The sequence below is a fragment of the Ailuropoda melanoleuca genome, chromosome 5, assembly GCF_002007445.2.
Source record: "Ailuropoda melanoleuca isolate Jingjing chromosome 5, ASM200744v2, whole genome shotgun sequence".
Lineage (NCBI taxonomy): Eukaryota > Metazoa > Chordata > Mammalia > Carnivora > Ursidae > Ailuropoda > Ailuropoda melanoleuca.
The window spans coordinates 53995677-54128428 of NC_048222.1; the positions used below are offsets into that span (position 1 = coordinate 53995677).

Consider the following 132752-nt stretch of genomic DNA (forward strand, 5'->3'; position numbering starts at 1 on the left):
TGACAAGAACAAACAAGTAAAAAACAATAATATTTAGGAAATCATATTAAATAGAAGTGTTTGCTCATGATTTCTTTGGGAATGAAGGGTAGCAGAAGAAAGCTAGGTCTTTGCCTTATGAGGCTTTTGTGAAAAACAAGATCAGTGCACGTCAACTAGTGCAAAGAAATACTATTCTGGATTCATAGAGCTCAATGTGGGGGAGAATCTTTGATACTCTTGCTGCCTCTTTGTAGAAGTTTTTTTTTTCCTTCTGTGACTTAAAGTCTAAACATCTTTAGCAATTATGATGCTACTGATAAGTTAACCAAGAAGTTAAGCCATTTACTTTGGGGGCATTTAATCTTACTACAAAGTAAACTTTATTACAGGAAAAAAAATGTTTTTCAATCAAGTAAGGTTCTTTGATGTTGATAATAACCAAGCATTAGTGGCTGTTGGAGTGACATTACCATATAATTTTGCCATCTAGCCACCTCATTTTAGCAGAAAAGAGTATTTAAAGAGAAAATAATTAAGTGACAAATATGGCAAGTTTCTGGTGCTATAGAGTTCATTTAAAATTGCTGGAATGTAGAACCCTTGTATCTTTTCTGCCTGGAAAATACCTTCTTTTTGTTTCTCATCTAGTCGGCCAGATGGAGAACATATCCCCAGGACAGATCATTGATGAACCCATCCGTCCAGTCAACATTCCAAGGAAAGAAAAGGATTTCCAAGGAATGCTGGAATACAAGAAGGAGGATGAGCAAAAGCTTGTTAAGAACCTGATTCTGGGCAAGTATTTTCTGCATTGGATAGAAGGTCTTTCTGGTACATGTGTCAGTGGTGGGAAGGACTAGTCACTAATTTTTAAAATATTCAACCCTGGTTAATTGCATCAACACTGCACACTGCATTATCCTGCTGGAGTAGCGTCCTGACCAGTCAGTCATACCTCATCAGTCAAACTGCAGGGAGACTTGCCTAGGATCCACCTATAAGGATCCTTTGGGGCCAGGCCTTCTTAGCTCTGGCTACAGATTAGAATATCTGGAGAAGCTTCTGAGAAGTATTCATGCATGGTCCCTACCACAGACTCATTACATTAGAATCTCTGGAGGGAAGAGCCCGGCCACATCAAATATGTTTTTTTCAGTCTTTCAGAGGATTCTGAACTGTAGCCAAAGTTGAACACCACTGTTCTGGGCCATTTAACTACCTGAGTTTCGTTTTTTCCCTTGCTTCCTTTCACAACTACCTATGTTAAGAGCAACACTTTGGTAATAGGGAAGAAACAAAAGAATTAAGGGAAAGATTCCAGCCGTGGAAGGAGAGGACAGATGAAATGGACATGGAAGAAGTATTTTAGGGCAGCGTCGGGACAAGATGGGGTGTAAACCCATTGGTTCTGCAAGAAGACTCTTTAAGGGAGGGTGGGAAATGAGTTGGGAGTGCACACAGCCTGAAAGTTGTGAGCTAAAGAAGGGAAAAACCTCTCTTTTCAGCCTTTGCATAGCATTGCACCTGGCAGGTGTGGGCTGACAGCAATGTGATTGGCAGTTACACCTGATTTAATGTTCCTGGGGTTCATGGCGTTAAGCTGAGTACTATATATAGGTGCAGAGGCACTTAAGTTTCAATATGATCTTCATTTTGCAAAAATGTTAAGAAGCCAGTGGTTTTTAAGCATAGAATTAACAAAGATTCATCAATTCAATAAACATTTAGTGAGCTCCTACCAAATGCTAAGCATTTTCTATGTACTGGGTAATGAATAAAGTCATTTGTAATCCCTATTCTCATAGATCTTACATTGGGGAGTTGAGGGGAATAGAGAAAAAAATATACATATAATGGGGTAAAAGGGTAAAGAGTAAAGGCAAGTGTACTAGTTTATATAAAGTTGTCAGGAAAGTTCTCTTCCATAAGGTGATCTTTGAACAGAGATCAAAGGAAGTAAGGAAGCAAATCATACTGACATCTGAGGAAAGAACATTTCAGGTAGACAATAGTAAGTACATAGGCCTGGGGTGGGAGCATGCCTGACATGTTCAACCAACAGCAAGGAGACTCATGTCGAGTTAAATTAGATAAACGTCTTCTTGCAATTAGGCTGAGAGGGAGAAATGTTACTAGAGCACAGCGAGCTGGGGAAGGGGAACAGGGCCACATCACACAGACCACAGTGAAGATTTTTGATTTTGTAAATGACTGAGAAGAGAAGCTACTTGGAAGATTTTTAGAACAAGAGTGGCATTTGTGTGTAGAATTACTGTGGTCGTTGTGTGAAGAAGGTACTACTGGGGAGCAGGGGATGAATCAGGGAGACTAGTCTGGCAGCCATCACCACAGTCCAGGAGAAGATGATGGTGGCCCATTGTGGAGTAGCTAGTACAGTAAGTAAGTTTCTGGATGTGTTTTATAGGTAGGGCCAACAGGATTTATTGTTGGATTAGATGTGTGGTGTGAGAAAACAAAGGAGTCAAAGATACTGACAAAGCTTATAACCTGAGAAACCGGAAGCCTGCAACGGCCTATTTACTGAGATGGGGACAACTCCTAGGAGGAGGGAATCGGGGGTTTCGTTCAGAATGGACTCAGTTTGACGAGCTTAAGCAGAGGTATCAAGAAGGCAGTTGATACACAAAACTGGAGTTCAAGGGAGAAGTCAGGGCAAGAGATATAAATTTGGGAGTTCTAAGATTCACACGTCCCCACCCTTAACAATTTCTCCATTTGATGAGCTATTAAAATATGCTTTTTTAATATGACCTACTAACCCTGAATGATTGAATTCTTCCACGAGAACTGTGCCTTTATATCTCTCAAAGCATTCCTCATGAAGCCTTTCAGTGTTATGTAAGATTATTTTTCCTCATTTCCTTTCAGAACTGAAGCCCCGTGGTGTGGCGGTCAATTTGATTCCAGGGTTACCAGCATATATCCTGTTTATGTGTGTTCGACATGCTGACTACCTGAATGATGATCAGAAAGTGAGGTCGTTGCTAACATCAACAATTAACAGCATCAAGAAAGTATTAAAGGTCAGTTCATGTTCAACAAAAGCGTCGTAGTGAACATTAATGATGACAGAATCTGCTCTGAGGTCTTTTCCTTCCTTAGATTGGGACTAAGTTGCCAGATACAAACACTTTCCAGTCTTCACGATAAGTTCCACTCTGGGAAGCAGTCTTTCTTGCAACATTTCTATATGCCTTCTTGTACAGTGGGGCTCAGGTTGAACATTAATCAAAATTAATTTGATATAATTGCCTTAAATTGCAGAGTAAAATAAGTTTCTTCATAAACAGAAATAGTCTGTTTTGAAATCTTACAAGTAAATTAAAAATATTTAGCGTGGTCCATATACAGAGGGAAAATGATGCTCCAGGTAAAAAGGTTATTAAAGAAGTTCAGTACGACATGGGCCGTTCATAAAGAAGATGTCTGATCAAACATTAACATTTTTCTCCCAACTTTTCTTCCTGTTATTCTCCAACTCACCCCATAATTTTCCTTGTTACCTGAAATGCCTGGTTCCATGTGAGAAGCAACACACAGATACTAAGCAGAGAGGAAAGACTTGGAAAAGGCAGCAGAATTATGTAATAGAGCAGAAAGCCCTACATAACTCAGTAATCACTGAGTCACCTTGTGCAATCCTCCTTTTGCCTCTCTAGAAAAACAATGAACATTATGCTTAACTTTAACTCACGAGTTTCTGTGAGGAGCTAAGAGAATGTGCTCCAGGTACTTTGCTTTCTGATTATCTAACTGAAGTTGAATGAAAACTTTTAGGACAGAGATAAGTGGGTTGTTAACAGGCCGGGTGGACGCTCTCAAATCTAAGGTGTCATTCATGCACTATTTTGTTTTAATTGTGGTAAAATACACAAAACAGAAAATTCACCATTAACTATTTTTCAGTGCACAGTTCTGTGGCATTAAGGGCATTCACATTGTTGTGCGGCCATTATCACTGCCTACTTCCAGAACGTTTCCATCTTCCCCTCCTGAAGCTCTGTCCCCATGAAACACAGCCTCCCTGTAGCCCCTGGCAGTGAACCTCTGACAAAGGCGGGTTCTCCGTCCCTTCTGTGCAGATATTGTATGGAGTTAGCTTTGCAGGGGTTACTGAAGTGTGGAGTTTCTGAAGACTTAACATTTAAAAATTGATGGATGTCTTCTGAAAGAACTCATTTCAGTTTTGGTGAATGGATGCTATAGTGCATTTAGCCTGCAAGTTTTACTAATTTTTAAGTCAACTCCTACAAAGACAGCAAAACCAAATCGTGTTTTCTCCCTGTCATCCTAATTGCATGAAGATATTTATCTAATTTGACTATTTATTATACCAAATTGTTTAAAAATTAAAAAGGAGTGGGTACTAGCATATAACACCTTTTTAATGCCATTCAAAATTGATGTGCATTTGTCTCCCATCCCAGTTTTGAAGTGTATTTGCCTCAAGCCCTGTTCTGACTTAGCAGTTGGGTGTTGTTTGACAGGAGCCCTGGTCCTAATGCAGAGCCATTCAGCTTCCCCTTTCTCCTCTTCTTTTTTTTTTTTTTTTTAAAGATTTTATTTATTTATTTGACAGAGATAGAGACAGCCAGCCGAGAGAGGGAACACCAGCAGGGGGAGTGAGAGGAAGAAGCAGGCTCCCAGCGGAGGAGCCTGATGTGGGGCTCAATCCCAGAACTCCAGGATCACGCCCTGAGCCGAAGGCAGACGCTTAACGACTGCGCCACCCAGGCGCCCCCCCCTTTCTCCTCTTCTGCACAGGACTCCCTTCATCCCATTTCTGATTCTCTGCTCATGAATTGTATCTTATTGTTGACCAGATTTGTAACCTAATCTGGGTTTCAGCACTTCATAGTCTGTGATTCCCTGTTGTGCTATTAGTCCTTTCTGATCCCCTGAATAATCCTGAGGGAAGTGAGTTGGCGTAAGCTGTGATTTGATGAATTTTTTTCTGCCAGAAGGGACTGCTAAGCTAACATCACCTGAATGACTGGGCATCCTTTTCTAACAGCAAGAAAATGGATGCCAAGCAAAGTAACAACCAACCAACAAACGCAGGGTTGAAATTTTCTAGCAATGATGTAAGACTTCACAATTGCAATGCGATTTATTTTTGTGATTATAATGTGACTGAAAGAAGTGGGCCTTCTGGTATCTGTTACTTTCAGGTTGCTATTTCCCTAAGGAGAAGTGAATTTAGCCTTTTTCTCTCTTTCAGAAAAGAGGTGATGATTTCGAAACCGTCTCCTTCTGGCTCTCTAACACATGCCGATTTTTGCACTGTTTGAAGCAGTACAGTGGAGAAGAGGTGAGGAGACCTTGATTACGAAACCAGAGTGATGTACTTTCTCTGACCTTTTTAAGGAAAATTTTTAAAGCACGAAACATTTAACCACTTGTTAAAGATTTTATGTATTTACTTCAGACAAAGAGAAAGAGAGCAAGTGAGAGAGAGAAAGAGAGAGAGAACATAAGCAGGGGGAGGGGAAGAGGGAGAAGCAGCCTCCCCACTGAATAGGGAGCCCGACGTGGGGCTCGATCCCAGGACTCTGAGATCCCAGGACTCTGAGATCCCAGGACCCTGAGATCATGACCTGAGCTGAAGGCAGATACTTAACCAACTAAACCACCTAGGCGCCCCCCATTTGTCAATTTAGAAACCTGAATTCAGAAGCGGGTTGGATGCTCATAGCTTTCTTTGATGTTCATTGTTTATGAAACAGTGAATTGGAGAGCAATATAGTTTCTTCCCTCTGAGAGTTTGTATTATGAGGAAGCATAGCAGAAATGAAACCAGCATTGGTTAATGAATTGTTAGGAGCAATGAAACCTCGTGTCAGTATGTGGAAGTGGGCTTTTTAGGGACTGATATGAGAAATATTGAACTATTTAAAGAAATTCATCAATTTTGGCTTTCCATAATACATAAAAGGTGATCAAACTGAGGCATATCTCTTTACATTGGTCCAAAAACCTATTCTGCTTTTATTTGCAGTGATATGTTCATCAGGCGTTTGATAGACTTCAAAACTATGTAATATATTATAATTATTATTTATTAAGGTCTATTCAGTATGTATCAGACAGCACTTCCTTTACACTCTGTTATTTAATTCTTAAAGCATCTCTGTGAGGTAGGAATGACAACCGAGTTTTACAGATGAGGAAACTGAAGTTGGGCGACGTTCATCACTCTGCCCAGGTCCTCTTAGTCAGAAGGAGCAGAGCTGGGGTTCTGCGGCTGCCTCTCTGACAGCCTGTGCCCCTTCCCACTGCCGTCCATGCCTCCCATTTTTTGCCTGGAGGGCAGGCAGAGAAGCTGACCAGTAGACTTTCTGGGCACCCAAAGGCTAGGGGCAGAGGACTGTCCTGGCAAATGATGGAAAGCATTAATATGAGTAAGGTGCAGTCCCTGAGAAGGTGGGACGGAAGACTAGAATTCCTCTGAGGGGCCATTACTTGGCCTATCAGTCCGCACTTCTAGACTGTGTTGTCAGGTGGTTTGTAGGGAGGCAGATGCTTGACTGTGGGCAGAATCCATGAAGCAGGCAACGTCTGACAAAAGTACCTGCCTGTACAGTTGGTTTTCCATTTTAATTAATACCACCAAAAAATTCCATCCTAAGCTTGGATTGAAAATCATGTATGGTTACCATGAAATATAATAAAGGGAAGTTTTTTATTTATCCACTGATCTCGGTAGAAATTGGTCTGTTTTAAAAAGATTATGTGTGCCCTTCAGGTGTAGTATTTATAAATAGGACTATATTTAATGAAGCTGAAGTTAAAAGATTAGTACTTTAGATAATTTAGTGTTTGGTAGTAAACATGCTGCATCATAAGTGAAAACACTCATTCATTTTTTTTTTTCAAATTAAGTTTCCCCCATCTTGTTTCACTGGCATGGCTATTGGAAAGTCTCAACTGCTAGCTTGCCAAGCTTAGATATTATTCAAAAGCTAATAAGAAGTGGAAGGGGGATACGATGGAAACACAGCATTTGAGAACGACTCTCAGGCGTTCTAGAGTGGAACAGGTAGAAACTCTTCAGAGGAAAAGACAGCAGGGGAAACTGATCAAATGAAGGAACTAGGAGAGAGATTTTAATGGGTGTCAGTAACTTTGCCTTCTGGTTCTAGGGCTTTATGAAACACAACACATCTCGCCAGAATGAACACTGCCTCACCAATTTTGACCTGGCTGAGTACCGGCAGGTGCTAAGTGACTTGGCTATTCAGATCTACCAGCAGCTCGTGCGGGTGTTAGAGAACATCCTTCAGCCAATGATCGGTAAGGCGAGGGCAGGGCTGACGTCGAGGTCTATCTGCCTCACATGCCCAGCAGCGACACTTGTTCGGAGGCATATCTTCATACGAAGAACATAAAGTAGTAAAACTCAATCCTGAAATTAGCTGATGAATCCCAGGACCCCAGCCATGACTAATTGGAATACATCAAAGTCACTGCTTCCCCGTGATTGAAAAGGCAGTATCCAGTGAATCTCCCCACTGGCTGACGCCTCTCCCTTGAGACTGGGTTCTGCTTTATACCCAGCAATATACCTCATACCTTGTCCAGTTTTCAAAAAAACTTTAAACTTTGGTCTAGGAAACTGCTACACAGGACCTCCTCGGGGCCCACCTAAATGAAGGAGTTTGCACTTTACCTATTAGGCTACAATCAAAGGGCCGGGGGTACCATGGCAACAAGAAATAGGTCTCGGACACTCTGTGTTGAGTTACATATTTCAAGGCCCCTGTGGAATTGTCAAAGGCCATCTGGTTTAAAGTAGTGGTTTCTCATTGGATAAGTGACTGGGGTGTGCACGTTTGTGTGTTTCTATATATGTGTAGTCAACTTGGTGTGTGAGCCTATGTACCTCTCTTTATATGCGTGCACTCATTCTGAGTATGTATTTATATGCCGTACTACCTATATTCCTTTGGAATGTGTAACATAGATGAAGTAGGAACTAGGAGGCATATATAAATTGCAGGCTGCTAATTTTGAATGGACTGAATTTAAGTTACCAAACTGTTATCTTCAGGCAAATTATCAGCAGCTTCTTTTTTTTTTAAGATTTTATTTATTTATTTGACAGTGAGAGGGAGATAGAGTGAGAGAGCAAAAACAGGGGCAGGGACAGAGGGAGAGGGAGAAACAGGCTCCCCGCCGAGCAGCGAGTCCGTTGTGGGGCCTGATCCCAGGACCCGGGGATCATGACCTGAGCTGAAAGCAGACTCTTCACCTACCGAGCCCCCCAGGCGCCCCTATCAGCAGATTCTTAAGGCTACTCCCAGCTACCCTTTCTTTCCCCACACACGTGTTTTCCACATTTCCACAGCTTCTTCATTGCCCTTAGTATTCCATCTTCTATCGCAGGCCCACAATTAACCAACCAGAAACATAAAAGGCTGAGGAAGCCATGGGAGATGGCAATGCTTTCCTCAGGGGACAACTTCAGGTCAGTTCTTCAGTTGTCCCCTAACAGTTGTGTACTCAAAGCAACGTAGGTCAGGTAAAATATAAGAGGCAACACAGACGCAAAGAAGACCAACTTCAGCCAATATTTCTTCTACTTTTGCCTATTTTTATTGACTCAGCAGGAAGCTTACCTCTGAGCTGTCCCACTTTAAACCACTACCCCCATCTCCCAGTGATCTGATAACAACCGCCAATGTTTTGTGTCAGTGTGAGGTTCTGTGGTCAGCGCTGTGAGCTATTAAAATGAGTAAGAGATATAAAATGAATCAGGAATGGCCCCTGCTCTCAAGGGGCTGCCAGTCCAGGGGGTGGTCACCCCACAACTGTCCTCGAGGAGGCATAAGCCAAACACTGTGAGGGCGTAGTGGAAGAGCAGCCCTGCCCCAGATTTGAGAAGACCGAGTTCTGGGAGGTTGAGGCTCACCCGAGGCCTCCCTGCTGCTGTGGGGAGCTCAGGGCAAGGAAGGGCCCCGTTTTCCAGCCCCACACAGCCATCCCCTCCCAAGGCTTCTCCATGACCACTGCCCAGTCTCCTGCTGTTCTTGCTACTTGGTTCGCCTGTGGGGCCTCACATATCCATAGAGAATCTCTTCTCCTCTCCCTAACTGCTGCATCTTTCTCAAAACCCCCCCCCCAAGGTACACAAGCTGGTACTAGTACAAGGCTGCTGCTTCGTATTTTAGAAAATGCACCACAGAGATTTCTTAATTTTATGGTAAATTTTTGCATTTAAGAATTATTCCTCCATCAAGTTTATAATCTGGAAACCCTTTTTTGGAAAGTTTGTCTTCCCCTCTCTTTTGGTACTCAGATCATTGTCCTAAGTTGAACGTGGGAGAGTATGCGTGTGCACGTGTAAGCAGGCGTGTGTGCACGTGGAACAGGCATCTTCTAACCCTTGAACTCCTCCCACAGTCTCGGGCATGCTGGAGCACGAAACCATTCAGGGCGTGTCTGGGGTGAAGCCCACGGGGCTCAGAAAGAGAACCTCCAGCATTGCGGACGAGGGCACCTACACCCTGGACTCCATCCTCCGGCAGCTCAACTCCTTCCACTCGGTCATGTGTCAGCACGGCACGGACCCTGAGCTGATCAAGCAGGTGGTCAGGCAGATGTTCTATGTCGTCGGGGCCGTCACCCTGAACAACCTTCTCCTGCGCAAGGACATGTGCTCCTGGAGCAAAGGCATGCAGATCAGGTGAGCCCACGCCAGCCCTGCTCTGCTGTCGCTGCCGGCCTCAGTGCGGGGGTGCCTGCTGTCTGCTGCCGCCGGCCACGCAGCCAGGGAGGGCCACGCTGGACTTCTCTGTCACGCGTTACAGCTCCTGGCTGTGCCTTTGCACAGGTTCTCCCCACCACCAGCTGGGAGCCTGCTCCCCTGGGACACTGACTTGTTGGAGGAAATGGAGAGACGATGAAAAAAATACTTTGAGTTGAGATAGCTGCTCCCTCACCTTTTGCATGTGTTTGAATTGTACATAACAAAATACCGAATTCTTTGTAATGAAGATTTCTAATGTTTGATTTCTCTTAGAAATGTATTTTAACAAAACATCTTTTTGTACCATGGCAACAAAAGCTTGTCTAATAGATCTCTTACTAATCGGAAACATGCCCCTCTATCTTTTAAAAACATGTCCACTCAATTTTATGCCCAGCTTCTCCTCAGCGTAACCCATTATCATAATAGAATTGATTTTTTTTTGCAAATTATTTATTTTATTTTTTTAAGATTTTATTTATTTATTTGAGAGGGAGAGTGATAGCAAGAGACAGAGCACAAGCACGGGAGAGAGGGAGAAGGCTCCCCGCTGATCAGGGAGCCCGACCCAGGGCTCGATCCCAGGACCCCCGGATCATGACCTGAGCCAAAGGCAGATGCTTAACCAACTGAGCTACCCAGTTGTCCCCAGCAAATCATTTATTTTAAAACAGAATATTCACCAAGAGAGGAAAAAATGATCTCTCCTACATAAGTCTTTAATCTCGGGAAAGCTTGGCCTCCTTTTCAAATTTTCCATTCTAACACACATCCATAGTAGTTAACATTAAGAAGATAATGCCGTCATTCAGGTCATAGATTTTATTTCTCTTGAAGGTTTGTTTATGTATTTCTCTATACATGTGAAGCACTGTTTGTAATATCACACTGCCTGACTGCAAAGTTCTCATCGTGAGTCCATTTAGCATTTTAGCATGAGAAGCACTGTCACCTGGTTGACCACTTCATGAAACCTCAGCATCTGTGTGATTTCTGCATCTCTCTCCACATTTGGGGTCTCTGCCTCTTCCAGCCCCCCCCCCCCGCCCACACTTTCCCTTCTCTCCTTCCATCCCTGGGCTTCCTCGGGCCACTACACTATCACCCAGGCTCTTCCCTAAAGAGGGCTCCAGTGCAGGGTCTCTGTGGGGGCATCTTGCTTTTCCTGACTAGGAGTCTGACTGGAGGAAGAAAGGGTCCTCAAAGGTTATCAATTCTCTCCTCTGACGCTGTGAGACCACCTAGGAAGCATTTCCTGGTCAGCTGTTTAATGACACGGCCATGTTGGATGTTCCGTTTTGTCTTTCAGCAAGTTTTATTTAGTAATTTTTGCTGTAATGGCTCTATTTCTACCTTCCATTGACGTTAATGATATCCTCTAGTCATTTACTCTTACATAATTATGATTATAAACCTCATGGCTATAATAAAATTTTAAGCACAGCTGGTAAGATTTAAGAAAATTGAACAAAAATACTGCCTGTCATTTTAACTGAGATTCCTGACAAAGCCATACATAAAAAATTAAGACATTTATGACAACATTCAGTAAATTTGCATTCTCTCCCTCTCTCTCTTTTTGGCACAGGTACAATGTCAGTCAACTGGAAGAATGGCTGCGTGACAAGAATCTGATGAATAGCGGGGCTAAGGAAACCCTGGAACCTCTCATTCAGGCTGCTCAGCTCTTGCAAGTGAAGAAGAAGACAGATGACGATGCAGAAGCCATTTGTTCCATGTGCAGTGCTCTAACTACTGCCCAGGTGAGGCGCCTCCCCTGCTGGGAGATGCTGTGGCATTCAGCAAGGGTGACGCTTAGGGAAGTAAGGAGCCCCCCCAGCCATCGCTCTTGGGTCGGAGCGGACTTCATGTGTGTCAGAGAAGACCGAGATCTATACAGATCTTAAAGAAAGGAGGTTTTGCCAGAAAGTAATACATTTCGGTGGGAGCCACAGTCATCCACAGTCCACACTCAATAACTATTTATTGAGTATTTACGGTGTTCTACGTAATGTTGCAGACACCGAGATACAACCAAGAATAAAACAACATCCCTGTTTTCATGCAGTGAACATTCTATGCATTCTATGCAGCCTATATCCCAAAAAGTGATTTTCCATGTTATTTGATAATTGAATGATATTAGACTTCTCTATTTTTTTAAGACAGATAATTCTTGTTCCTTCATTTCAATAAATGACTAATTGAGCTTCTATCTCAGGGCACCATACTATTGCTGGGGGAGATACTTCAAAATAAGTAACAATCCTTGCCGAAAAGGAATTTTCCAGTTTAGTAGGCCAGGCAGATGTACCCAACTGATTCTAGTATACGAGGTTCTAGCAAATTCTATATTAAGATGTCTAAAGGAAGTGCCAAGGGGCGATAACTATGTTCAAGGAAAGTCCTGTTAAGCTAAAGCATTGACGCTAAGGGAGTGAGAAGGGCGTTCGAGGGCAGTGGCAACAGCATGATGCAAGGCACAGGCATAAACGTGCCCATTTTTCTTTTGCCAGTTATTTCTATGCTGACTCCTGGGCTTTCTTAATGTTCTTTACGTGTCTTGTAATGTAGACATCTTACGTAGATTATACATAGAATGTGTATAGAAAGCAGCTAGGTGGAAACAAGGGACACTGTTAACAGTTGCCACTCGGGTAGACTGAGAGGATTGAGTGGGACAATTTTCCTTTTCATGTTGTGCTCATTTGTGTAGTTTGGTTGTTTTTCCAAATTTATATGGCTTCTTAAAATGTACAAATTTTACACTAATCCATTCTTATTTAAAAAATTCACACAGTAAAGGTAAATATGCCTTTAGACCAGCTCTCTCTCCCCTTATTCCAACCCAGCCCTGAGTGGAATTACAAACTATATGCATAGATCCTTTTACTTTTCCAGATTATAAGCATCCAGTGTGTGTTTGATAATATGCTGCGAACTTTAATCATTTCATTTCTCACAGATTGTCAAAGTGTTGAATTTGTATACCCCAGTTAACGAGTTTGAAGAAAGAGTCTCTGTATCATTTATTCGTACTATACAGGTAAGATCTCCCAGGCTTTCTTTTTCTTTGATTCACAAACACAGTTTTTTGAATGAAAATTTTATAGTTTATTGAGAGAAAATGTGTTTTTTTATTGTATTATCTCATTTTAACAGTGCATTAACTTCTTGTTAACAGCTTATTAGAAAAAGGAAGTGATTTTAAAACAAATACAAACATTCTTTATTAGTTGAGGGTTATTTGGCAGATTTTTGGTGGGGAAAAAAATCTTCATATATCCAAAGAACTGATGCTCTGTTTTTTGTTTTTTTAATCTCAGATGCGTTTACGAGACAGGAAAGACTCTCCTCAGCTGCTCATGGACGCTAAACACATCTTTCCTGTCACCTTCCCTTTTAACCCGTCCTCCCTCGCACTAGAAACCATCCAGATTCCAGCCAGCCTGGGCCTGGGATTCATATCACGGGTCTGAAAGTGATGTAATGTCAAGGCCAACAGTGGCAATAAGAACCCATTATTTCCAGTGAGCTACTGAAAAGACATTTTTAAAGAGACAGTACTAATATCTTTCAAAGAGAAGTTATTAACTGGAAATCTCATTAAATACTTTCATCTCCTTGGAAAGAACGATAGGCTTCTTTGTGCTGTGTTCCTTACTAGCAACTCTCACCCTGGGTCAGTTAGGTGTCCTGAGGTATAGGCAGGTGAATGACAGAAGGAAGGGGGAGGAGAGGTCCCCAGATGCCAGCATTTATTTTCAGTCCTTAGCACTGCATCTGAATGATATGGCAAACGTGTAAATTCCAGCTATGAGCTGTTGTTAGGAAGGCACCCACAAAGAGTCTCCTGTGTACGGAGCAGAAGAATTGAAAGAAAAATTGCCGTTGAGTACATATCATATCAGTTCAGGAATCGGTTATGTTGATGTTGTCAAACAGGATCAAAGAAATAAACTGGCAATATGTAAAGTCCTTGGTCAAGTAACTTCCTTCTATGTGTCACTATGATATCGAGATATTAAGAGAATGTTGGTTTGCCATAGAGCATAGAAGTCCATTTGTACTGTCATTGACTGAGCATTTAAATTGCTGCTACGTACCGTGTTCTTTAATATTTAAGCGATATTCTTATTAGGCACTACAACAATAAGCTTCTCTTTTTATCAGCTGTGTTTACAATTCAATCAGATCGGTTGTAACTGGATTATGTGCACATATATACAGGTCCACCTGCACAAGTGGCGGACACTGGGAAGTCATGTAGTAATAGGACAAAATGACGTTTAGGGATAGGATTAGACAAAGTGGCTGTTGTTGATGTCATTATTTATTCAGAATGTATTACATTGATGTGCTCATTAATTTTCCCTGGGTAGATATCACATCAGGGTACAGTGTTCTGTGAAGTGACTTATTTTTAGTTCCCAGACCGGATTCCTGCACTGCATATTTTTCAATCCTGACAGGTTTTCTTTCTTCTTCTTCTTAATTTATTAAGAATTAATCTCAGTCACTATCTAGAGAAGATTCAGGTCTTGAGACCTTGATTATCCTATAAATTATGCAAAAGAAGGTGTATAATAAATGCTATGGTTCCATTTTTTTTTTAGGCTTGCAGCTTCTATAAATGTTCTCAGTACCACTAGATACTTTAAGGAGCATCATATTAGAAATACTTTAAGACTTATGTAAGAAATATAAGAAGATTGCTAAATTTTACAGAGGATATGTTTCAATAAGACCCAGATCCTATAAGTTTCATTCTGAAATCCTAATTAAACATATTCTCAATTTTTCCTGGAAATCCTAGACAGTGGGTCTTTCAGGTTGTGCAAGAGTAAATTCTTAGCTTTCATTAGAAACTCTGGTTCTGAATTACAAACATAGATTTATGTAAGTTAACTGTTAGATGGTCTATGAAAAATGACATCTTATTAAAACATGTGCAATATTAATGGAAGTCAGTTTCAAATCATGATAAAGATTGTTATTAAAAGATAAACACTGTCTATTAACTTATTTGGGCCTCACATTCCTCTTTTATACAATAAGAGAGTTGGACCCTTCCACATCTAAAATTCTATCCTCTCAGCACTGGGATCATAGAGAAACTAGATGCAGTTACTCAGTGAGTTCACCCTCGAATGGAAAGATCAGTGTTTGGTGCCTCTTAGTCGTGGGGGATTAATAAAACGTAAAATCACAAGTTAGTGTAGCTATAACCTTTCTTAAATGTACATGGCTTACATGCTTTTAGAAAGTGAATTAGTTTGGGTAATTTTTATTCCATCACGTACTGCTGTATATATTTATTTGCAAAATCAACCAAAACCACTGCTGATTCCATCAGGTTCTCTTAGTTTTCCCCAGTTGTCAATGTGGTTTTCAATGAATGAACTCTTATAACCACTTGGTTAGTACTGAATGTGCCAGAATATGGACTCATTGCATAGGGAAGATGCTAAAAACAAAATGTCACCATTGGAATAGACTGTCCACTTGGGACCGGGAAGTCCTCCCTGCCCTTCCCCAGCTTAGTCCCCGTGCAGCATGTCCTGTGCACACCTGGAACCTCGTCAGGTCTTCAAGAGCACACGGTGGCTCCTACTGCCACTGCAGCCCTTTATCTTACCCCAGACCGCGCTTGTGCTGAGTCATCTCTCTCGTCTCCTGCCTTTCTGCTACAGAGTGCTGGAGCCTCCGTCCCACACCTGGGCCAGAATCTCTCCTGTTCAGTGATGGTCACACAAAATTCTACTATTCCAGGCTCTAGCTTCCTCTGAGGCCTACCCAGGACCCCAGATGGGGATCTGAATTCACTTCTCTTAGCAGCCTGAAGATCTTTAGTCATGACAAGGATACCTTATAACCAGGGAACGCCACGACCTGGTAAATGACTCTGTGTGCTACTCTCTTGAGGATACAAGAGTAATGTGCTGACTAGGGGTTTCCTTTAGCCCCTCTGAGGACAGCTCACCCTCTCTCCAACCACACTTTCTCACCCAGCTTCAAACCTACCTTCCCCAGCCCTCCACCCGTCCATTCCACCGTTCACTCTTTCCCTTCCCTCGGCCAAACCGTAGATCCCATCACCTGCCTGCTCACTGACTCTGACCTGTGGAAAGCAATGGAAGGAGTCAGTCTTCAATTGACCCCGCCCTCCCTTCAGGCCGATATTTGTTGTTCTAATTTCTCCGCAGTACATTCCTTAACATTGTCACTAATTTGCTTTTTCATATTTCCCCTGTGATACACAGTAGGAATTCCAAGAAAGATCTTGAAAGAACATGGTTCTGTCTTAATAGCTCCTTCTCAACAGTCTCCCCCACTCACCTTACATACAGACTCAGCTCACATCTGGGAATGCAAGGCCGAAAAAGGAGGAGCAGTTTTCCCCGTAGCTTTTCTTTGGTTAAGGCTTTGGTCTACCTGACCTGAGAGTAACTATAAAGAAGGGGGAAGGTAAGATCCACTAAGCAATTCCTTTGGAAGTTCTGAAAAATCTCCACATACCTGACACTTCTCTCATCAAGTGCAAAATTACAAGAAGATATATTCCAAAGCCTACCAAAAGGAAATTTGGGGCTTCCGGTCAGTTTGTACGATTTGCTTTATTGCCTTTGTTTCAGTGGATAATTGAGAGTTGGCCCTTTCTGGGTGAGTAATTATGTGTAATATAGATCAGATCTTTTAATAACACGTGAGGGAGGCTATGAAAATATTGGAATTTCAGTGTAGTGATTGTTTTAAGAAATTACTCTCCTGGTAACCCTAGGTAAAAGGGCACCTGTCCTAGTCTGAGAAATCCTCACACAATATTCATACTCCTTCTCTCTCCCCGTCCCTCCGTCTCTGCCTGTCTCTCTCCCTTTCTCTCTGTCTCTCACACATACACACAGAGTCACCAGAATGTGGAGTTCCCCAGGAGGCATCCTCAAGGATCCTCTGGGTAACTTCAACTGTTTAGGATGAAACAAAGCAACGAGTGTGTGACCCTTACATTCTCCTGCTGAAAGTAGTGCAGACCAGGACCTTGCATCTGGCTATGCTTTTCTTAGGCGCACGTCCTCTGTTACCTCATTGTATCCTCACGACAGCGCTGGAAGGTCGAAAGGGTAGCTGCTACTGCGTCACTTGCTGATGATAATTTGAGAAAGAGAAGGTGGGTGACTTGCTGAGGTCACACCGGCCTCCCATGGTGCCCGTCTCCTGCCTGCAGCCATAGCGTTGCCTAGGCAGAGGCAGGCAGGACACTGAAAAGTCTCCAGGGGACATTCTCTTTCTCCTGCTATCTGTGCAGTGCCCTGGGTCAGCGAGAGATGTTCTTTTTTTTTTTTTTTCTCTTATCAGAGTTGGCAACTGGCACACGGGAACTGAGCGAGTGCCGAGTCCCGGGTTCTTTGTGCTGACAATCCGAGGTGCCCGGAGCCTGGTGGCTTTCTTCGTATCTGTTCCCTGCTGTCCCTAGGTTTGATTTTCATGAGTCTGAGCTCCCTTGGAGGGTGCAATACTCTGTGTTTAGGTCTTTTATTAGTAGAAGGCTGTCCCAACCTGGCTGGAAGCCGTGAAAGCCTCCCCGAAGTTAAGAGGTAGGTCACTCTCAACGCTCGCTCAGAACCACACTAGAGCCGCGGGGGGGAGCTGGGCAGCCTGCAGCCAAGCCCCCGGGTCCCTTCTGAGGCCTGTCCCCGGGCAAGCCCTATACAAGTCAGTGTGTCTGAGCGTTCCAGTGTGTGCATGCTGCCAGTGTAGACTCCCGAGCTAGGAGGTGTGCTACGTGCATGCGTGTTAGAGAGGCTCCGTGTATTGCTTTGGCCTCTGTTCATGGATAAGTGCATCGTGATTTCTTCTCAGGCTGTGCTGTGAGGACCGCCTTAACCCCTGCTCCCTTCCCTCCGAGAGCTGCCTTAAGTTCTCTGGAACTCTTCCTCTGTAAGGGACTGACTGACCTGGAGAGGATATCTTGCTGTGTTTCTCAAGGTTCTGTGAGGGTTTCGGTTGGGGCGAGGCCTCCAACCACGAATTCCTTTCTCTCCTTCCTGCATGACTCTCCCTCCTGTGACTTGCCTTCCTTTCTTTGCTGTTATTTCCAAACAGGTGTTAGAACTCAGGCAGCACCAGTCTCAGAGCCGGTGAATGTGGGCTGAGAGAGTGATCCTGAGTTTGGGGGGCTTTGTGTCACGAGGAAGCAAATGAACATATGTAAGAAATAGATAACTTAGCTTCTTGGTAATGCTTAAGTGGCGTGTTTTCTCCTGATCTTTTCTTAATACAAGTAAAGGGTACAACTGTAAAACCTTCCATGGACATGCTTTAAAAATTTTTTAGGAACCCTGTAATATATATATAAGAGTTTGAATGAAAACCGAAGAGATCTGTGAGTTCTAACCCATTGTATTAACCCAAATTAAATCAACCTGGAGTTACATACAGTTAGATTTCTCAGTAGATCAGGAACTGAAAGATACTCTGTAAAACAGCTACCAAAATGCATTTTATACATTTTTTAATTTTCTAATTTGGTCTAGCGAAAATGTTCATTAGCTTAACATAATGAGTGTCATTAGCTTCCAAAAATGACTGAAAATGACTAACGTTTCCTTAGTATTGTGGTACAGCTTGAAATATTTGAAAGAAACATGTTTTTCGAGTGGAAACTGGTATGTATAAGTCAATGCTTGGTAGGTCAGTACATTTTCATGCATTTTTCAGTCAATAGTTTCAAATATCTTATTGTTACCATATGTTATAAAACTTTAGCCTACATTTCAGGCTCTCTAAATCACTTGAACCATTTAATATTTTCCAACAAATGGTGAATTTTTCCTTTAAATGTGGATGTGTATTGTAATTTATGATTCTGGTTATGTATTTTTTTGTGAACTCCTGGAGTAATGTTCACTTTTTTTTGTGTCCTTGGAAAATTTAAATTGCTCTAACAATGTTACACAGAAATGAGCTCATCATGACATTTAACATATTGTATTTGAATTGTTAATTTTAATTATTAATTTACTCTGAAATGGATATGCCATTTAACTGCAGTGAAACTGAACATTGCAGTTTTTCAAATATTTTTCCTTGTTGGATCTGGAAAAGGAATTCCATTTTGGTCTACATCGAAAAACATGATACAGTTAATCTTTGAAAAGCTGTAGGTAAAATATGCATCCATTAGGAAAGAAGCGGAAATACTAAGAAGTGAAAGACATTATCAACTAACACTGGTTTTAAACTGAAACCGTCCCAGCATATCTCACATGGAATTTTAAAAAATAAGTTAATAATTCATCTCATATCAACAGAAGCCTTTGAAACATGGGTTTTCACCATTTATCATCTAGTGCTAAGATGAAAACCAAAACAATATCAGATTGACACTTACACTCTAAATTTGTAGTTGTCTAATGTTGTTCTTAGTAAATGTGCATCATTAATGCTGTATTCTCCTAGCTATTATAGAAAATTGTTCAAATAAAGATATGGAAATAAAGTATTTTTGTTAGTGTCTTATAAATAAGCTCGCAGCACATGGGACGTGGGACACACACCAACATAGAGCATGTTCTGGGCTGTAAAACACACCTTTAATATCTAAGAGGACAGAAATCATACAGTGTCTGCTCTCAGATGACAATAGTATTAAACTAGTATTAATAGTAGAAAAATGGTTGGAAAATCCCCAAATTTGGAGCTTAAACAACACGCTTTTTAAGATTTTTTTTCCATTTATTTGAGAGCGCGCGCACGCGTGCGTGCACATGAGTGGGGGGTAGGAGTAGAGGAAGAAGGAGAAGCAGACTCCCCACTTAGCAGGGAGCTGGACACAGGGCTCAGTCCCAGGACCCCAAGACCATGACCTGAGCCAAAGGCAGACGCTTAACCAACTGAGCCACCCAGCTGCCCCTTAAACAACACACTTCTAACACATTGATTAAAGATGACATCTCCAGAGAATTTTAAAAATATTTGAAGTAAATGAAAATGAAAATATAATTCTTATCAAAATTTGCTGGGTGCAGTGAAAGCAGTGCTTAGAGGGATATTTATAACACTGAATGCATGCATTAGAAAAGAAGAAAGACCTGTAATCAATCATCTAAGCATCCACCTTAAGAAACTTAAAAAGGAAGAGAATAGTAAATGCAAAGTAAGTAGAAGAAAACGAATAATAAAAATCAGCAGAAGTCAAAGACACTGAGGACAGAAAATAAGAGAAAATAGATGAAACCAAAAGCTGGTTCTTTAAAAAGATCAATAAAATTGATTAACCTCTAGCCAGGTTAACTAGTGAAAAAAGAGAGATGACATACAGTAAGTAGGTTAGTGGTTGCTTGGGGCTGGGAGGAGTTGTGTTAGGGGAATGAGAGGATGGAGCAATAACCGAGGGGCATGGAATTTCTTTTTGAGATTATGAAACTTTTAAAATTAACCGTGGTGTCCTCAGTTTGAGGGGAGGGGGGTGGGGGGTTGGGCTAGGCCGGTGATGGGTATTAAGGAGGGCACGTATTGCATGGAGCACTGGGTGTTATACGCAAGTAATGAATCATGGAACAGTACATCAAAAACTAAAGATGTACTGTATGGTGACTAACATAACATAATAAAAAATTATTATAAAAAAATAAAATAAACTGTGGTGATAGTTCAATCTGTGAATCTACTAAACACCACTGAGTTGTATGCTTAAAATGGGTGAAGTGTATGCTATAAGGATTATATCTCAATAAATCTTTCTTTTTTTAATAGATTTTTGACTTCTGGTATGACAGACTGAGAAGCTCAACAAATTGTCTCCTCAAAAAAGCAAGGATGACACTGGATGAAAGTGTCAAAAACAACATTAGGGCTCTATAAATTGACCAACACCATACAACAGATTAGTAGTGTTTATTCATGACAAGCCACCGACCTCTGAGGAAGAACAGCGTTTGACAACCCTGCTTGGGGCTGCTCCCGTCATCCACCCTCACCCAGCTCAGATAGGCTGGTAGTTCTCCCAGAGTCAGGCAAGCTATGAAAACCAGCAGCTTTGCCTTAGGAGGGGCTCACTTGATTTGGAACAGAGTGCGGTAAAACCCCTCACCCAGCAGTAACACTAGTAATCTCAGAACGGTGAGAGAGTACGTCTCTGTTGTTTTAAGCCACCCAGTCTGTGGTTCTTTGTTACAGTGGCTGTAGGAAAGTAATACAGTATGAATCTCAAGGATCTGTGATGAATTAAGATGTGTATTTTCATCCCCAGAGGAACCACTAAAAAGGTAACTCAGAGGGAGAGGGAGAAACAGACTTCCTACTAAGCAGGAAGCCCTATGCAGGGGCTCCATCCCAGAACCCTGGGATCATGACCTGAGCCTAAGGCAGACGCTTCACCGACTGAACCACCCAGGCACCCCTCTCCTACCCACTTTATGTCTTTTCTTCTTCTTTATGTTATTATTTTGGACAAGAGGTACGTAACATTGAATTCATCATAATCCTCTATTTGTGGCACCTGTCACTGTTGGTCTGTGCCAGGCCCTTTAAAATTTTTTTGGTTCCTCCTTTTTCTTTATTATCAATTTCATTTCCTTCGACCTCATAGATATTCACTCTTGCATAATTAATGATAACTTTGTAATTTATCACCCACACTTTTTTTTACATACACTTTTATCCATGAACAATATATAATATTGCAGTTTTTTACTAGTTTTAAAGTATATATATATTAAGACTTTTGCTATACATCCTTTCAACATTGCTTTTCGTATCTGTGCAAGTCGATATAAGTAGATCACATCCATTCCCGCTGGCAGCTATGGAGTCTCTACCATATGTATACACTATTTATTCATCTCCTACTGATGGATATTGATGGATATCTCCTTTGATATATAACTGTGTTATGATGAAGATTTATTTAACTGTTTTGTTTGTGGCTATGTGATAATTTATCTCCCTAAACCTATTTTCAATAAATATTCTCAAATTGCTGTCTAGAATGGCATATCACTATAGTTCCCACCAGTCGTGTGAGCGAAAGTTATTTTCTCACATCCTAGGCAGCATTTGACGTTGTTTAACCCAAATATTTTCGCCAATCTGATGAGTATATAGCGATATCTCCTTGTTTTCATTTGTATTTCTCTGGTTACTAATAAGGGTGACGTCTCCTTATGTGTTAACCAGCCATTTGAGTGTTCCCATGTGCCTTAATTTCCTTGATCAATTTAAAAAATTGGACTTACTGTCTTTTTAAAAACTAATTTATAGTAGTTTCATACATATCTTAGATTAATATAGATATTAATCATTTCTTGGTTGTTTAAGTTGCAAATGTATTTCCCAGGCTGTTGCCTTTCTTTAAGAATGGTGTCTTTCACTGAAGCAAAATCTTTCCTTTTGATGACCTCAAATTCATCATTGTTTCTTCCTATGATTTTGCTACCTTGTATCTTAAGATATTTTTCCTAACCCAACATTGAAAAGCTGTTGCCCTTCATTTTTTCCCTTAAGAATATTATGGTTTGGGATGCCTGGGTGGCTCAGTCGGTTGTGTCTGCTTCAGCTCAGGTCATGATCCCAGAGTCCTAGGATCCAGTCCCCCTGGGCTCCTTGCTCAGCAGGGAGCCTTCCTCACTATGCCTGCAGCTCTCCATGCTTGTGCGCGCGCTCTCTCTCTGACAAATAAGTAAATAAAATCTCTCTCTCAAAAAAAAAAAAAAAAGCCCAATGATTTAAAAAAAAAAAAAAAAGAGGGTTATGGTTTTAGGGGCACCAGGGTGGCTCAATAGGTTAAGCATCCGCCTTTGGCTCAGGTCATGATCTCAGGGTCCTGGGATCGAGACAGGCTCCCTGCCCAGCAAGGAGTCTGCTTCTCTCTCTCCCTCTGCCTCTGCTCTTCCCCCAGCTTGTGACTCTCTGTCTTTCAAATAAATAAGTAAAATCTTTTTTTAAAAAAGAATGTTTTACCTTTAAGTTTTGATCGTAAATCTATCTGGAGTTTATTCTTAGATACAGCATTTGGCATGGATTTGCTTCCCCCACCACACACACAATGGGCCCATCTATTAAATAATCTTTTATTCCCATTCTGATCCTTAAGGCCCCATATAATATGGGGCCCTGCTCGTGGACTCCCTTCTGTCCCACTATTCATTTATCCATTCTCATGCCCGTATCACACTGTTTTAATGATGATGGATTTGTGATGTCCTTTAATATGTGGTAGGACAAATCTCACCTCTTTGGTCTTTGGTTTGAAGATTTTCTTGGTTACACATAAATTTTATTCCATACAAATCGGGGGATGTACTGTATGGTGACTAACATAATATAATAAAAAATCATTAAAAAAATTTTTTTTATTCCATACAAAATAGAGAATCATTGTACAATTTTCCAAAAGTTCTGCTAGGATTTTTATTCCAATTATATTAGGCTTATACATTATATTATTAATCCGGGTAGAATTGACACCTATCCATGAAAATGGCATTTCCCCCCATTTATTCAGGCCTTCTTTTACGTCCTTGTAGAGAAAATTTAAACATTTTCTCCACAAAGGCCAAGCGCATTTTTGTTAGTATAGTCTCTGGACACTTTACATGTTCATTGATGTTGTAAATGTCTTATTTTCCATCTTACTTTGTATCGTATTTTCTGAATGATTATTGCTCACACAAAGGAAAATTACTCATTTTTATATTTGATTTTGAATATGGTCACCTGGCTGCACTCTCTTACAAGTTCTAATGATTCTCTTGGACTTTCTATGGCAATGGTCATATCCTCTGCTCTTTCCAGTAAACACGCTTGCAAACTACGGAAGCCAAAACTTGGACGGGAGCGTCTCAAACACACCTGTTTCCTGCCTCTGAGAGCCCGGGAATCCCACCTGCGCCGGCGGCTCAGCATCCCCGCCAGGTGGACCCACTTGACCGCCGAGCGCCGGCCGGGAGGCGGCTCTCGCCCTGCCCTCAGCCCCCGCCCCAGCCAATCGCGGCGCGGACCCGCCGGGCTGGCGGGCAAGGACCAATCCGCGGCTTCTCTGCTCCTGAGGCCGCTACCGGGGGTGGGGGGGAAGGTGAGTAGTCGGCCGCTGGACAACTTCCCCCGCAAGATGGCCCAGCGCTGATTTTACGCGCGGGCTGCGCTGACGGTCACTCGCCCCCGAGCCTCGCACCTTCACGGCCCTCGAGCTGCCCCGGCCTGTCTCACCCATGGCGGTGGCCGCGCTGTACACGCAGGTACTTAAGGGCGGGCGCGCGGGAGGGAAGACGGCATAGCGCTAATGCTGACTGTACCTGGCGCCCAGGCCACACCTGTGCGCCTGGCGCGTTCGCCGCAGGGAAGGGCCGCGGAGGGCCTGGGGACCTGCGGCACCGGAGAGTCGCTCTCCGAGGGCTCTGGTCCCCGGCGGCGGGGAGAGCGCCCCCCGGGAGCCTGGATTCCCTCGGGATGGGAGGGCCGAGTGCGAGCGGCTGGCTGCCTTCCCGGACCCGGGCTTCCCGGGGATCGCGCGTCTGTCTCCCGCGCCTCTCGGCCCCCGCCTCTCGAGCCACAGGTGGAATCAGAGTTGCCCACAGGGACACGGAAATCTCAGACACGGTTGAATAATAGGATCCATAATCTTCCTGACCCTCCTCGGAGCCCCTTGAACAAGAAGCTTAGGACCGCAGTATTCAGGATGCTTTCTAGAATTCCTGGGTCTTCAGAAATGCCTGCACGTGCATTTAAGTTCATCCGATGTACGAAGTTGCAGCTGCCTGGGCGTGTGAGGCAAGCTTCACCTGCAGAATTTGAGGGCTTCTGTGAATCCAGGGGTCACAGGCTCTTCACTTAACACACGTTGCTTTACAATTTATAAAGCACCTTTCCCATACACCCTGATTCTGGGAGTCACTCTAGAACATTCCTTAGAAACCATCTCTTCCCCAGAGCCGAGGGCTCCACCCCTTATGTAGAAAGATAGCATTCTGGCACCCAGAACCGCCTGACATGAGCTTGGCTATTTATTTGGATAAAAAATAATTTGAAATTGTTGGCCCTATTGAAAAAAATCCATTTGAATAGCCATAATGTCAGACCCTCTCACACCCCAGTGGAGTAAAATCTAATATTGCTAATATTAGTTGCTGATATTCAGTTGGCTATCCATTTCCCCCTGACACATGCCCTCAGTTTGTGTTTAAAAAGACACTTTGCTGTAGATATAAATGATAGTTGTAAATAATTGTTTCAATGGTTTAAGCAAACTTTTTTCTTCTACTTTGCTGAATTAGTAATGCAAGTACAAATCATCCAAATATTACTGTGCCCTCTAACACGTTTCCATTAACTAGAGTTCTAAATGGGCTGTTTGAACCTCCACTCTTCCAGAATAGTTTACTGGTGAGCATGTGAGCCATCAGATATCCAGCAGGGTTTATGAGGTCTTCAACTTACTGGAGGTAAAAGAAAATTTTGGCAGAAAGCAATGCTTGGAAGATACTTTGGAGAACACAAAATTGTTGATGATTAACCTATTTTAGGTAACTTTTTTTCCAGAAGCAAAAATACACAAGCGTAAGCTTTTGTATCATCAAGTGACTTGCACCGCAAATATTTTTAAATACCAACTAAGTAGCAGGCATAATGTAAGAAAACTGATATGGAAGAGTTTTCTAGAGAAGAGCTTGGGTGGACAGAGAATCTGAGAATCCCAGAGCCAAAAGGAGCCTTGATGGCCATCCCTACCCACTCTGTGTCCAAGTAGGCATCTTTGTCCCAAGGCTGCCTCTGCCTTTCCTGGTGGTCAGTCAGTCCCCACGTGGTCAATTCCAGAGGGCGGAAGCTCCCCAGTTTGTATAGCTTCCTGTTTAGGTTTTAGAGAGCCTGCTTTGTTAATGAGTTTTCTTAAACTGAAACAAAATCTAAGCCCTCTCCCTTGCATGCCCACCACTTCCCCCAACACTCCCCAAGTCCACAGATCTAGCCATTTGTCCCTAAAGGCCAACACACAGGATTGGCCTAAGTCGAAGTTCATGTCTGGGGACTCTTGGCCACATTTATGCCCCAGGAGTGTTGCTTCTCTGCACAGTCTTAGCCATACAACGTTTTAAAACATTCTGAAGTCCCTTTCTGCACCCAGGGGCAATTCGTGACGCAGTAGGGCGATGGGTGGGCTGTCCATGGGTGATGGCCATACCCGCCCACGATCTGCAGGCTACACTGATGTTACCTGCCTGCCCCCTGTCGAATCTCCCTTCCTGCATATGCCTTGAAGACAGGTATATTATCTCCCATAAAACATTTACTTAGCACTTTCTGTATATAAAGCATTGTGCTTGGAGGAGGTTAGAAAGATTTTTTTGAGTGATAGGCTTGCCTCTCAAAGAGTTTTCTGATGAGTGAGAAATGAGAAATGTCAAAAAAATTCAGTCTGCTGAAGCCCTAAAGGGAGGATAGAGCTGAGAAGGGAGGGTCTCAGCGACTGGAGAGTTAGGTCGGAGCTTCATATTCTGGTGCAGATTTTGAGCGTGGGAAGACAGGATCAGGATTGGGGGCTGTGTTTTAGGAAGTGGGGTATGTCAGCCGTGCCCATGGGACTCAGGTGGCTGAATTCTCAGGTCATCCTAAGTGTCGGGGAGAGAATGAGGGCTGCAGTATTGGGCAGGGTGAATGGAGGCAGAGTCCAGAGAGCATGTGGCGGAAGGTGACAGTAGGCCTGGACTGGGGAGATGGAGGGGCCTCGGATTACGTGGAGTTCAGGGTTCGGATGATTGAGAGCAGGGGTGCCATTGACACACTGAGGCACACCAGGGGGAGGGGATCTTAAGAAGTCAGGAGGCAAACTTTGTCCCTTCAGGGAATGAGGCACTGAAGGGCTTTCCCAGGGCCAGTGCCCTGGATGGTTAGAGGTTGGTGGGGAGGTTTCGCCAGAGTCTTCTGCTCCAAGGGAGAAGATGAAACCCAGGCATTGAGAGCCTCGCCAAGGGAGAGAAGAGAGCCAAGACCATTCATGAGGGAATGAAACTATTCAGAGGGGCCCAGAGACGGAGCCATGACAAGGAGAAAGAGACGGGAGAGCTGGCATGGGAGCCAGAGGGAGAGAGGTTCTGAGAAAGAGGGGACTCCTGGGAGGAAGTGTGGTGAGAGTAGCAGTTGCTACCGGAAGAAGTGTAAAATGACCCTTCTCTTTCAAAAGCTACTTGGCAACATGCCTTAGAAATGTTGAGAGCATTTGACCCAGCAGCTCGACTATTTGAAATCTCTTTGAGAGAAACCGGTTAGGCCATTCACTGTTGGAACCTCTCTGGAAGCCCCTGGCACTCTCAGACTCGCTGACCAGCCACAGGATCCCACCTCTGCATCCCCCCACTGCCTGCCTGCTCCTACCTCAGTGCCTGCTCTGCAAACTTCTGGCCAGCCCTTGTTGCATTCCTGCCCATTCAACCCTCTGTGCCTCGGTTTGCTTGAAATAACTGCTTTGCTCAGCAGCGCCTCACCTTCCAAGTTCAATTTGAGCAGTGCCTCCTCTTTTTTTTTTTTTTTTTTTCAGTTTCAGAGGTAGAATTATTTAGTGATTCATCAGTTGCATACAACACCCAGTGCTAATTACTTCAGGTGCCCTCCTTAATGCCCATCACCCAGTTACTCCATCCCCCACCCCCCTCCAGCAACCCTCAGTTTGTTTCCTTTTTTTTTATTATGTTCAACTAGTTTTTGATGTAGTGTTCATCAATTCATTAGCTGCGTATAACACCAAGTGCCCATCACCACATGTGCCCTCTTTAATACCCATCATCCGGTTACCCCATCCCCCCACCCCCTCCCTTCTGTAACCCTGTTTGTTTCCTGGAGTCCAGAGTCCCTCATGGCTTGTCCCCTCTCTGATTTCTTCCCATTCAGTTTTCCCTCCCTTCCTCTGTGGCCCTCCATGCTATTCCTTATGTTCCACCTATGAGTGAAACCATATAATTGTCTTTCTCTGCTTGACTTACTTCACTTAGCATAATCCCCTCCAGTTCCATCCCTCAGATTGTTTCTTATAGTTACAAGTCTCTTATGGTTTGTCACCCTTTCTGATTTTGTCTTATTTTATTCTTCCTTCCCTTCCCCTCTGATTCTCTGTCTTGTTTTTTAACTTCCACCTATGAGTGAAATCATATGATAATTGTCTTTTTCTGATTGACTTATTTTGCTTAGCATAATACCCTCTAGTTGCATCCACGTCTTGCAAATGGTTAGATTTCAAAAGGAAATAAAAGGCATCCAAATTGGCAAAGAAGTCAGACTCTCACTCTGCAGATGACATGATACTCTATGTGGAAAACCCAAAAGACTCCACCCCAAAAATTGCTAGAACTCATACAGGAATTCAGCAAAGTGGCAGGATATAAAATCAATGCACAGAAATCAGTTGCATTTCTATACACCAACGAGACAGAAGAAAGAAATTAAGGAGTCGATCCCATTTACAATTGCACCCAAACTTTAAGACACCTAGGAGGAGTGCCTCTTCTGAGAAATCTCTACAACCAGCTCCACAATCTGAGCACCTCTCAGTTGACTCGTAAGCACTTGTCAACTCTCTGTCTCCCCCATTGACCAAGAGTTTCTAGAGAACAGGGAACAGTGGGGGCTCAATAAACATTTGCTATGTGCATGCATGCATAAAGGAGTTTTTCTGCTTCCAGAAATAGCTGTAGGCGTGAGGAAGATGATGATGGTTACTTTTGTCTCGCAGTCATGGAGCATTTGTGCCAGATGCCACCCTCAGAACTTTATATGCCTTCTTTCATTTCATCTGAATCAACAATGTTATGTGTAGATGTTGTTATCCCAATTTTACAAATGGCTCAGATTGAGTAAATTGCCTAAAGTTACATAGAAGTGGAGGAAGAGGGGCGCCTGGGTGGCTCAGTTGGTTAAGCGTCTGCCTTCGGCTCAGGTCATGATCCCAGGGTCCTGGGATAGAGCCCTGCATTGGGCTCCGTGCTCAGCAGGGAGCCTGCTTCTCCCTCTCCCTCTGCTGCTCCCTCTGCTTGTGCTTGCTCTCTCTCTTTCTCTCTGTCAAATAAATAAATCTTAATAAATTAAAAATGCAAGGTTGACTTAAAAAAGGAAGTGGAGGAGGAGGCAGGATTAAAAACCTATGTTCCTAATACCTCCCACTACCAGAACCGTGGTTCAGCCACCTTTACCATCTTCCTCTTCTCCCCATTCACACAGAGGACTCGTGGGAAGGCTGTCCGCTTCATAGCTGTGCATGTGATAGGCATGTGTGGTGTTTTTTGTTTTTTTTTTTCATCTAAGATATTGGTGAAAGCGGTAAATGGGTGGCAAGGCAGAGAGCTCTATAGCATGCCTCTAGAGATGTTTCTTAAATTGTTCTGGCTTATTAATCAGGACTCAGGTGACAGCTGGTTTTAGCCACAGATTCACAAATGATACCATCCTTCAGTCATCTATTTCTCTTGCTTGTGTATGAGGAACTCACAGAACATCTTCAGGAAAGTTGTGCTGGAACTCAGATGTGCAAGGTCAGGAGAAGCAGTTCAATGTCTCTAAAATAAGGTCAAAGTTCAGTTTAATGACTTCATTTGGCTATTTTAAGGAGCTTTTAGACTTCTATGTATCATTAACAACTCTGGAAAATTAGATTTATCCATTGTATTATATATGGGTACTTCAAAAGAGTAAAAAAAAAAAAGATATAAAGACTAAAATACCAAACTTAGTCTTTTTTTTTTTTTTTAAGATTTTATTTACTTATTTGACAGAGAGAGCACAAGCAGGGGGAGCACCAGCCAAAGGGAGAGGGAGAAGCAGGCTCCCTCTGAGCAGGGAGCCTCATGCGGGGCTCCATCCCAGGACCCTGGGATCATGACCTGAGCTGAAGGCGGACTTAACCAACTGAGCCACCCAGGCGCCCCCAAAGCTTAGTCTTTAATTGGTGCAACTAAACTACTCGGAATTTGAATTTTTGTTCTGTAGATGTTTATGGTGTGCTAGCTATGGGGAAGTCATTGTGTGGGGTTCAAGGGTACAAAGACAAGACTTTTGAAGCTCAAGTGCCAGTGGGGGAGATGGGAAGGTACCCAGAAACCTGGGGAAGGGGCAGAGAGAGCTGTAAAGAGGAAGCATTCAATCCTGTTAGGGATGGGGGGTGACAGAGAAAGTGCCACCAAGGAGAGGAGTTGTGAGCTAAATCTTGACTGCTCAAAGCAGATTGCTCACTGGCAGCAAGACAAGGGGTGGCACTGGGGGTAGAAGGAAGAGAGCCAAGGAAGGGCTTGGAATGATCTAGAAACTGCTAGTGGATTGGGTGGCAGCTGGCAGAGGGTGAACTGAAGAGGGAGGGAAGCCTGAGTAGGAAGACTGTCCAGAACAGTGGTGCCCAGACCTGACTGTTCATCAGAATTGATTAGGGCAGGGGAGACTTGTAAAGCTTTTCATCTTGCTGGGCCTCACCCATGGAAATTCTGATTGAGATGTGGGTGAGGGAAGCTGTATATCCACAGAAACCTGGTGCTCCGCCTGGTTGAGGAAGCCCTCAGCAGACCGTGGCGTCTGTCAGGAGAAGATTGGTGGGGGCAGGGTCAGGGGAGCTAATCGATGGCCATGGCAGTGGGGATGGATGGGACAGACAGGTGAGACTTGAGATGCAGGCTTTCCAGCACCTGAGGACCATTTGGTTGTTGGAGGTGGGAGGGAAGGGGGCCCAGCATAGTCCCAAGTTTCTGACTTGACCATCAAGTCATCCTCTTCTGAGGAAGAGAAGTGGGTTTAGGGGGTACATAATGGTCATTAGAGCTTGGAATTTGTGAGTGTCCAAGGTCATTTAGGGTCTGGTGTCTGGGACACCACGGGAAATGTGGTCTAGACCTGCTGAGAGATCTGGGCTGGAGGTCTCAGGCACACAGGTGCCAGGGCAGTCGCCGAAGCTGTGGGAAGGGAGGACACTCTAGAGAAAGCCTGTCAGGAGGAGGGGCTGGGAAGGACACCAGGAGACAGAGGGGCTACTGCGGAGACTGGGAAGGGCCTGGAGGGACAAGGGAGGGGAGGAGAGGGAGCATAGCTCTGGCCCGGTTGACCGAGAACGTGGAGACTCTGTTCCGGTCCAGAGAGCAGCTAGGAAGCTTGTGGCATTCCCTATTCCATGCCAAGTCTTCAAGCCCTTTCTGTGCTCAGCAGCCGCAGGTGCCTTCAAACAGGCAGGCAACAAGAGAAGATGCCCTCTCCTCTGCTGAGCACGTCCAGCATGTTCCCAAGGACGTATCACTTCCTAAGGGTTGTGTTCCTTAAGCCTGTGCCTCATTGTCAAGCCTCCCTTGGCTTGGAAATTGGGGTACACAGGGTTGCCTTCCATGGGAGAGTATTCGCGGGTCAGGCATGGGAGGCAGGCATCTCTGCTCCCCTGGCCCCACGGCAGGCCCGTGCCTGGCGGGCTTGGCAGGCAGTCTGAGTCTGGAGGCTCCTGCCCCGCAGGAAGGAGTCACACCAGGGAGGTCACATGAAAGCTAGTCACATTGTTTGCCGGGACTGCTGTTTGTTTGTCTAAATGCTGCAAAGTGAGCTCTTCCTCCCAGCTGAAGCGTTGCTTTGTGGGTGGAAGAATGTGAGGAAGGAGGGAGGGACCCAATGGGTGTAACTGACGTGGAACTGGGTAAACTTTGCCATGTTTACTTACCAGGCTGGGTTTCAGCCGTGGGGGATCGGCAGCATTGCTTGGCAGGGGCACCAGGCCGGGTAGGTGTGGGCGGCCTGGGGAGTCAGGGGCCGAGGCCATTGGTGTTTCCTCTGCAAGAGAGGCAGACTTTGGTTCCATATGTCCTAATACTGCGTTCCATTTGATGCTGCTCTGGGCTGAAACAAGCCAGTGAAACAGATCAGCCTGTGCGCTCTCGAGTAGATGGTTGCAGTTGAGACTTCAAGATTCTTTTCTTTTCTTTTTAAAAATTTATTTATTTGAGAGAGACAGAGCATGAGTGGCGAGGGGGCAGAAGGAGAGGGAGAAGCAGACTCCCCACGGAGCAGGGAGCCCCAGATGGGGCTCCATTCCAGGACCTTGAGGTCATGAGCTGAGCTGAAGGCAGACGCTTAACTGACTGAGCCACCCAGGCGCCCTGAGAGTTCAAGATTCTTTTCAAAGCTGGACTCATTTAATGAACAAGTAGTTCAAAGTAGGACTTGCAGGCGCTGGCTCCATGGAGGATATTTTGTGACTTTGTGTGGTGTTTGGTGAGCTACTGACCTCCCTGGGCTTACATTTTGGGGTCAGTAAAACTGAAGGCTTGGATTGGCTCAGTGACTTTAACATTACTTCTCAGAACTCCCAGCTGCCGTGGGAGGAACCCAGGGACGTCAGCTGTGGCCCCCAGCTCGGAGCCTTCTCAGAACGCCTCCACTCTTACCTGTCTCACATAGGAGGCTGCCCCCATTTCATCTGAGGTAAGCCTTCTGTGGCTTTAAAAAGAACATTGACAAACAACTTGGAGTAGACGATCTCCCAGGACCCTTTCAGTTCTAAAATTCTCTAGTGGCTGGGGTGCCTGGGTGGCTCAGTTGGTTGAGTGTCCGACTCTTGATCTCAGCTCAGGTCTTGACCTCAGGGTTGTGAGTTCAAGCCCCATGTTGGGCTCTAGGCTGGGCTTGGAGCCTACTTAAAAAATAATAAAATGAAATGAAATGAGATAAAATAAAATTCTATAGTGTCCAACTCTTGATACGTTGGGATATTCCATTAATGATTTCAGCTTTATGAGGTTAGCAATATTTTTGATAGCAGACCTGAGGTAGGAAATAGTAGCCCATGGCAACAAATGTGTGTGGAGGGAGGGTGGGTGTGCTTGTGTGTTATGGGGCTTCTGTCCAGCTGTTTGCATGGACATGTGTACCTAAGTGTGTATCATTGCCCTCCAGGTCATTCTTCCATTTTCTCTGTCTCTGTGTCTGAAATCTTAGCCATCCCATGACTCATTTCAGCAAGCTCCTATGCTCCCAGCTGGCTGTCAAGAGTTAAAGCAACCCAAATAAATTAGGGAATGGTGATTGATACCCTGCCAGTGAGATATATATATTTCTTTGCTTAAATAAGTCAATTTATATTGATAAATATAGATAGATAAATAGATGTGCTCCTTAATCAGCTTTGTCCCAGTTTAGTACTGGCACTCTAAAATTTATTTATACTTTTCTTTATTTCCTCCAACATCATATAAAAATTTTAAGCATACAATAAAGTTGAAAGGACTTTAGAGTGAGAACATTTGTCCTACCATCTAGATTCTACCGTGAACATTTCACCATATTTGTTGTATTATATGTCTGTCCATCTTTGTATCCTTCTGTGCAGCCCTCAGACCATCTTATTTTTTGAAGCGTTTTAGAGTAAACTACATACATCAGTACATGTCCTCCTAAATATGTTAGTGTGTCTGTTGTTAAGAGTTTCCTATTTGTTGAGTTCTTTCTATAAAATTTTCAGACAGTGAAACACCGGTCTTAAGTCTGTGTTCTGTGAGGTTTGAAAAGTGCTCACCACTGTGTAGCCCAAACCCGTCAAGGTTCAGAATGTCGCCATCAGGGGCGCCTGGGTGGCACAGCGGTTAAGTGTCTGCCTTCGGCTCAGGGCGTGATCCCGGTGTTATGGGATCGAGCCCCACATCAGCCTCCTCTCCTGAGAGCCTGCTTCTTCCTCTCACACTCGCCCTGCTTGTGTTCCCTCTCTCGCTGGCTGTCTCTATCTCTGTCGAATAAATAAATTAAAAATCTTAAAAAAAAAAAAAAAAGAATGTTGCCGTCAGCCCCAGAACATTCCCTTGAGAGACTTCCCACTCACCTCCCAGCCCCACCTGCCCCCAGAGGCAACTACCGTTCTGATCCCACCCCACCCCCCACCTTCGTTTTACCTGTCCTAGCACTTTAGAGGGAATCAGAACATACTCGTTTGTGGAATGCTTCTTGGGCTCAGCCTCATGTTTTGGAGATCCCTTTACCTTCTTGCTGGTGTCTGTAGTTGATCCTTTTTATCAGTAAGTAGCATTCCATTGTATGAATATACCACAGTTTGGGGGTTTTTTTTGTCTTTTAATTCATTCTCATATTAACGGACATCTAGTCTGTTTCTCATTTTTGGCTGTTATGAATAAAGCTATATGAAGATTCATGCACAAGTCTTTTTGTGGATGTATATTTTGATATTTGCCTTTAAAGATTATTCTGAATATTTGCAATTGTAGAAAGTATATAGAACTGTAATAAGGAAAATTAAAATGTCATAATTTTATTGCTCGGAATCTTTGTCACTGAAGACCCCTGAAGGTACAATCTTTCAACACATAGGAGTATTTCCTCAGGGTCGGAGGCCACCGGTAGACCAGTGGCCCGATGAGCAGAGAGATGCAAATATGCACTTTTGCACATGCGGCTCCGGGTTCGAGGCTGGCTGGGTTAGCAGGAAGGCCATGGTGACCGAGAGCAAATGCCTTTCCTTCTTGGCAACCCAGCACATACACATAATAATGCTTAGCGAATGTCTGCGGAATGAATGAACGGATGAACGGATGGACAAACATATGAAGAGCCCTGCAGGACAGTATGAGATGTGGGGCCAGGGAGGAGAAGCAAGGGTAGTCCGTGCATGCTGCAGACAGGAGGAGAGGAATGAATCTGTCATCCTGTGACAGACACAACAGCCACCTTGTCTCTATCTTGAGCAGTGTTGAGGTGCCACTGGTGAGTTCTGGAGAGTGACACCGCCCCCTCCCAGTGTGTGAGCGTATTAGACACATGGGTCAGTCTACTAGGGCTGCCTCACTAGGAGACCGTGGCCTGGGTGCTTCAACAACAGATGCTTACGTTCTCACAGTTACGGAGGCTGAGAAGTGCAGGGGTGCAGACAGCTGCTTTCTTGCTGTGTATTCACATGGCCTTTTGTGGTGCATGCAGGTGGAGAGAGAGTTTGCCTATGAGCTCTCCGGCGTCTCTTCCTGCAAGGGCACTAATCGCATCAGATCAGGGCCTTAAGACCTCATTTAACCTTCATTACCTCTTAAAGACCCTTTTACCAAATTCAGTCACATTGGAGATTAGGGCTCTAACATATGAATTTGGGGGCTGGGGATAGAAGCACAATTCAGTACACAGCAGTGTGGTTCTGCCTAAGGACTTGCATACCAGCCCTGAGTCAGGTGTTGCGTTCACCTGTTGGGAATTGAGCTCAGTGGCCGCATCTGGCCTTCCACATTTCCTGCAGTGGGAATCCCTGGCTACCGACCAGTGCAGTAAGACTGAAATAACAGTGCTGTAGCAATAGTTCCATAACATCTGGCAGAGTGCTTTCAACTACAAATTCTAATTTCACCTCCTAGGAAACCTGTGAAGTAGGTATTATACCTATTTTGTGGATGAGAAAAACAAGGCACAAGAAGTTAAGTGTCTGGCCCAGAGCCCCAGGACCCATCCGTGGTGAACCAAATCCCTCTGCTCCAACTCTTGTTGACAGCTCGCAGATCTTCCCATGAAGGGACTCAAGATGCCCTCTCCATCCCCAGGCTTTCAGTTTTCAAGGTGTATTTTGGAAGCTTTGGGAATTCCATTGCCCATAAAATGAAGCAGCTGGGTCTGGTGCATCACAGACACACTGAAGATTACCTCATAAGCAAAAGTTTGGTGAAAGTGTTCCCGTTGAGGGAACTGACTGAGCAGACAGAAAGCTCCCTGAGTCTCATGATCTCATGATCTGTGTTTTTGTTTTCAAAGTGCTGAAATTAAGGCTGTTTTATTGTGTTGGTCAGTACAACAGGGTATGGATTCCCGATCCTGAAGAAGTTTGGAAGTCTGCTGAAATAGCCAAAGACTACAGAGTTGGTGACAAAGTCCTGCGACTCTTGCTGGAGGATGGAACGGTGAGGGTCCTTGCTGGCCGTGGCTGGCACAACATGTAAACGGGTAACTGGGCCGTGTGTGGAGGGTGACATATGGCCCCGTGGGCGTGGCCAGCTGGTGCTGTAGGTCCTATCTGTGCCGCACTCCCGACACTGCCCTAATGAAAGCATCAAGCACCCTGTGTCACCAGGGCCTCTCTCTGGAAAGAGACACAGGAAGCAGGTCTGTGCCCTGTGCTGCATCCCCAAGGATCTAGCATGGCGGGGAGAATGCTGAAAAGTGATCCGCCATTTTGGTTTCATGGGTCTCAGCAGAGAGACTGGGCAAAGATGAGAAACTTGGAGGGAGGTGGTTTGAGCCCAAGGCAAAAATTGGTAGAGAGAAACCTTAAGATGGGAAGAGGTGGAGAAATAGAGGAGGGAGATAGAAAATAGGAAGGGAGAGGGAGCAGTGGGAGGAGAACAGAAGGAGAGAAAGTCCATCCATGGTGGTAGAAACAGGCAAGAATTGGGACCTCCAGGGGTGTGTGTGGCAGTGTGATTAGGGAAGTGATGGGAGGTAGGACAGGAATGGAATGCCCAGCTTTGTGTGACATTGTGAGGAGCCTGTCCGTGCTGGTGTGGCTGGATCATGTCAGTGGTGGTTTCTGTGCTCCCCAGGGTGCCTGTGAGCAGGTCCTCCCAAAGGCCAGATATGTCTTTTGAGTACCAGCTCCAGCAGAGTTTACCATTACTTAAGCATCTACCATGAGTTGTCCTTTGCCCCCATAGCCATAATGACATCCCACTGGATCCATAGCGTCAAGTTTCTGGATGCAGAGCTGGACAAAGGGTTCATGTTCCATCTGGATGTTAGATTTGGTCCAGGGAATATCCTATGAATATTAAAATGCTGGAATTTTTGAGTCATGCACATGGTCTCTGTAGAAACGGGACACAATATTTACAATCAGACTGTCCTGGGTTTGGGAGTTGTTTCCTGAGATCCTGGGAATGGAGATGAGCATATGAGCATAGCGGTTTAGGGCACTTCTTCAAGAATCATTCTATCTGGATTCAAAGCCTGCCATGGCCACTCACTAAGTCTACAGCGTGAGCCCCCGGGTTTCTTCATATGCACATTGTAGTTCAGAACAGCACAGCAGTGACAGGGTTGCTGAAGATCAAACGAGATGATCCGTGTGTGTGCGTATGTGTGTATGCGTGCATGTGGATGTGTGCCAGACTCAAGAGAGGCCCGTAGGGAGGACGCCACGCTCGCATGGAGCCTGCCCTTTCCTACCAGTGGCTCCTTGCAGCCTGGTTGAGCGCCTCCCACGCACCGCCCAGGTTCTCGTTGGGGAGCGGGTGGTTCCGGGAAGCAAAATCTCATGACTGAAGGTGCAGTAGCCACTTGCTGCTGTAGTCATATCAGCAGGGCTTCAGGTAGCACATTCCTGACTCTGCACCCGAGCCCAGGAGAGGCAGATAAGAGGGCAGGCAGCCAGACTGCTCCTTAGCTTAACCCTTCTTCTCTCTCATGGAGAACAAAGCCTGTTCTGTGTTTCCAGCTCTTCATCCAATGTTCTTTACATTTTCTGCCCTTCCTCCAAAGACTCTCCTGTTTTTCTCTATCTCTCTCATACACACACACACACACACACACACACACACACACACACAGTGGCTGAACTGGAAAAGGAGGTTATTGATTTAAAATAGATAACAAAAACTCAAGGAAAGAAAAATCATAGGTGAGCAGCGTTTTTTAAATTTTATTATCAAAATAAAAATGTGTAGGTTAAAAATATTCTACTTGACCCTTATCTTACATCACTCACAAAAATTAACTCAGCATGAATTAAAGATTCAGAAGTAAGACCTGAAACCACAACACTCCTGGGAGAAAACATAGGAATAAGGCTCCTTGACATGAGTCTTGGTGATATTTTTTGATTTGACAACTAAAGCACGAGCGACAAAATAAAAAAATAAGCAAGTATGACTACATCAAACTAAAAAGCTTCTGCCCAGCAAAAGAAACTATCCACAAAGTGAAAAGACAACCTACAGAAGGGGGAAAAGCATTTACAAACCATGTATCTGATAAGGGGGTATTATCCAAAATATACTCATACGTGGATTTTAAGAAACAAAACAGATGAACATAGGGCAAGGGAAGGAAAATTAAATAAGATGAAAATTGAGACGGAGATAAATCATAAGAGACTCTTAACTATAGGAAACAAACTGAGGGCTCCTGGAGGGGAGGTGGGTGAGGGTCTGGGGTAACTGGGTGATGGACATTAAGGAAGGCATTTGATGTAATGAGCACTGGGTGTTCTATGCAACTGATGAATCACTAAATTTTACCTCTGAAACTAATATAAAAAATGTTTAAGTTTTAAAAAATAAAAATAAAAATCAATACTGCTGAAAAAAAGGAATTCTTAAAACTCAATAGCAAAAAAAACAAAAACAAAACAAACAAAAAACAGTTAAAAATGAGCAAAGGACCTAAACAGACATTTTTCTGAAGAAGACGTGCAGCTGGCCAACAGACACATGAAAAGGTGCTCGACACGAGTAGTCATTAGGGAAATGCAAATCAAAACCACCATCTGTATCGCCTCGCGCCTACTACAATGGCCATCATCAAAAGGACAAAAGGTAACAGATGTTGTGTGGATGTGGAGACAAGGGAACCCTGTGCCCTGTTGGTGGGATTATAAATTGTACAGCCACTATGGAAAACAGAATGGAGAGCCCACAGAAATTTTAAAATAGAACCACCATATGGTCCAGCAGTTCCTCCTCTAGGAATATATCCAAAGGAAACAAAAACACTAACTCAAAAAGGTATCTGCACCCCCATGTTTATAGCAGCAGCATTCACAATAATCAAGATGTGGAATCACTGAAGTGGCTGTCCATCGCCAGGTGACGGGTAGAGAAGTCGTCGCGTATGAGCCTCCGTACAGTGGAACGTTAGTCATAAGAAACAATCCCTAACATTTGTGACAACATGGTTGGAACTTGAAGGTATTATTCTAAACGAAATAAATCAGAGAAAGACAAGTCCTGTAGGATCTCACTTATATGTGGAATCTAAAACAAAACAGAGCAAAACCCATAGAAAAAAAGATCAGACATCTGGTTACCAGAGGCAGGGGTCAGGGAGGGGGAATTGGAGGAAGGTGATCAAAAGATACAAATGACTGGGGCTACACTGCTAGGAAAATTCAACCAAATCCTGAGAATTCTCATCACAAGGAGAAAATTTTTGTTTTTTTTCTTTTCTCCCTTTTTTTAATTACATTGGTAGAAATGATGGGGGTTAGCCGGACCTGCCGTGCTTATCATTACACAGTATATGTAAATCAAACCATCACGTCGTACCCCTTCAAATTATACGGTGCTTTATGTCAATGATTTCTCAATAAAACAGGGAAAAATAGTAACTCTGCTTGGGGCCACCCCACGAATGTATTTGTGCTGAAAACAGAGCAGGCAGCTAGGATTTAATCCAGCTGGACTGGATTGCCCTGAGCTGTTCTCAGTCCACACAGACCAACCAAGTCACCGACAAGCAAAACCCTGTCGGCGTCGACAGGAGACATCATGACACAGGCTTCAGAGCCAGCCAGATCCCTACCAACTGTGTGAGCTTGGACAAGGAGCATACCCTCTCTGACGCTGTCTCCTAGGCTGTTGATTAGGGGAGTCATGCCCTCCTTGGAAGGCAGTTTTGAGGAGTGCTGAATACTTGGCAGGGTCTGCACAGTGGGCACCTGCGAGGGGGGCAGCCGGGTCACCGTGTGGAGCTGGTTCAGGATGGGGGATCAGAAGGAAGTCAGCCTAGGAAAATGGAAGGAAAACAAGCTTGCTGGGTGATCTTGCTCAAGTCACTTCCCCAGGCTGTGAAATGAAAGTGAAGCAAGTTAGAGCAGGTGGTCATCAAGTCCCTTGATATTCTGACATTTGGAGCCCAGTCACCTGTGGTATGGACACCCCAGGGCTTGCTGACCTCTCCTTCATTCTGCTCAGGCAACTGCTTTCAGGATGCTGGGTGAAATCCAGCGGAGGAAACACCATCCCCAGCAAGTTACTCAGCGCGGGGCTGAGGGTGACAGGAGCAGGCAGCCCAGAGTTAAAGACGGGAGTCGGGAGCACCCGGGCCCCCTCAAAGAGAGACCATCACCCACATGGGCTCCTTCAAACACGTCTCACCACCCAGCAGAACCCTGTTTTCAAGCAAAACTTCCATGGCGCTCAGCATCTAAACTACATACAAGTGGACCCCCTCTGGTAGAGTTGGGGATGGCGTGCCCAGGTCCCTGCCCATGTGGCTTCCCTGTCACCTCTCACTGAGGCTTCAGTGAGGTCCTGTAGCTCCACCCAGTCTTTTCACTCGCCCAGAAAGGGTGAGTAACTTGCCCTAGGGCACACAGCCAATACCCTGGTCCCCTGGCTCCCATTTCCCAAGAGTCAGCCATGGAGATTATTTTCTCTTTGACAGGTGTAAGTTTGTTTTTCAGAGTCTGACAGAGGGCAGATAGGACAGAGAACGAGAGTTCAGAAACACCAAGAGTCTTTTACTTCCAGAACTTTAATTTCATCTTTGTCCACAGGAGCTGGATTATTCCATTGATCCAGAATGTCTGCCTCCGCTCCGGAACCCTGACATACTCGTGGGTGAGAACGACCTCACGGCCCTCAGCTATCTCCATGAGCCCGCGGTCCTCCACAATCTCAGAATCCGCTTTGCAGAATCCAAACTCATTTACACCTACAGTGGTAAGGAGAGCGATTCTAAAAGGGCAGGAATGACCCAGAAACTCCGTGCTTGCTGTCTAGGGTGTCCTGAGTACATTTTATATCATGTTTACGTTAGAAATGTTGACTTCTGCCAAAATGTATACTCAGACCTAGACATTTGCCCAGACTTTTGTCTAACAAGCACAGACATTTGATCTTCAAGAGTCTGTTGTAAACAGAAGTGTCTGCAGGTGGGGAGAATCTTTCACAAGAATTAAGATCAGACTCCCATGAAAAATATATCTGTATTCTTCTGTAAAATGGGTATATGTGGCATAGAATTTTTTTCAAGGCTTAAATGAGAGATAAAGCTTGTGTTTGAGTTTCTCATTGGATGTGATATATTTATTACCTGTTTTGGGCAATGGTGTTATCATTATATTTACATTGAGAATTGCAAAACCTTTCAGTTTTAGGGCATTCCCATCTGTCATCTCTTCCAACCCTGACAGTTGCCCAGAAATGTGGGTGGCATCCACAGGGAACTGAGATCCAGAGCATTACGTGACCTGCCCAAAGTCACATGGCAGGTTTAATAACTGGCAGAGCTGGGCTTGCTCCAAAGAACCTGGAGAAACAGGTGACAGTAAGAACCCCAGCACTGCATCGGACATCTTTCCCCAGGAATCATTTTGGTGGCCATGAATCCTTACAAGCAGTTGCTGATCTACGGAGATGCCATCATCCACGCCTACAGTGGGCAGAACATGGGCGATATGGACCCGCATATATTTGCTGTGGCAGAAGAGGCCTACAAGCAGATGGCCAGGTAGCCTCCTGCTGGGCGGGGCTTCCTCTTTCTCTCCCAGTGCCCCGCCCCTGCGTGTGCTGGGCCCTCACAGTGGAGGGGAAACCTCTGGCATTGATCTTACTAAAGGTGACCATGAGACCAGAGGGGCTGCTTGGTAGAGCGGACTATCTAATAACACAGTAGCAAATGACTGCAGGTGTAACCTGGCTAGACCAGGTTTCCTGGTTTCTCTTTCTTCTAGCTGGTCAAAAATCAGACCTCCCAATCTGGGAATGGCAGATGCTTCTCTTGCGGTGTGTTTGGTTGGAGAAATATTGATTTATTCTCCACTGTGGGATGTTGAAACTTTTTCCCCGATTCGGGCCAGCAAAATCTTGTGATAGATGAGCACAGGTTTTTAGATGTAAGAGATTTTGCGTTTTATCCTAATTTTGCCACCTGTGTTTTGTATGGCCTTGGGGAGTTCTCGTTTTGCTAGCAAACATTTATTAAAAGTGTCCTGTGGACCAGGCACTGGGCACACGTTCCCGTACATCATCGTGGGTGCCCTCAGACGGGCCTGTGATGGAGATGTCTGGGCATTAAGCTGAGATTTGGGGATCACCCACCCAAGGTCACCCAGCAAGCGGAGCTGGGAGGTTTGCTCAGGGTGTTTGACTCCACGTGTAATTTCTTTGTCCCATAACTATTCCTTTCGGCTTCGATGTCCTCATCTATAAAGTATGAAGAATAGGAACACCATCTTATTTTTGTAGACCCTTTTATTGTTTGCAAAAGAACTTTCCAGGCAGCAATCTCCTTTAAGTCTTGCGACACCCCTGTGAAGTCCGTTGAGCCACTGTCATTGCCCTCATTTTGTGAATTGGCAGACCTGAGGCACGGGGCCTGCCCCTGATAACTCTTTACCTTATCATCCCCGGGCACCGCATCTGAGTTCCTCAGCTTTTGTGTCTTCATCAGAGAGCACCCATTCACGTTTCACTGCTTATAATCAGGGGACAAGGATGCTGGCATAAACAAGTAGCAGTGTATGGTTCTCTCCTGTGAAAAAGGCTGATGGGTTGATGGGCAGTCTGGGACAAGCATGGCACCCCACCAATCGTCAGGGACCATATGCCTTCTAGATCCTCTGTCCCTGGAATGAGGCTTTCCTCCTGAGGGCAGGCTAAGACTTAGCCTTCTCCTCCATATTCTAGGCGACAGAGTGTCAGAGGGGAAGTGTGTGCCCCGCCTGGTTAAAGAGACTTCCTGGAAGCCCCACAAAACACCTCTGCTCGCAGCTCATTGGCCGGGACCTACTCCCACGGTCATGCCTAGAGGCAAGCAAAGCTGGGATATATAGTCTTCCATATGGGCAGCTGTGTGCCACTAAAAACTGGGATATAGTATCTAAGAAGGAGGAAAAGGGTGAATGTTGGGTCAAGATTTACCAATTAATGGCCAGTTACTTTGGTCTCTGCTACAGCAAGTTTCCTTCCAATTACAAAACACCCATGGTTCTGGGATTTGCCCTGGCTCCCTGTAGGTATGCAGGGCATGTCTGTGATTGAAGTCCATGGCTCACAGCCCGATGGGCCAGGGCTGCTCCTGGGTGTCAGCGGTATGAGCTCACTGGAGCTATAGGGCTGAGCCAGGTTCAAGGTCGAAGAGCCCGTTTTGAGGTCTAACTGTAATAGTACTGAAAAAAGAAGTTTATGTTGGACTTGCTGATGCTAAACTGGGAGTGAGAAGAGCCTGGCTTTAAAACCCCCTTCGTGTTCTACCTGCCCAAAGGGTACTGGGGGTGTCTGTCATTCACATCCTCAGGGGCTTGCTGTTTTGGACAGGAGCTCTAGCTCTGAGGTCCTCCTGGTGTCCACAGTGGGGCTGCATGCTCTGTGTCCTGGGTCAAGTCACTTTGCCTTTTTGAGTCACTATTCTTTTTGAGTTGCTATTGTATTCTTCTGTAAAATGGGTATATGTGGCATAGAACTTTTTTCAAGGCTTAAATGAGAGTCCTTGTAAAGTATTCATGGAGTGCTTAGTATATAAGCAATGCTGGATACCTAGAACAGCATTATAGTAAGTTTCTATCATCATCTCATTATGTGAAAAGTTGAAGACAGTTTTTAAAGATCTCTAAATTATGTAGAACCTGTCAGTTTACTGTGTACATATGTTCCCAAGCATGTTTTGAATAATTACTCTCCAAATAATGTCTTTAAAATGTTTTATGTTTATGTGGGGATACACAGAGAGGAGTTGACCTGGGCCCGAGACGGCGATCTTCAGAGGCCTGCTTGCAAGGTTGGCCCAGGGCTAGCCTCTGGGAACTTGGATTTTAGGAAGTTTCCCACCCTGCCTAATTGATGAGAGTGATGCACTGTACCTAAATTGTTTGTGTAAATGATGGAGTTCACGCTGAGCACCTGCTTTCCTTCTGAGCATCTGGAATTTTGGTATGTGCTCGTCAGAGGATGCCTGCGTGACGAGCCCCCGGTGAAACCCTGGGCACTGAATCTCTGAAGAGCTTCCCTGGTACACAGCACTTCGCCTGGCTTGTCGTAACTCATTGCTGGAGGCATGAAGTGTTTATGCCTGGCTTTTGCAGATTTATTTTGTATCCTTTTGCTATCATAAATCTTAGCCATGAGCATGGCTATGGTGCTGAGTCCTGTGAGTCCTCCTAGCAGGTCACTGACCTAGGAGTGGTCTTGGAGACCTTCAACATGGGGACAGAGCAGGAAACAGAGCTGTGTGTTCAGCTTGATCACATGGAAAAAAGACTAGAAGGAAATTCATGGGAAATGTTAAAAAACAGTTACCTTGGAGTAATGAAATAGTTTGCCTTCTTTCTGCTTGTCTGCATTTTTCTTAGTGTATACTGCCTTTTTAATAGGAAGAAATAAGCATTTTAAAAGTCCTTTTATTTGCTTTAGAAACAATAAAAATCAGTCAATCATTGTAAGCGGGGAGTCAGGTGCTGGCAAGACCGTGTCCGCTCGCTACGCCATGAGGTACTTTGCCACCGTTAGCAAGTCCAGCAGTAACACCCACGTGGAGGACAAGGTTCTGGCGTCGAACCCCATAACTGAGGTATGCAGCCTGCGGGGGTGGGGAGTGGGGTCACAGGCGATGGTGTGTGCTCATGGAGGGGTGGGTTGGTTTGTGTATGTGGTGTCTTGGCTAACTTGAGTGCCTGCCCTTTAAAGACCATGGAAGTGAGGGCAGGAAAGTGCCAAGAAGTCTGTTCTCTGGTGGGATTTGAGGGAGCTTAGGGTAGAGACTGCTGCCACCAAGGCTCTCTCCTCAATCCACTGGGCTAGAAATCGGATTTCAGGAGTCCCTGTCTGCATTTCTATCCCAAAGGAAATGTCCTCAACCATAGACAGCACTGTTGCCCTGAGACCAGTGGTGTTTTCCAGCCAAGTGCACCAACTTTCACGAGCTGATCGATAAATATTCAGAAGTTTTTTGCAAGACGACTGTTAAACCATTGGTAGTTTGACATCGGTCATGGAATATTTACGTCTTACAAATTGGCAAATGCCACTTATCAAGACTCTTCCTCCGCCCCTCCCTGAGAGCTGATCCATCCGCACAACACTAACGAGGTCAGAGGTGTGGGCAAGGCCAGCTGAGATGGCACTCAGGACTAAGGAGCCAGCCCTCAAGGGAGAAGGGGCATCTGAAAGGCTCAGGGGATGTCCAAAGGCCAAGTCTGGCTGCTTTGCAAAATGGGAAAAGGATTGACTTAGATTAATTTGGAAGCACAGCAAAAAATTAAATCCGTTAGATTCCTAGACCTCCTCTCTGTTTTCTCATATCAAAATCATCAATGAATATTTATCAGATTACCTATTTTGTTTAAGCCACTCTGTCACGTAATACAGGAAGTGATGGAAAAGAATAAGACCCAGTCCCCAAGTCTTTTTTTTGTTGTTGTTATGTTAGTCACCATACAGTACATCCTTAGTTTTTGATGTAGTGTTCCATGATTCATTGTTTGCATATAACACCCAGTGCACCATGCAATATGTGCCCTCCTTAATACCCATCACTGGCCTACCCCAATCCTCCGCCCCCTCCCCTCTGAAGCCTTCTGAAGTTTGTTTCCCGGAGTCCATAGTCTCTCGTGGTTCATTCCCCCTTCTGTTTACCCCCTTCATTCTTCCCTTCCTTCTCCTACCCATCTCCCTGCTATTTCTTATGTTCCATAAATGAGTGAAACCATATGATAATTGTCTTCCTCTGGTTGACTTATTTCACTTAGCATAATCTCCTCCATTCCCGTCCATGTTGCTGCAAATGTTGGGTAATCATTCTTTCTGATGACTGAGTAATATTCCATTGTATATATGGACCACATCTTTATCCATTCATCTGTTGAAGGGCATCTCAGCTCCTTCCACGATTTAGCTATTGTGGACAATGCTGCTATGAACATTGGGGTGCAAATGGCCCTTCTCTTCACTACGTCTGTATCTTTGGGGTAAATACCCAGTAGTGCAATGGCTGGGTCATAGGGTAGCTCTATTTTTAACTTTTTGAGGGACTTCCACGCTGTTTTCCAAAGTGGCTGTACCAACTTGCGTTCCCACCAACAGTGTAAGAGGGATCCCCTTTCTCCACATCCTCTCCAACATTTGTTGTCTCTTGCCTTGTCAGTTTTTCCCATTCTAACTGGCATAAGGTGGTATCTCATTGTGGTTTTGATTTGAATTTCCCTGATGGCTGATGACTTTGAACATTTTTTCATGTGTCTGTTAGCCATTTGTATGTCTTCATTGGAAAAATGTTCATATCTTCTGCCCATTTTTTGATTTGATGATTTGTTTCTCATGTATTGAGTTTGAGAAGTTCTTTATAGATCTTGGATACCAGTCTTTTATCTGTAGCATCATTGGCAAATATCTTCTCCCATTCCATGGGCTGCCTCTTAGTTTTTTTGACTGTTTCCTTGGCTGTGCAGAAGCTTTTTATCTTGATGAAGTTCCACAAGTTCAGTTCTTCTTTTGTTTCTCTTGCCTTTGGAGATGTGTCATGAAAAAAGTTGCTGTGGCCAATGTCGAAGAGGTTGCACCTATGTTCTCCTGTATGATTTTGATGGATTCCTGTCTCACTGAGGTCATTCATCCATTTGGAGTTTATCTTTGTGTATGGTGTGAGAGAGTGGTCAAGTTTCATTCTTCTGTATATAGCTGTCCAATTTTTCCAGCACCATTTATTGAAGAAACTGTCTTTTTTCCACTGGATGTTTTTTCCTGCTTTGTCAAAAATCAGTTGACCATAGGGCCAAGGGTCCATTTCTGGAGTCTCTATTCTGTTCCATTGGTCTATGTGTCTGTTTTTGTGCCAGTACCAGGTGATCACAGCTTTGTAGTATAGCTTGAAATCAGGCAACATGATGCCCCCAGCTTTGTTTTTCCTTTTCAACTTGTCCTTGGTGATTCGGGGCCTTTTCTGATTCCACACAAATTTAAGGACTGTTTGTTCCAGCTCTTTAAAAAATGTTGTTGGTATTTTGATCGGGATGGAATTGAAAGTGTAGATTGCTCTGGGTAGCGTAGACATTTTAACTATGTTTATTCTTCCGATCCATGAGCATGGAATGTTTTTCCATCTTTTTGTGTCTTCTTCAATGTCTTTCAACAGTGATCTAGTTTCTAGATTATAGATCCTTTACGTCTCTGGTTAAGTTAANTTCCAGTTCTTTGAAAAATGTCCTCGGTATTTTGATCGGGATAGCATTGAAAGTGTAGATTGCTCTGGGTAGCGTAGACATTTTAACTATGTTTATTCTTCCGATCCATGAGCATGGAATGTTTTTCCATCTTTTTGTGTCTTCTTCAATGTCTTTCAACAGTGATCTAGTTTCTAGATTATAGATCCTTTACGTCTCTGGTTAAGTTAATTCCAAGATAACGTATGATTTTTGGTGCTATTGTAAATGGAATGGAGTCCCTAATTTCTCTTTCTTCAGTCTCATTGTTCGTGTATAGAAATGCAACTGATTTCTGAACATTGATTTTGTATCCTGCCATGTTACTGAATTGTATGAGTTCTAGTAATTTCGGGGTGGAGTCTTTTGGGTTTTCCATATAGAGTATCATGTCATCTGCGAAGAGAGACAGTTTGACTTCTTCTTTGCCGATTTGAATACCTTTTATTCCTTTTTGTTGTCTAATTGCTGTTGCAAGGACTTCTAGTACTATGTTAGAACAATAATGGTGAGATGGGCATCCTTGTCGTGTTCCTGATCTTAAGAGAAAGGCTTTCAGCTTTTCCCCATTGAGAATGATATTCGGTGTAGGCTTTNGTGTATAGAAATGCAACTGATTTCTGGGCATTGATTTTGTATCCTGCCACCTTACTGAATTGTTCTATAACTTCTAATAGTTTGGGAGTGGATTCCTTTGGGTTTTCCATATAGAGTATCATGTCATCTGCGAAGAGAGACAGTTTGACTTCTTCTTTGCCGATTTGAATACCTTTTATTCCTTTTTGTTGTCTAATTGCTGTTGCAAGGACTTCTAGTACTATGTTAGAACAATAATGGTGAGATGGGCATCCTTGTCGTGTTCCTGATCTTAAGAGAAAGGCTTTCAGCTTTTCCCCATTGAGAATGATATTCGGAGTAGGCTTTTCATAGATGGCTTTTATGAGATTGAGAAATGTACCCTCTATTCCTACACTCTGAAGGGTTTTAATCAGGAAAGGATGCTGTATTTTGTCAAATGCTTTTTCTGCATCAGTTGAGAGGATCATATGGTTCCTGAGTCTTTTCTTGTTGATATGATGTATCACACTGATAGATTTGCGAATGTTGAACCACGCTTGCATCCCAGGGATGAATCCCACTTGGTCATGATGGATAATCCTTTTAATGTACTGTTGGATTCTGTTAGCCAGGATCTTGTTGAGAATTTTGGCATCCATATTCATCAGGGAAATCGGTCTGTAATTCTCCTTTTTGATGGGGTCTTTGCCTGGTTTTGGGATCAAGGTAATACTGGCCTCATAGAATGAGTTTGGTAGTTTTCCTTCTGTTTCTATTTTTTGAAACAGCTTCAAGAGAATAGGTATTATTTCTTCTTTGAATGTTTGGTAGAATTCCCCGGGGAATCCGTCAGGCCCTGGACTCTTGTTTTTGGGGAGGTTTTTGATCACTGCTCAATCTCTTCATAATTAATCGGTCTGTTTAAATAATTTCTTCCTGTTTCAGACTTGGTAGTTTATAGGTTTCCAGGAAGGCATCCATTTCTTCCAGGTTGTTTAATTTATTGGCATATAGTTGTTGATAATAATTTCTAATGATCCTTCCTATTTCATTGGTGTTGGTCATGATCTCTCCCTTTCATTCATAATTTTATTAATTTGGGTCCTTTCTCTATTCTTTTGAATAAGTCTGGCCAGTAGCTTATCAATCTTATTTATTCTTTCAAAGAACCAGCTTCTAGTTCTGTTGATCTGCTCTACTGTACTCCTGGTTTTTAATTCATTGATTTCTGTTCTAATCTTGATCAACTGCTTCCTCGTGTGTGGGTTAGGCCTGTTCTTGCTCCAGCTTCTTAAGGTAAGAATATAAAAACTGCATTTTAGATTTTTCTATTCTTTTGAGTGAGGCTTGGATAGCTATGTATTTTCCCTTAGGACCACCTTTGCAGTGTCCCATAGGTTTTGGACCGATGTGTTTTTGTTCTCATTGGTTTCCATAAATTGCTTAAGCTCTTCTTTAATTTCCTGGTTTACCCAATCATTCTTAAGCAGGATGGTTCTTAGTTTCCAAGTGTTTGAGTTTCTTCCACATTTTTCCTTGTGATTGAGTTCCAATTTCAAAGCATTGTGATCTGAGAGTACGCAAGGAATAATCTCAGTCTTTTGGTATCAGTTGAGACCTGTTTTGTGACCCAGTATATGGTCTATTCTGGAGAAAGTTCCATGCGCATTTGAAAAGAATGAGTATTCTGTTGTTCTGGGGTGTAGTGTTCTGTATATATCTATGAGGTCCATCTGGTCTAGTATGTCATTCAAAGCTCTTGTTTCTTTGTTGATTTTCTGCTTAGGTGATCTGTCTATTGCTGAGAGCGGAGTGTCAAGGTTCCCTGCTATTAATGTATTATTATCTATATGTCTCTTTATTCTGGTTAAGAGTTGGCTTGTGTATCTAGCTGCTCCCCTGTTGGTGGCATAGATGTTTATAATTGTCATATCCCCTTGTTGGATACATCCTTTAAGAATAATATAGTGTCCTTCTGTATCTCTAACTATAGTCTTTAATTTAAAATCTAATCTGTCTGATATGAGAATTGCTACACCAGCTTTCTTTAGAGGTCTGTTGGCATGAAAAATGGTTCTCTATCCCTTCACTTTCTTCTTCTTTTTTTTTTTTTAAGATTTTATTTATTTATTCAACAGAGATAGAGACAGCCAGTGAGAGAAGGAACACAAGCAGGGGGAGTGGGAGAGGAAGAAGCAGGCTCATAGCGGAGGAGCCTGATGTGGGGCTCGATCCCATAACGCTGGAATCACGCCCTGAGCCGAAGGCAGACGCTTAACCGCTGTGCCACCCAGGCGCCCCTCTATCCCTTCACTTTCAGTCTGGATGTATCTTTAGGTTCAAAATGGGTCTCTTGTAGACAGCAAATGGATGGGTCATGTCTTTTTATCCAATCTGCAGCCCTGTGGTGTTTCATGGGAGCATTTAGGCCATTCACATTGAGAGTGATTATTGAGAGATATGATTTTAATGATGTCATGTTTCCTATGAAGTCTTTGTCTATAGATTGTAAATTTCTGTTCTGTATCACTCTTGGGGTCTTTTTACTTTTATAGAAACTCCCTTAATATTTCTTGTAGGGCTGGCTTCATGGTCACATATTCTTTCAGTTTCTGCCAGTCTTGGAAGGTCCTTGTCTCTCCATCCATTCTGAATGACAGCCTTGCTGGATAAAGGATCCTTGGCTGCATGTTCTTCTCACTTAGTGCTCTGAATTTGTCTTGCCAGCTTTTTCTGGCTTGTCAGGTCTCTGTAGACAGGTCTGACATTATTCTGATGTTCCTTCCTCTGTAGGTGAGGAATCTCTTCACCCTGGCCACTTTCAAGATTGTATCCTTGGATCTAATATTTGAGAATTGCGCTATTATGTGACGTGGTGTTGGTCTGTTCTCATTGATCTTGGGAGGGTCCTCTCTGCCTCTTGGACATGAATCCTTGTTTCCTTTGCAGATTAGGGAAGTTCTCAGCTACAATTTGTTCAAATATCTCTTCTAGACCTCTCTCTTTCTCCACCTCCTCGGGGATGCCGATGATTCTGACATTGGAACATTTTATTGAGTCAGTAATCTCCCGTAATCTACATTCTTGAGATTGGTTTTTTTTGAGCCAAGTTCCCATTTTTTCCTTCTTTTCTATCATCCCATCTTCCAATTCACTAATTTGTTCTTCTGCCTCGTTTACCCTGGCCATCAGAGCATCCAGGTTAGACTGCATTTGATTCACAGCATTTTTTTTTAAAGATTTTATTTATTTATTTGACAGAGATAGAGACAGCCAGCGAGAGAGGGAACACAAGCAGGGGGAGTGGGAGAGGAAGAAGCAGGCTCATAGCGGAAGAGCCTGATGTGGGGCTCGATCCCACAACGCCGGGATCACACCCTGAGCCGAAGGCAGACGCTTAACCGCTGTGCCACCCAGGCGCCCCTGATTCACAGCATTTTTAATTTCTGCCAGGTTTGCTCCCATTTCCACCCTTAGAGATTCTATATTCTCGTTAATATTTTTTTTCAAGCCTACACATCATCTTGACCATTGTTACTCTGAACTCCTTTTTTTTTTTTTAAAGATTTATATTTCTTTATATGACAGAGAGAGACAGCCAGCGAGAGAGGGAACACAAGCAGGGGAGTGGGAGAGGAAGAAGCAGGCTCCTAGTGGGGAAGCCTGATGTGGGGCTCTATCCCAGAACACCGGGATCATGCCCTGAGCCAAAGGCAGACGCTTAACAACTGTGCCACCTAGGTGCCCCTGAACTCCATTTCTGATAATTTGGTTATATCCATATCTATCAGTTCTGTGGCAGAGGCCACAGACTCATTATCTTTTCTTTGCTGGGGGGGATTTCTCCTTCTCGTCATTCTGATGAGGAGAGGCTGTGGGGTTGTCCAGAGCCCAAATTATTGACCAGGACCCAGGCAGCATGCACTTGTTTTATAGAGACCTTAGGGATGTGGGCTTCTTGATTTTTCAGCCTGCCTTCTGGGGGAGGGGCCTGCCACGCTGATACTCAGGCAACCCTGTTTGGGTATAGTCGCCCTGTCCCCTGCGAGGGGGGATGGGGATGGGCACAATGTGAGCTGGTATTTCGGGCTTTTGTTCTCTGGTGGCTTTCCCTGGCAGTTTTCTCTGACTCTTCTGAGAGTCAGAGCAGCAGTGGCCAAATCCTAGCCTCTGTTTCAGCACAGAGAGATCACAGTCCGCTCTCCACTGTGCTCTCTTGGCCACTTTAACTCTGTTTCTGTCGGTGCTGCTAAAAACCATGCAGCGTCCCGGGTTGTGCACCCCACAGCCGCTCTCCCAGCCCTCACTCTCAGGGCCAGCACGTCTCTGTCCTTTGTGTTTCTAACACCGCCAGCTGCCCCCGGTTCTCGCGCGCTCTCAAGCTCCCTGTTTCAGTGTGGTTCACGTGCGCTCTGGTGCTTGGGTTTTCAGTCTGGTCGGAGCTCCCGAACTCCCGGTCTCAGTCTGCTTTCTCCTGGCTACGGTCCTCAATCTGGCCTGCTCCCCAGTGCTGGTAGCTACTGCTTCCTGGTGCTCTAGCACAGTGGCTCCCTCCCCCTTCCATTTATCTTCCGATATCTTTGCACAGATTCACGGCTCCCCGCTTCCTACCTCAATCCTCAGCGCCGGAGATGTCCGTTTGTAGAGATCCAGATGTATCTTCCTACATCTCAGGCTGATTTTGTGGGTGTTCAGGATGATCTGGTAGATATCCAGCTCGATTCAGGGGACCAGCTGAAAAAGGTCCCCTACTCCTCCGCCATCTTTTTTTTCCCCCCACCCCAGTCCCCAAGTCTTAAGACTCCTCTTACATAAACATACTTTAAAGTTAAATGGAAACATAGATCACAATCTAAGATAGCAATAGAAAAGTTGTCCAGAGGCTCTGCCCAGTGGATAAATTTATGTGATTATTTGTTTAGGGTTGGTCTCGCCCACTAGACAGTAGGCTCCAGAGAGGCACGACCATGTCCACTTGTCTCACCTTTGCCACCCATGCATGTGGCCCATAGCAGGGACTCAGTAAATATGTGTCATCAGAAAGTTTGATGACCTGGGCAGGAAGTGTAGTTTGTGTGCATGAGAAAGGTACTTTCAGATGGAGAATGCTCAGGAAGGGGGGGTGGTTGGGTAGAGGAGAGACAGGATTCAAGAGTAGAAGTAAGAGCAAAAATCATGCCCAAAGTATGGAAAGGATGGGAGAGGGCAGTTTTTTGGTTGAGTGGAAGGTCTGAGTAGGGAAGTGGTAAGAGATAAGGATAGAAATAAAGTTTGGATGAGGGATGTGTTCTTTTAATTGAGCATCTATAATATTCAGGGTGTGGATGTGTTGAGGTCCTTTCTGTTATCTTAGGTCATCCTCCCAACTCTGCAAGATGCATATTATTCCCATACTACAGATAAAGAAATGGAGACTTGGAAAGGTAAAATAACCTTTCTAGCATTATACAGACAGCAGAAAAGACACCTGGGGCCATGAAACATTTGAACCTGTGCCCTTTCTAATCCTGCCCAGTGTCTCCCAGCAAGACGGAGGAGAGCTTTGAATGGCAGGCTGATGGTGTGTCACGCTCCATGCGAGCTTTGGACTGCTTTCCTCTCCTCCCAACCTCCCTCTGCAAGTCAGGCCTTTCCCCAACATACAGGATGGGATTTTATTGAAACTGCTCCAATAATATGGATGCAAAGATGTTTTTAACGTTATTAAGAGGCCTGTGTTTTGTAGGCTATCGGAAATGCCAAGACCACCCGCAATGACAACAGTAGTCGGTTTGGGAAATACACAGAAATCAGTTTTGATGAGAGAAATCAAATTATAGGAGCCAACATGAGAACTTACCTGCTGGAGAAATCCAGAGTCGTCTTTCAAGTAAGGATAAAAATAGTAGTTAAATTTCCTTTTTCCCAACTTTTAAAGTACTGTTTACATTTACATACTCACTAGACAACCTACATTGCTCTGCAACTTAAGAATAGAATTTCCTATCTCTCATTTGCATCTTGGCTTACTTTTTTTTTCTGCCTCTTAGAAACAAAAAATTGACAGATAGATGCAGTGTCAGTGGAGTGAAATGAATCCATTGAAGAGAAAAATTATGCTTTTTAATTTTGGATCCTTAGAGTTTAACAATCAAGTTTATCTTTCCAGAACACAAAAACTTCTTGAAAGAGACAAAGCTGTTAGACTGGCTTTCCTACCAGGAAGGGAATGGGTTTACAGCTAGTGGGGGGAGTGTAAGAGAAAGGCTCTTCCATCAGTAACATAGATAAAATTCCATAGTTTTGGTCCAAGAGAGTAACAGTAAGTCTTGTATTTATTCTTAAAAATTTCAACTTGTATAAATTACATTATCCTCATTTCACAAAATGTTTTCATTTAATAACATTTTCTCTGGGGTCCTTATCTGGAAGGTGGTCTTGAGCCAGCAGAAGGGAACAGGTTGGGTCACTGTGTTATTGACCAGAGAAAAAACCCAGGTAAATGTCAGTGTCCCTGAGAGCAGAATTGTCAATCCAGGTTAGCCATCTAAGACCCATCCATTAAAAACCTCTTATTTTTACTTCTAAAGGGCTGGTGTAATTTCAGGACTTCTCTTTATTTTACAGTCGGAAAATGAACGAAATTACCACATTTTTTATCAGCTTTGTGCATCTGCCCAGCAGTCGGAATTTAAACATCTTAAATTGGGTATGTGGTGGATAATGCATGGAAAGTGTGTCTCTTTTATGTAGGGGCTTAAATTCCAGGTTGATTTCATCTTCTTTCTTTCTTTCTTTTTTTTTTTTTAAGATTTTATTTATTTAAGAAAAGAGAGAGCAGAGCAAGAGAGAGAGAGAGCACGAGTTGGGGGGAGGGGAGCAGAGAGAGAAGGAGAAGCAGACTCCCCGCTGAGCAGGGAGCCTGACTCAGGGCTCGATCCCAGGACCCCAGGATCATGACCTGAGCAGAAGGCAGGCACTTAACTGACTGAGCCACCCAGGCATCCCAAGGTTTATTTCTTCTTATAGTAATATCACTTTAAAAATATTCTGTCCAAAGACAGATCGTTGGGTTTTGGGGACAGAATTGATGCATCTAACTAAAGAGATAGATTGAGGGGCAGGGTGGCTCCAGGAGAGGAGACCTTTCAACTCCAGGGGTTTTTTTCAAAGCTCATGGGTGATAGTGGTCATGTAACTAGAACCACCTGAATATGGCCTACTGACCCCTGGGACTTGGTGCTGTCAAACCCCCAAACTTTTCTTTATCTGAACTTCCTTGGATGATTGTTTTCCAATATGTATGTCATATCTCCCTGTCTTCTGAGACAGAGTATCTCTATCACCATTTGAGCTTCCTTGATGACTCAAGCCATTATTATTTACAGTTCTAGCTGATCATAACGCAGGGACAGCAGAACTAGTTGTCCTTTCGTGCAAACAGCCTGATTCCTGTGCCGTCACAGCTCTCTCTCCTCTCTTGGTTGCTTGTGCTCTGTTGATAGATAGAATTGTCCAGTGTGTCAGATTGAATGCACACGCTCCAATCTTGGAAAAGTTGCTTGTGCTTGTGAAGAATCTGAATTGCCTCAGATTTCGTATAAAGATAACACCCATGCCTGTCTGCCAAACAGAATGTGAATAGTGAATTTGGAAGAGCTTTCTAAAGGCTCACCTGCTGTTCAAATATTAGGTGTGCATATGGCTAGTCTCTTGATTGTGGTGATGATTTCATTAAGGTATCCATGTATCAAAACTCATCAAATTATACATCTTAACCATGTACAGTTATTCTGTGGTCAGTAATCCTCAATAAAGCTGTGTGATATAGATATGAGAACAAAACCCAGGAGCTTTGTAGTCAGACAGGCCCATGTTCAGATTCTTGCCCTACATCGGCTGTGGGGCCTTGAGCACGATACGTCACTTTTCTGGGCCTCGGCTTCTGCGTCTGTCACATAGGATTTTGAGGAATAAATGGAGTAACGTGTGTCAAGTGCTTACTGCAGCATATTACATGTGAGCTTCCCGTCTTCTGGTAAACATGTGCAAATTTCTGTGTCACAGACATAACAATCTGTTGATTTCAGGGAGTGCAGAAGAATTTAACTACACAAGAATGGGAGGCAGTACTGTCATTGAGGGTGTGAATGACAGAGCAGACATGGTGGAGACTCGGAAGACCTTCACACTGCTGGGTAAGTGGAACTACCCTATGCAATGCATAATCGTTTTCTCTTTAAAAAACAACAAAAATGAAAGCAGGGAAGCCCAGTAGGTGTGTGTTCTGAAGACTCCTTATAAATTCTAATCTTAGGATGAGCCAATCAGTATATTTGATGCCCAGGTGGTCAAGACTGTGCTTTTCCCTTGAAAGATCTAGATGTTAACTCCTTTGCCTTCAGGCTCGCTGGTTTGCAGTGAGAAACATGGGCTGTCAGCACTGTGGGTGCTCTCAAGCTCCTCTGGGCAGACTTTGGAGGTGACTGGTGCATCAGATCGGGAGGGTCATGTGGACCCTGCTTGGCCTGATAAAATAGCAGACACTTACATGAAACTTACCAGGCACCCTCCTAAGCACTTCATTACCTGTATTAGCTTGTTTAATTTACAAGCACTTTGTAAGGTAAACACTGGTATTTCCCCCATTTTATGATAGCGGAATGGAGGAGTCTCACTTTTTCTTTTTTTCTTTTCTTTTTTTTTTTTTTTGAGAGAGAGAGCTAGAGGGAAGAGAAAGAGAACGAGAGAGAGCACAAATGGAAGGGTGGGGCCAGAGGTGGGGGAAGGAGGAGAGGGAGAAGAAGAGAATCCCAAGCAGACTGCCCGCTGAGCATGGAGCCTGACATGGGGCTCGACCCCATGATCTGATATCATGACCTGAGCTGAAATCAAGAGTCAGACGCTTAACCAACTGAGCCACGCAGGTGCCCCTCTTACCACATTTTTATACAGAAAACAAAATCTTGCATTGCTTGGTCTTTCTCTAGCTTGCTTTTCCCACATGGAGCTCATGTTTGGGAAGTGACTACCAAATGGCATTGATAAAAATTATCATCTACTTTCCCATAGTGTATTAGTGTAGACATTAACAAGTAATTGTCAAAGCTTCTGATCAGTGTGAGACCACAGACTATTTTTACATTTATAGAAAATACTTGTTTCACCAAGTTATTTTCGTTGTTGTGGTTTGGATGACTATATTTAAATATAAAAGGCAAAGAATTTGAAGTTAAATATATCAGAGTAATAGGCAAGATTACTCTGCTGGATAATTGAGAATGAAACATTTGGATAATTGAGAATGAAAACTGGTTGGTTTCCTAAGCAGAATTACCATCTGATCCTGCCCCTTCCAAATTGCTTGCTTGCTTGCTTGCTCCTTTTTTTTTTTTTTTTTTTAAAGTAGGCTCCATGCTGGGTCTGGAGCCCAGCACAGGGCTGGAACTCATGACCCTGCGATCAATACCTGAGCCGAGGTCGAGAGTCGGATGCTTAACCAACTGAGCCACCCTTGCAAACCAGTTTAAGGAGAAGGGCAATTTAAACAGTTTATAATAATGAGATAAACACTTTGGGTACTGATTAACATTTTCTTAAAATAGTTAAAGTCATGATTGTATCTTTTTATAATGTGCTCTACTGAGAAGGAACACCATGTATGAAGAGGGGTCAGGCAGCCTAGCTCTGGCAGGCCCCAGTGGGACCTTGATCCATATACCCTGTCCTCCTTCCCATCTCTCCCCTCTGACACTCCCTCCCGCCTCTATAATATTTCACCTCACACCAAAATGATATAAGGGGAAATAGAGTAGGCTTTGGGGTCAAATAAACATTCAAAACCTAATTGGCAGGACTCTAAGGAGGTTGCCGTTTCCGAGACTCAGTTTCCCGATCTATAGAATGGCCATATTCCTTACCCACAGGGCTCTCATAATAACTGGTAAGGAAATGTATGTGAAAGCCCCTGGTACCCAACTGAGCACGTAGCAAGTGCTTGCTAAGTATGACTGCCTGCCCTGAGTCTCTGTTCCCTATTGTCCAAGCCCTAGCTATCCTTTGAGCAAAACTGTCCCTTCTCCATGAAACCTTTCCTAATCTTTAGAGATCAGCAGCAGCAGTTTTTTTCATGGTCTCACACAAATTAGATTATTTTCACAAATGTTCCCACCAGTCAGGCCAGGACTGGGGTGAGGTGAGAGAGGCGACTGGGGCATGAACTTGAAGGAGGCATTCAGCAGCTCACTCTCAGGGTGGCGCAAATGCAGGGTCAGCCCCTGGCACGTGGCTTGCCTCATCTGGCCCAACCTTGCATCCCTGGCCTAGGTGTTTTGACAAAGCCCCCAAAGGTTTGTGGGGAACTAGAGTAAAACAGTCTACTGCCTCTTGTGGCTATTTTTTTTTTTTTTAAGATTTTTATTTATTTATTTGACAGAGAGAGATATCCAGTGAGAGAGGGAACACAAGCAGGGGGAGTGGGAGAGGAAGAAGCAGGCTCCCAGTGGAGCATGGAGCCCGATGCGCCGCTTGATCACAGGACCCTGGGATCAGGCCCTGAGCCGAAGGCAGACCCTTAACGACTGAGCCACCCAGGCGTCCCCGCCTCTTGTGGCTATTAATGGTGTTGGCTGCCCACTGTGCTGTGTGAAGTGGGTGGGGCAGAAAGAGGTTGGGGCCATCCTCCCCTCTTTTTGGTGGGCAGACTGCCAAGAATTACGGAATCTGCTCTGCTTACATTCTACCAAGCCTGTTACTTAAAGATGCTAGCCTGGGGAACTCTCCTCTGATTGCTTGTGTCTTAGCCATTAGATCTTACAATTTAGTAGTAAATTGTCAATTGTCATGTATTTGCTCCAATTTTTTTCCCCCTGTATCATAAGATCAGTCTGTGGTCTTCCATAGGTCAGTTGTTTTCTCTGAGCTTCAGTTTCCCCATTTGATTACTGGGATAGTAATGAAAATATTCAGTTGTTCCAATTATCTATTGCTGTTTCCCCAAATTTAATGGCCTAAAATGACAAATTATTATTATCTTTGGTGATTCTGGGGTGACTGGGTTCAGCTGGAGACTTCTCACTTGGAGATTTTTCTGTGATGGTGGTCGGGGTCCCATCCTCTCTGAAGGCCTTCTTTCTCACATGGGTTGGTATGGTTAGAAGTACTGGGGGCTGGGCGGGCATCTTTCTCTCCACATGGACTTCCTTACAACACACTGGTCTCAGGGTAAATGGACTGTGGCACATTGTGGCTAGCTTCTCCCAGAGCCAGTTACGGTGGGCTTAGGTGGATCTGTAAGACTTTTTATGAACCAGCCTCAGAAGTAAGGCAGCATCACTACCACCATGAGCTAATGGTCAAAAGCTCAAACCCATGTATAACTCATGAAGAGGGAACTGCACTGGGGGCATGAACCCTGGGAGGGGGTGCACTGGGGGCCATCTTTGGAGAGTAGCCCCCCCCATAGCTATTAGGGATGTGGTGAGGATTAAGAGATAATGTCTAAAGTGGTTTATGGGGGCGCCTGGGTGGCTCAGTCGGTTGAGCAGGGGACTCTTGATTTCAGCTCAGGTCATGATCTCAGGGTCATGGAACTGAGCCGCATGTCAGGGTCCATGTTCAGCAGGGAGTCTGCTTGAGGATTCTCTCTCCCTCTCCCTCTGCCCCTCTCCCCACATGTGTGCACACATGCTCCCTTCTCAAATAAATAAATTGAAAAAAATAAAGTGGTTTATGAGCTATGGCATGCTATATCAATATGAGAGATCAGTATATATTTAATGAAAACATGACTTCACTGCATGAATCACCAAAAAATGTCCTAGACCAGAGGCCAGCAGATTGCTGCCTGTTTTTGTAAATAAAGTTTTATTGGAACATAAACACACTCATTTGTTTAAGTATGGTCTATGGCTGTTTTCATACTTCAGTGGCAGAGTTGAGTAATTGTAACGTAGACTATACAGCCTACAGAGCCTAACAAGAAAATATTTGCTGCCCTTTGTCCTAGAAGATAGAGTGAGCATAGTTGACAGTTTCCTTCAAATTTTCTTACAATATGTGAAGATTCATAGATGGACTTAAAGCTGTCTTAGCTTCGGGCCCTGTGTGTATGCTCATGGAGGCCCCCCGATGAGGCAGGCCAGGAAAAGAAATTTGAGCAGACTGCAGAGGTCCATTTACTATTGTGGAAAGGAACCAGGGTGACTTCACTGTGACTTTGAGATTGCCTTCATCCTGTGACCTCATTCTGTGTGTTGATTTCATGGTCTTTAAACCTGTGCCATCCAACACAGTAGCCACTGGCCACGAGTAACGGTTTGTGTTTCATTTTCATTAAATGAAATAACCTTAAAAATTCAGTTTCTCAGTTGCATAAGTCACATTTCAAGCACTCATAAGCACGTGTTTCAAATAGCCACCATATTGGACAGCACAAATACAGAATATTTCCATCACCTCAGATAGTTCTAAACAATAGTGCTTCTCCTAACAGTGAGAGAATGTGGTATACTGCTTGTCCCACTGGCTGTGTTCTCTTATTTGTGTCTAAGTATTCTCTTTCTTTTCTTTAAGATTTTATTTATTTATTTATTAGAGAGCGAGAGAGCACACAAGCTGGGGGGTGGAGGGCAGAGGGAGAGGGAGAAGCAGACTCCCCACTGAGCAGAGAGCCCAACTTGGGCTCAATCCCAGGGAGCCTGATGTGGGTCTCAATCCCAGAGATCATGACCTGAGCTGAAGGCAGAAGCCCAACAACTGAGCCACCCAGGCGCCCCTCAGTGTTCTCTTCTTAGATGGAGATCTCAAGGGGAGACCATCTAACTTGAATTGTATGTAGGCTTATTACGTATTAGGGCAGAACACCCTTTTTAAAAATGTAATTGCTAAATAAGACTTGGTTGATTTGTCCATCATAGTAGTTTGTGATGGAGTTAGTATAGAGAAATTAGTGTCAAGGTCTTCTAGCTCAGTATGCAAATCCATTTCCCCACATGCCCAGTAAATGGACCTCTGGATTCTGCTCCAATTTCTTTGCTTGGCATGGGCTTTTTAGGGGGCCTCCATGTTTGCACACAGAGGGGTGAAGCTAGGATGGCTTCAGAACTCCACGGGTCCTTTCACATATTGCAGTGATGGTTGGCATTAAACTGCTTAGATATGACATACCCAGGGTGACCTAACCCTTCTATGCCTCAGTTTCTTCTTCCATAAAATGGGAACCATAATGGCGCTTACTTCATATGGTTGTTGTAAGCATTAGGTGAGATGACATGTGGAGACTACTGGGGACAGTGTCTGGCACAGAGTTCCATTTGATTTACCTTCTGGTTGTGCTCCTGGGACACCTTAGCTAGTCATGGAATTATCCCCCAAGGAGGCAGAAGGGGATGCGTTTTGACCAAAAGCTCCTTTCCTTTGTTCTGCTGACTCTCATTTAATTCGCCCTTTGATCCTTGCCTGGCCATTTAATGTCTCACAGAAAGAACACCCTGGAAGGAGTCACACCTAGCCTGGACCTCAGGCTCAAGGTACTTGACCATTGTGCTTCTCACTGAAATCAAACTTGGGCCAGCAATGCTTTGGCATGACCTTGTCTCACTAAAGAGAGTTACTCCACTAACACTTTAAGTTCTCTCTTTCACATCATTGCTTTGGAGTTACTTCATTTTCGTGGGTTCTGGAAGGCCTGGCATGGTTAAGTGATTTAGTTATATAGGTTGATCACGCGGTGAGTAGGAATGCCCAACCACAGATTTTCCTCCTCACTTACCTGCTGGTTATCATGCTGACATCCTGGGAAGTGGGGGCAGGGGGAGGCGATTTCTGTGAGAGGCGTCTGTCCTTCAAAGGGCGGTGTTAGCTCCAAACGGGAAGACAGCAAATGCCTGGACTCAGGCTGAGCTGGAGTCTTGCATATATTTTTGATTTGAAATCTTTTGCAACTTTGATTTTGTTTAATCTTTGAAGGAGAGAAGACTCTCTAGGTTCTTAAATTATTTAAGAACATGACCTAGCTTCTACTGAAAGAATCCAGGTATTCACAAGTGAGAAGCCGAGAGTGGCCGTGGCAGCTCCTACTTAGCATTTAGGGCTGGCTGCTTTTTGCTGGGGCGGGGCAGGGGGGGTCACAGGTGTCCATGACAGCGGCCCTTCCCACGCAGACCAGGGAGCGTGGACGCCGGCACGAATGAGCCCGCCCACCTTCTGAGTATGTCTCGGTGCTCCCCAGTGCCCCGCAGCGTCATGGCGCCAGTCGGCGCCTACCCCCACCCACCACACTCCTGCTCTGTGGGCCTGACCTAGCAAAGCCCTGCTCACAACCGGCAGGTTCTCCGTTGTGTTTTACGGGTGTTAGACACAGAGTTCTTCCTAGTAGCTAGTTAGGTTTCTTTTGGCTCCAGGAAATGTGCCAGAGCTCCATGGTGACTAAGTATGTTATATATTCATAACCTATATGCTACCTACAGCAGTCAGGGTCCCAGTGGGAACTACGGGGCCCATTTAAATTAGGAGAGAAAGAGTTTATCTATGAAGGGACCAACTACAGAGGTGGGAGCAGGTCTGGGGAAGCTATAGGGAGGAGTAGGGAGCCGGGGTCAACAGCAGAGCTCTTCACTGCTCTTTCCCGTTTGGGCATAGGGGTATTACTAGGGCCAGAAAGGATGGTTGGGGAAAGTCAGCACCAGACCAGGAGCAGTGACCTGTCACTTGGCAACACTGACAAGCTGAGACAACTTTGCAGGGAGACAAACGGGGATGACCCCTCCAGTACTTCTGTCCTCCCGATCTCTGATCTCCTGCCAGGCTCCTCACTGGTTACACCCAACCAGAGGCGGGAGGGCATGGGAGCCCACGGCCTTGATGAGGACAATTCAGCCCCCTGGGGCAGAGAGCAGCATGCAGAGCTGCAGGGGCAAATGGAATCCACCCAGCACCCCACCACAAGAAGAATTCAAGGAGCTTGTGAACCAAAAAGAAAAAAAAAAAAAAAAACAAACACTGTAAAAATAGAGGAAGCACATCACGTAGAATAAATGGGAAACTGATTTTCTGAGGAACCAAACATGAAATGGTTATTTGGATACGAATTTTTGTGTTGCGCTTCTAGCAGCGATGGCAAAAGGGGAGACCTCATGGGCTGTTGAATTCACATCTTGTGTCCTTGCAAGTCAAAGTGGCAAGAACGGGGAACCAGATGCTCTCTGGGGGCCACTGCACGTTCCTGTCCCAGCTCGGCAGTGATGGTACTGGAGTGTCTTGAAAGAATTCGGGTGCTTATCCTACTAGTGATTAAGTCAGGGAAGAAATGCAGTAATCCTAATTTGGAAATTTGTTTTTTCAGGTTTCAAGGAGGATTTTCAGATGGATGTTTTTAAGATCCTAGCAGCCATCTTACATCTGGGCAATGTGCAGATCACAGCGGTGGGCCACGAGAGGTCCACAGTCAGTGTAAGACACCGCTCTGTTTCCCCTTCCTGTGTTCGGAGGGCCACCAGTAGAGCATCTCATGGGCACTCTGCTTCTGCACTGTAGCCCCAGGCACACTGGGCCTGCTGGAGAGACCAGTTGTCAGAAGCAAGGAAGCAAGGATTTCCATGGGTAGTTTTTAAAGAGTCAAACTTCTTCCCCTTGCAACAGTAGAGGAGGGGGAAATGCATTCTCTCTGTGTTTTTCTTTAATTCAGTAAATTTTTACCAAGTACCTGTTACGCACCAAGCCCTGTTGGCAGGCGCCAGAGGAACAGCAGTGAACAAGACCAAGCAAAAGCCCTCTGTGGGGTTTATGATCTGGGGGTAGGAAGTGGAGGGGAGGAGACATGATCACCAATTACAGGCTCTGGTGGCTGGTGATGGCCATGAGCAAGGAACATGAAGCAGAGTCAGGGTGCAGAGGGGCTGTGCCTTTTGTGTAGAGCATTCAGAGAAAGCCTTGCTCGTATGGTGGTGGTGGGCAGAGGCCCTGAAGATGAGCAAGTGAATTGTGCCTGTTCTGGGAGAAAGAACATTCAAGGCAAAAGGGACAGCAAGTACAAGGCCCTCAGGCAGGAGCTGTTATTTGACAAATCATGGAAAAAAAAAAAAAAAGTCAGTATATCCAAAGAGGAGTGAGTAAAAGAAGGGGTGGTAGATGAGGTCAGAAAATGGGGGGGGGGGGGCGGGGGAAGAGGGTGCAAGTCATGTAGGGCCCTCAGCACACTGGATATTTGGAGCAGAAGGGACACCTCCCACCACCTGACACTTGCCCACATCCAGCACCAGTAGTGCTGACTTTCTCTCTGGAAATTTATTCCCATGTAAGTTCTGTGACAGATTTCTTTATTTAACAATCACAGGGTAAGTTTATGTGTGTGTCTCTTCGACAAAATTATGAGAAGTGGTCCTTAGTAGGGACATGTGTTTGGCTCTTCTCACAAATACCCACATAAAGAAGAAAACAACACATGGTAAAATATGCTTCTATGAACTGCAAGGTTGCCTGACCTTTAAAGCTTTGGGTATATATGTCTATCTTGACAACTCCCGCGGCCGTAACAAAATACCGCAGGCTGGGTGGCTTATCCTTCCCCAGTCCTGGAGGCTGGAAGTCCGAGGTCATGGTGCAGCATGGTTGAGCTCTTGGTGAGGGCTCTCTTCCTGGCTTGCAGACAGCCGCCTGCTTGCTGGGTCCTCACAGCAGAGAGAGGAACACAGAGGTCTCTTCCTCTTCTTACAAGGGCACTAATCCCATCATGAGGGCCCCACCCTCATGACTTCATCTAAAGCCAATGACCTCCCAAAGGCCCCACTCCAAATACCATCACATTGGAGCCTAGCTCTTCAACATATAAATTTTGGGAGGAAGTGTTCAGTTCATAATATAACAATGTCTATTTTCCTGCCCCCCCCAAAAGTCATGGGAACAGTTGATAGTTTGGTACCCTGGTCATTTCTTAGCTCTCTGGTACCTGCCGTTTAGGGGAGAGAGGGCCAAACAGTGGATGGAACGTGTGGTTTTTGGCTCAGTGCTTCAGTCCTGTTGTCCTGTGACCAGCAAGTAATTCTTCTCCCTCTCCTCAAGCTCTCACACTAAGTGACCCTCCCATCACCCTAGTGTCCAGCCCTCACTGAGTTAGTCAGTCGACACAGGACTGGGAGGTCCTGGGAGAGGGGATGGTGGGCCTGGGTAGGTGCCTGGTGTGCGTGTGGTGGTGGTTCTCCCTCTGTGCCTTCTCATTTACCTCCGAGAAATGGGCTTCTGCCCTTGTTCTTCTCAAACTCCATAGACTGAAGGTGTGATATCCATCCAACAAATGCCCTTGCATTGATCTCTATTCCATGAAGTCTGTTACGAAGGTAGTATTTTGGAGAAGGAGTTAAAATTGATAGATTCAAAATCCTTTGTCTATCAATCTGAGGGGACAAAGTCTCTGAAAAAGATGTAAAATCTTCATAGCAAATTACCAGTTCTGTAATTAGCAGTCCTATCTTTGGAACATACGTACCATTCATTTGCATCAGAAACTTGAAATGTTGGGCAGACCCAATCTGGAGGAAGTCATCTTTTTAAGAATTCCTGTCCCTTTCCTTTCTGCCTGCAGCAGCACCTGTAGCTGAATGTTTTTGACTCAGATGGTTTAGTGCCTTCTTAGAAGGAAGAAAACCCATGGCTCTGCCAGTCTGTTCCCCAGTGAGGAGGTCAGGCAGGTGAATACAAGCTTTGTGTTACTGAGATGTTGGTCAGAAGGGGTGTGGGTGGGCAGCAAGGAGGCTGCAGACTTTCTAGATTGTTCCACTGTAATCTGATGCTTTTTAAAGTGCTGCTACGTGGTTTTCCCATTGGCTGTGATGATCTCTACAGATAAGCCTGCCCGGAAGTTCCCTTGCCGAAGGGGATTGGTAATGCTCAGTCTCAGGGGTCACATGTCCTTGCCAGGTAACAAGGACTCCTTGTCCGTGCTGGCTGAAGACAAGCAGGAACAGACTTTTCCTTGTCTCTGACCTCTCATGCCCCAGCTGGGAGAGAAGCAGGATTCACTTGTGTGTCCAGGAAAAGTCTTCCACATTTCTTCTGTCAGATGAGAAGATAGCTCTGTTAAAGGGGCCCCATTGTCAGGTTCTCTGACAGTGACATCTAGGCACCTCAGGGCTAGACCCTCCAGGTAAACCCTGACCACACAGGTAGGTACAGGTGGTCTGGGCATGTTGCAAAGGGAAGAGAGGGGCCTTGAGGCTGTATCTGCATGTACAGGAAGGGGAGAATTGTTTCCCTGGCCTTTGTCACTGTGGACATTTTTTGACCAGAATGAAAACCCAGGTGGGGCGCGACCCAGGACTGCCAGGCATCATCACAGCAGTACCTTGACGTGGGCTCCGTGCCGCTGTGGCCCTCCTGCTCTCCTTCCAGGCCTGCCTCTGTCTTGTTAGGCCCGGTCTTTCTCATGCCAGCTCATCCTCGTCCCTGGCACAGGCCCAGATGGAGGCCCAGGGGTCCCGGCAGGGTGGGCTGGTGCTGGGTTAGATGGCCAGACGGCCCTGATGGGGCTTGTGCTTGTGTTTGAAGGAGGACGACAGGCACCTGAAGGTGTTCTGTGAGCTCCTGGGCCTGGAGAGTCGCAAAGTTGCTCAGTGGCTGTGCAATCGCAAAATCATCACAACCTCCGAGACAGTGGTGAAGCCCATGACCAGGCCCCAGGCGGTCAATGCCAGGGATGCACTGGCCAAAAAGATCTACGCTCACCTGTTCGACTTCATTGTGGAGAGAATTAACCAAGCGTTGCAGTTTTCAGGCAAGCAGCACACTTTTATTGGTGTTTTGGACATTTATGGGTAAGATTCTCTTCTGTGAGCCTGTCTTTCCTCATTTAAATGTCAAATGCCCATTATTTTTAGATCATTTTGTTCTGGTATCTTTTTTGTGTTTCACATGATCCAGAAGGATAGTGTTCTCTACGTTTGCATGTGTGGATGTTAAGTACCCAGTCCCCTGGGCTACAGTGTGTTTTATTTAGAGCATATTACGTAAATGCTGAATTAATAGTGGCCAGCATCCAGAGCTTACCGCATGCTGGCTACCGTGCTGGCTGGTCCCCACACACTTGCTCACTGACTTCTCAAACTGGGGAAACAACGAAGGCTTACATGCAGAAATGTGTCCTTCGTTGCTCTGCTGGTGAGAGAGCCATGTCTGTTTCCCTGCAGAGGCTCTGTGAGGTGTGGAGCCCTGACACACCTTTTCCATTTCAAAGGGGCGAAATGACAGTCCCAGAGGTCGGGCACCTTGCCCACACTCACAGGGTCAGAGGTAGACTCAAAGCCCGGCCTTTGAGCGGACAGCCTCGCACACCCTGGAATCCTCTTCTATTCTGGGACCCCAGCCCTTCTCCAGCTGTTCTAATACCGTTGGGGGTGAAGTTCCCACCAGACTGGAGTTGCTCTTCCTCCTCTTTGCCCAATCTTCCTTTTCTAAATCCAAGGCCAAACACATGCCCCAGGTGCTTGAAGGGTCCCTAGAGTGTGAGTGAGTGAGGACAAGCCAGTGTGGAGGCAGGCTGTGAGGGCTGTTGGCGCTTAGGCATTTGTCTGTCAACAACTGGCCCCAAATGCCCAACACCTCGCCCCTCCTGGGACCGGGACCGGTCCTGGTTTCTCAAGGGGGGAGAGGGCAGCTCATTGCGTTCAATGCATTGCAGAGTGTCCTCCCTGGCTTGGGGTGTGTTCCCCCATACCCCGTGAGCAGCAGCCCAACCTCTCTCCCCATACAGAGGAGAGAGCCGGCTTTGGGCACCCCCACCCCAGCCTGCTGGGGGACAGAGGGAACAGATGGGCCATGGTGATGCTGTTGAGCTTTTACCCAGGTACAGAGACTCAGCTGTCCCATAGTTGTGTAATGCGAGACAGTGCCTCAAGGGAGGTACTTTGTTTAATTTAGATTCTGAGTTAATGTATGTGGCTCCATATTAATAGCATATGTCAACAGTTCTAATATGCTGATACACTACGGGGCTAGTCTAGTAAATGATTTACCTTGTCTTGTGCTACCAAGAGGATTTGAGCAGTCGCTAAGAATCTCAGTAGACTTTTAAAAAGAAATAGTCTCGTTTAACAATGATCTCTTTTATGGTGGTAGAATTATGTGATTGCTATAGTATTCTGTTGTTTTCTGTGTTTGTAAGTGTCTTAAATAATCCTTTAAGGATAGATGATTCCATTCATCCAACACATATTTAAGTGCCAGGCATGTGAGGGGTGTGGTTGGGGAACAGAATAGATACATGGCCCCTGCCCTCTCGGGACTTAAATTTTAGGGGAGAAGGCAGGCAGGTAATTCGAGATTGGGAAGCTTCTTGTGATGGGAATAAGCAAATGAGCAGGTGGGTGGGCTGGAGGTTAACAGGGGCTGGGGGAGAGAGGAGGGCAGCTAACAAGCGGCAGGGAGTGAGGAGAATGGCAGGCAGGAGTCATGCCTGCAGACCACTGAAATAAGGAATCTGAGGTTTTGGTTACGTGAACACACCTGAGACAGTAACTGTAAATTTATAAGAACGTGTTAAAGTATATCTTAACCTAAAATTTTAACATTAAAATCCACTTCAGAGATAATAAAAGTAGCATGCTTGCCGCCATCCATGAATTAATGGTACCCTCTAAGAAAAGTAGCTCTTCTCTGAGTAACAGGGCTGCTGCCTGGGGCGAATCCTTTCCCGCCTTTCCCCATGCGGGGTGCTCCTGTGGATGGGCCCTTGCTCAGGCCCTCCAGGCAACTCTTGAGAGAGCTGGGCTCAGTTTGATCTGGAAATACAGCATCCTCAAAGGAAAAGTTACCAGCCCTGAAAGTGATGACAGCCAAAGCCGTGAGCCTTGAGGTTTCTGCTCAGGACAACACGAAGACTTGTGGTTCCCCAGCCAGTCAGGCGTCTACGTGCTCTGGACCCAGAGTGGGGCCGGGGGTCAGGACCCTGGGAGGGAGCACTGCAGCACCAGCTGGGTGGCCCTGAGAAAGTCCTAAGACTTCTCCAAACTTTGGTTTCTGCCTCTGTAAGCTGGGGCCTCTCTTGCAGGGGTTATTAGGAAGATCAAATGGACTAAATTGTGGAGGCATCTTCAGAACCATAAGCCTCATTCACATGTGAAATGTTGTCATAGCTAATGTGCTTCTGGCATTTTAGGTCATAGATTGAGGTCTTTCCATGGGTTTTGAACTTTAGATCCGAAGGCCCATTTTTGGGTGAGGGAGCGTGTAAAAGGACAGGAAGATAATCATTGGTATTTGATATTCTAGAAAGCCTCGCCTTTGGCCCTGGCTGTGGGCTGTGGAGCGTGAGGAGGCCCTTTGGACTCTCCCCCCGTCCTAAGCTGTGAGGGCTCTGCTCCTGCTTTGAGTCACCCTGGAGCTGTCCAGAGCACAATCCAGGCCCTTACCCTGCCCTCGAATTCTAACCTGAGCCAACCTGGCTCAGTCAAGGGCAACGCTCAGTCCCTGTGGCTGGAGCTGGTGGAACCACTCAGAATGAGAGCAAATAAGAGCCAAGGCTTTGGAGGCCCCCCCCACCAAGAGCTGGGGTCAAATTATGCATCTGGCCCCACTTGCTGCTGCTGGCCTCTGGCGCTCAGGTGTGATGGTCCTGCACCTAGGGTGGTGTTAGGGTTAAGTGAGGTCGAGAGCATCCACCCTGAGACCTGCAGTGCTCAGCTTCCCCCCTGCCAGGCTGGAGCGTTCAGCTGGGAGGCAGAAGGCCGTGCAGCGTTCTGTTCAGCCCACACCGTGTCTTCCAGAGTGAGAGAATTCACGTCCAGATTTGCAGCTCCTCTTGGAATGGGGCGGTCTCACATTCAGCCCCGGGCTGACAGCTGCCTTGCCCCAGGGCTCCCTGCCGTGTTGTCTCTAGACCTTTTCCGGTTTCTGTCCCGCCCGCCTCCTCCCAGGTCTTGAGTTTACAGCTCCAGAGATAAGTGTTCAAAGTCTGAAAATAGATGTGAAGGGGTCTGCTGGGCTGCGGGCTCTTAAATGACCTTGCCCTTGTCCTCCAAGAACTCAGATACCAGACCTTGGGGAGGCAGAACTGTGCCGCCTCTCCCTTCAGCAGAGTGGGAGCACAGGAAACAGCCTTGCCTTTCCCCGAAAGCACAGGTATGGCAGGTCGGCTCGCAGCTGAGTCTGACACTAGCTGTGGGACCTCAGGTGCCCTTCTTAACCTCAGAGCCGTATGTCCTCACCGACAAAGAGGGTGATGGAGTCTGGGTGCCGTCGTGTGAAGCGCACGCTGCGGCCTCTGCCCAGCCTGTGCGAACGCCGGCCTCAGGCAGCCTGCAAATGATTTATCAACTGCCGGGATATTAAAACCAGAAGTTTTGGGGCATATTTAAAACTTGCTGAAAGCAGCAAACTTTTAAACTGTGAAGTTTGTCAAAAAATACTTATCTCTAAACAAATGTGTATGCCCTGCAAGTATGTTTTAACTTGTTTAAACCATATTTCAGTTTTGAAACCTTTGATGTGAACAGCTTTGAACAGTTCTGCATCAATTACGCTAACGAGAAGCTGCAACAGCAGTTTAACCTGGTAGGTGACTTTTCTGCTTTCTTGAAACTGGTTCTCAGCCCTGTGTGTGCGCCAACAGGTCTCTGTTCAGATCCCTAGCATGGTGCCGGAGCCCCACGCTGGCTCACTGCACCACCTTGTGGCCCTGTCTTGAAATCACACCTTCCTGTCCTAGTTCATCCTATTCTAGCCCCCTGGCCAGCTGCTCAGTGGCAGTCCATCACCTGCCCAGCTCAGTCACAGACCCTCTGTGCAGCCGGACCAAATGACCGAGTTTCCTGAAGGCCCCATGGCCTTGCAAGCCTCTGTGCCATAGCCCACCTGCTCCTGTCCTTTCCCCATCCCTTCTTCTTAACCTGACAAATTCTTGCTTGTCTTTTGAAATTGAGCTTCTCCCAAACAACTCCTGCAGTAGTGTGACATCATAGAGAGCATGGACTTTTGCCCCAAGTGAACTAGGTTTGAATCTCTGCTCTCCCACCTTCTTCCTCTGGGACCTTAGGTTCAGAGCCCCAGTTTCCTCTTTGGGAAAAATGGGTCACTGGTATCTGCCTGCCTAATATTGTTGTGAGGCGTAGACCTAACATTGAATGGTAAATGTTTCTTTTCTTTCCTTTTCCTCACTTTGGAATTAATCCATGTATAACATTAAATTTCATCCCACTGCAAATGTATGTTTTGTTAGCATTCTCAAGGATTCCCCGAAGTTTAGCATTTAATAACTTAGAAGCAAAGTTTATTCGCGGTAGATACGCTGAGTAATTCACACGAAGTTACCCCGCCATCCTTTTCATTCCCCTCAGCCCCCATCACTACTGTGCTCTCTCTGGCCTCTATGAGAGCCATGTGTCTCAACCTCCTGTTGGGCTTCTGTGCCGGCACAGGGATTCTTCTGTGGGAGGCTTTCTTTTCGCTGTCCCTCCCCTCCCCCCACTTGCAGCAGGGATGAGCTCAAGCCACTCCTCTGGGAAGCCTCCCTGATACCCTTATGGGCTGAACTAGTAGTGAACGAAATTCTCCATGTTGTTGGCTTCTCACGCCGGCCCCACAGCCAGCATCCTCAGGGCAGGCTGGCTCGCACCCAGCCAGAGAGGCTGCATCTGTCTTGGCTAGCAGCAGTGCTGTGAGCAGGGAGGGGTTGCTGAGTATGCGTGGTGTTGGAGGCAAGAGGGTGTGGGGACCCACTCAGACCAGCTGGGAGGAGCACATTAGGAGCTCTGCAGCATCCGTCCTGGGTAAGGACGGTAGCCTGCACCTTAGGGTCTTCACTAAACGTTGCAAACCAGTCAGGTATCTGTATTTTCCAAGGGCTTATGTCCTGGACTTTAGAAGCACACTTTAATGTTCTGTTTTATTTTCTCTACTAACTTCTGGATTTCTAGCATGTCTTTAAACTTGAACAAGAAGAATATATGAAGGAAGATATCCCTTGGACTCTGATAGATTTTTATGACAACCAACCAGTGATTGACCTGATTGAAGCAAAAATGGGTATTTTGGAGTTACTGGATGAAGAATGCTTGGTAACTTAAAAAAATTTTTTTGTTCAACTTCTGCATAGTAACAGATAAGAATATTACAAGCTGGATTTTGGAGGGGGTATACATGTAAATTCCTGACGTGTTACTCAATTGGTTGGATATTAATGCTGGGACAGCAGTCCATGGCAGGAACCCCAGAGGGCCAGCTGAGCCTCTCATCCTCATGTGTAACCCACCACTGGGTACCATGCACAACCTCTCTGGTCATGTCCAGCAAGGTGGAGCCCTTTGAAGCTGCCCTAGGCATATTTGGAATGGACGTGAAAATAGCAGATGACCTCACACCACTTGTTAATGACTAACAAGAAGTGAGTTTTCTTTTATTTCCTCATTCCTGTGAGTCATCCATTGGGAGGTGTAGCTGAAAAATCAACATCATACAATTCAAGAGAAGAGGTCTTTAGTTCTCCTGTTATTATTTCCCTCTAGGAAGAGCACTTTTACGGTGGGCCCTCATGGGGCCACAGGGACAAATAATCCCCAAGACAGTACTCGTTCTTTTGGTTTGAAGATTGTATTATGGGGTGTTGTGTGTAAGTGATGAATCACTGAACTCTACTCCAGAAACCAATATTGTACTGTGTGTTCACGAGCTGAAATTTAAAATAAAAATTAAAGTATTCCAGGGGTGCCTGGGTGGCTCAGTTGTTAGGCGTCTGCCTTCGGCTCAGGGCGTGATCCCGGCGTTATGGGATCGAGCCCCACATCAGGCTCCACCGCTGGGAGCCTGCTTCTTCCTCTCCCACTCCCCCTGCTTGTGTTCCCTTTCTCGCTGGCTGTCTCTATCTCTGTCAAATAAATAGATAAAATCTTTTAAATCAAATAAATAGATAAAATCTTTTTAAAAAAAAAAAGTATTCCAAAGCTTATTGCCATAACCCACCTCCTCCTTAAAATAGCTTAAAATAAAATTAATTAAAAAATTAACATTGTATTATGATGTTTAAACATCTATTTAGTTTCCTTTCCAGAGATTTATTTCAAAAAATATATATAATGTTAAAGACTAACTGGCCTTTTCTCCCTGGAATTCTCAATTCCACACCTTTTCTCACAGATTCTCCTCTCTGGTACCACCTGGATTTCAGCCCCTGCAGGAATACAAGATTAAAGGCTGGCAGCAGGGCTAAGCATTCTGGAATGATCTAGTGAGGGCAGGGCACCCAGGCCAAGGCAGCCTCTAGGAAATATTTGGACTTACTCTACACAGACGTTTGCTAGGCTACCATTGTCACAAAGAAGCCTAGAGGAGTCATTTGGACACAATGGGGGATTAAATTCAGAGTTTGGGCCGATATCACTGATCACTTCCATATCACCAGTATCAAGAACAAGTTTTACAACTAGTTTTATTTGAGGAAGTAGTAATTGAATAGGCTGTAAAACGAAAGAAATTATTTTTCTGGGGTGGGGATGAGATGGGGAGGATTACATTTAGGTGCTAGTGTTTCCCCATTCAACCAAGAATAAAAGTCACATTCATGTAATGAAATCTACTATGCTATTTTTTTTCCCTGAACCTTTAGACTTCTTTGGGAAGAAAAAATAGGAATACTGCCAATTTTGCAAAAATAAATTTCTTCATTCTCGAGTTATATTCTATGTCCATTTCCTTCTCATTTTTTTAAAATGATTTTTTATTATATTAGTCACCCNTTCCCCCTTCTGATTACCCCCCTTTTCTTTATCCCTTTCTTCCCCTACCGATCCTCCTAGTTCTTATGTTCCATAGATGAGAGAAATCATATGATAATTGTCTTTCTCTGCTTGACTTATTTCACTTAGCATTATCTCCTCCAGTGCCGTCCATGTTGCAGCAAATGTTGAGAATTCGTTCTTTCTGATAGCTGAGTAATATTCCATTGTATATATGGACCACAGCTTCTTAATCCAGTCATCTGTTGAAGGGCATCTCGGCTCCTTCCACGATTTAGCTATTGTGGACAATGCTGCTATGAACATTGGCGTGCATATGGCCCTTCCTTCTCATTTATAACAATTTATGTTTCTAAAAGGACATCGATAGGTCTGTATAAATGGCGCTGTGAAGGTTGTTAGGATCAAGGACAGACGTGTGCCTCGAGCTGCTTTATAAAAGGAGGCCACAGATGTAGCAGCTTACTCGGAGGCGTCCGCTCACCTTGGTTTGTGAGAATCAGTACTTTCCTGTGCCCCTGTTAATCTCTCACCTCCAGTTTTCTTACTATTTGTTTTGCTTTTCTCTTGCAGTTACCACATGGGACTGATGAAAACTGGCTTCAAAAGCTGTATAATAATTTTGTCAACAGGAACTCTTTGTTCGAAAAACCCAGAATGTCAAATACGTCCTTTATCATCCAGCACTTTGCTGACAAGGTACAGTGAGGTCTGGGGCGCTGCTGTCTGCTGGAGCGGAGACGTTTCCGAGGTGCGGGGGGGCAGGCCAGGGACTTCTCTGGCTGGATTCACGTCACGCTCGGTGCATGGCTGTGATGCAGGAGACAGGCACGCATGTTTAACAATTTTTAATTTGTTTTTGTCACAAAATACGAGCTTCAGCTGTCGTGCTTTAAAAATAAACATGTGGCTAGTGGATCTCATTTCGATTTTGGATTTCCTGGGAATTTATTAGTCTCTTATCAGTTTATTTCCTCTATGAAATTGTTATACTCAAGACAGCATAATTGTTTTCTATAATGAAAGCTATATCTTTTTTTGAGGTTTTCTATTTCTATATTACAGTGGTAACATAGGCTGGCTCAAGATGTTGCATTTTCTAGATGATCTTTGTTTCCTTCTTTATGGATCTATTTTTTATGAAACACATTACTTTAATAAAATGAAGAAGTTATTTTAAAATTACATTACAGAAATCTTAGGAAATAGGGGAAAAAAAGAAAAATCACCATAACCACTTGCCATAAACATATGTTCTCATCTTGTTTTCCTTCCCTAAGGAAACTCCTGCCCTCGGAGCATTTGCCAGTTGGGTGTTACTCCTGGGGCCTGGCCAGTGCCTGGGGATCGTGGGAGCAGCGCTAGTGCTGGGGGTCAGAGCGTGCTCATTGTGACTGAGAGGGCAGGGCAGGGGACAACGAGCTGGAAAGTCATAGTGACTTTGTGGGCTGGAGGAGCAGTAAAAACCGGGTAGCATTTTTGATTCCTGAGGAGATGCATATGAAATGAAATGCCTCGGGTTGTATTTTCTAGTGGTTGTCTTTTTCAATTCCACAGCTGGAGGAAAGGAGAAAAAGCGGGGGAGGTATCAGATGTATATGGGATGTACTTCTAGACCCTCTTCGTAGTACGTGGTTTCTGCACATTTAATTCTCTCACCCCTGGCACTTCCAAGAAGTCCCTCTTAAAAGCAGCATTTTGGGTGGATTGCAGGTTGGCGGGAAGAAACCACATACACTGTAGGGTTAGCTTAGGTTCCGGTTTAGTTAGCCAGGGAAATACAGTCATTTTGAAAGTGAGACGGCTGTGCTGAAAGACAGCAAGTGAGTGCATCATCCCACGGTCCCCAGAGCTCCCAACAGAGCACCTGTGACACTGTCCCCACAGACGGTCTTATTACATTGTCACACCTTTGTCCATTTAAGCCAGGGGTTCACACCACCAGCCTGGAAGAATTTATACAGCAGTCCAAGATCTTCATTCACAAGGGAGTGTTTGCACACAGCCAGTATTCCTGGTTCTTAACCCAAACTCTGCCCAGCAAGGACGCTGCCTCACTTAGGGGGACAAAGAGTACTTGCCCAGGGGTCCGTGAACACCCTCTCTGTCCCCAGATTCCAGCATCCCCAAAAGCCTGTTTCTGCACAGTTATTAAAATATGTGTTTTAAACATATTTTCTAATTTGTGAAAAATATGTTATCACATAATAAACTGTGTAACCCAGAGGCATAAACTGTTGGGGTTTGAATGTTTAAGCAACCACCCTGGATATGTTATCTGAGGGATTCAAGAAGCCTTGTGGATCAGAAAGGGCCACATGGAGTTTCTCTAAGCCAGACTGAAGCAGGGCAGGCATATACCCACTCTAACCTGACTCTAAGTGCTTTGGTGGCCCTTGAAAACTTTGTGGTCAAATGGTCGTTTCGTTCCTTCCTACTATATTAATGCTGCTTTAGGAAAATATTTCTGTTTGAGCTCAAAGGACAACACTGAGCTATTTTTCTCCTCTTGGTGGCTTCAAAGGCAGAGTGAACACCAAGCCAGTTCTTCATAGGCCTGTGTGTATTAACTGCACACATTGCAGGGACTGACTGGTCACCTGTGGCTAGAGGGAACCAACAGGTGAATACAGTGTGATCAGTGACTAGTGAGAAATCCAGGCAGTGGGAGAGCCTGGTTCTTTCCCTCAGTTGACATATTCCCCGTTCCCAAAGTTTTATATAAATGGTTTTTTGTGATAAACAGAAACTGAACCTCTTTTTAGAGGATTGCCTTTTTAGACCCTTCATTAATCGTTGTTAAAAAGGAAAAAGAAAAACTCCGTGGTACTTGGACGCTGTCTGCTTTTGTTTCTTTGGAAATAATTAAATCCTTTCTCTGCATAGGTAGAATATAAATGTGAAGGTTTCCTTGAGAAGAACAGAGATACCGTCTATGACATGCTGGTTGAAATCATGAGAGCGAGCAAGGTTTGTAAGGTTCTAAGAGAGTAATCAATGTTATTTGTTATGTAACTTTGACATGGACATAGATGTGTATCAGGAAAGAGTAAGAAGTATGAGGGTGTGTGTACTGTCTTGCAGTGGCAAACTGTAGCTCAGATGTAGAAAAAAAATAACTGTTTTGGAATTGGGACTAAAATATGTATCAAGCTTCTGAAAGCATCCAAATAAATATCCACTAGATACAAAATCAGAAATCAAATGTGCAAATGCCAGCGAAGAAGGATAGCTAATATATAACCAGTTAAAGGACCACAGTTTACATTTGATTCATTCACTCATAAATATTTTTTTTTATTTTTAAAGATTTTATTTATTTATTTGACAGAGATAGACAACCAGCGAGAGAGGGAGCACAAGCAGGGGCAGTGGGAGAGGAAGAAGCGGGCTCATGGCGGAGGAGCCTGATGTGGGGCTCGATCCCATAACGCTGGGATCACGCCCTGAGCTGAAGGCAGATGCTTAACGACTGCTCCACCCAGGTGCCCCGTCACTCATAAATATTTATATAGTACCTACCATGTGCCCCGATTCCAGATACAGCAGTGAACAAGGCAGTCAGGGTTCTTGTCCTGGTGGAGCTCACGTTCTACAGGGAGTAACATACCCTAACCACATAAGTAGCAATGGCAGGTAGTAGTAAGCGCCCAAAGGAAACCAGGGTCAGATAGAGAGAAGGTGATCTGGGAAAGGGGTGCCGGCTCCCACGTGCAAGCTCCTCGAATACACATTTTGGTATGAGGAGTAGTCTCACCAAAGGAAGGACTTCTGGATTTTTCTTTTCCTCTTTGAACATTTCCGTATTAACATTTGAGAATAAGAATATTGCATACACGAGGCTTCATTTTGGGAATATTTGGTTAGATTGTATTTATTTTTCTTCTTTTAAAAGATCCCCAGTCCTTTATTGATATTCAGGTATTTTGACAATTCCCCAAATGAGCGTGACACCTCCCCTAACAATCATAAACAAGTCACAGGCATGACACCTTCAGTTATTAAAACTGATTTATGTTAGAGAGTTCAGTGTGGAAAAGACCTGCATCTTGTGTACAAAATTAGCTGATTTAATTCACCAATTGCTTACTCACCCCCAAGCGTACCCTGGGGTCCATTCTAGAAGATGGATGCGGATCACGGGAAGGCACAGATGGGTCCCTGTGCTCAGCACAAAGGCTCTCAGAGGTGTGGGACATTCAGACCCAGTGGTTTCACGGCAGGAGCATACAAGGATGTGTTAGGCAGGGACTTTCCTCCAAAGGAGATGGTCAAAGTCTGATTTAAAAGAGAAAAAAAGTGAGTTTCGCACTAAGAAGATAAGACACTTTAAAGAAGTAATTGATGCATGGTAGAAAGTAATGATTATCTTAGATTACCTTATTTAGAAGAAATTGGATTTATTTTAGTCAGGGCACAAATTTTTTTTACCTTTTTAAAAACAAAACAAAACAAAACAAAAACCTTAATCTAAGCAAGTGAAGGGAGTGGAGCTAGAACCTTGAATAGTGGGTAGAGTTTAGATGTGCAGGGATGAAAAGGTGAGGTAGGAGGCAGGAGATTCCAGGTGTAGAAACAGCATACAGGGGCGCCTGGGTGGCACAGCGGTTGGGCGTCTGCCTACGGCTCAGGGCGTGATCCCGGCGTTGTGGGGTCGAGCCCCACATCAGGCTCTTCTGCTATGAGCCTGCTTCTTCCTCTCCCACCCCCCCTGCTTGTGTTCCCTCTCTCTGGCTGTCTCTATCTCTGTCAAATAAATAAATAAAATCTTTAAAAAAAAAAAAAAAGAAAGAAACAGCATACAGACCCACATACCCACACAAACATTCGCTGGGATTTCCTCTCTGCTCATACTCCTGGAAAGAAGCCATGCGTCATCCCAAGGGAGGGAAGTCCTCTCACGGGATTCAGATTCGGCTGTAGAGATTGGTCGAGATTACTAATCTCACTTTACATGGGCTCATTGTGACCATTTACGTGGTTTGAATCAGCTGACGACTGAGAGTAACACCTTTGGACACTGAAATCCTTTCTGTTCCTTCCAGTTCCATCTCTGTGCCAACTTTTTTCAAGAAAATCCAGTTCCTCCTTCCCCTTTCAGTTCAGCAATCACAGTGAAATCTGCAAAGCCAGTCATCAAGCCAAACAACAAGCAGTTCCGGACCACAGTGGGAAGCAAGGTACCCAGAAAGTATTTGAGGGCAAGGGGGCCAGGGGCGTGGGCCAGGCCCTACAGGGAGCCAGGCAGCGGTTGGGCCCACGTTCCAGGCCTGGACGTGGACATGGAGCTGCTTCATGTCTACTATATGTGTAAGTGCAAAGAAAAGCCACAGTTCACCATCGTTATACCTCAGCCTGCAAGGCTGCACACACCTGAGCAAACCACTTGTTCACACAATAACATGATTTACTAAGTTCCCTGCTGTTTTGGAGGAAGAGGCTAGAGCAGCATTCTGTCCAGAACGTAGGACATGCTAATAATCAGTCATGGTTTGAAAGTTTTCATAGTAGATGTTTATGCACGAAGTTAACTTTTCTCCTTCTCAGTTTACCAAGGTTGGGCCTTCTTTTTTTTTTTTTTTTTTTTTGGCCTTGATCTAAGCATCAAATTGCAGGATGACATTTATTCTCTGACCTTGTTTCCTAGTTCCGCAGCTCTCTGTATTTGCTCATGGAAACCCTCAATGCGACCACACCCCACTATGTCCGATGCATCAAGCCGAACGATGAGAAATTACCCTTCGAGTGAGTGTTCCAATGCAGCAGAGGGAGAACACTGAGGAGGTCATGTCTGTCATGATGTTGGAGAATTTGCTTACAATTCCCTTGAACTTTACTATTTCTGGGTTTTTTAATGATTCAGAACAACCCCGTCCTCCACATACACTGTTAGACAGCACAACCCCTCTACAGAGGCTAAGCCATCTTGTCTCCAGGAGGAAGCAAAGGGGCTAGCTTTGGAAGAATAGTCCACAACTAAAGTCTGTGCAACTGAGGTAGCCAGAGCATTTCCTTGATTATAAGAAGACTTTGTGTACTGCATGGTGACTCTAGTTAATAATACTTTATTGTGTGTTTGAAAGTTGCCAAGAGAGTAGATCTTAAAAGTCCTCCTCACAGGAAAGAAACTGCTGTAACTATGGCGATGGGTGTGCTCTCACTCATGTGACTGTTTCACGATATATACGAACACCGAGTCACTGTGTTGTACACTCAAGCCACTGTGATGCTTCCTGTCAGTTATACCTCAGTAAAAGAGAATTTGTTTTTTGAAAGAAAGGTGGTAGAGGAACAGAGGTGTCACCCTCAAACATGGCATGAGATGGGAGACTTGCTCTCTGCAGCCCGTGGGCAAACCCCAGGCTCAGGAGCAGATGTTTCAGAGTGTCTTTGAGCTGACTAGAGCTGACAGGTGTCCGAGGGGCGTGCACCGTCCGTAGGGGTGGCGAATGTGTCTGTGGGTACCAGACGCTCAGACCCCAGCTGGAGGGTGTCCCGTCAAGGGAATTCTAGCATCAAATGGGCACTTGGACAAGGCAAGTGGGAACGTTTCCTCTACTCTGGTTGTCTCGCGAAGCTGAACCAAGGCCCTTCCCCCACAAGGCCTTCTCCCTCTTTCCATCGTCAGAATCCATCTCTCCTTGCTCCACGAACTCAGTCAGCTTCCAGAAGTCTTGCAGAGCTGCTGATTTCATTTCCCCTCTGACGGGGATCTGTGGAGTAGCTGCTGGGTGCCCAGGGTGGGGATCGCGGGGATCGCAGAGGCCGGGCCTGCTCCCCAGGGCGCACCGTCCAGGCGGCTCTGCTGCACTGCTCATGGGCACATTTGTCAGTCTCAACGGCTTAACACATCTCCTAACACACGTCTTCTTTCAGGTTCGACTCCAAAAGGATTGTTCAGCAGCTGCGAGCCTGCGGCGTTTTAGAGACGATTCGCATTAGTGCCCAGAGCTACCCTTCCAGGTTCGTTGTCACTCCTTGTTTGGGGGGGGGAGATGCCCAGCTGCAGGTCTGCTGAGAACGAAGGGAGCGGCTGCCTGGCAGATACTTGCATAACATGCCCCTAAGATTTCCCACTGTTCTTTGCCAAGGCCAGAGGAGGGCCACTGATAGGCGGTGTGTGGGACAGGGGCCACCGCCAGCCCGGCACCCATTTCCATGGATACTGAACACCGCCTGCTGCCTCCCCACTGCTCCTGGGAGAGGGAGCCGAAGGGGGAGGAGAGCAGAGTGTTAGCAGAAATACAGCTGGTGGAGCACACAGTGTGTCAGGGTGAGGTCAAAGGTCAGTGCCATCATCCCAGAACTGACTTCACCCCCCAACCCATTAGCAATGGGATCCACAGACGTGCCACGCCTCCTCACTGCCACACCTCCTTAGATCCCCTTTGACTTTGCAGGTGGACATACATCGAGTTCTACAGTCGCTACGGTGTGCTCATGACCAAACAGGAGCTTTCGTTCAGCGATAAAAAGGAGGTGTGCAAAGTGGTTTTACAGAGGCTCATCCAGGTCAGTCTTGCTTAGCTCCTGGAATGGTGGGCTCTTACTGAGATGCCCATCTCCCGAATGTGTTTCCCTACCTGCCTGTCTCAGGACTGTGTTGTCATGAATGTCAAAGGAAGAAAATATGCCCCGAGCATTTGTGTGCTGAGGTCAGAGCAGACACACTCACAGGGGCATCATCTCTTGAGGGTAGGAGTCACCGTTAGGGACCCAGACTCGAACCCTGGCCTCCTTCAGAGTCCTCCTATCCTATGTTGTCCTCCCACAATCTAAGGAGCTTCGATGGGCCTGGCTAAGTGACACGGTCAACTGAGATGTCTCTAGCCCAGGAGGGTCCCAGACAGGGCACTCCGTGTGGCTTTGGACCATTGCTGCAGCAGTGAGTGGTGATGGGAAGGAAGTGGGGACAGAGGTACCATGGCCAGGAAAGGGGGTGGAGAAGACAAACCGAAGTGAAGACAGAAACCAGACCTTTCCAGGCTCTGCTCTCTTGTAGAAGCCACATAGGAATGGCCAAACTGAGAATCACCGAGCAGGCACACACCCCTCTCACCCCACAGACGGACCCCTGAACCTCAAGTCCATTTCTTCCCCCAGTGGCTTTAAACAGACATCTCAAAAAATAAATCCCGAGGTCATGATCAGAATTTTTCTGCTTTGTGTCAAGGAACAGATGCGTCAAAATAACAATGTTTTGGCATCTTTGAATCTCTAAACATCTTTTCCAAATACTATAGAAACTCTGAAAGACTTTATTTCTGATTCTATCATTTTTCTCTTCCAGGATTCTAATCAGTACGAGTTTGGTAAAACCAAAATTTTCTTCAGAGCAGGACAAGTGGCCTATTTAGAGAAACTCCGACTGGATAAGCTCAGGCAGAGTTGTGTTGTGATACAAAAGCACATCCGTGGCTGGCTCCAGAGAAAAAAATTCCTCCGAGAAAGACAAGCTGCCCTGACCATCCAGCAGTACTTCCGGGGTCAGCAAACTGTGAGGTACGCTGGAGTCCAGGAAGAAGGGGGCATTGTGTGGCTCTCTCGACTGCTCACCTTGTGCGGAGGGGCCTGTCAAGGACAAGCAGCCTTTCCCTGGGGGCACAGACGTGTGTGGGTGCCCTCCCATGGCCGTCGGTGAGCCTGGAGATGAGAAGGTCATGTCCTTGGGGCAGGTAGTGCTGACTCTGCCTACCGTTCCTACAGCAGAGGTGACCCCTAGGACCCCAAAGAGAGGAAGCTCCAATCAGGGTTTTAAAGAGAGTCAGAACCCCAGTGAGACCAGGTAGAGGGACTGGGCCCCTTTTCCGTGGAAAGTGAAAATCCCGAAGGCAATCAGGGTCCTGGTGCAGCCCCTAAGGAAATGCCATGAGTAGCCACTGACCAGCCACTGCAGATAGTGGGGGGCCGACCGTACCCGAGGGGATCCAGGGCAAGGCTCTGGCAGCTAACACAGAGCACCCGCCAAGGGGATGGCTGAATGGAGGGCAGTTACCAATATTATGCCTCACTGAGTGGTCCCCAGAGGCCGTGCCGGGCTGGCCGGTGAGATGGAGTCCTTCCCGGACAGCAGTGTGTGCTAGTGTGCGTCTGCGACGCCTCGGTCCTTGGAGCACTGGGAGGAAAGTTGAGAAGGCAGCTGTTTAAGGGTCAGGCTGTGTCATGGAACCTGACCTCTTCCTGAGCTAGAGGCCTGACTTCCAGCAGCATCTGGGCTTCTAGACGTGACTGGCACACCACAACCTTCATCTCTGTGTGCTTCCAACTGGGCTTGCCACCCCACCCCAGGTGACCGTCTTACACGAATACACAGCCAGGCTTGCCCTCCTGTGCCCCTGGGTCAGGCAGCAGCAGCCACCTCCAGGGCAGGAAGAACCAGGGTTATCTTCTTCCCCAAATCAGGCCCCCTTTCTGTTTGGGAATCGCTGTGGCCTGACAGTTCTACCCCTGCTTACCTCGCATGTCTGTCCCTTCATTCCATTGCCACACCCCTGTCCTAGATGAGGCCTCCACCACCACTTGCCTCCTGGTCCCATGGCACAGCCTCCCCCTGCTGCCTGTCTCCCTGAAGCAGGGCCTGTGAGAGCCACTGCCCACCTCTTGCCTTTGATGCCTCGGGGGGCCTCTATTTCCTGCACTCAGTCTTTGACATGGCACTCAAGGCCCCCATGGCCTAGATGCTTTCATGAGAATGGAAGATTTGGGAGAGCCGGAACCCTGCTTTCATATGCCATAGTGGATATTCAGTAACTATATTTTTAAATAACACATGGTCTCTATTTTTCTAATCTCACTGACTAATTTTTTTCATGTATCTTATATTCTGAGAGTTGCAGACAAATTCTCTTTTTCCAAATATTTCAGGCATTGCTTAGGCCTCCATGTAGTCACTGGTCCTTAGCCTGAAATGCCTTATCCAACCTTCACTGTCTGCAGAAATCCTACTTTTCCACCAAGGGCTGGCTCACAAGCAGAATGATAGCTCTGTAAGATCTCTCTTACAGATCTTTTAGTAGTTTTTTTATTTTTCCTCTTATCCCACCTGGCCATTTATAAGTCTGTCTGCCACATGAGGTTATAAACGCTGAAGGTGAGAACTTTGTCTTCACCTCCAGTCCTTTAGACAGAAGTCAACAAGCTTTTTCTGTAAGAGCCAAATATTTGGGCACTGGGGGCCATGCAGTTTCTCACATCTCTTCAACTTTGCTGTTATTAGCCAGGGATAATATGCAGATAATAGATGTGGCCGCGTTCCCATGACACTGGACAGTAATAGGCGGAAGGCTGCAGGATTGGTCCCCAGGCTGTCATTTGCCAATCCTTGATCTAGAACTTCTAGCGTGGTTTCCCACGAGGCTGAATGAGCAGGTCCAATCCCAAAGCCCAGTTCTGTTTTCACGTGTGTGAGTGACGGTGGATTGATTGGCCTGGATGTGAAGAGTGTGCAAGTTGCCACATCGTTCCCCTGGCCCCAAGCAGGTCCTCATTCAGATCAGGGTGAAAGGAGAGGTGATGAGACTGACTTCCAGCAGGCATTAGAGTCAATGAGGTCTAGAGTTTAATGCCTAGATTTGCAAAACATTTGACTGCTCCTCAGTGGAAAACAAAACAAAACGCCGCGCCCGCTCATCACTGTGCCGTAGAAGTCAGTGCTTTGTGGATAATAGGTTCACTCTGGGTTCTCTTTAACCAAGGAAAGCTGTTACGGCAACAGCCTTGAAAGAAGCATGGGCAGCCATCATCATTCAGAAGTACTGTCGTGGGTATCTCGTCCGCAATTTGTACCAGCTCATTCGCGTGGCCACCATCACCATCCAGGCCTACACCCGAGGACTCCTGGCAAGGAGGAGGTATCGAAAGGTGCGGCCAAGACCCTGTGCTTTCTTAGGGCACGGGTCCCTCAGGGCTCAGGTCATTTTTCCCCAGTCGTGGTGAGGTCATTCTTTTCCTGCATGAAGACTTTCACAGAGAGCAGGGGGTGCTGGTATCTGAGTGTCTGTTCATACATGTCGCCTACAGGTGGGTTTGGTCATCGTTTCAAAGGTCTAGACGTAATAGGACTCTGTGGGTTGATGACAAGAAGTTTGTATTTTACAATGTGAGAATATTTTGATAGTTGCGTCTCTCAACATTGGAGGAGTTGATGAGAGAAACAGTGGGGAGCCAATCTGCATTTCATAAAATCTTGTTTTAAAGATGCTGGAGGAACACAAGGCTACGATCCTTCAGAAATATGCACGGGCGTGGCTGGCCAGACGCAGATTCCAGAGTATCCGACGATTCGTGCTCAACATTCAGCTTACTTACAGGGTCCAGCGTTTGCAGAAAAAGCTAGAAGATCAGGTAGGTGTTTGTAATGTATCTTTCAAATGTACTTTATCTAGCTGATTTATTTTGTCCTGGGCCAATTCCTTAGCTAATGCTGTTAAAATTTATGCCCATGTTAGGAAATTCAAATAGTTTATGTAGACCACCTGATTTAGAAAACAGAAATATACTGTAAAAGGCTGCTCCATGAGGTTGTATAGGATGTACACTGCACAAGGGAAGCTGCCAAAGAGTGCAAGTGGGGCTGAAATCCAGGCTGGCTTTGCTTTTGCCAACCCTTGTGTCCTGGTACAAAGCTGGGCTGCCTTGAGGCAGGGGTGCCTTTTTCTCCTCTGCACAAAGATGTTGTCGACATGCCAAGCCATGCTCCCTCAGGACTATGTTGGCTCAGAGGAGTTGCTCTTTTCTAATTTGCCAAAGGTCTGTATGGTCTCACTGCGGCCCTGCCTATTTTGGGGAGACTCCTCATACCATTCCACTGTTAGGAAACAAAATCCACATGTTCTTAGCCAGTGGGGAAGGGCTGTGGCATATACAGCGTCCCGATCACTAAAACTCACTCCTGGGCCTGTCCTAAATAATACTGAGACTCTCCTGTGGCAGACTTGAAACTTAGCCATGAACAATGCCATAGGAGTCCTTAGTCAATGGATGAATGTGCAAAAAAACCCCTTGAAGTTTTGATGCGGTTTCTCCTGATTGTGCTCTTGTGTGGCCGGCCTGCACCTTACGTGGCTTGAGGAGAACAGCGCCAAAAGCTGCCGTGACAGCTGGGAGCAGGGCACCTGGGAGTCCCGACGCTGCCGGGGCTCCATGCTGGTATATTTGTTTGCTAAGGCGGCCGTAACAAAATGGCCACAGCCTGCATGGCTTACACAACAGGCATTTCTTTTGTCACAGTTCTGGAAGCTAGAAGGTCAAGATCAAGGTGTTGGCAGAGTTGAATTGTCTCTCCTTGACTTGCAGATGGCAGTCTCCTCCTTATGTCTTCACACCGTCTTCCCTCTGTGTCTTAATCTCTTCTTGTAAGGACACCAGTCATACTGGATTAGGGCCCGCCGATATGAACTCATTTTACCTTAATTTTGTCTTTAAAGACCCTGTCTCTAAATAGAGTCAGGTTCTGAAGTGTTGAGTATTAGGACTGCAACGTGTGCATTTGGGGGGCAGCAGGGGAGACAGCGTATCCCACAGCACTAGGGTTGTCTTGGAGCTCCAGGATTGGGCCACTCCCATGCTAGGAGTGCCATCAGCTCAGGAAGTTTGCCTGACCAGATCTGCCTTACTGTTTGCACTGGGATGAAGATGCCCATACGTGTCATCATAGTGATAAATGTGGTAGGTGTAGGTAAGGTCTGATAGGTTTAGATGCCATGTCAAAGGTGGTGAGAGGCAAATGGAACAGTTTCCTTATTTTGGATAAACCCCCAAACATCTGCTGTTTTTTCCTCTAGAACAAAGAGAACCATGGGCTGGTGGAGAAGCTGACCAGCCTGGCTGCTCTTCGGGCTGGTGACATGGAGAAGATTCAGAAACTGGAATCCGAGCTGGACAGAGCAGCTGCCCACAGACACAATTATGAGGAGAAGGGGAGGAAATACAAGGCTGCCATAGAAGAGGTCTGTGCTGGTCGTGATTATGGAAATCCATGCATGTCTTTCTGTGCAAGAGGTCACGGCCCAGCATTTTCCCACAAAGCAGTCTGCAGAACATATCAGATTTTGCTGTTGGCTTTCATCAACAAAGGAGGCCTACCTTTCGGGGGAGGGGAGATCAGATGCGAAGAGGAGGCGGCTCATGCTTCAAGACGCACAACAGAAGGTTCCCTCTTGGTTCAACTATTGTGAAGTGATGAAAGCCCTTTCAAAGAGAAGGAGCCCTGTCTAGGTGCTTCTCTCTCTTCCAGGATGATCTTGGTCCCCTGTCGCTTGTCCCTCTGGTGTGTGCCCTGAAGCATCTTCCCCAGAGCAGCAGTGCAAAGCGTGGGGCAGGTTTTCGTCTCTGTGGTATAGTAAAATGAGCAGTGGACAGAAATCAGATGTCCCCAGCTCAGACCTTGTCTTTGCTGCCATCTGGTTGGGCAACCTTGGGCAAGTCCCTTACCCTCTCTGATGTAAGGTGGGAATAACAAAAAGGGACCGACAGAGTTATTGTGAGGATAAAATTGTCAGATGAAATCATCTAGCCAAGTGCCTACCGTAGAGCCTTGCACAGGTGAGAGCGGCAGTTTTCTGGAGATCGTATTTATTACCCTCTGTTGTCCTGCACTTTCCAAAGTCATACAGCACCCAGGTTTGTGGCAGCCTGGAGCCCAGGGCACCCTCCCCGTTGCATGCGCTACTGGTCACCAACCATCAGCACCAAGTGGCCCCAGTGGCTGGCCCAGCAGATACTCTACAAGGAGAACCTAAAATAATGGAGCTTTTGTCCAGGATCACACATCTTTCCCGAGTAATAACACTCTTAAAGTGTGGATCCACTTTATATCATAAATTATTTATATCATATTAAATATGTAAATACCTTGGCTATTGAGAAGCTTCCAGAAAAGGATAGAGGATTTTCTTGACTATGAGGAGACCTTGGATTTGGTTGTTTCTCCTTGACTTCAGCCATTGCCGGGCCAGGTTGAGAACCAGTGTCTGCTTGAAGTCACACAGAGCCCTTGTGCATGAGATGGAACGTAGCATCTTGCAGTGGGCTGGCGCTGGCTGTTAGCCGTGGATAGGAGCTGGGACTGAAGGATGGATGGGTGGGTGGATGGATGGATGGATGGATGGATAAAAATGCAGCCTTTCAGCAAGAAGGGCTGTGGTGACAAAACTTGAAGTGAGGTTTGTGAAAAAGTTTTTTTTTTTTTTCCCCCTTCACTAGAAATTGGCAAAGCTTCAGAAGCATAATTCAGAACTGGAAATACAGAAAGAGCAAGCAGAGCTGCAGCTCCAAGAGAAGACTGAAGAGCTGAAAGGTAGAGCCCAGGGAGGCCTGGGACGCGTTTGTGTGCTCACCTGTCCGGGCATTCGGGAAATAACTACTGGGTGGGAACTGAGTTTTAGGCAGAATCAGGAGTTGAGATCTTTCCCAGTGAAATGAGAACATTTTTTGCCTCATAGGGAATAACTATATTTAAGTTGTGGTAACATTACCCTACAGACTCTTCTGTTTTATTTCTGTCTTTTATCAGACGGCTCAGCAATCCCTGCCTCAGAACCGCCTGGGCTGTTTGCAAAATACAGACGGTTGGGCCATCACCCTGGAACTCTCCCATCGGGAGATGGTGTATGAGTGTGGCACAGCCAGGGTGGTTCAGACATCTACATTTTTTTAAAAACTTTGTGGCGATCCTGACACCATTACAATGCTGGCGTAATGTGGTTGCCGGCCACGGATCTGTAGTCAGATGTCACATCTGTCCAAATGACTCGGTCTAAGTGGTACCCCCTCCGCTGCTCCTGCCCTGCTGAGCCCTTGAGCCATATCCCCCGGGCTATCAGATACAGACCCTTGGAACCAGCGGTATCACTTTCATTCAGGGGTGTGGAGCAGCCACCCTTAGCCTAGCTCTGTCCAACCCACATGCTAATGGCAAGCACTTGCTCAATCCCAGTAGGAATGGGAACCTGTTGCTTCCTGACTGGATGGTTTAAATGACCACCCTTGATCCCCTGTCCTGTCCAGGGCTCTTTCCCGTGAGCTCTGACGGGGCAGCTTGGGCGTGCGAGTTCAGGCCTGGGGATCTAGCAGAGCACACGCCGGAGGCCCAGCGGGCAGTGGATTCACGGGGATCCAAAGGAGCACGGGAGCCCTGGGGGTTCGGCTCAGTGTGGGAGAGACCCATGTCAGGAGGAGGAAAGAAACATCCCAAGTCCTGGCTGGCAGAGCAGGAAAGGCTGTTGAGATGGTGGCAAGCACGGGAGTGACCTGCCTCAGATAATGCGAGCCCTCCACCCACTCTCTGCGGACCAATGGTGGGGGCGTTGATGAGCACACGAGGTCGGAGTAAACCTGAGTAAACCTCAGGCCGGAGTTAGGGAAGGGCTTGCCTACCTCTGCCTTTTTTATTACAATATGCTGCTCCTGGGTATATTTGCTCTTTCTTCTAACTTTAAGTGGCTTTTCCCACAAGAATATTTAAATTCTTACGAGTGTGTCCTGGGAATTACATATTTGACAGCACCGACATGTTTGGGTCCATAATTTTATATTTCCTTCTAAAAAGTACCTGAAAACTTTCAAACCCAGGGCTCATAAACTGCGTATCCTATGGGTCTCTCTACACATGGCAGTGTCTTGTGAAAAGCATCCTCCTTCGCTTCCCCTGGGACCTGCGACTAAGGGATGTTATCACGTTTCCCCTTCTTGAGATTCCAACGTGGACGCCATCCCATTGCTCCCGGGAAGAAAGTCACATTCGGGCAGCTCTTTCACCCCTTGACAAACAGCCTAAGATTTAGTAAACACCAGTGAAGCCCGTTCTGTGAGCGATTTGAAAATTGAAATTATATCAAAGATGCTGGCTTCTAAATTAAAGCTTTAACATATTTCTAGTATTTTCTGGCTGACTCATGACATTCTGAGGCAGTCATTTTGTTTCAGGGACATTTGACATCTTATTTGAATATCGTTGGCTTTTTTTTTATGTTCAGTTAGCCAACACAGAGTATATCATTAGGTTTTGATGTAGTGTTCAGCGATTCATTAGTTAAGTATTAACACCCAGGCTTTTTTTTTTTTTTTCATCAAGTAATTCAGGGTGGCTTGCATCACCTCCCTGCTGCCCCTCTGGGGCAGGACTCAGAAATGAGGTAGAGGTCAAGGGTGGGGTGTCAACAAAGTACAAACAGACATGTCAGGCTTTGATGGGTTAGCCCCGTTTTCAGGGGCACCTGTTGTGTGTGGATATGTTGGGAACCTGGGGCTGTCATGGCTTCAGAATGACCAGAACCCCAGTGATTATTGCCCGGCTGTCCAGTGTCACCTCAACCTACACTTTGTTGTTAAAGACTCTTGTTCTAAAATGCAGCTTTGTCAGACTTCCCCTTCCCCTAGATGAAGACAGACGCTATATTATTTTCTTGGTTATCATGAATAAGTGGTTCTCAGCCGAGAGAACGCTTTTGGTTCCCCTTTTCCTGTCGCAGATATGTGGCCTCGTCAGAGATGGTTTGGGAGGTCACAGCTGGAGCAGAGGTGCCCCTGGCTTCCAGTGGCTAGAAGCCAGAGTCGCCACTCAGCATCCCACACCGCACAGGACAGCCCCCTCTTCACGACAAAGTATTTTCCAATCCAAAGCGTCGACAGTGCCAAGACTGAAACCCCATCATAAACTGACCATTTTCTTCCCAAAGGGTTTCGATGCACTTTCAGTAGTAATATATATTGTCTCAAAGCCAATATGCCTTTTTAAACAAATGATACTCAGGCCCCCAAAAAAGGAGTATAAATGAAACTATTCACACATTTCTAGCATGACCAGTTTGTGAGAATTATTATTTCCTCTTCTTGTCTATATTTCTAATTTCTAAACTATAAAAGTGACAGTTACCCTCTCATCTTAAGTCCCACTCATCATGAATAGCCCCTAATTGTCCTCACATCCATGCTTTCTTAAATGTGACATGAAACTATCGAGGCATTGCTTTGCAGACATATTTCAAAGAGCGTTCTCTCTTCACAGAAAAAATGGACGACCTCACCAAGCAGCTCTTTGATGATGTGCAAAAAGAAGAACAACAGAGAATGTATGAAATCTCGTTTGCCTTAAAGCTACTGCTTCCTTCTCTCTCTCCTGTTTTATATTTTGCTTCTCCGCTTGCAGATAGCAGGTCACCAATACAAGAAAGCAGGGGGTGAATCTTTGTAGGAAGCGAGAGACTCAGACGGGTGAGAGCCGAGTCCCCCAGGGTGCACCTTTCAGGCCTGGCACAGGTCCTGCAGCTGTGGGCAGTGGACCCCCAGGAATTTCTCGCTTTCCCTTCATTGCTAAGACAGAAGTTCAGACATTGCCATCCCTTTCAGCTTCCATCAGGTCCAGGAAGGAAAATTATTACCTAGGAAAAAAGCCTGCCTCCCTCCCCTGTCCGTTGTGTCTGTTAATTTGACTCTCGCCCCAGACAATAAGGGATGGAACCCAGCTTGTACTCTACCAGCCCCACCTTTCCTATCTCAGTACCAAACGCTTTGTTAATCTGCAAAGAGTGCAGTCTACACTTCCTTCTCTTATAGAGTCAACTCAAATGTTTTAGATCTGAAAGTAGGGATGCGTAGCAGGGTGTTGGGGAGAGACAAAGTATTCTTGGCGTGTTTCTGTTGGGGGCTGGAAGACTCGGAGCTGGGGTGGAAGGATATATAAGCTCGCCGACTCGTTGGCAGAAGAGCCTGAGTCTTGGTAAGGAGCAGGACGCCGAAACATTAGGGGCGGGAATGTCACTGAAGAGCTCCAAGAGCTAACAGGTACGTGTTTCACGATCCTATGTGAGTTAAAATAGGGAGATTGGGTTCTTCACCTTGAAAATTTTCTCAACTCTCAACTCTAGGAGAGGAGCTCCGTTCTTGGCATCTCACTGTGTACTAGGGCCACTTGGGAACAATCATTTTGAGAATGGGTTTGGAGAGGCAGGCTGAGGCCAGGTCACTCTAAGTTCTTTGCAATCCTCATCAGCACTCACTTGTAGCTTGGTCTGGTCCCTGGTCAGCTGACTGGGGACGTTTTAGCCTCTGTCACTACCCTCGAGGGGCGTCCAGATGCCCGTAGCCTGTGGGTGACTCCCAACCAGCATGCAAGTCTGCGATTCTTTCAACGTAGACTCCTGGCTGCAGTTTGCTTCTTTAAAGGTGCTTTACTGACCTCTTAGGAGCACTGTGGGGTTTTTTTGAGAGACCTGAAAACAAAGTCAAGAAGTTTGTTAATATCTATGAAAGGAAATGAAACACAAACCTACTGGGAATGTGACTCTTTTCCTGGGGCTTCTCCCTTTGTGCTACAGAAGCCAGTCATAAAATGAAAGGAGACAAGAGCCTAGCAAGTAGAGTAATGATTTAATAAACTCCTGGAGCCCCTGGGACTGCTTCCGTTCTGACTGGCCCCTCTGGGCTGGGCTGGTCTAAGTCGTGTCTCTCTTTGGTTATTTTCTTCGTCATCCCATATTTAATTGAGCAACCATCTCACAAGGAATTGGGTTTCCATGGACTTTGGGGCGCCAGGATTTGCTGCAGTCTATTGTGGAATGTTTGAAGGGCTGGCCCCTCTGACATGTTAAATGGCTGTATTCACTTATTTAGGACCTAGCCAAACCCTTCTATGATCCTTGACACTTGGCAGGGGCCAGGATTTGGCAGAATGTGCCAAGGTCTTTGCGGAGGGAAGGGGCCCCTCCGAGACACCACAGGGAACCACACAGAACTAGGGTGGCTTCAGGAATGGAGTATCCCAACCACCACTACGTCTTGGAGTTCAGCCTCCCTATCCTGTGTTTCCTCTGTGTGACCATAGTAGAGCCACATTTCTCAGATCAGAAGGTGTAAAAAGCTTCCCTAACCTAAGGGGACAGGAAACTGGTAGCTAAAAATAAGGCCATTGTCTATGGGAACTGTCACAGTGAATCCTAAATAACTTGTCTCCTTTCTGAGTCTCTTCTTATTATTTTCAAAATGAGGTATTGTTCTAATTTATGGTAAAGACTTTAGAGAAATCCTGAATTATTTTTTTCGTTTTGCACCTAGACTTCTTGAAAAAAGTTTTGAACTGAAAACACAAGACTATGAGAAGCAGATCTGGTCTTTGAAAGAAGACCTTCAAGCCCTCAGGGATGAGAAAATGCACCTGCAGCACCAACTAGAGGAAGAACGTGTCACCTCCGATGGCTTACAGGGGGAGGTGGCCCAACTGAGAAAGCAGGCAAAGGTAGAAAGCACTTCTCGCTTGCAGATGAGCTCTCTGGCTATGTTACTTGAGCTGCATGGAGGGGGCAGTTTCACACTCCCACAGGATCAGATAGCTAAGAGCATCTGTATAAAGGCCAAAGTCAAAAGGACCCTGATTACTCCGGTTTTTCTAAGGATGAACCCCCAAGTTGCCTTTGACTCACCAATAATTGGTTTTCATATTTTTAAAGTCAGCTTCCTAATCCTTTTGAAATTATATGAAGTTATTCAAATATGCTGACCTAGAGAATATTTTCAAATTAAATTATAAATTGATATGAATCCTTCTTATACATTCCATCATGTTGTCTTATTTCTATAAATACCTGTATTAAAATTGAATCACCTTATTATCAGAATATTTTATTTTAAATTGTTATCAGAAAATCCACAAAAGCAATGATCCACACTTGGACAGTCGAGGCTCAACTGACTTCCTTCCCTACCAGAAAACACAAAGCCAAGGGTCCCCATGTTCTTTAATGCAAAACATTTCAGTGTAAGTTTGGAAAGCTTTTAAGCTTCCACTAAATAAGTGAAATGCATGCTAGTATAATATTGTTAAGATTATGCGAATATTCTCTGTAACAGTCACGGAATAGCCATGCATGGCTTAGAAGAACTTTAGGAATCACATCTGCATCACCTCTTGACTTCAGAGGAGAGCTGTCCACATTCTCTGGGCCCCGGTTTCCTATCGTTTAAGAGGAGGAGTTTGGACTCTGGGATCAGAGAGGACCACGTATCGCTCTGACTGTTTTGCTCTTAGGAGTCACACGAGATTAATGTCAATCCATGGGCGTTGTGTCCTCTGGTCTGCCTCTTGGGACATCATATGGCTGCTCTTGGAGTGAGGCACCACTATTTGTCACTCACTTTCTCTTTGGTAGCTAAAACTTGGTCCAAACCCTCTGATGTGGTATATTCAGATTTGTCTGATTTTCATAGAAAATAAACATAATCAGTCTATAAGTAAATACATATATGACTTGGAACATTTGCTGAAATATTACCAAGAGCAGGGTTTTTGGATTGGATAGTCCTGTGACCCCATCAGCCCCCCTCCCCTGTGTGGCCCTGAGCATGCCATTTCACCTTCTGTAGCCCCAGTTTTCTCATCTATAAATAATTACTGCATCACCGTGTGGCCTATTATAAGGTTGAGGTCGTGAATGTAAAGTGATCGGTAAATGTCAGTTGGATCTCCCTCTTCACCCTCTGAAGAAACTGGAGCTGTAGCCCTTAAACACTGAGACTAACTGAGAAAATATCACGGAGGGGTTATTTCTCACTGCGTATCTCTCCAAGCCGCAAAAACACACCCGTATCCTTTCTCAGGCTGCCCTCGCAAGGTAATAAAGGCAGAATACAGCCTCTTCCCCACAACCTGTGCTCCCCACTCAGTGCACCCTGGTCACACGCCCACGGCCAACTCCCAGCCTCCACGGTCTGCCGCTGTGCTACATTGACACCTGGCGGGAGCCCAAACCCGCAGTTACGACAGTGGTGGCTTGTCCACCTCCCTGCATCCAAGAGCTCATCGTACGGTGAAAGAGAAGTTAGCCCCTTAGATTTTACTTCTCTTGTGCCCCTTTCCTACCCCAGCCCAATCTTGTAGTAAGGAGCTATTTTTTCCATTATATGTAGTAAGGAAACTAATTCTATTGCTACAACCAACTACATCTGGGAATAAGTAACAATATTTTGAGCCGTTAAACATGCTTCAAGTCCGCACTGCATAGACAGTGATGATTTAATAAGATTTTAACCGGGTGAGGATGTCTTGGATAGATACACAATACTGTAATAGTATTCTCTTTGTCTGGCATAAGCCGTAATAGCTATTTTTTCTTCACCCGGTACGGCAATTGCTGTGATACAGACAATCTCTGAGTTCGAAAAGGAGATAGAGCTGCTTCAGACACAGAAGATAGATGTGGAGAAACACGTGCAGTCACAGAAACGGGAAATGAGAGGTAAGAAAAATACAAGTCACTGAGCCCATGGGTACAGACCAAGTTTATAATGGGTGTCGCTGCTAAGGAGGTGTATCCTTTGTTATGAGCCCGGTTGATTTGCTGGTTGGTTGGACATGTGGCAGGTTGACTAGCTGGTTGACTTCATAGCTGGTAAGTTGGTTAGCTGATTGAACAGCTGGTAATTTAGCTGATGGTACGGTTAGCTGGACACTCTGTGTGAAATCTAGAAAAGTGGGACCAAAAAAGGGAATGAGAGAAGAGAAATCATGCAGAAATGTAATTTATACCAGTGCTGTCTTTTCCCCTCAGAAAAGATGTCCGAGATCACCAAACAACTCCTTGAAAGCTATGACATTGAAGATGTTAGAAGCAGGTAATCATTTTCACATTACCAAACACTTAGAAACATTTAACACAGGAGTGAGATGATAGATTTTCTTACTCCCCTTTTTTTCCAGGCTCTCGTTGGAAGATTTGGAACATTTAAATGAGGATGGAGAACTTTGGTTTGCTTATGAAGGACTAAAGAAAGCAACACAGTGAGAAATTCCCCCAGAGTTCTTTTTGATTTTCAGAGTTGATAGATAACTGGAGAGTCAAAAGTTTATCTTCCACAGATTTGACACAAAGGGAATTCCTTATAGGGGGATGATCTAATAATCGCTAGAAATATTTCAAGAATTAAGTAATGAGTTTAATAATGAAAAACAATCTTTTCATAGGATAAACTTCCGAGTCCTAAAACCTGTAATTTGTATAGGGAAAACTGATTATACCAAATAAGTTAGCCAGTGTTGCTCTAGAGATAGACTATGTTTAAATTTAAGGAGTTTGCTGTAATCTTTTACTTACAGACTTTATCTTTTAGAGCAAGTTCAGGCCCATGGCAAAATTTAGCGTAAAATACAGAGATTTCCCTACCCTCGCCCCACACAACCAGTATTGGTATCCCCCACCGGAGTGTTACATTTGTTAAGATAGATGAACTTAACGTTGATCTGTCATTATCATCCAGAATTGAGAGTTTACATCAGGGTTCACTGTTGGTGTTGTACATTGTCTGAGTTTGACAGATGCATAATGAATGTGTATTTATTATTGTTGCATACAGAACATATTCTTAAACTATTAACGTGCAATTTTAATAATGTCTAAAATGTTCTGCCGTTAACTACATATCAATGCCACGTAGTGCTTCCTAACTGGCTAGACAGATTTTATAATTCTACATACCAAATTCTGTAGCCTGTCGCTATGTGTATATACGTAAACTTTGTGTCCTCAGCGTGGTTCTCATTGTGAATTTTCATAACTGCTGCATGTGTGCACGCTCACGGTCAGCAGCACAGAAAATAAAGACCATGTGGTTCATTTCTTGGCCCCTCTTCTGACAGCGTGTTGGAGAGCCATTTCCAGTCCCAGAAGGACTGCTACGAAAAGGAGATCGAAGCTTTGAACTTCAAAGTGGTGCATCTAAGTCAAGAAATCAACCATCTGCAGAAATTATTTAGAGAAGAGACTGACATCAATGAAAGTATCCGTCATGAAGTTACCAGGCTAACATCGGAGAATATGGTACGATCTTAGCCATGGGCGCTGGGGGTGGCCATTATTCTAGAGATGTCATTTGTTAGTGGAAGAAAATTCAGTTTCTTGGCAGTAAACGGTGGATCAGAATTGTGTTTTCTAGGAGTGAAATAACTGGGTCAGAAGATAAAACGATAAAATTACCCTAGGCTGGAGAGCACTTTGATTTGAAAGTGGGTTAAGTTATCATAGGATGGGTCCAAATTCTGTGATGTGTGTGTGTATTTTTAAATCTGTGTATTGTAAGTCTAGCCCTAACCCCTTGGAAAGTGATAAAAACACTAAGGTAGAAGGATGACTGACATGGGGCATGTGTTCAGGTCCATCCCTCTGCTTGTGCTTCTCACCTCATGTTCCAAGAACTTCTCTCTTCCGTGATGCCTGTTCTTCCGCCTGGAGTTTGTCTCCTCCCTTCTTCTAACTCAAGCCTACAGCCCTGGAGAAACGGTAGAGGAATCTTCTGACTGAAAGAACGTCCTTTCTTAACCCCACATCACCTGCAACCACCACCCCATTTCTCTGGGGGAGCTGGCCAGGCTTCTCAGTGGCCACATAATGGATTTCGGCCAATTCCCCACAGCCATGCCATTCTGCCGTATGCTCCGACCACTGACCAGCGCTGCCTGCACACGGCTAAGCCCGAAGCATTCTTTTTCACCCCCATCTTATCTGTCACCAACATTTGGTGACATTAGTCACTCCCTCTTCCTCGCTGCTATTTGTTCTGCCGCGTTCCGGGATACCACGCTTTCCTAACAACCCACCTCACTGGCTACCCCTTTCCAGCTTTCTTACCATTTCCTTCTCCTCTGCCTAACCTGAGAGTATTAGGAAATCTCTGGGCTGTGTCACAGGTGAGGAGATGTGACCCGGGGCATAGCAAACATGTGGAACAGTGATTAAGGACCTTCATGTCTTTGTTTATTCTTGGGATGAAACTTTAACGAGGAACAGAGCAGAACATGCATGCAAATGCACAAACAGGTATTCTTCCTGTGCACTTCAGAGACACGGGTGTTTTTATACACTTGGAGGACAGAAAAACTATTTATCTGACTGAGGGTCAGATGAGTGACAGTTAAAGGTGAGTGACATTTAAAGAAATGTGTAGATAGACAAGGACAGAGGACCGTGAAACATACTGGATCATTCCAGACCTCCACTAACAGAGCAGTGCACCACCTGGAATTCACAGGGCACAGGGGCACCTCTTTGAGACGATTTTTGTGTTTCTAGATGAGGAGATGACATCTCTGAGCCTGGGCCGAAGAGGCTGGCTCACCTCAGCAGAGCCCCCACACGCCCTCCCAGACAGTGTACTTCCTTCCCCCCAAGAGACCCTGGTGATATCACGGTCATAGCTGTGTGAGAGCCACTCATTCCAAACATGCTGGTATTGCTTGTGACTCAGTAGATCTTGAGGTAAAAAAACCATAACGCCAAACCAGTCTGATGCCTTGGCTGGCCCTCCTACACAACTATACCAGACATTCGCTCCCTGGGGTTGAACACCTAGATGGTCTAGTTTGCTTCTGAGTAGTTCTGAGACTTTGAAGTTCACAGACAAAAATGTTTTATATTCAAATATTTCTAATTCTTCTCTAAAGATGATCCCAGACTTTAAACAGCAGATTTCAGAACTGGAGAAACAGAAGCAAGATCTGGAAATCCGCCTGAATGAACAAACGGAAAGCATGAAAGGTAATTGAAATTGTCATGAAACCACTTCTAGAAAATGGATTCCCATGTCCAGGAAATGACAGAGAAGTCATTGTACCCGGGGATCTCGAACTCTGGTTCTCCAGGGGCCCAGCCAGGTGACATAAACGTGAGAAGTCGGCTGAGCGGAGGGGACGGTAAGGTGCACGGAATTTAGAGGCACAATGGCTTCCAAGCTCCGTTGATTGTTGCCAAGTGGCAATGTTGACCCCACGGTTGCTTGATAGTCCCATCTTTAGAGAAAAGCCAGAAATCCAGATTTTTATGTGAAATATCACCATTTTGGAATAATGGCGTTGAAAAATTTTTAAAACATCGTTCAGACCAAACAAAACCTAATCTCAAGCAGGAAACAGCTTAGGATTGTCTCAAAGCATGACCAAATGCAAATCAAAATACGGTATGGACCCCAAAGTAAAGACAGTTCTCACTACAGGAAAACTGGAAGAATTGTCTGATCAGTTGAACCGCAATCGAGAAGAGGAAGGAACACAAAGAAAGTAAGTGTTAACGTGTATGTTCTTCAGGTTCCTGTTCATGTAATGCTTTTCTTTTCTGAAATTGTGGGAGATACCAAGATATGTTATTAAGCCAAAAAAAGCAAGGTGCTGATTAAGGTATATGATATATTACCATTCAAATGTAAAGGAAAAAAACCACATATGCACACACACACGCACACACGCACACACACACACACACACACCGGGAGAATATACAAGAATCAAAACATTGCTTGCTTCCAAGGAGGTTAACTGGATGGCTGGTGCACAGGGGAGGGGACGTATTTTACCTTTTATACCCTTAGAATATCGATTATCTGTTCAAAAAACTGATGAAGTAAGATTGTATGAGAGAGAACAGATTTTCTTATAGCAGACCATTTAGGATAAGGCTTGAAATCCATGTGACAGAGAATCTTCACTGATAATCCCCCCAGATTTGCATGTTGACCAGCAGAGGGCCTGGTGCTGTGGTGGAGCCCTGCAAGGAAAATGCTTTGCTGACAGCTCATTGACATACTTAATTTTCAGAGCCATACGTGGATGCCCTGTGTCCTAGAGAGCATTTTTAGTCATGTGACTTTATTGGTAGGATGGGGATGAAATGAGGGCCCCGAATAGTAGGAAAGCGGTGAGACACAGTCTTGGATCTCTTTTGATAGGGCTACTACTTCTCCCTGATCCCTGGCTTTTTGAGAGTCTGGTCCCCAGGCTGTTCACAAAGGAGATAATCATTGGGCTTTCAGTCATAAGGGTGTGAGTGGGGGTGAATATCCCGGGGGAGCAGTCAACATCCTTTGGCAGTGTGGAAGCAAAAATCTCTTATCAGGTTAAGGAGACTGGGGCAGTCGTGGGTAATTTTATACCCAGCCAGCCCTGATCGTCACCCCGACCCCGACTTCAGAGACATTCCTATTCAGGCACTATTCCCCTTACACATAAATTGGCCAAAGTGTTTTTCTGTCTTTGGAAATAATCAGTGTTTGCTATGACAATGACAATGACTTCTCCACTACGGTCAAACTGATGCCAAAATTTCCTTTATCTTTTTCTCAGGACCATAGAGGCCCAAAATGAAATACACACCAAAGAGAAAGAGAAGCTGATCAGTAAGATTCAAGAAATGCAGGAGGCCAGCGAGCACCTGAAGAAACAATTTGAAACTGAAAGTGAAGTCAAGAGTACTTTCCGGCAGGAAGCATCTCGTCTAACTATGGAAAACAGGGTGAGAAGTTCTCCAACTTGTTGATAAATGACTGCGTGCAGATGTCACCCAAAGGGGGGACATAACACTGAAAGCATCCGGTGAACAGACCCAAAGCTGTTCCGTCAGAGCAATCTGTGCCCAGTGGACGGGTGGTCTCTGAGTTTGCAGCCTTCTGCTGGGGGAGCCTTGGGGACTTTGCTGGGCCACACCAGGGAAAAGTAGCGGGATGACAAGAGGAGAGATGAGCACTGTCCCATGGATGGCACCCATCTGAGATGAGCATGTTCCTGTCTGTAACAAGCCTTTGCCCATTAAAGGGCCATGCTTCCTTTGGGGCTGTGCCCTTCCTACAATTTTTCAAGTCAAAATGTTCCTCTAGGGAATGATCATAATGGTAGGTGGCAAATGTTTTACATTGTTAACTCTTCATCAAATTGTAAATGCCCTGGCCAAAATGAAATTGGGCAACTCTCAGTCAGTCCCCAGCAATTCTTTGGAGATTTGATTGGTGTGTGAAACCCACAGGGCTGGGAAGCACCATAGTGGCAGTCGGGGCACTTTCCTAGGAGTCGGACAGGCTCAGGCCCCTTCCTAGCCTGGCACCCTCCAGGACTATGACCGGGGAAGGGCTCACCAGGGCAGTGGTCGGCAGCCTGGACAGGCCCACAGGCCCTGCACCCTGTTGTCAGGGCCCCCCATTTCTTATCTCACAGGAAAACCACAATAGGGTTTTGCAGGATCAGGATTTAACTTTGGTGAGTAATTATATCCAAAGGAATCCAAAGAGCTCACCATTTAATAGAACGTAACAAATTCCAGTCAGGGGCACCTAGATGATGACCGTCTTTTTCTGAGGGGGATACAACTTTCTCAGAGAATAGCTCCTCAGGTCACATCAGAGAAGCAACTGCCCGCTGCTGTGAGAGGTGGTCCTGCCTTCGGCACCAGGGCCTGTGTGTGCGTCCCTGGGGCCTCAGCTGGAGCTGGTGGTAAGGGAGAGGACCGGTAGGTGGGTCGCGTGTGTTGCGCAGCTTGCCCCACATTGAACGTTCACTGCCTCGCTGTGAGCGTGCGGCTCTAGGTTTCGTCAGTCCCTGAGTCGTGTGGGATTTGAGTACGTTTCTGATGCTCCAGCCTCAGAGGAGGGTGTGGTGAAGTCCCACTCAGTGCCCCTCCTCAGGAGCCCCCTGTGTGGGGGGGGGCTCTGTTCCCAGGTAGGGCCAGGCCACGCTGCTCCTTCCACAGTGCGCGGAGCCGGGGAATGCTCATAGCTATGTGTTCATGCCAACAGTGTATTCCCGAGCCAGTGAGTAACCTCGGTGTTGTAAATGAGCAGATTAATACACAACAAAAGAATATAACTTCTGTATATTAGGGGGTGGATTTTGCCCACAAATGAGACTTGACTGTATTAGTTTCCTAGAACTTCCTAAATAGATTACCACTAACTGGGTGGCTTAAAACACCAAAAATTTGTTCTCTCGCAGTTGTGAAGTCAGAAGTCCAAATTCAAGGTGACAGCAGGGCCATGCTCCTCCAAAATCTCTAGGGGAGAATCCTGCCTTCTTCCTGCTGCTGGGCTCCCAGCATACCTTGGTTTGTGGCAGCGTAACTCCAACCTCTGCCTATGTCTTCACATGGCTGATCTCTCTGTGTCCTTTTCTGTCTATTAGAAGGAGCAACTCACTGGACTTAGGACCCACCCTAATCCAGTATGATCTCATATTGATCCTTAGTTTAATTGCAACTGTAAAGACCTCATTTCTAAATAAGGTCATGTTCTGGAGTTCTAAGTAGACATGAATTTCTGAGGAGACACTATTTGACCCACTACGTGATTTTTGAGTCAAAGAAAAATCCTTATTAAAAAAGCGAAAAAAACCTTTAGTGATCATGTCACTATTTATCAAAGAAATTCAAAATTAAAACTAGATGTTACTGTTGCCCCTTAAGTAATAGAGATCTGATGGTGCTAGTGAAAACACTGCAGTGGGCACCTGTCACGCATGGTTTCCAGGAACAGAAATTGGCGTCAACTTTCCCAGGGGTGATTCGAAGGCAAATATCATGAACCTTTGGAATCACATTCTTTTTGACTCAGTCACGCAACTTCTAATATCTTAAGTAATTAAGTATTCTAAGTACCCTTAAGTGTACTTAAGTATCCTGAGTAATTAGATATGTGAACAAAGATTTTTGTTCAGAGTGTTCGTCACATTGTTATTAATTGTAGCAAAAAAAATCCAACAATAGTGGATAAATTGTTCTGTATCATATGACTTAGGTATAAAAATGACAGTTTGCATGTATGAATGACATGGGAAAATATCTTCAGTATAATGAGAGAAAAATATAGAATTTAATACTTTATATGACCCAAATTTTATAAAATATGTGTGTGCCATATTAGAAAAAAAGAAAGGAATGAAAGAAATCAAAATGTGAACAGTGGTTTCCTCCCAGTTCTCATTGGCTGGTAACTGTTATTATTAGATGTATCCTAGGCTGGACTGAGACAGGAGGGTGGACACTGTACCCACACGCCTGCTTGTAAGGCCAAAGTTCCTAACACGTTTAGCCGGAGACCCAGAACCGTAGCAGGGGACAGGTGGCCACAGTGTAGAAACAGCACAGTTTCCCTTGGTGCCGAGAGCCCCCCGGAGGGCCCACGGCTATAGTGACTGCATGGTGGGCACTGCTGGGTCTGAGAAGCCTGAATCCTTTCTGAGTCAAAGCCCTCAGAATTCAAGAAGAAACTAAACACTCTGCCCTTTCTAAGAAATATGTACAGGCATCCAGGACTCTGCTGGTTCTTGAGCCAAATTTTGCATGGACAAGGCCACCCCCTTATCAGGAAGGAAACGCAAAGCCAGGACCCAAATCTCTGAAGTTTCTCTGCCTCCAGCTTCTGATATCCATAGAAGAAGTTTTCACACCTTTGTGTTTTTCAATTCTCTATAATGGGCGTTATTTCATTAAGGGAAAAATAGATCAAGATAAATAGGGCATATCTGTACAATAGGATATTATTCAGCCACGAAAAGGAATGAACACTGATACATACTTGAAACTGATGAACTTCAAACACGTGATGCTAAGGGAAAGAAGCCAGACACAAAAGGCCACATATTGTATGATTCCACTTAGTTAAGCATCCAGAAGAGGCAAATAATAGAAAGTAGATTGTGGATTAACAAGGACTGGAAGGAACTAGGGGAACATGTTATAGGTTTTTTTCTGGTGTGACAAAAATGTTCCAGAATTAGATGATGGCGATGGTTGTATAGCTGACTTTAGAAGCCCATGGGGTATGCACTTCCAAGTGCATTGCATGGTATGTGAATTATAGCTTAATAAAGCTGTTACCAAAACATAGATTAAGATGCTTCTAAGCTAATCTCTTTGTTTCTTTTGATTTCTGTAGGATCTTGAAGAAGAGTTAGACATGAAAGACAGAGTGATTAAAAAGCTACAAGATCAAGTCAAGACTCTAACCAAGACAATTAAAAAGGGTAGGAAAAATAACATTCCCTTTCCTACCTTTTGAACTGTCAGCTAAGGTCAACAGGCATTGTTTGTTTCTGATGTGATCCAGAGTCATTGAAACTCAAAGGAATGATTCTCACCTGGCGTGGGGGTTGGAGAGAGTGTTGGGGCTCAGTGATAGGCTTATGGAAAGATCCTTTGGACCAGAGGATAGCTCACCAGCCCTCAGAAAATTCCAGATACACTCATGTAATTGTAAGGGACACCCTGTAATGAATACTTTTAACCTCATCAGCTATTACCTCTCCTCTTGTGAAAATGAAACTGTGAACAAGTTTCAAATACAACTGCTTTGAAATTCTCTTCCTCTCCCAGTTACATAGGAACAACATCTCCATTTCTGTTAGAAGAAAGAAGTAGAGAACTAAGAAGCTAGACGTTAGTCCTGAACATAGACTGAACTTCACACTTTGAATGCCCTCGTGAGCTCCTGTGGAAAGGACTCTGTGCCTTTCTTTCCCTCATCTGCTTCTGAGTCCCTGAACTTTTTTGACTTCTCTCTTCTGCGCTCTTGATTCTTGTTCCGTATTCCTCTTCCTCCCAACCTGGATCACTAAGGCTATATCTCCAACCGTCTGTTCCTTTTTCTGTATTCATTTCTTTGAAGAGATCCTTTACTGTTCTTTATTGCACTCTCACCTCAATCTCAAAATACCCATCACAACATGAGGATCTTTCTCCTTCAATCATTAATGATAAATGTCAGTCTGCCCCATGAGGGCAGGGACCACGTCTGCCCTTCCCAAAGCCCCACTGTGTCCCTGTTGTTGGAAAGAATGAATGAACTACCATCTCAACACAAGGATTTCCAAAATCCACCTCCCACTTCTCACTTCTTTTCCTGAGTCCTGGCCCCTCTTTGCCTCCAAGACTACGGCCTTCAACTCCATGCGTCTAAAGTAGAATACATCAGCTTCCCTTCCTATATTAGTTATCTATTGTCATATAACAACTATCCCCAAGTTTAGCAACTTAAAGCAACACACACGTAGCAACACAGAGTTTCTGAGAGTCGAGAATGCAGGAGCAACTTAGCTGTGGGGCTCTGGCTCTGAGTGCCATCAAGTCGTCAGCAGGGATGCAGTCACCTGAGGGCTTAATGGGCTGCAGCATCAGCTTCCAGGCTCGGCCACATGACTCTTGGTAGGAAGCCAACATCTTTTGAACACTCCATAGGTGCCATTTTGCTTCCAGAGTCCCTGCAAGGAACATGCCCAGATACAAGTCACCACACTCAAGAATACCCTAAGTATGATACCCTTATCAGATATTTCTGCTTCCTTTCTTGTTCTTCCAGGTCCAGATGCAGGGTACCAATCAGACGTCATTCTTACCATAAACAGTATTGCTTAGTAAAGCAGTTGACATTCTACCTTTATTAGTCTCCAAGGGAACAGGGCTAGTCTATTAGCAGGACAGATTCTCATACAGTAATAAGAAAGTTCTGTTAACTCGCTACCTGCACCACCTTCTTTTTCACCCGCCAGACCCTCCTCAGCCTTCTTGGCCCAACTGCTGTGCTGCCTCCTTCATCTGCTAAGAGTTCCAGCCACTTCTATGTGAATTCTTATGCCCCCTGTATTAATTTCCTATGACTGCTGTAACAAATCAGCATAAAATTAGTGGCTTAACACAACACAGGTTTCTTATCTTACAGTTCTGGAGGTCAGAAGTCCAAAATGGTTTTCACAGAGTTAAAACCAATATGTCAGCAGAGCTGTGTTCCTTCTGGAGGCTTTAGGGGACAATCTTTTCCCTTGCCTTTCCAGCTTCTAGAGGTCACCCACATTTCTTGGCTTATGGATCCCTTCCTCCATTTTCAAATTCAACAGCATAGCATCTTCTAAATCTTTCTCACTCTCTAACCTCTGTTTCTGTCATCACATCTCTCAGAATGGACATGAATCTTTGGCGACCAGAAGGCTGACTCTGGCTCACTCAAAGGTGTCCATATTCCAATCCCCAGAACTCGTGAGTAGTCATGTTACTTACACAGCAAAGGGGATTTTGCCAATGTGATTAAATTAAGGATCTTGCGATGGGGAGATTACCCTGGGTTATTTAGGTGAACCCAGCACAATCACAAGAGACCTTATAAGAGAGCGACAGGAAAGCCAGAGTGAAAGAAGGTGATGTGACAATGGAAGCAGAGAGAGAGAGGGACGTGGTGACAGAAGTGGAGGTCAGAGTGATGTGGCCACGAGCCAGGGGGTGTGGGGAGCCTCTGGAAGCTGAAAAAGGCGAGAAACGGATCCTCCCCTAGAGCTTCCAGAACTCAGCTCTGCTGACACTTTAAGTCCTACATGTGAGGTCCTTTTCAGTTCAGAGCTCCAAGCACTGTGAGATGGGAAAATCTGTGGTGTGTTAAGCCACTAAATTTGTGGTAACTTGTTACAGCACATAGGAAACTAATACAGCCCCCTTAGGACCATGCAGTTTTGTACTTTGCTCACCAGCTGTCCCGTGGATCTTGTTTCCTTGACTGTGGCATCAACATCTTGAAGACAGAAGCAATATCTTGGCTTGCTTTCTTATCCACACGGTGCTGGATTCATGCTGGCTCTCCTGAGGATCCTTCAAGCATAACTCCACCTTTTCAGAAGCAGCGCTATTCATTTATAGACTCGTAGATAGGAATCACCGCCAGAGGAATTCTTCGAGATTAATCAAGTTTCCATTTATCTGAAAGCCACAGCGTCGATGTGCCAGCCAGCCAAATTGAGGTGGAGAGAGACAGAGTAGTCTCGTTATAAAGCCTCTAGAAGTTGTTTCTGTGAATTTAGCTGATTGTTTGCCTCTGCCTGCAGGCGATGATGTGCACTTGTCCTCAGGACCCAAGGAGTACCTTGGAATGCTGGAATACAAGACGGAAGATGAGGACAAGCTCATCCAAAACCTCATTCTTGGTAGTGAGATCTGGAGCTCTGGGTGTTTGCTCTGTCACTCATTGCTACCGTCCTGGGTGGGGGCCGTCACTTCTCTTCCGTCACTGCTGCTTCTCCAGCCCAGCGTTTCTCAGCCTCCACACTGGTGACCAGATAATTGGTTGTTGTGGGGGCTGTGCATTGTAGGATATTAAGTAGCATCCTTGACTTCTACCTCTGGAAGCCAGGATCAGCCCCTAGTCATGAGAATAAAAACAGACATTGCCAAACATCCCAAGGGAGCAGAATTGCCCTCAGTTAAGAAGTGCTGGCCTAACCCCTTCCTAAGTCTAATCATAGGATCCAGATAGAAGACACAGCCTCTCACTTTTGGTCTTAGCGCAGGTGCTATGGTGGAAGTAACTGTGGCTCCTTGCTCTATTTGACTTTGGCTGAGAATTTTATTTGCAGGCAATGTGATGGAGGCGTCCCAGCCACACCTCAGTTACAGGAATGTTCCAGTGTACACACTGAAGGGTTGGTGGTCTTAGAACCAATCTTACAAGACTGTCTTCACCTTGAAAATCACATGGTTTTCCAGTGGGAAGGAGAAAAGCTGCCTTTCTATCAGCTGGTCTCAAGATCTTAAAGTAGAACTGATGTGTAGCCTAACTTCCTCTTCTTCTAAGTGACCTCCCCACCCCCGCACAGAGCACATGAGCACCTGTACCCTTCCCTTTCTACCCTCACAGGTGCACAGCTCCTCTTCGTTTCCCTGTCTTAATGCAGCCATGGGGAGGTCTTTGTTTGCTTACCTTAGTTCTATAAAGTTTCTCTCTTCCCTTTACCCCCCACCCCTGCCGTTCTCTTGTCCTCAAGGCTGGCGAGGCCTCCTCTGAAGAGCTATTGTGTGTCTGTTTTCCTAATGCAAGGCAGGTGCATGTGATCACTGGGATCATATCCCATCCTCATCATTAGAGGCTGGAGTCGGGTGCAGGGACTTGCGGTTCCTCCCTTATATGGGAGGCCTGAAATCCAGGGATCCATGCCAGGGAGAAGTACAAATTCTGTCTAAAATTCAGCCTTTTAAGAAAGAGAAAGTACTTTGTGGATGAGAAGTAAGAGGAACCAGTGGCACCTGTATATTTTTGCCAGGAAGAGCCAGACTGAACTCCTCAAAGAGAAAAGCTATCCCTACTATGCCTTCAGGCACGGTGTCAAGTACAGAAAAGCAAATAAGCCCTGCCCCGTAGTCAGAGGCTCCTTATGGGGAGGGCTGACTCTCGGCTGTAGTGCTCACCAGCTCTTTCTGCTCCAGACTTGAAGCCTCGTGGCGTGGTGGTGAACATGATCCCGGGGCTGCCGGCTCACCTCCTGTTCATGTGCGTACGCTATGCAGACTCTCTAAATGACGCCAGCATGGTCAAGTCCCTCATGAACAGCACCATCAATGGCATCAAGCAGGTGGTTAAGGTAGGACCTGACTTTGACATTGGCCCTTGCTATTGTGGTTACTTTAAGAACACCTTAAGGATTCATCCTTGGCCCATCCTTCACCTCGAGTCCTTGGTGAACCACGGGATTCCTCAGACTAGTCTGAGACCCACTCAGGGAAAGAAGCCAAGCTTCTTGGAAAAGACAATTTGGGTCAGGGTTCCCCAAGGCTAAAGATCTGCAAAAAGACCTCAAAGCGTTACCTCCAAGACTACAATCTGGTAGCCACCACCCCCACCACTTCTACCCTGTCAGTGGGCGAGATGCCCAGCTGCGAGGATTCGTTATTCGTCAGGAGTTAGGAATAGAGAATTAACATTTGTCTGCTGTTGAGTGCTTTCTGGTTGCTATATACACGAGAGCCACCAGAGTGCTCTTGGAAGGCGCCCCCAGAAATTGATGTTCTCCCGATCCATAATTCCATAAGATGAGTTTCCTTAGGCCCCACGTGCATTGTGTCCCAGGCCATAGGCACACAGTATTGCCTCATCTTGCTGCTCTGGAATGTTTAAATATTTGGGAACTAAAAGATGCACGGCATGAGGTCTATAAATCCTTTCCCACCAGCATCTCCCATCTCAGCTTCCCCAGTGACTCCCTGGCCTCTGCCTTTGTGGGTGGCCAGGGCCTGCCCCTCGCCACTCCAGTGCACAGCACGTTAAAGCAGCCCTCACTTGGCCCACATACCCAGTAGTCTCTGTGCCTTTCCATCCAGCCCCAACTGCCAAGGTGCTCACACTGGCAGGCTCCCCGGTTCCTGCAATCCAGCCCTTGCTCCAGAAAGATCACTAGTAATTCCTCTTGCTAAATCCAATGGGTTTCCCTTAGTCCTTATCCTCTTCTAGTGGACAGAAGCATTAGGTCCACCCTCTGAAACACTCCTACTTTGTCCCTCAAATTCCAGGACTTTCCCAGTTTTCCTCTTACCTCTGTCCGTGGTACCTCCTTACCTTCTCCGTGCCTCTTCCCGCTGCCCCACAAGCGGGGCTGTTCTCCCCAGCAGAGTCCTTGATTCCCAGCTCTTGTCCCTCCAGCCCTTTCCTTCAAGGACAGCATTCTCTCCCGTCTCAGGAGACTTTCACAGCTGTCCTGTTGCACCAGCATCTTTCCATCCTCTGAGAGCTTGTAGCCCAGTCTCGGTCCATTGTGCAGGAGCTCAGCCACCCATTTAATTGTGTCCTGTGTATGTTACGTTATGAATGACATTCTTCCCCATCAGAATGTGAACTCTGAGAAAGAAGGACCCAGACTCACCCTTACCGGGCATTCCTGCAGTGCCTGCTTCGCATTTCGTAGTAAGTGACATAAGCCAGACAGAAATACTTTGCAAACCAGAACCTGCTAAGTAAACGTAAGAGCTTATCATTACAGTATAAATTTAATAAAGTCTTTGGTGAAAAAAAAAAAGAATTCATTCTGATCAAAAGCCAGCAGCTGACCAAACTGGTAAGATACATCTGTTCTTGGTTCAAAGGCACCAGTAGTCACCAAATCCAACTTTGTCTTTCTTGGGGCTTTTTTGTTGTTATTGTTTGTTTGTTTGTTTGTTTGTTTTCAAGGAACATGTAGACGACTTTGAAATGCTGTCTTTTTGGCTTTCCAATACGTGTCATTTCCTCAACTGCCTGAAGCAGTACAGTGGAGAAGAGGTAGGGACACTTGCCCGTTCTGTGTTCTGTGCAGACTGCTGGTCTATAACTTCCTCGTGAAGCCAGAGCTCACCACAGGGCTTGGGGACTTCACCAGCTCCAGGGGTAGCCTCTGCTCCAAACAGCTTCTGGTTTCCATCTCAGCCAGGAGGCCAACTTCACATTACTGGTTGGACAAAAGTCATAGAAGACTTAGAAAGAGGCCTGGACCTTGGGCATGATATTAAGCCTCACTTTTCCTTGAGTTTTAAATCAATGAGGTTGGGGTGCCAGGGTAGCTCAGTGGGTTAGGCGTCTGCCTTCAGCTCGGGTCATCATCCCATGGTCCTGGGAATGAGCCCTGCTCAGCGGGGAGTCTGCTTCTCCCTCTCCCTCTGCCCTTCCACCCTTTCTCTCTCAAATAAATAAAATCTTAAAAATAATAATAATAAAAACATAAAATAATAAAAATAATTTTAAAATAATCTACCTCAATGAGGTAGATTAGATGATTTTTAAGTTTGTTTCTGGTTGTGAAATTCTGAAGTTTTTAGTATTATGACTCTAAAACACAACCTTTAGGGGCGCCTGGGTGGCACAGCGGTTAAGCGTCTGCCTTCGGCTCAGGGCATGATCCCAGCGTTCTGGGATCAAGCCCCACATCAGGCTCCTCTGCTATGAGCCTGCTTCTTCCTCTCCCACTCCCCCTGCTTGTGTTCTCTCTCTCGCTGGCTGTCTCTATCTCTGTCAAATAAATAAATAAAATCTTTAAAATAAAAAATAAAACCCAACCTTTAGATCAAAGTGACTGTTCAGAGCTCTTCTCTTTGCAGGGTTCTGGTCATTCCTCCACAATCTGTACGTCCTTTGCCATTCCAGCTCTGCTCCCAAGAGGCTAACATCAGAAAGGAATTCTCCACCTTCAAGTGCTCACAGAGCAAAGTGTCATTGACCTAAAATAACAAAGTAGCTTTTAGGGTTTTTACTGCTCTCCCAAATGTTTGAACCGTTAGTGGTCCCACCAGCAGTGTATGAAGCTTCCAGTACATATCTTCACCAACACTTGATATTGATACATTTTAATTATTTACCAATCTCATTGATATAAAATGACACCTTGCTGACTTAAATTGCAATTACGTGATCACTAGTGGGATGAGGAATCATTCCGTGTGGGGGCACCTGGGTGCTCAGCGTGTTGAGCATCAGACTCCTGGTTTCCACTCAGGTCATGATCTCAGGGTCAAGAGATCGAGCCCGAGTAGGGCTGTGTGCTCAGTGGGGAGTCTGTTGAAGATTCTCTCTCTCCCCCTCTCCCTCTGCCCTTCCCTCTGCTTGCACACACTCCCCCCACCTTAAATAAAATAAATCTTAAAAAAAAAAAAAAGTCACTCCACATGCTCACTGGTCATTTGGCTTCTGTTCAAATTGCCTCCTGACATCTGTTCTCCTATTCTTTTATGACATGTGTTTTAGTGTCTTCAGGAAATTCTTCCCTTCCCTGAGATCATGAACTTATTCTCTTACTTTCTTCTGAACTTCTATAATTCAAATTTACAGCTCACAATTGTGCTTTTATCTATCCAGAATTGGTGTGATTATTTATCCCACAGTGTGTGAAATAATGGTCTCATATCTTCTTCCATGTGGATAGCCAATTGTCCCAATGAAGGAAAAGTAAAATAAAATATAAGAGTAACTCTACTAGTATTATAGAGCAAAAAGAAAAATAAGTAAAGAAAATCTGACCGCTGACTGAAAGGAATACCAAAGGAGCAGGGGGCACAGCCCAGTCCACTTAAAACAAACTGGCATGTGTGAGACATTAATGGAAGAGGATATTATTCAACACCATTTATCTTTTCGCCCTTTCTTTGTCCCCTCACCATGTATACAGTGTTCTTTTCCCGGTCGGCATGTTTTTTTCCATTGCTATATTTTCATTTCTATTTCAATGGTTCTTTTTCACCTCTGCCTCTTATCATTATATCCTCTTCTTAATGTTTTTTTCTTTTATCTCTTTGAACATGTTGAATATATTGTATTAGTCTGGTTGTGCTGTGATCACAAAATACCCCAGACTAAAAGGCTTTTAAACCACAGAAATGTATTTTCTCACAGTTCGAGGGGCCCGCAGTCTGACGCCAGGGGGCCAGCATGGCTGGTTCCTGCTGGGAGCTGTCTTCCCTGCTTGTGGACGGCTGCCTTCCCACAGCCTTTCCTTGCTGCACGGGTGTGGAAGGAGACAGACCGAGCTTCCTAGTGTCTCTTATTAAAGGGACACTAATCCTATCAGATTAGGACCTCACACTTAGGACCGCATTCGATCTGAATTGCCTGATCACAGGCCCCATCTCCAAATACAGCCACACTGGAGGAGGGGGCTCCAACATATGAATTTGGGGGCATCACAAACATTGAGTCCATAGCACACATTTTAAAATGTTTCAGATTGATCTATGCTCTATAATCATTAAGTCATGAATCTCATGTATTGCATCTACTGACCTCTTACAGCTGTTTGTTTCTTTTGGTGCTTCGTAGGCTTTTTTGATGAGCTTCTGTGGGAGTTGTTTTGCAGTGTATTCTGTAGGTGCCGGGGGCATGTATTTGTGGGGTGAGGAGGCAGTATGGTGACAGTTAGTGATAGAGAATAAGCAGTACCACAAACGTGCAGCGCTCGTTTCACACAAATCAGACACTAGGTTTTAAAGTACAGGAGCTCATCAGAATGTCTGTAACAGAGGTAGTATTTTAATTTCCTACATGTCTATCATTCTAATATTTACATGCTCACATTACTTTCAGGAGTTCATGAAGCTCAATGGTCCACATCAGAATAAGAATTGCTTGAACAATTTTGACCTTTCAGAATACAGACAGATTCTGAGTGATGTGGCCATACGAATATATCATCGGTTCATTGTTGTGATGGAAAATAACATTCAACCAATCATAGGTAAGAAAAGAATTGATGACCAAAAAATATTTATGTTCGCCCTGAGACCTTAAGAAAATAAACCTGGTATAAGGAATGTGATTACAAAGAATGTAATTTTAAAACCAGAAAAGTTTAATTGTGTCAATGTCTACTTTTTAATTCTTTTTAATTGCTTGAAATGATGACCTGTATCGAAGTACATGGTTCATAGTTTCCTGCCTGAATGAAAGGGTGATTCACCTGAAGGGAAGACTAGGGACACCCGCTACTACTTATGTAGCTAATTCTAGGTTGTAACTAAGCATTTTTGAAATCTTAGGGTCCCCCTAAAATTCTTGTATACTTTCTTCAGATTTCTGAAATTTAAATACTTCAGGCTTTAAATGGTTCCAGACCATGAGTTACCACATTAACGTGCTCCCTCTCCTGTGAAGTTGAAAGAAGAGGGACTCCAAGCCTCCACGAGGAGCTGCTGCCCTGTTGTACACAGCCATGCACTCCGTCCACTTCCCCCCCACACCCCAGGGCTCCTCAACCCTTGATCCTCTTGCTTCCCCTGTCACGGCTGCGTCCACTGCTAACTCCTGCGGAAAACGTCCCACCTCCTGGAACAGACCCAGGAGAGCGCTGGAACATGTTCTCTGGTTGTCCCCACCGTGTGTGCGAGAAATGCTTGTGTTTCCCTGTCCAGTGCCAGGCATGCTGGAGTACGAGAGCCTGCAAGGCATTTCTGGCCTGAAGCCCACAGGCTTCCGGAAGCGGTCATCTAGCATAGATGACACGGACGCCTACACAATGACCTCCGTCCTGCAGCAGCTGAGTTACTTCTACAGCACCATGTGCCAGAACGGCCTGGACCCTGAGCTGGTGAGGCAGGCCGTGAAGCAGCTCTTCTTCTTGATCGGGGCCGTCACCCTGAACAGCCTCTTCCTACGGAAAGACATGTGCTCCTGCAGAAAAGGGATGCAGATCAGGTAAAACCCAGAAGCCTCCGCTCACACCCAGAGGCAGCTGGGAAACGTCCGGGGCCACACGAGGCTGCCCCCTCCACGTGAGCTGCACTGCTGGGGTAGGGGTGTGCAGGAGGACTCTTGGAAACGGGGATGGCTGCGGTTGGGTGGTGCCCCGCCCCCCCACTTGCCCCCCACCATCACTCTGCACCAGGCTAGCTTAGCGCTCAGGCCCAGGGCCTTCCTTCAGTGGTTCAAGACTAGTAACTAGTAACTGCATATTTTAAATCCTGGCCCTGGGTGCTTATCGTATACTCAGCTGGTATTTACTGACTGTCACCTCTGTGACTCACAGGAAATGAAGGAAAGAATAGCTTGAGCCCTTCCTCTAGAATCTTAGAACAGCCAAATAACAATTTAAGGCAATTACAGTTAAGTCACAAGCGCTACAGAGAAGAGAAATCGTGTGGACAGAGAAGTGAGGCCCGAGAGCTGTGCCCTGAGTGATGTAACAGGGAGAAGAACATTCCAGGCAGGGGAGATGAGGTGGGCAAAGACTTGGGGGGCTGAGGGAGGGGCCCCTCTCAGGCTAAGGTAGGAAGCTCTGTGTAGATTGAGCAGAGGTTTGTTTGGGGAGCAGCGGGACCAGCGTCTGGAGGACATGGTGAGCCACAGTTTTGAGGTGTGCCAACTTTTCCTGATCTTTTAGTTGAGGAAACACAAACCCTGAGCTCTTGCTAGAGTTAGTGCTGTCTCAGGACTAGAAGTAGGGTAGGTAGTTAAAATTTCTATGATTCGTACAGGGATTTGATACCTGTGTGAGACATGAGAAGCTGAGGTCATGTTGATGACAGTGATGGCAGGGAAGGCGGCAAAGGAGGTTTCTTAAGCCAAGAAATGAACAAGGCATCCATTAAACCGTGTTCGTGTTAATGAAGCTTGGACTTGGACATCCCCACCAACCAGGCTGGCAGGTTCCCATGACAGCAGGTGGTGGTTTTCGGACAAGAAGGAGTATTCCGAGGGGCGCCTGGGTGGCACAGCAGTTAAGCGTCTGCCTTCGGCTCAGGGCGTGATCCCGGCATTATGGGATCGAGCCCCACATCAGGCTCCTCCGCTATGAGCCTGCTTCTTCCTCTCCCACTCCCCCTGCTTGTGTTCCCTCTCTCGCTGGCTGTCTCTCTGTCGAATAAATTAAAAAAAAAAAATCTTAAAAAAAAAAAAAAGAAGAAGAAGGAGTATTCCGAAGGGCTGGCCTTTCTGTATCTTCTCTTCCTTGAGAAAGGCAAGGGTTCTGTTTATTTCACAAGCTCCAGGCAGAAGCCCTGTGCATCTCTGAGGTAGGAGTCAACGCTATTTAAAGTAAACCCATAAACATAAATGTGTCATTAGAGCCCTGGCTAAGCAAGTCTCATTCCTTCTGTGGGTTCTCTACGAGTGAGGACGGTCGAGAGCAGGACGCGTGCCTCTAGGTGCTGTGACAGCTGCTCAGAGGGTAGGCCACGTCTGTCCCCATAGGTGCTCAGTGCTTTTCTCTTTCATCATTTGCAAGTGGCCATCCGAGAGGTAACCCCCTTACGGTGCGGTGCTCTGAACGGCACGTGCATCTCACAGGGATTCATTCAGTCAGATATTTATTAAGCTCCTGCCATAAGCAAGGCCCATGAGGATTTGAGGTGGCTTTGCAATGAAAACACGAGCCACAAGATACCGAAACATGAATACAAGTAGAACATCAAGACCAAACAGACAAAAATCAGAAACACGGGACAGAGGAGCTTGAAAACTGTTTCTGGGTTTCCTGGCTGACAGGACAAAAAGCCAAACATCGTCGGCTCTCTGGTCTCATTGAGTATGGTGAGTTTTATCCTTACCCAGGGAAGAGATAAAGATTTTCCTAATTCTTTTTTTGTTCCTAGTCATGAATTATAAAAATAAGATTCCATGTGGAACTTAATCCCACAGTCTCCGCAGTAGCATTTTTGCAGCAAGTTTCACTGGGGCTGCTTTGGCCGGTGATCTTTGATAAAAGCCTCCGTAGGGCATGTGGAGACGGTTCTGTCAGGAGCCAGAATAATGTGGCCTAAGGACGTACACGGCTTGCTGGACTAAGGGAAGTGGGGAAGAACATGAAAGGCATTGATTTGGGTCTGAAAGGACAGGCAGAATTTAAGCAGACCCAGGCTTAGAGGAATGAGCGCAAGCCTCATGAAGGAAAACTGCTGGGAGGGTATTAATAGCTCCCTTTGAATGGAGGGCCAGGCTGGTCACCTGCAGAAAGTGGCATGCCATCTTCAGTCCCTCGGCAGGAGCAGCCACCACGGACGTTTTTCCCAGAAGGCTTTAAACTCTGAATGCAAGTTCTTCAGTAGTCGTAGAACTGTTCAGGTTACATCTCATCTCAAGTGAGTTTCTTAGGGAATTGGTGCACTTCATCTAAGTTGTTGAGTTTATGTGCATAGAGCTGTGAATAGTGTTTTCTTATTATTCTACTTTCTGCAGGGTTTGTAGTGATACCCCCCACTTCCATTCCTGTATTGGTGATGTGTGTCTTCTCTTTTTATCTTGATCTGTCTTGCTAGAGGTTGTCTATCAGTTTTACTGATCCTTTCAAATAACCGGTTTTGGCTTTCATTGATTTTTCTCTATTTTAAAAAATTTAATTGATTTCTGTTTCTGTCTTTATTATGTCATGTCTTCTGCTTGCTTTGGATTTATTTTGCTCTTCTTTTTCTCGTTTCTTAAGGTAGAAGCATTGGTTATGGACTTTGAGACCTCCCTTTTCTAAAGCATTTAATGCTAAAACTTCTCTCCAAGCACTGACTTTATCCCATAAATTCCGAGATGTTCTTTTTCATTTTTGTTGAATTGAAAATAGTATCTAATTTCCTTGGAGTCTTACTCTTTGACTCGTGGGTTATTTAGAATTATGTTATTTTGGGGGCGTCTGGTTGGCTCAGTCGGCATCTGGGCAGCTCAGTGAGTTAAGCGTCTGCCTTTGGCTCAGGTCGTGATACCAGGGTCCTGGGTTGGGGCCCCACATTGGGCTCCCTGCTCAGCGGGGAGGCTGCTTGTCTCTCTCCCTCTGCCCCTCCCCACCATTCATGCTCTCTGTCTCTCTCTCTCTCTCTCAAGTAAATAAATAAAATCTAAAAAAAAAAAAAAAGTATGTTATTTCATTTCCAAGTATCCAGAGACTTTCTTGCTACCTTTCCGTTACTGACTTCTGGTTTAATTCCATATGACCAAAGAACGTATTCTTTCCCTCACACTCTTGGAAACAGAAGATAGGATGGTCGTTGCCCAGGGCTGAGGAGAGAGGGGTTAGAGTTTCAAGTCTGCGAGATAAAAGAGTTCTAGGGCTCTGTTAGGTAACATGGTGCGTACGGTTAACACCTGTGCCGTAGTTAAGATGGTAAATTTTAGGTGTCTTTTATCATAATAAAAAAACAATCTCAAGGTACACCCGGGTTGCTTCCGTATGTTGACTATTGTAAATAATGCTACAGTAAGCATAAGGGTCCATATATCTTTTTGAATTAGTGTTTTCATTGTCTTTGGGTAAATACCCAGTAGTGGAATTACTGGATTATATTCCACCGCTGAGTTTTGAGTGAGAGAATTAACATTCTCAACATCCAGATTAAGGAAGGACTGTGGCAGGATTATTGAAAGGGATAAGATGGGAAGCCCAATAGGAATCCATTGTAATAGGAAGTCAAACTAGTGGGACAAAATTACAGTGCAAAAAGGGAGGGAAACCAGTATAAGAAATGGTATCTCACACTCATTACATCCCTATGGAATATACCAATTCAGCATTATTGTCCCAGTGTTATAATGACCCACATAGGGAGATGCTAATTTAGAAGGTCCGAGCTAGAAATGACCTTAGAGATCACCTGGTTTAACGCTCATTTTTTTTAAGTTGATTTATTTAAGTAATCTCTATACCCAACGTGGAGCTTGAACCTATGACCCCGAGATCAAGATTTGCTGCTCCCCCACCTGAGCCAGCCAGGTGCTCCCAACCTCAATTTTTAAAAACAGCTTCCTGATAGATAATTTACATGCTGTAAATTATCCATCTGTTTGTCCATTCTGTAAACTGTATCTGTATCGTTCAATGGGTTTTGGTATATTTACAGAGTTGTGCAAACATCACCATAATATAATTTAAAACATTTCCATCACTCCAGAAAGAAGCCTTATTCCCACTAGCAGCAGCATTCTTATCTGCTACCATATCCCACCTCCACAGTCCCCTCTCCCTCAGGCTAGGCAACCACAAATATATTTTCTTTCTCTGTAGGTTTGCTTGTTCTGGACACTTTTATAAATGGAAGCATAAAATGTGTTGTCTTTTGTGACTGGCTTCTTTCAGTTTGCGTAGTTTTCCAAGTTCATCCATGTGGTAGCATGTATCAGTTCCTCATTGCTTTTTATTGCTGAATAATATCCCCCTGTATGGACATACCACAATTTGTGTATCCATCAGTTGGTGGACATTTTGGGTTGTTTTCATTTTTTGGCTATTATGAGTAACGCTGCAGTGAACATTTGCGCACAATTCTTTTATGTGGATATGCTTTCAGTTCTCTTGAGTATATATCTAAAAGTGGAATTGCTGGGTCATATGGCAGTTCTGTGTTTAACACTTTGAGGAACTGCCAACCTGTTTTCCTTAGCAGCTCTACCATTTTACATTCCCACTAGCAATATATGAGGGTTCTTAACACTCTCATTTACCCAGAGAGGGTGAGTAACTTTCCAAGCTCACACAGTAGATCGGTGGGACTAAAACCCATGCCCCTCACCTTATAAACTTGTGATAGTGACAGAAACAAGAATAAAAACCCCAGTGGACTGAATGAAAGCCTTCTACCAACTGAAAATTTTCTGCCAATTTAGGAAAAGAAATCAGTTTTTTATACCAATGTAAGGTCTTCAAATATCACTAGCATTTTTTCCTTGAGTAGATTTTCAAATCCGTTATTAGGGGTATTTTAATAGATCACTTTATAAGTTATTGAAGTCACTGTTTTTTTGCTCAGATGTTCCCCAAAGTTTATAGCTGGTATAGCCCCTCACCCTAGACCATCAAGACCCTTAGAACCATGGATCATGAGAGCTGATCATTTGGTCCAAGCCCCTAGTGTCACAAATGAAGAAACTGCTGGACCATGGTCCTAAGGCTCTCAGTGGACTCAGGACACACTGGGGGATTCGGCACCCTCCCCTGAAGTGTTCTCAGTGGATCACCCGCTGTTCTGTTTCTCTGGATTTTACTCCAGGTGCAACATCAGCTACTTAGAAGAATGGCTTAAAGATAAGAATTTGCAGAATAGCTTGGCCAAGGAAACTTTGGAACCTCTATCTCAGGCAGCCTGGTTGCTTCAGGTCAAGAAGACCACAGACAGCGATGCCAAGGAGATCTATGAATGCTGTACCTCACTGTCTGCTGTGCAGGTGACCGGGCTTGCTGAGTGTGTCCCTGACCTTCACCAACAGATCATATGGTTGGGGTCGCCCTTTCTGGCTTAGCCAGCCATAGGGTGTGTCTGGTCTCTGTGTGCTGTTTGGGGTACACACATATCTCCCAAGGACCACCCTCTTATCTAATAAGCACTTATTTAATACTAACTTAGGACTTAACACAAAAGTGTATATGATACATTCCCTGCCCACTGAACTCATAGATGTGTATGTATGGGGGGAGTGGGAGGGGTGAGGAAGGAGGCCAGAGCACATGGCTCCTAGAGCCACATTATAGTATCAAAGAACTACATGTGATTCCCAACAGTTCCCAAACCATCAGAATCATATTTCATGGACAGACTTGTCATTTTTCACGGTCTGGTACCTTCTTATGTGCTGTTTGCAGATCATAAAGATCCTTAATTCATACACACCTATCGATGACTTTGAGAAAAGAGTGACTCCATCCTTCGTTCGCAAAGTACAGGTAGGATCCTTAAGGATGTACCTTTCAATTTTTAGTATAAGAAATTTGGGGGACACCTGGGTGGCTCAGTCAGTTAAGCGTCCAACTCTTGATCTCAGCTTGGGTCTTGATCTCAGGATTATCAGTTCAGGCCCCATACTGGGCTCCATACTGGGTGTGGAGACTACTTTGAATGAATGAATAATTGAATATTGAATTAATGGTATAGCAATCTAAGATTAAAGCACATTTACCAAACATGCAAATGAAAGGCACTTAGCAAAAGCAGCAGGAGTTTTCCTGTCAAATATGCATTTTATTTAATTTTGTAATTTTATTTTAAAAGATTTTATTTATTTATTTGAGAAAGAGAGAGAGCACAAGCGAGGGGAGAAGCAGAGGGAGAGGGAGAAGCAGGCTCCCCGCTGAGCAGGGAGCCCAACGTGGTGCTCAATCCCAGGACTCTGGGATCATGACCTGAGCCAAAGGCAGACACTTAACCCACTGAGCCACCCAGGCGCCCTCAGAGCCCATTTTAGCCTCAGTGAGAAGGGAATGAAAACACCAAAACCGTGATTTACCTGCTATGTTTCTTCAGTGTCTATTGTTTATTATTAGTCTTCTTATCAATACTGTGCAAGGGAGCAGAGGCTGAATGGAAAAATGCGTACCCATTTTTCTCATTTTAATCCGTAAAGTTTCTTCCCCAATCAACTAAAGCATCAATTCTCAAAGTTTGGTTCAAGGATCCTGCGGGTCCTTGAGACCCTTTCAGGGGGTCTGCAAAGTCTTCCTTTTTCCAAATACATATGTATGAAGCAGACTTTTTTTCCCTATACTTCAACCAAAATAACATATCACCATAGGTTGAATGCAGAAGTGGATATGAGAGATTTCACCGGTCATATTAAGTCAGACATTAAAAAGATTTACAAAAATATGAAACAATACCACTTCCTACTAATTTTTTTTTGTTTTCAAAAATAGTTATTTTTCAACAAATGTTTACATGCTTTGGGTTTGTTCTTGTTATTTTAATTAATATTTTAAATTATTGTTTTAATTACTAATATGGTAAATATCAATAGTTAAACCCACATACACAAAAGCTCTTTGGGGTCCTCAATAATCTTTAAAGGATATAAAGGGGTCTTGAAACAAAAAATTTTACAAACGACTGAACTACAAAGAAGGATAACTGCTAGAAAGGTTTAATACTTCAGATCTACTCATGTTTGGGCTTAGAATTATGCCACAAGAATGGATAAGAATGGTAAACGTATCCAGTTACAGTCAGTCCATCCTGCAGGGAATCAACTTCTGAGGTGAAACAGAACAGGTAAGTCAATATTCACGACAGCTGATTGGAAATCCTGCACAGACCATCTCACCGCGGTATTATGTTGTTAAAAGGCTCTTTTGTGCATTCTCTCACATGATTTTGAAAGGAGATTTTCAGTGAAGGTGGAGTTGTGTTTTCCTTACTCTAGACTTCTAGATAGTTATAAAGCAGAATGCACTGGTTTCCTTATTCATTTTTCCTCTGGTTTTACTTTCAGGCTCTCCTAAATAGCCGGGAGGATTCATCACAACTGATGCTGGATACAAAATATCTCTTTCAAGTTACATTTCCTTTTACCCCCTCTCCACATGCTCTGGAAATGATCCAGATCCCCAGCAGTTTTAAGCTAGGCTTTCTCAATAGATTATAGCAGGAGAAAAGAGAGGAAGTGTACTTTTCCCTCAGAAGCTAAATGAAGATCAAATATGAGGGATATGGTTTATTCATTGGAACTGGAAATGCTTTGGAATGTGATGTAAGGAAGAACGTAAGAATTCTCCAAGATAGGCCACATCTTCTCCTGCTTCCGGTGATGGTGCCGCCACTGTCATTTTGTAAGAGTTAACACACACTAGCTGGGGTTGGAAAGGCCACGTCTACCTTCAGAATCACAGCCAGCTTTTACTGGGATTCCTGGAAGGCCTGTGCTTTCTTCCAGGTGCCTCTTGTCTAGATCTGTCTTATGACAGGGCTCCCCGCAGAGGGAGTAGGATCCGGGGACAGTGTCTCCTAAGTTTTCTAATATTTGTGTGAAGCCCAAGTACACTTATGAAGCCACCAGTGGGTTCCAGGGTTGAGTCCAGGAAATAATCCCATTTGGCCACAAGGTCCTGTCAAAGGTCCTCTGACCCCATGCCTCCTGCCCAGGGTGGGTGGGGTGGGGTTCACTGACTTTTTACTAAAAATGTTCCTGCATGAAAAAATATTTATAACTTCAGACCCCTCTAGTTTTTAAGAGAATATTCAATCTGAAATGAATCATATGAAGTACTTTATGTATATATATTCTAAAACCATTATATTATTAAAATTAACTGCCAGCACATTTGCCATACTTTTTCATTGTTCATACAACATCATCTTTAAAAACTAAGTTTAAAAGGCAACTTAAATGATTTTCTCTATCTTTTCAGCATTCAAATACATTCTTAAATTTTCCCATAAAAATAAATGAAGAATATGTCAGTTCCTCCTTTTGAGAAACCAGTGTTTCCCAAGTTTTATGGAAACAGACTATCCCATGTACACCCCCCTCCTTGCCCAAACCTTCTCGTTCCTTCCTTTCAGAGCATACGATGTCATTTGACCAGCCCTGCTAGCCTGTGGCCAGTGGTCCCAGGGCTCCTCTGCACCATTTTGAGAATCCCAACAGCCCTCTGCTTCAGACAGAGTCACAGGCAGTAGCTGTGACTATAACACCGACATATATCTTAGGAATGGAAATAAAACATGATTATGAAGCCACAACACCCTAATATGTAATGATGCCTTTTCATATTATTAATGATTTAGTTCAGTTAGATACACTGTATAGGAAGAAATGAAAAGTAAAACTTTTAAATATTTTAATCAATAAAATAAATTACCAAATGAATTGGGTCAGGTTCTTTATTTTTTCTTTTTTTTTTTTTTTAAGTAGCTCCACACCCAGTGTGGGGCCCAAACTCACAACCCTGAGATCAAGACTTGAGCTGAGATCAAAAGTTGGATGCTGGGGCGCCTGGGTAGCTCAGTTGTTAAGTGTCTGCCTTCGGCTCAGGGAGTGATCCCAGCGGTTCTGGGATCAAGTCCTGAGTCAGGCTCCTCCCTTGGGAGTCTGCTTCTTCCTCTCCCACTCCCCCTGCTCGTGTTCCCTCTCTCACTGGCTGGCTCTCTCTGTCAAGTAAATAAAATAAATAAAATCTTTAAAAGTTGGATGCTTAACCGACTGAGTCACCCAGGTGCCCTGAGTCAGGTTCTTTTAATTGCTAGGAGACTGAATTTTTCTTAGGTGCACAAGGTTTATGCCTTTCTTTAAAGATTGTATACTTAAAGATATATATATATATATATAAACATTTTTAGAGGAGAAGTAAATCTGCCCTAAGTCCTGGCTCAGGCCGTGTCTCCATGGACTCCCAGATGGTGAGAGAATGAGAGGCCATTCTTCAGGCACTTGGCTGGGTTTCTGACCTGTGGCCTCGTCTGTGCCCTTTCTCTGCTCCCCATCACCCTTCCTTTCCGGTTCCCATATGTCAGGGTTCATGCCTGTTCTACAACACTCACCCTGGGCTATCAGCCGGTGCTATTACCCTTCTCCCCTGCTACCCTGTGAGCTCCTGGAGAGCAGGTCCACGTCTCACTCATCCCCGTGCTCATCTTAATGCTGGCGAGATGGGACAGAGCTGCAGGAGCAAGGTCCTGTTAGAGGCAGCAGGATTGGGGGCACCGGGGTTGGTCAGCCTTGGGAAGGAGCAGATCTTGTCTGGAACAAGACAAGGGGCCTGCAGAGGCTGAGAAATTGATGCATGGAGAAGGAGGGAGGGGCATGCCTCCCACATCTCAGTCCGTCCCACAAAGCTGAAGGTGGGAAGAACAGCCAAAATGAAGAGGTGTTGGTGGGACAAGGACTGAGCAGGCGGAAGGTGCTGATAGCAGTCCCGGGTGAATGTCAGGGTTGCTCAGTGGAGTGGAGCATGGATTCATGAGGGTCCAGCCTGCTAAGGCTGCCTTCTGCAGAGGACAGAACGGAGCCCATGCAACAGGCCAACAGAGGTTCCGAGGGCTTCTGCTGTGGAAGGACAGAAGGTTGCCATCAGCAGTGAGTGCCCGTGGGAAGGGACAAAGCGTCTGAGCCGCGACGCCCGGATAAGGAGATTACAGATGCAGCTTCTGCTTTCGCACCTCCACCTGGGAGCTGCAGCTCTGACTTCTCGGCGGTCGCTCCGAGCGTTGCCTCTGTGGAAGGTATGTGTGTGCTAACAGTATACGAGCATACTCGGGTTTCCCTGCATGCTCGGCTGAGTGCTCCACGTGCACACCAAGGTGTGACTGGGCATTCTGGGAGGCGGGAGCACAGGGGAGGGGCACGGTGGTTAATCCACACGTTCTAATTGTTCTACAACCCACATGTGCTTCTTCTGAAATAATAGGAATGTGTTTTGTTTTAAAAATGTAGTTAGTGTTGGCATCAGGGGGGAAATATTAAGCATCTGTAAAGTCATAATGTTTTAAAAATTGATCCAGGGAACACTTTACATGTCAACATAAGCCTCAGAATGCAGCTTATGGAATAGGAAGAGGATTGGGGTTTTGGGGGTTTTTTTTTTCAACATTTATTCACTTTAGGGCGCCTGGGTTACTCAGTCAGTTAAGCGTCTGCCTTTGGCTCAGTTCACAATCCCAGTGTTCTGGAATCAAGCCCCGCATCCGGCTCCTTGCTCCGCAGGGAGTCTGCTTCTCCTTCTCCCTCTGCCTGCTGCTCTGCCTACTTGTGCTCTCTCTCTCTGTAAAATAAATAAATAAAATCTGTTTTTAAAAAAGATGTATTCATTTTAGAGAGAGAGAATGTGCATGTGCACATGAGCGGGGGGGAGGGGCAGAGGGAGAGAGAGAGATTCCCAAGCAGACCCCCCTCTCCCCCCACCACTTCTCCCCACTGCTGAGCTTGGAGCCCTTCGTGGGGCTTGATCCCAGGACCCTGAGACCTGACCTGAGCCACAATCAAGAGTTGGTCACCTAACTGACTGAGCCACACAGGTGCTCCTGGAATAGAAAGAGGTTTTGATACAAACATATAGTCACAAGTCTGTGAGATATATCCACATTATCATGTGTATCAAAAGTCCATTGCACATCACAAGTTATCTAGTCTGTTGATGAACACTTGGGTTTTTCTAGCTTGGGGCTCTTGTGAATAAAGCTGCTATGAAATTCCTTTTTTTTTTTGAGGATGTAAGTATTTACTTCTGATGAGTATATATCCGAGAGTAGAACTGTCGGCTCACAGATTATATATGTGTGTGGCTTTAGTAGGTCCTATCAACCAATTTTCCAAAGTGGTCATACCAATTTACATTCCCATCAGCAAGGAAAGGGGTCCAGTTCTCCACACCTTGCCCACACATCAAATTGTCATTCTTTTAAGTTTCAGGTATTCCACAGGGTAAGTAATGGTATAGCAGTGTGGTTCTCATTTGCATTTCTTTGATGACTAATGATATTGCTCGTTATATGTTTATTGAGCATATGAATGTCTGCATTGGTGACGTGTCTCTTCAAAGCCTTGTATTTAAAAAATAATTTTCGATGCAATAATGCACATAACATAAAACTCAGCATTTTGTTTATTTATTCATTTTAAAGATTTATTTATTTTAGAGAGATTGAGAGAGAAAGCATGCAATGGGGAAGGTCAGAAGGAGAGGGACAGAGAGAATCTCAGGCAGACTCCCCAGTGAGCACGGAGCCTGATGTGGGGCTCAATCCCACAACCCTGAGATCATGACCTGAGCTGAAATCAAGAGTCAGATGCTTAACCAAATGAGCCACCCAAGTGCCACCAAAACTCAGCATTTTAAAGCATACATTTCCGTGGTTTTTAGCATATACACAACGATGTGCATTATTTAATTCTTAGCATTTCCATCACCCCAGATAAGAAACCCCATACCCGTTAAGCGATCACTCCCCATTCACCCCTCCCCCTGCTGAGAAGCAACCTCTAATCTACCTTCCATCTGTATGGATTTGTCTATCCTGGGCATTTTGTATAAACGTAGTCACAATTAGTGGCCTTTTGTGTCTAGCTTATTTCACTTAGCATAATGTGTTCAAGGTTCATCCGTGTGGAAGCATGGATCAGAATTTCATTCTTTTTTATTGCCAAGTAACATCCTACTATAGGGATATACCACATTTCGTTTATCCATTTATCAGTTGATGGATTTGAGTTGTTTCCACTTCGAGTTTAAATGCTGCTACAAAAATTCATGTACACGTTTTCATGGGAGTATTTTCAGTTACCATGGGCATATATACCTAGGAGTGGATTTGCTGGGTCACATGGTGACAGCTCTGTTCAACTTTCTAAGGAACTGCCAAGCGGTTTTCCACAGCAGCTGCACCATTTTACATTCCCAGAAGAAAGCATGCGGGGTTGCTTGCCCATTTTCAGTTGGGTCCTTGAAGCATTATTCTACAAGTAAAAACTGGAGATACCCTATATATCCAATAATGAGAGGTTGGTTTAATAAATCATGATACTACATGTATGGAGTAATATAAAAGCTATCACCAAAAAACAGATCTGTAAGTACTAACAGAATAAATTAGGTGAAAAAAAGCAAATAGCTAACAGGCTTATCTGTGTAACTCACAGCTCTATCTATAGTATCAGAAAAGTCTGGAAGAATATGCACCAAATGTAAATGTGAGGAGAGAACGCAGAGCAAATAGTGGGGACTTTCACTTCTAACTTTTTATCTTTGATCTGTACTCTTTTGAAAATAAATATGGGGTGGTGGTTTTCTGGTAATTTTTAAACTATATGTTTAGGTGAAACATTGCAAGGAAGGTTTGTGTTTGGCTTGGGGTGAGCGGAAGGTCTGAGAAGTTCTATGGACTACTGCAGAGCACCTTCATGTCAAGGCTTGTTAAAATGGGACATTTTTATCTTGTCAAAATGCTCATTGAAGCTTTTGTTCTAGCTGTTAAAAGTTCCCTCACCATAAAAAGGATTATTGACAGTAAGGATGGTAGAATGCACTATAATTAAATTTGGTCATGATATAAATGCTGAGTGACAAACATTAGTATGTAAAAAACATAAAATCTACTCTTGCATATGCCTAAATGTGGACCAGGAGTTTCTCTGGGCAGTGGGATTATAGGTGATTATTTTCTTCCCATAAGGAAGATTTTTCCAGACTACAAGGCCCATGTATAATATTTATAGTTTTAAATACTGTAATATTTCAAATTTAGTCTGCAGCTTGCCCATGCTTATTCAACCAGATCTAAAATGCTAGCCGTGTGTGTGAAGTGATTTAAGGTTGATATGTCTCAAAACTTATGGTCTCCATTAGGAAATGATGTTTTCTAAGAATATGCAATGGCACGTGTAGACAAAAACACTAGGAAGCAAAAAACTAAAGTTCAAAATTATATATTGCATACAATTCCAACTTTTAAAAAAGTATAAACATATGCTTATGAAAACACTAGAAGAAAACATAAAATATTAAGAGCAACCACTTTGTTAGTATAGGGCATGTAGGTGATTAATTTTCCTTCTTCGTGTCCTGCTTCCAGTTATAATAAGCATGTACAGCTCTTATCATTTGAAAACGTTTAAAATTCAGTCTGGGAAGGAGAACAGTGTCTCTCTCCAGATTTGGAATATGGGCATTTTCTCTCCTTCCCTTTTTCCTTCTCTCCCACAACTCCTAGCCATGCCGGTATTCCTTCTCCACTCAGTCCCCGCGGTTTCTCTCACCTTCCGTTCCCACAGCTGCCCCTCTGTCTAGAGCTCATTTCCTCTTCTCCAGAGCATGATAACAATCTCCTAACCTAGTTAATTTTCCTGCTGTACATTCTCTCTCTGACCTACTTCTGGAAGCACAGATGCTAGAATAATCCACTTGAATGACGTTGCTCCCTTGCTGAAAAACCCATGGCTCCCCTTCCTAATGCTATTACTTGGAGTCCTCAGCATGACCTTGTGACTGGCAGGCCTGGGCAGTGGGGGACAGCATTACCGGGTCTTCGCCAAAGCCTAAGGCTCCAGGGGGCAGGCCCTCTTGCTTCCTTTAACTCCTGTTTTATGAAAAGGCAGAGCAGCCTGATTGTGCCAGCTTCACGAGAAGAGTTTTGGGGGTCCCGCTACCTACAGATTCGGGCTCCACTGCTGACCTTGAACTTACTTAATCGCAAGGCATTTCTGCAGCTATAACACCCATGTCTGCTTCCTTCTTGGGGTGGTTGTGAGCAGTCAGGGCCAGGCACTCCGTGGCGGTCAGTAGCTGGTTCCCTTCTGATCTCTCATCCTTAAGGGACTGTCCTCTACTTCTCTATCACTTAGAGATCTCAGGAGCTACTGTCAGCTGCCCCTTTGTTGCAGGAGTTCAACCCAATTCATTCTCCCCATTCTTTCTGCAGTCCCATGGTCACCTCTGCGTGGTAGACATTCTCCCTTTGAGGTGGCCCCACTGCCACCTGCCCTACAAATACATTCCTCTCAAATTTGACTCTGTTGAAATGTTCCGACCAGTGCCCCCAAATCTCTTTATACTCAGGGGGTCATTTCTCTGAACCTTGATGTGGCCCATTCTTTGAAACACCTGTTAAATTGGCTCGGCTATGATGGCTGCCCCCTGCCCCCCGTTACTCTCCTTGTCCTCATCCCCAACAGTGACACCACCACACCTAGCCTCCCAAACAGAAACCCAGGAGGCTTCATACACCTCTCCCCCTCCTTGTCCCCACATGTCACCAAGTCTAGCTCTTCTTCATAAGCATGGTCCAAATCCATCCTACACCATTGCTTTACATAAGGCCTTCACGCATTCGGCTCCCTTCCGCTTTCTCTGCATCTCCAGCCTCCTCCTCCTCCTCCCCTCCTCCCACTGCGGCTGCTGCCTCCAGCCTGTAGCCTGTAGCCGCTCCCAGGGCAGCCGCATCTCTACGGAGCGCTCACTGGATTCCAGCCTCGCACTCGGCTTATGCACTGTCTTTTATAATTCCCCTGACGACCCCGGGACAGTAGATGTTAAAATCCCTATTTGATTGATTAGCAAAGATCCAGAGAGCTCAAGTAACTTGCTTAAGTAGTGGGGCCAGGATCTGGTCAGTAAGCCAGCACCCTTAGCCACCAGATGGTTTTGCTTCTGTAAGTCTGAACTCCCTTCTGTGACCTGGGCCTGTCTGTTGACTTCTGGTTGGACAGACAGGGACCCTGGGTCTGTGGCTGCCAAATGTTTAATAAATGGGATGTGTCCGTTGCAGAGAATTGATACCATGTTTACTCGGCCTTAAGGTATTGGGTGAGATCAGGCTCTACCATTTTCTGACTCTCGTCTTTACTCCAAAAGTTTACCCCTAGAGGAGGAATTTGTTTTAAGTTTTAAATTATAGTATCCATTACAATGATGCTTTCCACGGTGGAGCCCCACAGGATTAATACTGTGCTGCAAAGATCAATCGTGTCCATGTCTGCAAGCTGCCAAAACAGCCAGTTAAATGGTAACCCCAGAAAACCTATTGTCCGATGCTTTCTTACTGATTAAATAAATGAGCTGGTGTTGACCCAGTGTGTTGTAATAAATCAAAGGTTATAAATTAACTGCATATACTTTATCCCACATGTAGAAGTCTGAGCAACCATCATGATCAAAGGAAGATGAGGTTTTAAAAAGCTGTTTCTGTTGGCTTTTCTCGCGCACAAACGTCCCTTTCTTTTTTTTTTTAATGTTTTTTTATTATATTATGTTAGTCACCATACAGTACATCCCCGGTTTCCGATGTAAAGTTCGATGATTCATTAGTTGCATATAACACCCAGTGCAACATGCAATACATGCCCTCCTTACCACCCATCACCAGTGTATCCCATTCCCCCACCCCCCTCCCCTCTGAAGTCCTCAGTTTGTTTCTCAGAGTCCATAGTCTCTCATGCTTCATTCCCCCTTCTGATTACCCCCCCTTTCTTTATCCCTTTCTTCCCCTACCGATCTTCCTAGTTATTACATTCCATAGATGAGAGAAATCATATGATAATTGTCTTTCTCTGCTTGACTTATCTTTCTCTCTCTTTTTCAGCTTCATTTTGGATAAAAAAATGTGTGATCAGACCTTTCTCGTTAATGTATTTGGCTCCTGTGACAAATGTTTCAAACAACGGGCTCTGAGACCAGTTTTCAAGAAATCTCAACAGCTCAGCTACTGTTCAATGTGTGCAGAAATTGTAAGTACCACTCTTCAAAAATTGAAGTGGTTATCTTGTTTTAAAATGATGTCTAATATCAGGGTCCTGTGACAGATCAGTTACCATAGAATCAGTTTATACACACAGACATTTTCAGCACACTTGGGCTGAGTGAGGGTTCATGGTATGGACTCTCTGACCTCCTGGGTTCAAATCCTCGTTCTGTCCCTTGGCCGTGGTGGTGCCAACAGATCTCAACTGACTTGGGAGGTCAATTTTCCCATATGTAAAATAGGAATAATGGCATCTATCTCATAGGATTTTGTGAGAATTCAACGAGTTCATTTGACAAAGCGTTTAAAACAGTACCCAGCACAGGCTGTGCTCAATGCATGTTTTAGCTATTACTACTTTTTTAGGGCTTATGCTTTTTGCTTCTGCTTTCTGTCTGCTTGGCAAACAACCACGCTAAAAGGGACTCTGGCAAACTAACAGCCTGGAAGTGCTTCTCCGAAGGCCGTGGTCCAGCTTTCCCTAGGAACAGCTCTATTGAATACTGGACCCTACAGGGCCTCAGTAGTAAGCAAAATTAAGTTCAAGGAAAAGTGCTCCTTAAGCCTAAGATTTCAGTGAGGGCTAGGGACTGAATATAAATCCTTACATTTTTCAAATAACACAAATCAGTCCTCACTAGAGGTGGCAATGCACAGGCTTTGCAGATCTTGTAGCAAAATGCCCATAGCATGGCCGAAGCCCTAGAAATTAGTCCTGTCTCAGAGAATTTGCAAAGCCAAGCTCCAGTAATACGGCTCAGCAGAGCCCCCACCTGGTCAAAAGTGATAAAGCACTCTTCTCCAAAAGCCCAATTGGAAACCCCCAATTATCAACACATTTTAAAAACCATATATCAAAGAGAGGAAAGGTGATTTTTACATTTTACCCAACTGAAGAGGAAAAGGCAGTATTCATCCTCTTGGTCCCACTTTAGTCCCTGACAGTAATTATATTTAAAAAATTATTCTCGTAAAGCAAACGGCAAGTAAACAGCCCAGAGAGACCCACAGGATCTGATACAGCGTGATAATCCTGATGTCACAAGATTCAGGCTTAGTGCAGTGGGCTTCTACCCACAGCACACGGCGTTCTAAACATGGCTGTGCGCATCATCAAACTGACGACACTCAGTTCTTAAAATAAGCCTGCTTTCCAGTGGCCCTACCATCCCGGAGCAGTGCTATTTATTAATCTTAGTTCTTCTGTTTTTAAACAACTTCTTCTTGTGGATGCTGGGAGCCCAGTGTCCCTGTCGTCACATCCTGCAGTATCATAGATTCTCCCCAGGGCAGAGGCTCTGCCTGGAGACCTTTTTCAGGAAACAGTCACAGGCTATCTCCACAAGCACTTGGGGGTTCCCAAACATTCAGACAGCCTCCTGTGGCTGAGGAGACATCCAAATGACTGACAGCTAATTTTCACCTGGGTGTTTGCGATTGTGTGGACCCAGTGGACCCTTTCCATGAATAGGAGCAGCGCTGTAACTCTGCCCCTGCTGAAATGTAGCAGACCTCAACTTTTCCCAGCCCCGCTTCCTTACTCAGAAAAAGGAGTTAAAACCAAAGTATGGAAAGGCACTTTGCAAACTTTCCCACGTATTAAGAAGTCACATGGCTTTATCTCTAGATGGTAGACCCTCTAGAATGGAGGAGGTTTGGGATTTGTTTTACAGAGAGAACCTCCAGAGAAGGGCACGCCAGTGTGAAGCCCTGCTCACCCGAGGTCACACACAGGCAGACCTGGAGTGGGCACACATCCCATGATGGGCCACAAGGCATCACTGAGGAAGTGATGAGCGGATGCTGTTTGGCCAGGACTTCTGAGGTGACCCTGGTGAGAAGTGTCTCCCATGACCTAGTGTCTCATTTGAATTACTTCATGTGAATCGCTCAAGCATATCGGGGAAACTTAATAATAATGAGCAAATACTTTGTGTCAGGCACAGCTCTGAATGTTCTGCATGGTCACCCCTGATGAGGCCTTTCTGAGGAGGGGTTATCCATTTACAGATAAGGAGCCTGAGACACAGAGAAGTTAAGTAAATTACCCAAGGCCACACAGCACAGCCAAGATTTATCCCCAGGCAATATGACGTAGATGGAATCTGTGCTCTTAAACTTTTGCTCTACAAACTCTGAAGCAGATGTCATATTTTCACTTTTATAAATAGTTGCATGTATCTAAAGCATTTATATTTATATATTGATATTTTATATATTTAATTATATATTTTATATATTCTGTTTTATACATCCAGTTCATAAACTAACATAAACTGAGTACCTACCATATACCAGTTATTATGCTAAATACTGAGGATAAATGATGAATAAACTATATTGATGGAAAGGGACTTTAAAGGGAGCTAGCTCGTAGTTAATACACGTCTGCTGTGATGGAGAAGACTGCTAAGAGGTTCACTCACATTCTCTTATTTAATTCACGTAACAGCCCTACGAAGTAGATTTTCCAGGTAAGGAAACTGAGGAACCCAGAATCTAACCCCCTAGACCACCATGTATAGATGAATACAGATTACTTCCATAAAGAGCCTGCCAGGACGGCAAGCTGAGGCTGGATTCCTCAGGGAGTAAGGAGTGAGGATGGCCCCCCAAATCCTGCTTGGGAACGTTTGCTCTGGAATTTGTAACCTTAATCTGCCTTCCATTTTGCACACATACACATACACACCAGGTCAGGGAGGGGGAAAAGGGAGAAGCAGTGGGTTGGGTCCTCCACGCTGAAGTCCAGAGGCATCTTAGCAGAATGAAGCCACACTGCCTAGGTCCAAGTCCTGCCTTCGCCTCTTTCTGGGAGCGTGACTCAAGCAAAGCATTTAACCTGTGCCTCAGTGTTCTCGTTTGTAAAATGGGGACAACAGCATCCATTCAGGGTGAGTGTTGCGATTTATTAACGTAAAGTGCTTGGAACAGTGCCTGGCACTGCAGGGACTGGGAAAGAGTTGCTTGAGCCCCCCGCGAAGTCACTGAAGTTGCCTCCTCGAGAGCACCCTGGCAGCCTTGCATTCTGAGGTGGAGGAAGCTCCTCAGAAGCGACACATCTGAGATCACTGAGTGTGTGGGCTCAAACACCCGGGTCTGGGCCGCTGTATACTGACCCCAACTCTGCCAGCACCTCCTTTTGCTGATCCCAACCCAGCGACTTAATTCCCTGTATGAAGAGAGGAAAAGCAAAACCACGAGTGCGCTTCCTAATGCCGCAAAGTCTCTACAGCTGCTCGTTTTATTTTTGTCTATTTAAGTCAACAAAGGAGGAGAGTTTCTGGTTCGTTGTGGGGGGAGCACCAGAGCCACCCAGGACGAGGCCGGTATCCGTGTATCAGTGGTGAGGGATGGGCCTCGTTGCCCACTCCTCGCTCATCTACTCCGCAGGTAGCAGCCACTGGGCAGCCTACCAAGTCCCACCGAGGGGAGATCGGTGCCGGGGAAGGGGGCACGTAGGAAGGCCGTGTCCGTGGGACTTCACCAGCTCCCAGGAGCCGGGCAGCCCTGGGTTGGAATCCCAGTTTGGTTCTTCACTACGTGCGCGGCCTCCGGAAGGTCACGTTATCCTCTCTGAGCCTCGGTTTTCCCACGGGTAGAATGGGCACGACACTGCCTGCTTCTCCGGGTTGGTGTGCGCAGCAGCGCCACCGAGGGCATCGCCCTGGGCACCGCGCCAGGCGCGCGCGGCAGGTGCCAGGGCGGAGGGCGCGGAGGGGGCGCGG

At 45.1% G+C, this 132752-nt stretch overlaps 2 protein-coding genes across 9 annotated transcripts in view; both read left to right on the forward strand.

The window, feature by feature from the left end:
• The window catches only part of MYO5A (myosin VA), a 183280-nt gene extending 164030 nt beyond the window's left edge, over positions 1–19250 (forward strand). For 4 of the 7 annotated variants that reach the window (XM_034660962.1, XM_034660963.1, XM_034660966.1 and 1 more), the window contains 8 exons: positions 631–777; positions 2872–3026; positions 5225–5314; positions 7146–7296; positions 9406–9688; positions 11340–11514; positions 12717–12797; positions 13078–13230. In XM_034660962.1, coding sequence (XP_034516853.1) covers positions 631–777; positions 2872–3026; positions 5225–5314; positions 7146–7296; positions 9406–9688; positions 11340–11514; positions 12717–12797; positions 13078–13230 — 1235 coding nt within the window. Of the gene's footprint in view, positions 1–630; positions 778–2871; positions 3027–5224; positions 5315–7145; positions 7297–9405; positions 9689–11339; positions 11515–12716; positions 12798–13077 lie in introns of all 7 variants that reach the window. The other 3 variants (XM_034660960.1, XM_034660961.1, XM_034660965.1) reach the window with 1 other exon arrangement.
• A 4574-nt stretch (positions 19251–23824) lies between these two features.
• MYO5C (myosin VC) lies at positions 23825–121653 on the forward strand. Of its 2 annotated transcripts, XM_011230582.3 has the most exons (41): positions 23825–23988; positions 35524–35634; positions 40224–40389; positions 41035–41179; positions 44080–44236; positions 53146–53289; positions 54027–54108; positions 55490–55597; positions 62743–62849; positions 65940–66205; positions 69857–69938; positions 71300–71440; positions 73688–73813; positions 76001–76084; positions 78160–78294; positions 78762–78859; positions 79991–80077; positions 80515–80626; positions 81405–81616; positions 83809–83974; positions 84311–84457; positions 85897–86061; positions 87317–87410; positions 90120–90183; positions 92165–92345; positions 94248–94341; positions 94654–94717; positions 94803–94883; positions 95739–95919; positions 97539–97632; positions 98087–98150; positions 99210–99378; positions 102785–102872; positions 105714–105812; positions 107089–107243; positions 108824–108913; positions 111701–111851; positions 112525–112807; positions 118078–118252; positions 118668–118748; positions 120287–121653. In XM_011230582.3, the coding sequence occupies exons 1-41, from the start codon at positions 23962–23964 to the stop codon at positions 120437–120439; spliced, it is 5229 nt and encodes a 1742-aa protein (XP_011228884.1). In that variant the 5' UTR covers positions 23825–23961; the 3' UTR covers positions 120440–121653. The 2 variants fall into 2 exon arrangements, with proteins under 2 accessions (XP_011228884.1, XP_019660014.1); XM_019804455.2 differs by lacking the exons at positions 23825–23988; positions 35524–35634; positions 41035–41179 and having other exon boundaries at positions 40287–40389.
• Positions 121654–132752: the final 11099 nt, after the last annotated feature.

Excerpts from the sequence above, each read along its gene's own strand:
- MYO5C (XM_011230582.3), top strand. The coding sequence starts at position 23,962 with ATGGCGGTGGCCGCGCTGTACACGCAG. Across the intron at positions 98,151-99,209 it reads GAGGAAGGAACACAAAGAAA|GACCATAGAGGCCCAAAATG; the intron begins GTAAGTGTTAAC and ends TCTTTTTCTCAG. Across the intron at positions 112,808-118,077 it reads AGAAAAGGGATGCAGATCAG|GTGCAACATCAGCTACTTAG; the intron begins GTAAAACCCAGA and ends ATTTTACTCCAG.